The sequence below is a fragment of the Phyllobates terribilis genome, unplaced genomic scaffold (genome assembly GCF_046119375.1).
Source record: "Phyllobates terribilis strain yellow unplaced genomic scaffold, ASM4611937v1 Scaffold_5__5_contigs__length_657084704, whole genome shotgun sequence".
Classification (NCBI taxonomy): Eukaryota; Metazoa; Chordata; class Amphibia; order Anura; family Dendrobatidae; genus Phyllobates; species Phyllobates terribilis.
This window is the reverse complement of record NW_027362765.1, coordinates 576468503-576612681: the sequence shown is the minus strand read 5'-3', so window position 1 is coordinate 576612681 and position 144179 is coordinate 576468503. Positions and strand designations below refer to the sequence as shown.

Below are 144179 nucleotides of genomic sequence, written 5' to 3'. Positions count from 1 at the left end.
TTTGGCAGAAAATGTAGGCTGCTTAATAATGTGAGACAGCCTTCTTAAGTAGTCATGCCTTTCATTGGACACACCTGCCAAACTAATTAGCACAGGTGTCTGCAATTGCTTACAGTGATATAAAGAGCCCTGACACACATCACCATCAATGAGTTTAACTGACAAACAAACAAATTCTTCCCTTATCACTCCTAAACACTAAGGCACAAAGTATTTCCTGGGCTAGATGCAGTTAAAAATTTGTAATTAGATACTCTCGTTGGATGCTGAGAAAGCATTCCATAGAGTCTCCTGGCACCCCATATATGATTCTCTTAAAAAGCTTGGGGTAGGGGTCTAGGGGACCCTTTTATAGCCAAAATCACGGCCCTGTATCACAATACGTCACCTAGGCTGAAGATAAATGGAACTGTAGCACCCTGAGGGCTCGGTTGCTACAGAGGTATTGCACCTCACCCAGAGGTGTGATATCTCACTCTCAGGTAAGGATGGAGTGTGGATCAGGACCCGACACCTGCATGCATTACACCACATTGCCGTGGGGCAGGGCGACCAATATGCCTCTGAGATGGGCACGACAGTCCCTGTCCCTGGCTGGAGTGGGGGGAGGGAACACTGAGGAAGGGGAACCCTGTAGTGCAGGAGCAGGGAGGAAGCAGTTCCTGGGTGCATTGAGAAGGGAGTATAAAAGGTGGGCACCATCTTAGTTCAGTGCAGAGAAGTCTTAGCAGAAGTGGCAGGGAGCAGGGGCTCTGCATGAGCTCTGCTCCGGAGGCGGGCCTAGTAACAGAGGCCCAGGCCTGGAAGAGGGAGAAGGAAGGAAGAGGAGCGGAGAAGGCTCCAGGAACGAGGAATGAAGGGATCCCAGGGGTGCGGACGGGCGAGTCGCCACCGCACGCCCGAATCCACCTGCGTGGAGGGGTCAGGCCAAAGGGGGAGACCGGTCCCCGAAACTAGTGGAGGCAGGAAACGACCCTCAGCTAGAAACTGGAGGCTGTGACATTTTATGTGGCGCAGCCCCTCGCTACACCCGCTAGGAAGGCACCACATAGGGTCAGGGAAACTGGCGCCAAGTTTACCAAGAGGAGGCCCGAGGCAGCCGGACAGAAGGGTTGGTAAGAAAGGCCAGACAAAGGACACACAAAGGGGGTCCTGTGAAGCGCTTCAAAGTTATCTGGGAGTTGTCTGAGCCCCTCACCTGGTGAGCACAGTACGACGTGGGCAGCCGTTACCTGCAGACGTGGTCTGGATAATAAGAACTGTGAGTAAACGCCCTGGACTGCATCACTGACTCCGTGTCGTTACTGCTGCTGCCCTGCACCATCACCCCCCTCCTCCACATACACTGCCCTGAGGCTATACTCCTCCCATGGGGAGTTATGCTACGCTCTGCTGCACCCACAACACCAGCCTCAGCGGTCTGCCCTGCAGCGGCGGTTCACTCTGACCGCAATCCACAGGTGGCGTAGTCGGACATTTAAACATCAAAACCACATAAATAGTTCCGCCACTGGTTTGACCACCCTGAGCCACGGAACCGGGTCGCCGCCACGAAGACTACAACCACCAGCATCCACCAAAAAGGGTCCGGCTCCGGGTGTCCCAAGGCCCAGGGGGTGCATCAGAACATTTTCATCACCTTTCACAATCACCAATGGGACAAGGCAGGGATGTCCTCTGTCCCCTCTCTTATACATCCTAGTGACGGAGCACCTGCTCTCATCAATTCGCCATAGCCCCAATATTAGGTGGATTGAGGTGGGAGGCACCGAGTACAAGTGCTCTCTATTTGCTGATGATGTCCTAGTATATATCACTCAATCACATATATCCATCCATGCTGTTATGGCTGAAATAGATCACTTTGTTACATGGTCAAATTTTAAAATCAATGCAGCGAAGTCTGAGGCCCTCGATGTCTCCCTCCCCAAATCCATATAGGATTCCATCCAGTCCAACTTTCCCTTTGCCTGGCCCTCACAGGGTATCAAATACTTAGGAATTCCTATTCATAGAGACCTCTCCCATCTATGTTATCTTAATTTTGGGCCCTTTATTGAACAACTCCATACAGACCACGGTTGGCAAGTTAGAACTGTAAGATTCACTACGTGAACCACTGGTGTTTTGTGGAAAAGCACATGTACACTGTGTTCCAAATTATTATGTAAAAAGTGTTTAGGAGTGATAAGGGAAGAAATTGTTTGTTTGTCAGTTAAACTCATTGATGGTGATGTGTGTCAGGGCTCTTTATATCACTGTAAGCAATTGCAGACACCTGTGCTAATTAGTTTGGCAGGTGTGTCCAATGAAAGGCAAGACTACTTAAGAAGGCTGTCTCACATTATTAAGCAGCCTATATTTTCTGCCAAAATGGGAAAGAAAAAGGATGTGTCGGCTGCTGAGAAGCAACAAATTGTGGAGTGTTTAGGTCAAGGCATGACTACAATCAACATTGTGCGATGATCAGGATGAAGTGTCTTGGCAATCAAGAAGTATGTAGCTGATTCACAGTACACACATGTGCGTGCTGATAAGGGCAAATTGAGGACTCTTTCCTACAGGCAATTACGTCAGGTTAAAAGAGCAGCGGCAAAAAAGCCTTGTCATAGCAGCAGACAAGTTTTTGAAGCTGCTGGTGCCTCCAACGTCCCCCGAACAACAAGATGCAGGGTCCTTCAGAGGTTTGCAGCTGTGCATACGCCATCCTGTCGACCTCCTCTATCCACTTCACACAAGCAGAAACGGCTCCAGTGGGCTAAACATTACATGAAGACTGATTTCAAAACTGTTTTGTTCACGGATGAGTGCCGTGCAGCGCTCGATGGTCCAGATGGATGGAGTGGAGGATGGCTGGTTGATGGACACCCCACGCAAACACGGCTACAGCGCCAACAAGGAGGAGGTGGAGTAATGTTTTGGGCTGGAATCATGGGGAGAGAGATTGTCGGCCCCTTTAGGATCCCTGAAGGCGCTAAAGATGAACTCCATAATGTATGTGGATTTTCTCAAACAGCACTTCCTGCCATGGTTCAAGAAGAAGAACCGTGTATTTCACAGCAAGATCATTTTTTTGCATGATAATGCACCATCTCATGCTGCACATAAAACATCTGCATCTCTGGCTGATATGGGCATAAAAGGGGACAAACTTATGGTGTGACCCCCATGCTCCCCTGACCTCTACCCCATTCAGAACCTCTGGAGCATCATCAAAAGGAGTGTCTATGATGGCGGGAGGCAGTTCACATCTAAGCAACAGCTCTGGGAGGGTATTCTGTCCTCATGCAAAGCAATTGAAGCAGAAACCATCCAAAACCTGAAAAATTCAATGGACGAGAGAGTTCAGAAGCTCCTTTCGAACAAGGGGTCCTATGTGAAAATGTAACATCACCTAGAATAAAGTTTTGAGTTGAAAACTGTTTGATTTCAGTTTCTAATAACCTGCTAATGCTTATAATTTCAAAAATGACAATTTTTTTGGTCTTTATTAAAATGAAAAGATTGATCGAAAAGTTTGGGGGATCTAAGAGTGTCGCAACCCAGTAGTCATGATTACTTCGAATTCTGACAATATGAGGGTCATGTTGCAGGTAGTGCAGCAAGAAGGCACTTATGTGTCTTGCGCATCTCGGAGCCCCAAAATTATTTTCCGGGCTAGATGCAGCTAAAAATTATTATTAATTTTAAATCGGGTGGAGCTTAGTATAGATGGCCTAATAGGATCAGTGCTGCACGCTGCTACAAAGCCCAAATTATTTTCCAGCCAAGATACAGATAAACATGATTAGTAATTTTAAATCTGGTGGAGCTTATTATAGATGGCCTAATAGAATCAGTGCTGCACACTGCTACAAAGCCCAAATTATTTTCCAGCCAAGATACAGATAAACATGATTAGTAATTTGAAAGCTTAAAACGGTTGGTAGGGTGATTTTAACCAATCATCAAGCTTTTACTCTCCCCAGGATGACACAGGGGTAGAAAAGTCGTTTCGGATCCATGATTTGTTCATCTTTATGAACGTGAGTCTGTCTACATTATCAGGGGAGAGCCGCGTGCGCTTATCTGTCAGCACACCACCAGCAGCGCTGAACACACGTTCAGACAGAATGCTGGCTGCGGGGCATGACAAGATCTCCAAGGCGTAAGTGGCTAGCTCCAGCCATTTATCCAGATTGGAAGCCCAAAAAGAGCAAGGGTCCAGTGACACAGTCATGGCTTCAATGTTTACTTGGAGATACTCCTGTACCATCGTCTCTAGGCGTTGACTATGTGTCAGACTTCTTGTCTCCTGTGGCCTTGCAAAGGATGGGCTAAAAAAGTGGTGAAATGATTCCGCAAAATTGATGTTACCAGCAGATACTGTGATTCTGTTACGGTTTGAGTGCTGAACACTTGACGGTCCCACGGTTGGCAAGTTGGAACTGTGAGATTCACTACGTGCACCACTGGTGTTTTGTGGAAAAGCACATGTAAGATTCTGCAACAGTCTCTGCTGATACTCCTGCATGCGTGCATCCCTTTCTATGGCAGGAATAATTTCGGCAAATTTACTTTTGTATCGGGGATCTAACAGTGTGGCAACCCAGTAGTCAGGATTATTTCTAATTCTCACAATTCGAGGGTCATGTTGCAGGTAGTGCAGCAAGAAGGCACTCATGTGTGTTGCGCATCCAGGAGCACCAAGTCCCTGTTGTGTTGGTGGCGAGGTAACAATCATGCTTCCTTCCTCTGTCCTCTCCCCCCAACCTCGCACAACAGAAATGTGATCAAGGTCTCCCTCATCTGATGAGTCTTCCATCAGTTCGTCCTCCACTTCTTCCTGGGCTCCTGCACCTTCCTCACTAGTTTGGCTGCTACCATGCACCCTGGTAAAACCATCTCCCCCACCTTCACATGCCTGCTGCCTTGGTGCTGCCGACCGTCTGGACCTTGCAGATGTTAGCCCTTCCGCATACAACTCCTCCTCCTCTACTTCCTCCACCTCCTCTTGTGCCACCACCTGACTCCGAATTCTGTTTAACATGTGCTCCAGCATGTAAATCACCGGAATATTCATGCTGATAATGGCATCGTCAGCACTAAACATCTTCGTCGCCATTTCAAAACTGTGCAGAAGGGTGCATAGGTCCCTGATCTGAGACCACTCCTCCAGCGTGATTTGCCCCACCTCTGGATCTCATTGGCCCAGGCTATACGTCAGAACGTATTGCACCAGGGCTTGTCGGTGCTGCCACAGTCGCTGCAACATGTGCAAAGTTGAATTCCACCGGGTAGGCACATCGCATTTTAGCCGGTGAAGTGGCAGGCCCAACGACTTCTGTAGAGATGTAAGTCACTGAGCTGCGGGATGCGAACGGCGGAAGTGAGCACACAGCGACCGTGCCCTCTGCAGAAGGCCATCTAGTCTGGGATAGTGGGCTAAAAATTGCTGGACAACCAGGTTCAACACATGAGCCATACAAGGCACGTGTGTGACATTGCCCCGGCGAAGGGCCGCACCCAGGTTTGCAGCATTGTCGCACACGGCCTTCCCTGGTTTCAGGTCCAGTGGAGACAACCATTCATGAAATTGGTTCTCCAGAGCTGACCACAACTCCTCAGCTGTGTGACTCACATTTCCCAGACATTTCAAAGTAAAAACCGCCTGATGACGTTGAGCCCTACTGCCAGCATAGTAAGGAGGTGTGCAGGATCCCTTCTGCGCAGTTAGAAAGCAGGTGGCATGACCAGACAGGCTTTGGGTGCAGTTGGAAGACCGAGAGGAGGTTGAGGAGGCAGAAGCAGTGGAGGAACTTTGACATAAAGAGGATTGACGCACAACTCGTGGGGACGTCAAGACTTGGACAGCAGCCCCTTGTCCTGCTGTCACCATAGTTACCCAGTGCCCAGTCAGCGACATGTAACGCCCCTGTCCATGCCTACTCGTCCAAGTGTCTGTGGTGAAATGCACCCTGTCACACACAGAGTTTCTCAAAGAAGCGGTGATGTTGTGTGCGACATGCTGGTGGAGCGCAGGCACACCTTTCTTTGAGAAGTAGTGCCGACTGGGCATCTGGTACTGGGGCACTGCGACGGACATAAGGTCTCGAAAATCCTCTGTGTCCACCAGGCGGAAAGGCAGCATTTCTGTAGCCAAGAGCTTGCAGATGGTGAAATTCAACCTCTTAGCTTTCTCATGACTAGGAGGAAATGGTCTTTTACTTGTCCACATCTGAGGGACCGAGGGCTGGCTATTGTGCTTAGACGGGGTTGATAAGGGTGTCCCCGGCAAACTGCCGGTCTGTGAGGAAGATGCAGGCGGACATGTTAGGTTGCCTTGATCCAAAGGTGGTGCTATCGATGTCGGACAGCGCTCAACACCAGCTGGTGTTACCACCTCCAAAGAAAATGATGACCTGCCAATCACGCTGGCTGTTGCGGGTAAAGAGGTGGCAGGTCTGCGCCCCAAAACAGGTGTGACTGCTGTCCCCCCAGTCACAGAGGATGAAGAGGCCGCGGATGCACAAGATATGGCAGACGGTGGTTGGCCCGGCCGGCTAGGCCGCATTGTAGCACACTGAGCTTCCCACTGCAACTTATGCTTCATGTCCATGTGCCGGTTCATGCATGAAGTACTCAAACTATGTATTTTTTGGCCTCTACTTACCTTCTGCTGACAAATGTTACAGATAACACGAGTTGGGTCATCTTTATCGATCTGAAAAAATGCCCAGGCTATGCAAGGCTTAGCACCCATGCGACCTGAAGAGCCACCACGACTTGTGGTGAGACGCAGAGTTGTGTTTGAGGATGCAGTTGTTGACGTGCTTCCAGTACTACGTCTCTGTCCAGGAAGGCGCAACCTGACCTCGTCGTCACTAGCATCTTCCTCCACCTCCTCTGCTGACCTCATCTCTTGGCTGACTGTGGGTTGACAGTAAGTGGGATCTCCAACCTCATCATCATCACCCTGTGCGTTATCACACCCGTCGTCCTCAGAGCCAACCTGTTCCTGCCCTGACAAAAAACTAAAGTTGTCGCTCCAATCAGGTATTTGAGTCTCATCATCGTCTTCCTCATTGTCTCCACCAACAGGAGTTACAGTTTGGGAATGAGGGTCTACATTATCGTCAGAACCTTCTGCGTCTGGTCCTGGATCCGACTCATAAAGATTCTGGGCATCAGTGCAGATCATTTCCTCGTCTGGATTCACAGAAGCGCTGGAGTAGACCTCTGATTCCCAGGCTATAGTATGGGTAAACAGCTCTGCAGACTCAACCATCTGTTCTACCTCATACTCAGACGGGCAGCTGGAGATTTGGTAGCTGTGCGGAAGCAAGTGCGATTGGGGTGACACCTTTGAGGACTGGAGTATTTGTGATGTTGAAGTTGATGTGGAGGAGAGCCCACTTAAAGGAGCACTTGATATCCGTTGAAGCACCTGCTGTTTTTGTGCCTCATTTGGAATTTGTAGCGATTGGCGTGGCCGTAAGAAAGGGATCTTATCACATTGTCCGCTAAAAGAAGTAGACATTTTAGTTTGGCTGGAAGATGGTCTTTCTTCTGCAGATGTTACTGTTGCTTTAACACCTACCCCACGGACACAACCTTTTTTCCCCTTCCCAACACGCCTATTCCCCTTTCCACCAGCAGCAGGCCTTTTTCCACTCATTTTGGTGGTTAACTAATTCACAACTCTGGAGTTGTTTGCACAAAAAAACAATGGATGGGAACCGAGCAGAGCTGAGTGGCCAAACTGTGGTATTAGGCCAAAACTATTGGCTGGGTTAGATGCAGAAAAAAATTATATTCGATTTGCAACCTGATGGAGGTCAGTATAGATGGACTAATAGAACAAGTCCCACACACAGCTAGAAGCCCAAATATTTTTTCAGAGGTAGATGCAGAAAAAAAATATATTCAGTTTGCAACCTGATGGAGGTCAGTATAGATGGACTAATAGAGAAAGTCCCACACACTGCTAGAAGGCCAAATATTTTTTCAGAGCTAGATGCAGACAAAAAATTATTTTGAATTTGCAACCTGATGGAGGTCAGTATAGGTGGACTAATAGAACAAGTCCCACACACTGCTAGAAGGCCAAATATTTTTTCAGAGCTAGATGCAGAAAAAAATTATATTCAGTTTGCAACCTGATGGAGGTCAGTATAGATGGACTAATAGAACAAGTCCCACACACAGCTAGAAGCCCAAATATTTTTTCAGAGGTAGATGCAGAAAAAAAATTATTTTTAATTTGCAACCTGATGGAGGTCAGTATAGATGGACTAATAGAGAAAGTCCCACACACTGCTAGAAGGCCAAATATTTTTTCAGAGCTAGATGCAGAAAAAAATTATATTCAGTTTGCAACCTGATGGAGGTCAGTATAGATGGACTAATAGAACAAGTCCCACACACAGCTAGAAGCCCAAATATTTTTTCAGAGGTAGATGCAGATAAAAATTATTTTTAATTTGCAACCTGATGGAGGTCAGTATAGATGGACTAATAGAGAAAGTCCCACACACTGCTAGAAGGCCAAATATATTTTCAGAGCTAGATGCAGATAAAAATTATTTTTAATTTGCAACCTGATGGAGGTCAGTATAGATGGACTAATAGAGAAAGTCCCACACACTGCCAGAAGGCCAAATATTTTTTCAGAGCTAGATGCAGAAAAAAATTATATTCAGTTTGCAACCTGATGGAGGTCAGTATAAATGGACTAATAGAACAAGTCCCACACACTGCTAGAAGCCCAAATATTTTTTCAGAGCTAGATGCAGAAAAAAATATATTCAATTTGCAACCTGATGGAGGTCAGTATAGATGGACTAATAGAATGATGCTATGCCCAAAAGATTTTGCTTCACTAGGTGCAGTAAAAAAATTGGTATTCTATACACAGGTGGTATATCTTGCAACTCAGATAGGCTTCTCCACTGACTAACACACTCTGCAATAGGCCAAAAAGGATTAGCTTTGCTAGATTCAGCCAAATGCTGTGAAAAAAACTTGCACAGCACTGGCACAGACCTGCCTGGCAAAAACTGATAGGAACTGATGTAACCTAGTCCTGAAAAGGACTGCAATTACAATTAGTCTTTACTCCCACAATCTATCTATTTAAAAGCACAGACCTGCCTGATAAAAGTCGTAGGAAATGCTGTAACCTAGTCCTTAAAAGGACTGTAATCACAACTATTCCCTACTCCCAAGCTATCTGTAGATTTGTGCGAAAATTGGCTTGAAATTAACAAGGTATAGCGCACACAGCAACAGCGGTGCCGTCTAACACGCAGCTGCAGCAGTGAGAAAATGGTGGCGACGGGGAAAATGGCTTGGTCTTATAGGGCAAGGACATGTGACATACACTGCCAATGACACATGCCCTTGCTTGTGTGAAAAACAGCAGTTCGCTCTGTGTGTGCGCTGCTGATAGGCTGACAGACTGCACCTCCCCACTGCAAATGCGGGAAAGAGAAAAAAAAATGGAGATCTTCATTATTCCTGCAGAGATCCATCCCCTGCCCCTCCCCCCACCCCGCTGTACACTCAAACTGCGTATTAACATTAATTTTCATCATTACTGAGAAAAAATCCAGTTATGATTTTGGTGCACGAACAGTTATCGAACATAACCTCGAACAGCCGAATTTTTCTCAAATCGTTCGTGTTCGCCGAACGGCTCGAACACCGCCCAAAACAGCTCGAATTTGAGATTGGAGAACAGTTCGAGTAGAACAACGCTCATCTCTAGTGGTAAACCTCCCCGATTGACAGGACAAAGAGAGGATAGAAACGAGTCGTGCCAGAGAGATCACGTCAGCAAAAGCCGACGAGTGTAATCACTGAACAGGGCTGTCACTTCAACCGCTCCCTCACGGTACCGGGAACAATCGGGTTTAGGGTATCAGGTTGGGAGGGGGACAGGTGAGGTGGAACAAGCCAAACAGGATCTGATTGACTTTGTCAGAAAAAGACTTAAAGGCCTAGCGGGAATAACCGGAGACCCCCGCTAGGGCCATTTGCAGAACCGATGGACTTCAGAGATTAATCCCATATTTGGGCTAGATATAATATTTTAGAGAATGGTTTTATTGCTGTTTCATAAGTATTTGTTATTGTTCTCATTACTAACCCCTGTTGCAATCCCTGTCAGCTTTGTTTAATATATATACATACTATATATAAATTGTTATTTATAGCTATTTGACTGCCCTCATCTTGTGACTCTGTGCGTTGCATTCTGACACCTGCTTTACATGTGTGTTTGTGTCTGTCGTGCTTACGGCATATACAGTGTGTGTGGTGCGTACGGCGTATACTGTGTGTGTGTGTGTGGTGCGTATGGCGTATACAGTGTGTGTGTGGTGCGTACGGCATATACTGTGTGTGTGTGTGGTGCGTACGGCGTATACTGTGTGTGTTTGTGTGTGTGCAGTGCGTACGGCGTATACTGTGTGTGTGTGGTGCGAATGGCGTATACAGTGTGTTTGTGTGTGTGTGTGTGTGTGTGTGTGGTGCGTACGGCGTATACAGTGTGTGTGTGTGTGGTGTGATGGTGTTCCGCTGGTGGTACCGTGCAAGAGGCTGGTATCACCAGCGGTTTCCATATTCAGACACCCATCACTTGGGTGTCCCAATATGGCGGTCGGCGAACTTCCGCCGCTTGGAATTCTGGGATCCGGACACATCTGGACGGAACAGGATGTGAAGTCATTACAAGGTAAGTATATATTAGATAGGGTTAATTTTGAGGTAGCAGATAACATTTCCAGCAGTAAAACTGTTAAAGCAGCATTTTGAAAGCTTGTATATATTCATTTTCCATTATAACAAATTGTTGCTTGGATCTTACATTTCATTTTCCAATGAATTTTATTGAAGATTCCCATGTGATACGACTAAACATTTCTGTGACAGGGTAACAGATGGCTGCAGACATTGAATTTTCATTGTTTAACCATCTAAGATTCAGACAATACCCTATAGACCTTCAGCCTGTCTTCCTCTATGGCAGGACTTGATTCCATAGCTGGTACTTGCATGGGATCCTTTACCCTTTTTCAATCACATTTAGAAACAGATGAATATAAGAACATAAGATTTCCAGGATACCATCTATGGTGGTGGGAAAAAAATACATCTAATTAAATACAGGCATATAAACACAGAATGCAAGTCGATAAGGCAAGTCTATAAGGCACTGTGCAGCAAGCAATTGGTAATAAATAGAAAAAAATGCAATGAAAGTGCTATAGTCCTATGAGGATTATTGTAGCAAGTCACTGCTCGTGCTCCTAATAGAAATGACAATCATATAGTCTAACCCTATGCCACCATATGGAAGGCAGACTCAGATAATTATAATCAATAAGTGTTTAGTGCTAAAGTGTACCAATCTGTCAGTAGTATCTTATACATACATGTCCCAATATAGAGCAGCTGCGACCCAAGCATGTTACCCACCGTGGAAGTTTTCATCCAGTACCCCTTTACGCACATTTCGCATCAAGCTTTATCACAAGGGGTTCTGCACATAAGAACTATAGAGTGGGCATGGATGTCTGACATATGTGTGGTTCTCCAAGACTTTGAGGACCCCACAAAATGGTGAGCGTCTATGACGCCATAGTCAGCGCAACAATATCACTTCTGTGCCTACTTAAACAGTCGCTGCTCACAATTAAACATGAAGCTATGTATGTTGACCAGGTGTAGATGGATGAAGACATGAGACAGGGAGATACTAACCAGCCCAGCCTCATCCCATTTGCTCAGGGCAGATTGGGTAACAATGAGGAGGTGGAGGCTAAGGAGGAGAAGGAACAGGAGCTGGTTGCTAGCGCAATATAGGCAAGTACCCACACAACCTTCATCCTGTCACTCCTATATAGATGGGCTGATGAGGAGAATGAGGGGGAAAAGAGGGAGGAGAAAGAGGAGATGAAGAGTCATCATCATGGTGGAGACAGAGAAGTGTTGGCTGTAGGGAGCTTGACACATATGGCCGACTTTATGTACCGCTGCCTTCCCGTGACCCTTGTGTTATATTTATCTTTGCCAAAAAAGAGTACTAGTTGTTCTCCTTGCTAGACCCACGCTACAAGGAGATCTTTACATCTCTCCTTCATAAGGCTAAACTGGTGCTATACAAGAAAGCCATTGTGGAAAATATGTTGAAAAAATTCCCATCAGACAATGCTAGCGGCAGGACGCGAGCTTCCTTGCCCAACCAAGGAGAAGAGTCAAGGGAGACACACAGCAGAGGCAGGGATACACTGTCAAAGGCCTGGGCTAATTTCATGACAGCATCACAGGGTCCAGGCCCTGATGACTAGGTACTTTTGACAAGAAGTGAAAAGTTTTTAAAGACAGTCAAGCAATACCTGGCCGACCAAACCAGCGTACTCCCCAATTCCGCTGTGAACTTCAACTATTGGGTCTCAAAGCTGGATACATGGCATGAGCTGTCCCTTTATGCCTTGGAGGTGTTGTGCCGCCCTGCTGCTAGCATCTTGTCTAAGTGGGTTTTTAGTGCCATAACAGACAGAGAATGCTGACAGGCTCACTCTGATAAAAATGAACAAAGCCTGGATTAGCTCCCTCTTTTCCACAGCATCTGATGATAGCAGCACATAAAGTATATTTAATATTCAATAGTTAAATGAGACCCTCCAGTTGTTGCCTTCAAGGGTGTATGTGACTCGCCCCCTGGGCCGTTGGGCACTCGGAGCCGGGCAATCGGGAAACGATTGGGGTAGTAGTGGCAACCCGGTTCCGTGGCTCAGGGTGGTCAGACCATTGGTAGTCTGCCATGCGCTGTTGGTAATGTCCGACTACGCCACCCGTGGATTGCAGTCTGTGCGAACCGCCGCTGCAAGGCAGACCACTGGGGCTGATGGTGAATGCAGCTGGGGTAGTGTGACTCCCCATGGAAAGAGTGCGGCCCCAGGGCAGTCTAGTAGAAGATGGGGGTGATGGTGTAGGGCGTCCAAGCGCCGTTAGTGCTGGAGGAGCAAGGAGCACACAGACAACAGGTTGCAGTCCAGGGTCTTTACTAGAACAGGTGAACTGACCCACAAACAGGCCCGGCTTGGAGGGGGGGCCTGGACGTCTGAGAGCAAACGGTAAATTGGCCCTGGTCAGGGTGAGGGTGTAGGCCTACCGTGCTCTCTGCGCTCCTTCTGGCTATTTCCTCCTTATAGGGTAACAGCCCACGTTCCCGAGCTCACCGTGTCTTCTCGCCCGTATGGCCTGCAACTTGGGTCCCTTTCTATTCCCGGCCTGGTACGGCTTTGCTGGTCCCTTCTGGTTTGGCGGAACCTTCCGGGCTTCTTAGGCCAAGGAACATACAGTCCCCTGTGGACTGGTTATCTGCTGTAGGACGTGGAATCCTCACAGCCTCAGAAGCCAAAGTCTGGTAAATTGGGTTCTTTGTCGGCCAGGACAGGCGCACTTCACCTCTTGTCCCTGGCTTGTGGCTCTCCTACCGCCACACGTCCTCTTAGGGTGCAATACAACTGTCTCTCCCTGCTCTGGGACACCTCTCAATCCAGAGACAGGTCGTCCAGTTCTCCCTAACCCTGCCCCCAGTTCCAGCTTTTATAGGGGCAGCCTGCTCCCCCTACTGGCCTGAGACAGGAGGTATTGCATGCTAATGTTCCCCTGACCAGAGAACCTCCCCCTTGCTCTCAGACACAGCTTTATTATATTTGTGGCATCCAGGCCAGGGTGACACATATGGATGACCCTCCTTATAATTTTGTCCTGTCTTTGCACTTTGTGCAAAGCATTTAAGAGTGTAGGAGTACATCAACTACACTTTGATAATTTTTTCATGTGGCATTCAACTTGGTGCCTTCAAGGGTGTATGGATGACCCTCCTGATATTTTTTGTCTGGCTTTGTACTATGTACAGAGCCTTTAAGAGTGTAGGAGTGTCACAACTACACTTTCTTAATATTTAAATGAGGCACTACAGTTGGTGCATTCAAGGGTGTATGAATGACCCTGCTTGTAATTTTTGGCAGGTTTTGCATAGCCTTTATGGGTCTAGGAGTACCAAATACATGACAATTTGAGCATAATGTGTATGAAGCCCTCCTTTATATATAATACAGGGTGTATATGAGTACCTCTTCCATCTAATTTTTGGCAGTTCTTGCTTCCTTCATAAATTACACTGACATTTCCTATTTTTTTTATAAAGATTATTAAAAATTTAATAAAAATTGATAAAAATTAATTGATTTACTTAAATTATTTTTTTAAATCCTTTTTAAATTTTGACTTATATACAAGTCATTTTACAGTAAAGAATGTTTCTTAACATTTTTTTCCTGTAAAGTAAAAGTGTGACACCATTGTTCTCAACAGTGATCTGGGAGTCAGAGATGCTTCCAGGGGTCTTCCCCATGCTGTTCTCCTTCCATTTAGCACTTTTTCCATTCATTTCAACATTTTCACCGCCCCCCAGTCCTCCTTGTAGGGTCTGCTAGTGCTCAGATTTCCGACTGACTCCCATCATACTCATTACTCGAAACAATCATTCGAGCATTAGGAATTTCTCGGTTAGAATAACAAGCATCTGAACATTTTAGTGCTCACTAATCCCTACAAACTATCCCTAGCTCAGTGAAATGATATGCAATGTGTTTTTAAAGTTTTGCCACAGTTTCTCGATGGGATTTAGGTCTGGACTTTGATTTGGCCATTCACACACATTAATAAGCTTTTTCCTAAACCATTTCATTGGAACTCTGGCAGTATGTTTAGGGTCATTATCCTGCTGGAAAGTGAACCTATGCCCAGTCTCAAGTATTTTGCATCACCTATGAGGTTTCCCTTTAAGATAGCCCTGTATTTAGCTTCATCCATCTTCCTGTCAACTCTGACCAGCTTCCCTCTCCCTGTTGAAGAAAAGCATTCCCACAGTATGATGCTGCTACCACCATATTTGACTGTGGGGATTGTGTTTTCAGAGTGATGTGCAGTGTTATTTTTCTGCCACACATACCATTTTGCTACTTTGGTCTCATCCGACCAGAGCACCTTCTTTCACATGCTGTTTCCCCTACATGGCTTTTTATAAACTGCAAAAGGGACTTCTTATGACTTGCATTCAAAAATGGCTTTATACTTGCCACCCTTTAACAAAGGCCAGATTTGTGGAGTATAAGACTAATATATGCCCTGTGGACAGATTCTCCCTCCTGAGTTGGGGATCTCAGCAGTTCCTCCAGAGTGACTATGGGCCTCTTGGCTACTTCTCTAATTAGTGCTCTTCTTGCTTGGGATGTTAGTTTAGGTGGACAGCTATGTCTTGGAAGGTTTGCAGTTGTGCCATACTCCTTCCAATAATTGGATCACGGATTGGACAGTGCTCCATGAGATTTTCAGAGCTTGGGCTATTTATTTTAGAACCTAACCCTGCTTTACTCTTCTCCAAAACTTTATTCTTGACCTGTCTGGTGTGTTCCTTAGTTTTCATGCTGCTATTTGATCCCAAATGTTCTCAAACAAACTTCTGAGACCTTCCCAGAACAGCTGTAGTTATACTGAGAATAAATTACACACAGGTGGACTAAATTTACTAATTATTTGACTTCTGATGTCAATTAGTCGCTCAGGATTTTATTTAGGGGTATCGGATTACAGGGGGCTGAATATAAATTTTTAGGTTGACATTTTTAAAATAATTAGAAAACCATGTATCATTTCTAGTGATGAGTGAACGTGCTCGCCACTGCTCAATGCTCACCCGAGTATCTCTCAGTGCTCGGCGAGTATTTTCAGGTTGCTTGGGCGGGAATTCGGGTCCCCTCCCTGCATGTTTGGAGGGAGAGCACCCTCTGTTTCTTTAGAGAGCCAATGAACATTGCCTACCACGCACTGTAACCATGTTGGTTGTGGGCATTACAGTGATTGGCTGGCCGTACAGCATCATCAGGTCTATATAAGACCTGGGGCCGCTATGCTTGTCACAGGGTACCCCGGAATCAGGCAGAGTAGGGAGAGGTGCTGTGGCGTCCGGGAGAGATTTGCTTCTTTATAGTTGTTATGATCAACAACATAAACTAAGGAAAGAATGGGAAAAGCTGTTCCTACAGTAACACTAAGCTGAATCCCTACGATGTAGCGGGCAGCCTGTTCCTTGTGAACAGACCCGCCTTCGTCCTCGGCAAGGCTGAACGGAGACCTGTAGAATAAAGGGAGGGGTCCCTAAAAGAACTAAGGACTGGGACAAAAATGGGACACCTCCTAACAGAAGTTGTTGCAGAGCAAAAAGACAAACTGACAAAAAGTACTAGAGGTCCCAGAGGACCAAGCAAGCTAGACAGAGATAGGCACCAAAGCACCTGGCTAGAGAGACAGGCAAAAAACACTGAAGTCCAGCAAAGCCAGAAGGGCGGAGCTGGAATATATAGGCAGCTGGTCACGTGACCGCAAAACACAAGATAGCAAAAACTAACAGGAGGGCTCTAACAGTACCCCCTCTTCTATGAGGATCCTCCGGATCCTCCAGGCCCAGGCCTATCCGGAAACCTCCTGTGGAAAGCTTTAACAAGCCAAGGAGCAGAGACATCATCCGTCCTTACCCAAGAGTTGTCTTCGGGACCGAAACCCTTCCAGGAGACAAGATACTGTAATATCCCTCTATGCCATCTTGAATTCAAACTACAAGAAATTTCATATTCACCGTCCTCCACGACAGGAGGAACTGTGACAGTGGCGTCCCTATTAGAAACGTCAGCCTTTTTCAACAAGGAAACATGAAACACAGAATTAATCTTCCAGGAAGTAGGGACATCCAACCTGCCACAAAAAGCACGCCAAAAGCGAGCCACAAACTGAGGTCCTCTATCAGAAACAATATCCGTGGGAACGCCATGGAGCTTGACAATCTCCTTAACAAACGCCTTAGCGAGTGTCTTGGCGCAGGGCAACTTAATGAATGGAACCAAATGACACATCTTACTAAAACGGTCTACGACCACCCAGATGACAGTAAAACCCTCAGACACAGGAAGATCAGTAATAAAATCCATAGAGAGATGCGTCCAAGGCGCACTAGGAACCTCCATTGGTTCTCCACTGTCAGAGCATATTTTCTGGAAACTAGGACCTGAAGTTACAGGAGTTTTTACATCATTGACCCTGGACCTTATTCTCCTGTCCACACGAACAGCTAACTGCATAGCTTCTTGCAGAGTCTCAGGTGCAGGGAATGCAATTAGCAAATCCTTAACCCTTTCACTCAGACCAGCAATAAATAAACTTTTCAGCGCCGAATCATTCCACTTAACTTCTGAAGCCCATCTCCTGAAATGTGTGCAATAAATTTCAACATCATCTGATCCCTGATTCAAGCGTCTAAGTTCTGATTCAGCAAATGAGATTCGATCAGGATCGTCATATAATAGCCCCATAGCAGAAAAAAATTCCTCAACAGCACTTAAACACGGATCATTAGGTTGAAGAGAAAAGGCCCACCCCTGTGGTACTTTGCGCAAAAGTGACATAATAAAACCAATGCGCTGTGATTCATTCCCAGAGGACCACGGTCTCAAACGAAAGTATAACAAAAAAGCATTTTTAAAGGAAAAAAAATCTTGCTGTTTACCATAAAAAATATCAGGCAGTCCTACCTTCGGTTCCACAAAATGTGCTCCAGGACAGCTACTCACGTGTTGCTGAAGCTCGGCCACCTCCAGAGACAATCCCTGCAGGCGTTGAGCCAACTCCTGGACGGAAACCATATTGATCCCCGAATTTCTTTCCTTTAGTTTTCTTTTTTGGGCTGGACTTACTGTTATTATCTGCAACATAAACTAAGGAAAGAATGGGTGGAGCTGGAATATATAGGCAGCTGGTCACGTGACCGCAAAACACAAGATAGCAAAAACTAACAGGAGGGTTCTAACAGTAGTTCAGGGCTGGCGTCAGCACCCGGCACACCCGGGCAAGTGCCAGGGCCCTGAACAGGTGGCTGGGCCCACTCACCGTCGGGCATTCCACCGCGCTATGGGACCCGTGAGCGGTGTCAGTGCCCGCTCCCCCCCGCTTGCTCAGGGTCCCAGCAGCCAGCACAATACTTAACTCTCCCTGTGCCTCTGCAGCAGCTCTGTCCTCTTCCGCATCTGCTGCAATGTGATGTCTCAGGTCAGAGGGTGGGGTGACGTCTTTCCACCGCGCTCTCTCCTGAGCAGTCAGAGTGCAGAGCGGGAAGATGCCGGCCCGGGTGAGGAGTCCGGAGCAGCGGCAGCAGGTGAGAAGTGAGGTAAGTATTTGATTTTTTTTTTTAATGTATGGGGGCATGGAGCATTATATGGGGGGCGCCATCCTGCATGGGGCATTATATGAAGGGGTGTGACATCCTGCATGGGGCATTATATGGGAGGGGGGTGACATCCTGCATGGGGCATTATAAGGGGGAGTGACATCCTGCATGGGCCATTAAAAGGGGGGGAAGTGACATCCTGCATGGGGCATTATAAGGAAGGGGGGGAGGTGACATCCTGCATGGGGCATTATAAGGGGTCATGACATCCTGCAAGGGGCATTATAAGGGAGGGGGGTTGTGTGACATACTGCATGGGGCATTAAAAGGGGGGGAAGTGACATCCTGCATGGGGCAATATAAGGGAGGGGGGGTGACATAATTCATGGGGCATTAAAAGGGCGGGTGACATCCGGCATGGGGCATTAAAAGGGGGGAAGTGACATCCTGCATGGGGCATTATATGGGGGGGAGAGGTGACATCCTGCATAGGGCATTAAAAGGGGGGGGGTGACAGCTTGCATGGGGCATTATATGGGGCCAGTATTCTGTATGGACCGTTATATGAGGGCCAGTATTCTGTATGGAGCATTATATGGGGGCCAGTATCTTGTATGGAGCATTTTATGGGGGCCAGTATTCTGTATGGAGCGTTATATGGGGACCAGTATCCTGTATGCAGAGTTATAAGGGGTCAGTATTCTGTATGGAGCATTATATGGGGGCCAGTATCCTCTATGGAGCATTTTATGGGGGCCAGTATTCTGTATGGAGCGACTCGCCGGTTTCTGAGCTATTGTGGAATTTACAATAGATATCGCTCATTTAATGTAAGAAGTGAAATTTTTGGCATTGTACTATATATATATTTCTCTGCCCACTGAGACTCTTTCGCCCAGGGCCCACAAAAACCTGGAGTCGGCCCTGTTATAGTTAGTATAGGTATTCCACAACATATATACAGTATATATCCATCTGAACTAACAGTCCTTCTGTGGACTTATCCTGCTACATTTATTCAGTGGTGATAGCAGGAGTTAGGCAGGCAGGCAGTGTATGTGGCAGACTGCAGTGTATGATACAGCACAAGAGGGTCCATTGAACGTCCTGTCTGATGCTGCTGTAATAATTACAGATATTTGTAGACATAGGCCCAGACATCAGGGGCTAGGGTAAACTTTTTTTATCTTAATCCTGGTTATTGGCTTAAAAAGCAATCCAGAATACACCATTTTTCTGCTCCATTTGCTTGTTCTCACTGCAGCATAAAGCCAGATCTGTTCCATATTTCAGCGATAAAAATCCAGAAATTTAAACGGAACGTGGAAAATATTGGCCTCATTTTCCATTCTGTTGCAGTGTGTTGGTCAAGATATTCACACTAGGAGTCTGTGAAGAATTGTTTTAGCAAACTACAGGCCTGCTATTTAAAATCGTGGTTCTCTGTCAGATATAGCACCTATAAGAGTGTTCCAAAATCAGCCATTTTGTCCATTTTCATTTAGTTGCAGTGTGTTGCTCAAGCTATTCACACTAGGTCTCTGTGTAGAATAGTATTAGTAAATTACAGGCCTGCTATTTAAAACCGTTGTTCTCTGTCAGACATAACACCTATAAGAGTGTTCCAAAATCAGACATTTCTTCCATTTTCATTTCGTTGCAGTGTGCCATCAAGCTATTCATACTAGGTCTCTGTGTAGAATAGTATTAGTAAATTACAGGCCTTCTATTTAAAACTGTGGTTCCCTGTCAGACATAACACCTATAAGAGTGTTCCAAAATCAGACATTTCTTCCATTTTCATTCCGTTGCAGTGTGTCGGTCAAGCTATTCACACTAGGTCTCTGTCTAGAATAATATTAGTAAATTACAGGCCTTCTATTTAAAACAGTGTTTCTCTGTCAGACATATCATCTGTAAGAGTGTTCCAAAATCAGCCATTTCTTCCATTTTTATTTTGTTGCAGTGTGTCAGTCAAGGTATTCACACGTGGTCTCTGTGTAGAATAATATTAGTAAATTACAGGCCTGCTATTCTCTCTCTGCTGGTTCTCTGTCAGACGTATCACATATAACTGCGTTCCAAAATCAGCCATTCCTTGTGAACAAGGAAAATGTTGTCCTACATTTAAAACAGGCAAGGTGCTTGGCAAGAGAAGGGGAAGTGGACGTTATGGTGGTGGTGCATGCAGAAGCCAAGGCCGAGGACGTGGCCGTGGGCAAGCTGAAATTGTGCCACAGCAAACACCCACATCTTGTCGCTCGACCTTCCTGTCCAAATTACTAGGGGACCACAGAACACCACTATTGAACACAGAGCAGTGTCAAAAGGTTGTTGGTTGGATAGCACACCAGTTTCTCGTAATGCCAACACGATGGAAGTTGCCAGTACAAGTGTTAAGTCTTCCCGAGTGTGGATATTTTTTAAAGATAACCCCAAAAAGGCCATTTGCACAACCTGCCAGGCCAGCATCAGCAGGGGTAGCAAAACTAGCAGCCTGACCACCACCAGCATGATCAGGCATATGGCAGCAAAGCACCTGACTAAGTGGGCCGAACCCCAGGGTCCAGTAACAGTGTCTGCGAGTGCCACCACTGCTTCTTCTGCTGTTGTGCATGCACGCCAATGCCCTGTCCATGGTGCATGACAAGATGCCTCCCGCCCTGCACATGTCGTTGAACACTCTCAACTAGCACCATCAGCAAGCACGTCCATGTCCTTGTCGCAGAGCAGCGTTCAGTTGTCCCTACCTCAGAAAAGTTTCCGAAGATGATGAGGGAGAACCTTGCTGACCTTACCAACATCCTCTGTGATTCCTCTGTGCCTTATAATTATTGGGCATCCAAGCTGGACACGTGGCATGAACTGGCTCTCTATGCCTTGGAGGTCCTGGTCTGCCCTGCCGCTAGCGTTTTATCAAAATGGGTATTTAGTGCTGCCGGTGGAATTATAACCAATAGACGCATCTGCCTGTCAACTGAAAATGCTAACAGGCTGACTCTTATAAAAATGAACAAGGGCTGGATTGGGCCAGACTTCTCAACACCACCAAATGATAGCAGCGTAACGTAAACTCAAATACAGTGTTTTTTTTTGGGAGATCTACTCTATTCCCATGCACCTCTGTCTATAAACCCAGACATGGGTATACGCTTCCTGATTTTGTCTATTTGCTCTTGTCCTCCTCCTTCTCCGCATCCTCCACCACCATATCACCACCATATGTACCATATCAACATATCTACGTCTCTTGCAAGGGACTTTGGCGTTGCTCCAAATTTTTGGCAGCCGTTGCTTCATTGCATAGTCAAACAGTATGGGAGACCCACTTACTAATAATGAGAACATTGTTTTCAGGAGGCCCTCCGGCCTCTACATCTCTCGCAAGGGGCATTGGAGTTCCTCCAAATTTTTGGCAGCCATTGCTTCACTGCATAGGCAAACAGTATGAGAGACCCATTTCCTAATAATGGGAACATTGTTTTCAGGAGGCCCTCCGATCTCTACGTATCTTGCAAGGGGCATTGGAGATCCTTCACATTTTTGGCAGCCATTGCTTCACTGCATATGCAAACAGTATGGGAGACCCACTTCCTAATAATGGGAACATTGTTTTCAGGAGGCCCTCCAGCCTCTACGTCTTTTGCAAGGGGCATTGAAGTTCCTCTAAATTTTTGGCAGCCGTTGCTTCACTGTATATGCAAACAGTATGGGAGACCCACTTCCTAATAATGGGAACATTGTTTTCAGGAGGCCCACCGGCCTCTACGTCTTTTGCAAGGGGCATTGGAGTTCCTCCAAATTTTTGGCATCCGTTGCTTCACTGCATACGCAAACAGTATGGGAGACCCACTTCCTAATAATGGGAACATTATTTTCAGGAGGCCCTACGACCTCTACGTCTCTTGCAAGGGGCATTGGAGTGCCTCCAAATTTTTGGTAGCCATTGCTTCACTTCAAAAGCAAACAGTATGGCAGACCCACTTCCTAATAATGGGAAAATTGTTTTCAGAAGGCCCTTCGACCTCTACATCTCTTGCAAGGGGCATTGGAGTTCCTTCAAATTTTTGGCAGCCATTGCTTCACTGCATAGGCAAACAGTATGAGAGACCCATTTCCTAATAATGGGAACATTGTTTTCAGGAGGCCCTCCGATCTCTACGTATCTTGCAAGGGGCATTGGAGATCCTTCACATTTTTGGCAGCCATTGCTTCACTGCATATGCAAACAGTATGGGAGACCCACTTCCTAATAATGGGAACATTGTTTTCAGGAGGCCCTCCAGCCTCTACGTCTTTTGCAAGGGGCATTGAAGTTCCTCTAAATTTTTGGCAGCAGTTGCTTCACTGTATATGCAAACAGTATGGGAGACCCACTTCCTAATAATGGGAACATTGTTTTCAGGAGGCCCTCCGGCCTCTACGTCTTTTGCAAGGGGCATTGGAGTTCCTCCAAATTTTTGGCATCCGTTGCTTCACTGCATACGCAAACAGTATGGGAGACCCACTTCCTAATAATGGGAACATTATTTTCAGGAGGCCCTACGACCTCTACGTCTCTTGCAAGGGGCATTGGAGTGCCTCCAAATTTTTGGTAGCCATTGCTTCACTTCAAAAGCAAACAGTATGGCAGACCCACTTCCTAATAATGGGAAAATTGTTTTCAGAAGGCCCTTCGACCTCTACATCTCTTGCAAGGGGCATTGGAGTTCCTTCAAATTTTTGGCAGCCATTGCTTCACAGCATAGGCAAACAGTATGGGAGACCCACTTCCTAATAATGGAAACATTATTTTCAGGAAGCCCTCTGATCTCTATGTCTCTTGCAAGGGGCATTGGAGTTCCTTCACATTTTTGGCAGCCATTGCTTCACAGCATAGGCAAACAGTATGGCAGACCCACTTACTAATAATGGGAACATTGTTTTCAGGAGGCCCTTCGACCTCTATGTCTCTTGCAAGGGGCATTGGAGTGCCTCCAAATTTTTGACAGCCATTGCATTCACTGCATATGCAAACAGTATGGGAGACCCTCCACCTTTCTAATGGGAATATGTAGTTCCTGAGGCCCAGGTCTATGTGTCTTTAAATTGTTAGTAGGGTTTTTCCTAAATTTTGACAGTCGTTGCACTCACTGCATACCCTATAACTGAATAGCAGACCCTCTCCTTTCTAATGAGAACATGTCATACTCATTACTGTGGCCCACCTCTACGCGTCTTTAAATTTGTTAGTGGGGATTTTCCCAAATTTTGGCAACCCTTGCAGTCACAGCATGGGCATTACCACTATAGGAGTCCGGCTCCTTTATAGTGGGAACATTTTTTTTACTGAGACCCTCCTCCCTTGCAGTCACTGCATATGCATAGAAGTATAGGAGACCCACTCGTTATTAATGGGAACAACAAAGCATAGCCGGTGGATGGCTCTCTTAACAATTGCAAGGGCCGACTGCTGGCACTTTAAAAATAGTAAGCGCCGCCTGATGGCCCTAAAAAATTAGGCTTTGTGACTTTCAGAGTCATCATAAATTAAACAGGATATGTCTGATGATGTGTCACACATCACATGGCCAGACAAGGTTGTAAAATGTTAAAATGACATTTCCCAGTGAATGCATTTGGCTTGGTTGAAAGCAATGCAAAAATGTAAAAACGCATCAAAAACGCTACGTGTGAACATAGCCCAAGGTATGGAGGAACATTTTTGTATATTTATTTTGCCTTATATACCAGCCATTACCCTGGAAAGGATGTTCCTTAACATATTTTTCTGGAAAATCCATCTTTTGGTTTTGCTTTTGTATGTTTTATTGTGATTCCGTAAAAGTGGCGTAATACCTCTGACAACATTGTTGACAGCATTGACCTGGGAGTCAGAAATTATTCCAGGGTTCTTCCCCATGCAGTTCCAATGTCATCTGAACACTGTTCACATCGATTTGGGCAATTTTAAGGCCCTCTGCAGACCGCCGGGTGGGGCCGCCAGAAAAATGCTCGAGTTTCCCATAGACTTACATTGGGCTCGTTACTCTTAGCACTTGAGCATTCCAATTTGCTTGACTCGAAGAATGAGTACCCGAGCATTTTAGTGCTTGCTCATCACTAATCCTAACATGTTTTATACAACTATACAAATCTACTTAAATCAGCAATGAACAATGTAAAAAAATGGTGGAATTGTGTTTTGTTTTTTATTTTTGCTTCTCCCCCGAAAATTTAATTACTATAAATTAAACCCAGCATTTACAACAACATGACTTACAAAAAATACATATTTCTACATAGATGTAAAAGTTAGAAAAGTCAGTACCGTACCTCCTGAAGGGTGAGTTGAAAAATCCCAAAATTTTGTGTGGTCCTGAAGACCAATGGTCTGGAAGTGGTTAAGAGTAAAAAGTATGGCAATCACTTCTGTATACAGGATATATTATAAAAAACTAGACAATTCGTGCAATAAAATATATTGTTCTATACTAGAGAGTTGGCACTCATGTTATGATAAAAAATACTTTATTATGTTTCTTAATGTAGACGGAAATCATATGTAGGAACAATATAAAAAAGATCTGCTATATGGTGTGTTTCTGTTTTATTCAGCACATTGACTCGAGAATGGTTTCTAATGAGGGTACTTACAAGGCGGTCTGTCTGCAGGCAGATGTATCCACACAGTTGTGTCTTGTCCATTCAGCAGATAACACAGTGGGGGCACAACATGCAGAAGTCATGGAGACTGCTGACCCTGCTCCTATCAGCCCAATTATCCAGCAGGGGAATGTGGTGCCTGGCTGGGGACTTCTGTAGCTGGAAGGGAAGGTATGTACAGTTCTGCCTATACAAATACTTGACATTTTACTAATCCATACGAGAAGTCTGACAAGACAGAAAGTACTGTATGTATGAAATGCTTCTCTGTCCACTTAGTATATTAAAAGTGTATAGTATCTCTTTATGAGCATGTAATCTATTTCATTAGTATTTCTACATTTTATATTGCATGGTTTACAATTAAGCCTACAAGTAAATGTGTTACTTTGCAATAATATTTTATTGTGTGCAGTTTGGCAATGTATAACTTTGGTTTTTGAAATGAACACTTCTTAAATGGGTGCATAGACTATAGCTCTTGAACTGCTCCAGGGATGTCAAATCTAACAACTACTGATTACGTGATGTTTCCTGTCATTACATTGTGCAAATTTGTCCTGTATACTGGTGATAAGAGATTACTTAGGCAAGGATAAGGTTTCTGCTGACCAGCAGAATGTTATCACTCTCAGGAAAGTTGACCCCGGTGTCATAGTGGATATAACTGAGTTATTTGCTCCTGGGCGTAGAATTGGTAGTGTACTAACTAGAATTGTAGAATTGCGTAGCCAATTTGGGGACTAGCAACTGCTAAAATAAGCATGCCTAAAGGTCCTACCATGCAGGCCAATAAATGAACAGAAACAAGTGATGGAGGTGATTGGCGCTCTTTTGCTTTCGGGTACATGTAACAATGATTGTGTTTGTGGTTTGCACAAAGGAATATTCCCCCTAATGTCATACACTTTACATGATTGTTGGCAGCAGGTTCCCGATTTACAGGAGGGAATGTGCTGTTGATCAGTCACCATTTTTAAGTCCACATAAAGGAGGAGATAATGTGATCAACAAGCATTTTGTCAGTTGCTTTGTTGCTGCGTCTTTTACTTTGGGCAATTATCAGGAACAAGCAGTCGTACATACCTTTATTTGGGTGCTCATTGCCCCATGTATAAGGCCCTTTGGGATGGCCATAATTCAGGGAATTTTTCATCATACCATACAAAAATCCAACTATATTGATCAATAAGTGTACACCTCACATACTACAAATGACCATGTATGTATTTAGAGAATCTGTGGAAATAACTCACAATGTGCTGGAAAATCACTTCAATTGATGGTGCTTTGGGATAGAAAATATCATTACAAGTGACTGCTGTTGAGTGTGAATATGGGAAGGAAATCAATTAAATTGAATGGAATCAAGCAACTACTCACCTTTATATTATAATTAATTGATGTATTTTCAATCATTTAATATACTTAATTTTGTAGTGGTCTTAGTTGGGAATCTCGCTCTCGAGCTGTGGAACAAGTTCATCTCCGCTGTACAGAGGGTTCATTGGAATGGATGTACCCAGTTCGGGCCTTACGCATTATTCTGGAACCCAACATTATCAACAGCAAGCATACCACTGTCTGCATAAAGCCGCGTTCACAATTCCAAGGCGCTAACCTTTATGTCGAGAGGAGAAGAGAACTACACCTGCTAGTTAGTGAGATAGGTGGAGCATGGAAGGTGCATTGCTTTGGCATGGACAGTTCTCAGAGAGTAGCTCTGTTCTTACAGGCCAGTCTACACCAGGATCTGAACAGGAGGACAGCAGGGTTTCAGTATGAGCTTCTTAACAGCCAATCTTCAGGACCTATATTTCAAAAGTTTGCATTAGTGGAAGGTAAGATTGTAGCTTTATGTTACTTATCACATAGAACTTAGACTAAGAAAAAATAATTGCAAATGGGTGTAGGTGATTAGATGGGGCATGAGTTTGGTCATTTATTTTTTGTTATTATTGTTCGTTTCTATTAAGTTGACATATTATTAAACTGACCTTTATTATAGGTGTAAAAAATGGGAAAAAAGTGCTACCTTGTAATCTGATTTTGCTGATCCAATAAAAGTGTTGAACAATACCCTGGACTGATTCTCTACTTTAGCAGTGCTTGTTCTGTCCCATTTTTTACATTCCTATGAGTTACTGGTGCCCTGTCTAATCCTTGTGTATGAGAACAGCAGCAGCTGGGATTGGAAAGACAGAGCCTTAAAACAGAGTTAGTAGTGGCACATCTCTTCTAGTTGAGCATACTACCGTACGAGCTGCACTATGAAGAGTTCTGAGTTTTTTTCCTTTCTAGCTGAGGTTTAGGATATTGATCTATGACCCCAGATTCATTGTACTGGGATATTTGGTTACACATTGTTTCATTTCATTTTCTGTCTAGATGCTTGTCGACCTTGTGATGATGAAGACCTTCTTATGGCTGTTTGCACAAGTGACTTTGGTAAGCGTCCAAGCCTTCTAAACACCGTAATTCTCAAATTCTACTACATGGCATTTCCCACAATGTATATACAAATGTGGTGCTGATCTCTTGCATATAGGGAAATTAGAGATGTTCTTCAAAACTGAAATCACAATCATAATACAGTCTCATGATTGTAATTTTTTCTTTCAGTTAATAAAGTCACATTGTGATTGTAATTTAGCCATGCGGAGTTAGCCAGGCGGCCAAACGTGAGGTCGTTATTTAGGTAATTAATTGAATGTAGTTTATGATGATTTTCAATTCACCTGTGAAAAATCTTCCAGGACCCTAATGTATCAGAAAAAAAATGAACTGCTCAGATCAGCCATGTTTCCTTGAACGGGTCGAGCTGTAGCACCAGGCATTGCCATACATCATTGTTTGGTACTGTGTCCGGCCAAACAAGGGGCTGAAGTGCTTAGGATTCTTCATTTTGCTGTAAGGTAGAAATCTGAACCCCACTGGTCATACAATGAAGGCATAATACAAGAAAAGACCATCAGTTGATAACCACATGAATGAACTTCCTAAAATGCTGAACAAATGTACAGCTTGGAAGGAATAATATACATTTTTACTCACAGCTAATTGCGGAAGGAACAATGCAGACATTGTACATCTTTCAGAAAAATTCCGACAACAGTATTACCATCTTTATGAGAAATTCTGAAAAACAAAAATGCTGGTCTTCCTGGTCTTGATTTAATACACTTAGTACATCATTTATCCAAATCACATAAATGTCCAGAAACTAAATTAGCCTCCAGCAGCCCCGCAGTGTTTAAAATAACCTCTTTGTTAAGAAATGAAGATGAAGTCAACGGAAGAAATTAGTTTTAGTTTCACTTAATCCAACCAATTTCATAACATATCAGAAAATTGAAAAAAAATCTGCTGCTTCTAAAACAAGAACTAGGCTTTTTTTGTGTCATATTATACAAACAGATACCTTGAAAACTTGAATTTGGTTTTATTATCAAAAAAAAAATTGTAGAAGGTTAGATACCAAATCACATGAAGAAGATACCAAATCATATTAAGATAGAAAATATTCTCTGGTATTGTTGTATGAAAGAAACATAAGCCTGGGAGAAGAATGTGCCATTAAAAAACTATTCCATCAGAGAATTTTAGGGTTAGGCGATGTGCACACATTCATGTTTTGCAGCAGAAAATTCAGCTGTAAATCCTGATGTGTTGATAGCAAAAACACTGTGTAAAATATGCACTTTTTGCTACTTTTTTGACATGCGTTTATACTGCGTATTTTTCCCAACTCATTAGTATGGGTGAAAAATGTGCAAGAATTGACATGCTGCAAAATTAAATCTGCTGCAAATCTTCAAGAAAAAAATAAGCATTGAGTGCATGAGATTTCAGAAATATCATTCATTTTGCTGACACTGTAAAATTCTGAGTATTTTCCATACCAAATTCGTATGGACAAAACAACGCAACAAAAAAAAGCAACGTGTGTACAGAGCCTTAAGAATGCTACAATCCTTTCTCCACTTTGTCCATATATGATTCTAAGGCAGCAGACTGCGGGGACCCCCAACCAAACCCCGGTGCATGCCTAGTCCCTCTACCGACCCCCCTTGCCTTGGCAATAATGTACTCGGTACAACTGGATGGGTGAGGATCGGAAACAGCTTTATTAACTTTTTCCCTTCATTTAGTGAGAAAGGCATTTAACTTTTCAAATCAGCTTGTTGCCAAATGCTCTGTGTCTCCACACAGGCAAGTCAGCCAACAAGTAGAACTCTCCAACATGTCTTTTCTTTATTTCCAGGCCGCTGTGGCTTGTAAAGTCTCTAATTCCAGGACCACTGGGGAAAAGGAAGGAGGGTGGGACATCACCTTGTTTATATATCCATAGGACAGCTTGTGACAGCCGTCCGTTTCATTTCATTGGTCCCTTCAGGGACTTCCTATTTTTTCTGGCCAGTAAGGGGCAGCGGAGGGGAACCACCAATTGCCACGGCTCGGGGAGGGGCTACCCCAGTCAGAGGCTTTTTCCTTATTTAGTGCAGTGCCTGCCATTGCTCAGGGTGTTTGTTGTGCATGGCATGTGCCCTGTGTGTCGCAAAGGTAGTCTGACTTGGTCAGGATATGTAAATTAAGAGATAAGGAATTTATTCCCTAACGTGAAGGAAAGACTAGCTGTAACTAGTGTAGGGTAGAGCTGTGCCCCTGGGTATGCAGAAGTTAAAACTACTAATTCTGTAATAAAATATAGAAAAATAAGTCTCGAATAGCATCTGAATTAGTATTAAATCTTTTACAACTTTATGGTATTATTATGTTTTTTCTTTAATCCCTTAGTGGTAAGAGGCTCAATAATATGTGTTACCCATGACTCGGAAACCCAGATTTCGCAAGTGGACATCGCTGCTATAAAAGTTCACAGACAAAGAAACAGTGTTTTCCAGCCGAATGATCGCTCTGGTACATGGACTGGATCCGTTAGAACTTTGCTGCAATGCAGAGTCAAAAAAGGAGATGGTGATTTTCTTTTCACTGGCAGTGAACATTTCGGGAATGCCTGGCTGGGATGTGCCCCTCGATATAAGGATTTTGTAGAAATTTACCAGAAAGCCAAAAAGCTGAGATGTAACCCTTGTGATTTCCAGATATGAACCTGACATTTTGCCACTTGAATTGACTATTGGTGTGATGTGTTGGCATTTAATGTTTATGATTCATTGCTTATATTGATCATATAGTTATACTTGAAAGCCAGAACTGTTTACAATACTATCAGTACGTTTTCATGAGCCGGGCAAAGCCACGCGATAAGGACTACACCCTGGCACACACAGTCCCCGTGATTCCATACTACCAAGCCTTTCGGTGCCCAGACAGATTTTGGAAATAGTCATACTTTTGCATTCACTGGAGCTTGCCACAATTTTAATAAAGAGGAAGAGGCATAGAAAAGTACAAAAGATGCTTTATATACTTGTATATATACAGTTAGGTCCATATTTATTTGGACAGAGACAACATTTTTCTAATTTTGGTTCTAGACATTACCACAATGAATTTTAAACAAAACAATTCAGATGCAGTTGAAGTTCAGACTTTCAGCTTTCATTTGAGGGTATCCACATTAAAATTGGATGAAGGGTTTAGGAGTGTCAACTCCTTAACATGTGCCACCCTGTTTTTAAAGGGACCAAAAGTAATTGGACAGATTAAATAATTGTAAATAAAATGTTCATTTCTAGTACTTGGTTGAAAACCCTTTGTCGACAATGACTGCCTGAAGTCTTGAACTCATGGACATCACCAGACGCTGTGTTTCCTCCTTTTTGATGCTCTGCCAGGCCTTCACTGCGGTGGTTTTCAGTTGCAGTTTGTTTGTGGGCGTTTCTGTCTGAAGTTTAGTCTTTAACAAGTGAAATGCATGCTCAATTGGGTTGAGATCGGGTGACTGACTGGGCCATTCAAGAATATTCCACTTCTTTGCTTTGATAAACTCCAGGGTTGCTTTGGCTTTATGTCTTGGGTCATTGTTCATCTGTAGTATGAAATGACGACCAATCAGTCTTGCTGCATTTGGCTGGATCACAGCACACAGTATGGCTCTGAATACATCAGAATTAATTCGGCTGCTTCTGTCCTGTGTCACATCATCAATAAACACTAGTGACCCAGTGCCACTGGCAGCCATGCATGCCCAAGCCATCACACTGCCTCCGCCGTGTTTTACAGATGATGTGGTATGCTTTGGATCATGAGCTGTACCACGCCTTCACCATACTTTTCTCTTTCCATCATTCTGGTAGAGGTTGATCTTGGTTTCATCTGTCCAAAGAATGTTCTTCCAGAACTGTGCTGACTTTTTTAGATGTTTTTTTAGCAAAGTCCAGTCTAGCCTTTTTATACTTGATGCTTATGAGTGGCTTGCACCGTGCAGGGAACCCTCTGTATTTACTTTCATGCAGTCTTCTCTTTATGGTAGATTTGGATATTGATACGTCTACCTCCTGGAGAGTGTTTTTCACTTGGTTGGCTGTTGTGAAGGGGTTTCTCTTCACCATGGAGATTATTCTGCAATCATCCACCACTGTTGTCTTCCGTGGGCGCCCAGGTCTTTTTGCATTGATGAGTTCACCAGTGCTTTCTTTCTTTCTCAGGATGTACCAAACAGTAGATTTTGCCACTCCTAATATTGTAGCAATTTCTCGGATGGTTTTTTTCTGTTTTTGCAGCTTAAGGATGGCTTGTTTCACCTGCATGGAGAGCTCCTTTGACCGCATGTTTACTTCACAACAAAACCTTCCAAATGCAAGCACCACACCTCAAATCAACTCCAGACCATTTATCTGCTTAATTGAGAATGACATAACGAAGGGATTGCCCACACCTGTCCATGAAATAGCCTTGGAGTCAATTGTCCAATTACTTTTGGTCCCTTTAAAAACAGGGTGGCACATGTTAAGGAGCTGAAACTCCTAAACCCTTCATCCAATTTTAATGTGGATACCCTCAAATGAAAGCTGAAAGTCTGAACTTCAACTGCATCTGAATTGTTTTGTTTAAAATTCATTGTGGTAATGTCTAGAACCAAAATTAGAAAAATGTTGTCTCTGTCCAAATATATATGGACCTAACTGTATACTTGGGGGCACATTGCATTATGCCTGCTTACATATGAGAATTTTACAGAGCCCATGCGACCCTGTGGTTAATTCTTCACATTCTCCAAAGTTCTATTTTTTTTTACAGATCTATTCCTTTGATGAGCATGAAAAGGTGCTGAGTGTATAGTACCCAGTATGATGAATCTTACAGAAATCCACATTTTCATTTAATAAATGTTGTACTGGGATGCTGATATAACACTATTTAATTCCAGAAAATTTTCTTTCTTTCCCGTTATATTTGTGATGACAAATATATAAATAATTGCAGTAACAACGGAGGACAAACAGTAAAATGCAATGAATTAAAATATCACATCAAGCAAATTCAATCATTTCTATTTTGTAGCTTGGACACATTTTAGAAGTGACTATAAGCTTTATAGGAATAATATATAGAATTAAGCAAAAAGATTTGGACTGTCTTGGTCCGGCATTCAGTCCAGTTCTCCAGGGATGCCGAACTAGGGCAGCCTTCACTTCTGTATCTGTCGTCCTCAGTCTGGCATCCTGTGCATCTCTGGTGTTTACTAGGCCTTGTGACATCATGACATTGAGGGGCCTACTCATGATGCTGGGCCGACAATGCCAGCCACAGAAGTGAAGACTGGCACAAAGGACTGGACTGGTCACCGAAGCAGGGCAGCGTGAATCCTTTTCCTGTCCTCTAATAATATGCAAACTAAAAATCTTTTGGAATTAAAATAATACCAACTGTATGTCGGAATAGAAATTTAAGGGTAAATTCACACGTTGCAGATTTGGTGTGGATTCTTCAAAGCATGCCTGCCTATTTCCATTGGAAAGGGTGAGATCCATGCTAAATTCCACACAAGGAATTGACACGCTGCAGATTTTAAAATCAGCACATAATATCAATTTGGACAAAAAAAATTTCCACAACACGATGATGAGGTCTGTTGAAATTTCATCTCCTGTACTTAGCTGATACTTTGCAGATATTCTTCAGATCCATACAGGTATTGTTGCATATTTGCTGCAGATTACCCACAGGAATGTACGTGTGGAAAATCTACAGTGTAATTATTACCAACTCTGTGAATTAGAAGTCAACAAATGTGATTGGAGATTGACATGCAGTGTGGTTAAAATCTGCAGCAAGTCAATTCCGTGCAAAGCAAAGGGTGACAAATCTGCCAAAAAATGTGCAGTACAATCTGAATGTATCGTATGCGGATTCTGCTGCAGAGAACCTGTGGAAAAATCCACAGCAAATCTTCTTACTTACAAATATACTCTTAAAATGACATGTGACTGCCATAGCAGGCGTCTCATGTCTAAGAAATCCAATGATGCCAACAGGATCTCCTGGCATGTATTCTGCGTTACTTTTAAATCACTAATGGGAGACATCATCAACAGCACAACTGGCAGCATTTATAAGCCTAGGGCTACACATCAACTTTGGCCGTAACACCTGTTGTGCGAATATTATAAGCAAGTCGCAAAAAGTCCAACCACGTGAGATTTTTTTCAACTTGCTTGTTGCAATTGCAGTCCCCTCAGGTTCCTAGTGTTACCTCATTCACTTGTACTGTAGAGAACTTCGGCCAAAGTCACCAAGTAACCCTAGCCTAAAGCCAATACTGCCCTTTTACTGAGATTTGTAACATGCCTTTATAAATTCTGAGAAATGCTTCTTTGGTTCTGCTCATAGTAACGGCAAATCTTCTGTACCCGGTGCATCCATCAATCAAATTCTCATAATTTTGACAAGAATGGATTTTTTTTTTTAGCAATATTTAGAAAAACACAGAGAGTATATACTAAAGACAAAAAAATTATAAAGTAAAAATGTAACCTCTACTTGGATTTACTCTTCATTATTATTGCTGTCCAGCCAAAGAGAACAGCAAAGGAGCAGCAGACACTATAGTCTGTCCTAAAACAGAATTACAATATCTTATATGATCCAGGGAAATAACCAAAGACAAACTTTAGACTCTTGTAGTAAAACAAGACTCTGAATCTGGGCAATAAGTAAATTATTTTCAATGTGCCCTTACATTTTAAATCTTTCAAAAAGTAGAAATTTCATGTTTTCAGCTTTTCATGCAATCTACATGCGAAAAGTAAAAGCAAATACAATAGTAAAATAATCTTACACTGCAATATTATTTTATCATAATCTGTGAAACTAGATAGATAGATAGATAGAAATATAGATAGATAGATAGATAGATAAAAATATAGATAGATAGATAGATAGATAGATGATAGATAGATATGGGGTAGATAGATAGATAGATAGAAATATAGATAGATAGATAGATAGATAGATAGATAGATAGATAGATAGATAGACAGATAGATGATAGATAACCATTGTAGGTTGATAGATATCGATAGATGTAGGAATTCAGGATCACAAGTCTGTTAAGTCTGGAAGGTCTTAAAATAATGCAGTGTCTTGGCCTGTTAAAGCTAAGGATATTGATGGTGGACAGCAGTGTGGCAGGACCATTAGCATGCAATAAAAGAGTAAAAATTACCATATCTACATGGCTTTGTGATGTGCTAACTTGTGCAATTCACCCAAAGGATAATTGATATTCATGGCTAATTAGGCATGCATTGGCTGCTATTGTAGCATAAGGAGGAAGACAAATGGATCATGGGGTGTTGGAGTTTCTAGTGCCAGTTACTTTCTCGGTCTCTTTCTCTTTTCATTTTGGATACATGGCACTAGCAATAGAGTGAAACTGATATCCTGAAAGTAATTGTGTCCTCCTACCTCTGAATGGTATCTGTCACCTTAACACTCCCTCCATCTGTTGCCACCATATCTCGATAATAGTCTTTATTTCAGCCACTAAAGATTTCATTAGCAGAGAGGTTTCAACTTCATTCATCTCACAAGATATACGTTTTAAAATACTCACTCATTTGAAATTCATAGACCAAAAGATCTCCCCCTGCTGACTGAGGCTGCTGAAAATTATGATTTTTAAAACAATGTTCCAGAAAACTATGATTTCATCCAGGAAGAAACCTGAAATGTAGAGCACATGTTTTTCAAATTTCTAACCCTCCTATCCAGTTGAATGTTTCTGCAAATTGAGAATGGGATTCTGTAGACTCCTCTTCATTGAAGCTGGCCATAGATTGAGGATATCAGTCTGCCCTTGATGAGCAACTTGTCATTTGTGGTTACATTTGAGAGGGTTATTTTCTTAGTGGAAAATGTCATGAGTAGAGATGAGCGGTGTTCGACTTGAACTGTTCGCCAATCTCAAATTCGAGCTGTTTTGGGCGGTGTTCGAGTTGTTCGACGAACCCGAACGATTTGCAAAAAATTCGGCTGTTCGAGGTTATGTTCGATAACTGTTCGTGCACCAAAAGCGTGTCCTGCATGTCTGGCGCTATTTAGAGCACCAATCATGCAGGGATTGTCTGCCACTCACTGTAATGCCACAGCCATGGTGGTTGTGGCATTACAGTGATTGCCCAAATCGATGGGAACAGTGCCAACAGTGAAACATGAAAAGCCGGCAATTCAGCAGCGGTACACCGGTACCCGACAATTTAGAACCGAAAGAATAGAGCTTCACACATAGATTAGATAGATATAAACATGTCAGCCACATATATACGAAGTACAGTGAAAGTGCTGCTTACTGTACTTGTCATTTAGCGACAATTTAGCGTAAAGGATTTATCAAAAAAAAAAATAGTGTTTTCATGCACCGTCTCTTTAAAAAAGCCGGCCGGCAATTCAGCAGCGGTACCCGACAATTTAGAATAGAAGGAATAGAGAATCACACATAGATTAGATAGATAGAAACATGTCAGTCACATATATAAGAAGTGCAGTGACAGTGTTGATTACTGTACTTGTCATTTAGTGTAAAGGATTTATTTAAAAAAATAATAGTGTTTTCATGCACTGTCTCTTTAAAAAAGCCGGCCGGCAATTCAGCAGCGGTACCCGACAATTTATAACAGACAGAATAGAGCATCATACATAGATTAGATAGATAGAAACATGTCAGCCACATATATACGAAGTACAGTGACAGTGTTGCTTACTGTACTTGTCATTTAGCGTAAAGGATTTATCAAAAAAAATAATAGTGTTTTCATGCACCGTCTCTTTAAAAAAGCCGGCCGGCAATTCAGCAGCGGTACCCGACAATTTATAACAGACAGAATAGAGCTTCACACATAGATTAGATAGATAGAAACATGTCAGTCACATATATATGAAGTACAGTGATAGTGTTGGTTACTGTACTTGTCATTTAGTATTAAAATAAAGGATTTATTATTAAAAAAATTGGCGTGGGGTTCCCCTTAATTTTAGGCTCTAGCGGAGGTTAAGCAGACGGCTGGGGCAGATGTTTGAAGCCTGGGAAGGGGGTAATACCCACGGAGCTTCCCAGGCTACTAATATCAGCCCCCAGCTGAATACATAGCCTTTACTAGCTATTAAAATGGGGGACCCCCCAAAAAAAATGACGTGGGGTCCCCCCTAATTTAATAGCTAGCAAAGGCTAGGCAGACAGCTGGGGGCTGATATTAATAGCCCAGGAAGGGAGCCATGAATATTGGCCCCCTCCCAGGCTAGAAACACCAGCCGTCAGCCGCCCCAGAAATGGCGCATTCATAGGATGCGCCAATTCTGGCACTTAGCCTCGCTCTTCCACGCTGCCCTGGTGCGGTGGCAGGGGGTAATAGGGTTGGGGTTGATGTCAGCTTATAATGCCAGCTGACATCAAGCCCAGGTTAGTAATGGAGAGGCGTCTATAAGACACCCCCATTACTAACCCCATAGTCAAAGTTAAAAAAAACACAAACACCCAGAATAAAGTCCTTTAATTGAAATAAAGACACAATCCTTTATTGTTCTAAATTAAACCATACTTACCGTCACGCCCATTCCAGCTGAAGCCAACGATCTCCTGCAATAAAAGAAAAATAATAAAGCAACCTCATCCTTACCTTTCCATGGTTCCCACGACAGCTTCAGCTCTGCTACATCGAGATGACAGGCTGGACCGCAGCAGAACGCTGCCATCCAGCCTCTCATCCCGCAGACACTGAGAAGAGCAGGCTTGCTTGCGCTGCTCAGCGTCTCTCTGTGACGACATCCAGATGAGCCGAGTTCATGTCCAATGAACTCGGCTCACCTCATGCACGTCACTGACAGCGTGGGAAAATTCTCAAGCTGAAGCGGTGAGTGCAGGAGAATTCTCCCACGCTGTCAGTGACGTGCATAAGGTGAGCTCATGTCCAATGAACTCAGCTCACCTCCTGCACGTCACTGACAGCGTGGGAGAATTCTCCTGCACTCAGCGCTTCAGTGTGAGAATTCTCCCACGCTGAAGCGCTGAGTGCAGGAGAATTTTCCCACGCTGTCAGTGACGTGCATGAGGTGAGCCGAGTTCATTGGACATTAACTCGGCTCATCTGGATGCCCTCACAGAGAGACACTGTGTAGCGCAAGCAAGCCTGCGCTTCTCAGTGTCTGCGGGATGACAGGCTGGATGGCAGCGTTCTGCTGCGGTCCAGCCTGTCATCTCGATGTAGCAGAGCTGAAGCTGTCATGGGAACCATGGAAAGGTAAGGATGATGTTGCTTTATTATTTTTCTTTTATTTCAGGAGATCGTTGGCTTCAGCTGGAATGGGCGTGATGGTAAGTATGGTTTAATTTAGAACAATAAAGAATTGTGTGTTTATTTCAATTAAAGGACTTTTTTCTGGGTGTTGTGTTTTTTTTAAATACTTTACTAGAAATTCATGGTGGTCATGTCTAATATTGGCGTGACCCCATGAATTTCGGGCTTAGGGCCAGCTGATAATGCTAAACTGGCCCTAACCCCTTTATTACCCAGTGAGCCACCGCATCAGGGCCCTGGATGAGTTGGGTACAGCGCCAGAAGATGGCGCTTCTATGAACGCGCCATTTTCCGGGGTGGCTGCGGACTGCAATTTGCAGCGGGGGTGGCCCAGAAAGCTTGGGCCTCCCTGCGCTGCGGATTCCAGCCCCCAGCTGCCTAGTTGTACCTGGCTGGACACAAAAACAGGGCGAAGCCCCACGTCAATTTTCTTTAAATTATTTCATGAAATAATTAAGAAAAAAAGGGCTTCCCTATATTGTTGTGTCCGGCCAGGTACAAATAGGCAGCTGGTGGTTGGGGGCAGCCCGTTCCTGCCTGCTGTACCTGGCTGGACACAAATATATGCGAAGCCCCACGTCAATTTTTTTTAAATTATTTCATGAATTTCCTGAAATAATTTAAAAAAATTGAAGTGGGGCTTCACACTATATTTGTGTCCAGCCAGGTACAGCAGGCAGGAACGGGCTGCCCCCATCCACCAGCTGCCTATTTGTACCTGGCCGGACACAACAATATAGGGAAGGCCTTTTTTTCTTAATTATTTCATGAATTTCATGAAATAATTAAAAAAAAAGTACGTGGGGCTTCGCCCTATTTTTGTGTCCAGCCAGGTACAACTAGGCAGCTGGGGGCTGGAATCTGCAGCGCAGGGAGGCCCAAGCTTTCTGCCCCCCCCCCCCCCGCTACAAATTGCAGTCCGCAGCCACCCCGGAAAATGGCGCGTTCATAGAAGCGCCATCTTCTGGCGCTGTACCCAACTCATCCAGGGCCCTGGTGCGGTGGCTCACTGGGTAATAAAGGGGTTAGGGCCAGCTTGGTATTATCAGCTGGCCCCAAGCCCAAAATTCATGGGGTCACGCCAGTATTAGACATGACCGCCATGAATTTCTAGTAAAGTATTTAAAAAAAACACAACACCCAGAATAAAGTCCTTTAATTGAAATAAAGACACAATTCTTTATTGTTCTAAATTAAACCATACTTACCATCACACCCATTCCAGCTGAAGCCAACGATCTCCTGCAATAAAAGAAAAATAATAAACCAACCTCATCCTTACCTTTCCATGGTTCCCACGACAGCTTCAGTTCTGCTACATCGAGATGACTGGCTGGACTGCAGCAGAACGCTGCCATCCAGTCTGTCATCCCGCAGACACTGAGCAGCGCAGGCATGCTTGCGCTCCTCACTGTCTCGCTGTGACGGCATCCAGATGAGCCGAGGTCATGTCCAATGAACTCGGCTCACCTCATGCACGTCACTGACAGCGTGGGAAAATTCTCACGCTGAAGTGCTGAGTGCAGGAGAATTCTCCCACGCTGTCAGTGATGTGCATGAGGTGAGCTCATGTCCAATGAACTCAGCTCACCTCCTGCACGTCACTGACAGCGTGGGAAAATTCTCCTGCAATCAGCGCTTCAGCGTGAGAATTTTCCCACGCTGTCAGTGACGTGCATGAGGTGAGCCGAGTTCATTGGACATGAACTCGGCTCCTCTGGATGTCGTCACAGGGAGACGCTGAGCAGCGCAAGCAAGCCTGCGCTTCTCAGTGTCTGCGGGATGACAGGCTGGATGGCAGCGTTCTGCTGCGGTCCAGCCTGTCATCTCGATGTAGCAGAGCTGAAGCTGTCGTGGGAACCATGGAAAGGTAAGGATGAGGTTGCTTTATTATTTTTCTTTTATTGCAGGAGATCGTTGGCTTCAGCTGGAATGGGCGTGATGGTAAGTATGGTTTAATTTAGAACAATAAAGGATTGTGTCTTTATTTCAATTAAAGGACTTTATTCTGGGTGTTTGTGTTTTTTTTAACTTTGACTATGGGGTTAGTAATGGGGGTGTCTTATAGACGCCTCTCCATTACTAACCTGGGCTTGATGTCAGCTGGCATTATAAGCTGACATCAACCCCAACCCTATTACCCCCTGCCACCGCACCAGGGCAGCGTGGAAGAGCGAGGCTAAGTGCCAGAATTGGCGCATCCTATGAATGCGCCATTTCTGGGGCGGCTGACGGCTGGTGTTTCTAGCCTGGGAGGGGGCCAATATTCATGGCTCCCTTCCTGGGCTATTAATATCAGCCCCCAGCTGTCTGCCTAGCCTTTGCTAGCTATTAAATTAGGGGGGACCCCACGTCATTTTTTTTGGGGGGTCCCCCATTTTAATAGCTAGTAAAGGCTATGTATTCAGCTGGGGGCTGATATTAGTAGCCTGGGAAGCTCCGTGGGTATTACCCCCTTCCCAGGCTTCAAACATCTGCCCCAGCCGTCTGCTTAACCTCCGCTAGAGCCTAAAATTAAGGGGAACCCCACGCCAATTTTTTTAATAATAAATCCTTTATTTTAATACTAAATGACAAGTACAGTAACCAACACTATCACTGTACTTCATATATATGTGACTGACATGTTTCTATCTATCTAATCTATGTGTGATGCTCTATCTTTCTGTTCTAAATTGTCGGGTACCGCTGCTGAATTGCCGGCCGGCTTTTTTAAAGAGACAGTGCATGAAAACACTATTATTTTTTTAAATAAATCCTTTACACTAAATGACAAGTACAGTAAGCAACACTATCACTGTACTTATTATATATGTGACTGACATGTTTCTATCTATCTAATCTATGTGTGAAGCTCTATTCTTTCTGTTCTAAATTGTCGGGTACAGATGCTGAATTGCCGGCCGGCTTTTTTAAAGAGACGGTGCATGAAAACACTAATATTTTTTTTAATAAATCCTTTACACTAAATGACAAGTGCAGTAACCAACACTGTCACTGTGCTTCTTATATGTGTGACTGACATGTTTCTATCTATCTAATCTATGTGTGATGCTCTATTCCTTCTTGTCTAAATTGTCGGGTATCGGTGTATGCCGCTGCTGAATTTGCCGGCCGGCTTTTTTAAAGAGAGTGTCTTCTGAGCAGTTTGTCAGCTTTTGGACACCTTTGCAGGTGTTTTCTATGTGTTTCTATGTGTTTTTGTTTGCCTGCCATTGGTTTTAACGGTGTTCGACGGTGTTCTAAGGTGTTCGACGAACAGTTCGACGAACAGTTCCTCGAACATCCCGGTGTTCGACGAACCGAACCGAACCCGAACACTACGGGGGTGGCTCAACACTAGTCATGAGTTAAAAAAGCAAATTACCAATTATTCTGTATCATGATCTGTGGCCTAGTCTTGGCAGCCATTGATGGGATGCAGATCTGATATTCGACATGAATGACTTTTCAACGACTGCTCTCAATAATGAGGAATAATATTCTACAGGTCAAATTTTTGGTGGATTTCGGTCATCACTTTGGAATAGTTCAAAATCATTAGCATATTACCTGCTTAAATAATTTTAACTTTACCTTTGAATGATTTTCATTTTAGTGCAGAATCTATACTGAAAATTGCAAATAAGGTGACCATTAGAGATGAGCTAATCTGACAAAATTCAATTTCGCCAAATTGTGTGGATTTTATCTGGAAACTCGATTCCCAGCAAATTTATTCTCCACAAATTTAATGTTCCTTATTACAGCATGCGGTCTGGTGACATCACGACTTGCAACCGCGACCTAATGATACACACTGTAGGCCTGGGCTTTTGGCTGCAACTAGGCCCAGGATGTTGGATGCCCCTGAGCACATGCATTGTAAGACTGCAGCAACATCGTGAAGTCATGACATTAGCCACAACCTTATGACACTTTAGGCACGGGCAGTCACGCCCCAGACCTAGTCTTGGCTAGAAGTTCCGCCTAGCATGAAGATATTTTGGGTTTCAGCATGTGGCGCTGGTAAGAAGTGGCACCAAGAACCATATAGGGCAGAGCAAGCGGCAGAGATGCCCAGAGAGGTGAATGGTGAGGAATTTTTTTTTTTTTTTTTTACTTTTGTGCCAGCCCTGTACAGTCATTTTGCTGAATTCGCATAGAACGAAATACAAAACAAATTGCATTCTGGAGAATACATAGTCAAATTTGAGTAGAATAAATTCGCTCATCTCTAGTGACTATGGTCTTAGTCTTTTAATTTAAATTCACATTGTGTTATGGCATGGCTTAAAGATGTAGAATCCTAGCAAACTACTGACATGGCTATATAGATGAGGGATAAAACTTTTTATGCATACCTAAGTTGATGGTTATACTGTTTGCATGACTGATAAAATCAAGGATTTATTCCCCTTTGTATTGAATTCACAAGTGTACCGTTGATGGTCTCTTGATGAGAAGTGCCCTCACTGAAAGTTTATCAAACCTTTCAATCTGCTTTGAGTGATAACTGTATTGTCGAACCTGGAGACTTGTTTTCCTCAGTTATGCAAGTACTATGACCATCAACCGAGTATATGTAAACTGCTTCAGCCTTTACTTGTCTCCATTTAATGTCAATGGGGTAAAACATACCCAATCCATAATGCACAGGCTGTCATATCATGTCATACAGGGGTGGATTAAGAGTAGCAAGGGCCCCGGGCAGTTTAGAAGGGGTGGGCCCCCCACACACACACACACCTGATGTATCATGTGACATGTCACATGATCCCCTGTAATAGATCATGTGATAGTTCACGTGAAATAAATTTTGCACAATATTAATATATTATAATCATTTTTTTACATTAATTGTATGACTTAATATTGAGCACAATTAAGTATCCTGACATCCCCTATATACAGTATGAGACCCTACACACAATATGAGCTGCCACATAATCCTCATATATACAGCGGGAGGCCGCACGTAGCCATCTATACACAGTGGGAGACCGCACGTAGCCATCTATACACAGCGGGAGGCCGCATGTAGCCATCTATACACAGCGGGAGACCGCACGCAGCCATCTATACACAGCGGGAGGCTGCACGTAGCCATCTATACACAGTGGGAGGCCGCATGTAGCCATCTATACACAGCGGGAGGCCGCATGTAGCCATCTATACACAGTGGGAGGCCGCACATAGCCATCTATACACAGAGGGAGGCCGCACGTAGCCATCTATACACAGCATGAGTCCGAAAGGCGCCATCTATACACAGCTGGAGGAGACCGCACGGCGCCCCCCAGATACAGCGGGAGGAGGCCGCATGGCGCCCCCCAGATACAGCGGGAGCAGGCTGCATGGCGCCCCCCAGATACAGCGGGAGGAGGCCTCACGGCGCCCCCCAGATACAGCAGGAGGAGGCCGCACGGCGCCCCCCAGATACAGCGGGAGGAGGCAGCACGGCGCCCTCCAGATACAGCGGGAGGAGGCCGCACGCAGTCACGCACACACACACAAACATATACAGACATATACATACACGCATAAACACATTTGAAACACAAAAATACATATAAACAGACATCACACAATGATATCTGCCTGCACACACACACACTGTGACACGCACGCATGCACACACACACATCACTCACCATCCCTCGGCTCCAGACATCGTCCAGCTCCTCTCCGATGCAGCAGTGCAGGGCGCACATTGTGTGACGTCACACTAGCAGACACGGCCGCGCACAGGGCCATGTCTCCTAGCTGTGACGCGGCCGGGCCAGCACAAGCACACATGGAAGTTAACAGTTGCAGTGCTGGCCAGGCCGAAGACGAAGCAACCAATTTTACATTACAATATTACCTTTATGAGACTCATCACACACTAAGTAATATACTTTTTACCAATCTTAACTTACTGATTTCACTTTGTTCCCAAACTGATAATCTACCTGGTCAGCTTAATTTTTTGTAAGATCAAAGAAAATGTGCAAAAAATGTAACTTTAAATGAGGTTAGCCAATTTATCATACATCAATTTATGCGACAATTCATATCTGTGTCACAGATAGCAAATTTTCTAGCTTAATGAAGGATACCATAATAATAACTATACAGTCTCTAATATAATTACTAGTGAGGAGCGAGCACTAAAATGCTCGGGTACTCGTTGTCAGAGGTATTACGCCACTTTTACGAACTCACAATAAAACATACCCAAAAAAAGAGAAAAAAAAGAATTTTCCTGGGAAAATGTTAAGGAACATCCTTTCCAGGGTAATGACTTGTATATAAGGCAAAACAAATAACCAAAAACAAAAATGCTACTCCACACCTTGGACTATGTTCACACATAGCATTTTTGATGCATTTTTGCATTGCTTTTCAACCAAGACAAATGCATTTACTGGTAAATGTCATTTTACTACCTTATCTTGCCCTGTGGTATGTGAGACATGATCAGACACACCCTGTTTCATTTATGAAGGAGGGATTGTGAAAGTCACAAACACTATTTTTGCAGCCTTACTATTCTTAAAGGGCCAGCAGTCGGCTATGCTTTGTTATTCCCATTATTAAAGACTGTGTCTCCTATACTGTTGGATTGGATATTTAGTGACTGCTAGGGTTTCCAAGAAATTGGACGCACCCCAATACCCCTTTGAAGAGACATAGAGGAGGGCCTCAGTTAAAAAAAATGTTCTCATTATAAAGGAGAGGGTCTCCTATAGTGGTAATGCCCATTCAGTGACTGCAAGGGCTGCCAAAATTTGGGAAAAACCCTAATAACAATTTAAAGACACATAGAGGTGGGCCTCAGTAACAACATATTCCCACTAGAAAGGAGCGGGTCTGCTATACAGTTATAGGGTATGCAGTGAGCCCAACGGCTGCCAAAATTTGGTAAAAACCTAAATACCAATTTAAAGACACATAGAGCTGGGCCTCAGTATCAACATGTTACCATTAGAAAGGAGTGTGTCTCCCATATTGTTCTTGCATATGCAGTGACTGCAACAGCTGCCAAAAATTTTGATTAACTCCAATGCCCCTTGCAAGAGATGTAGAGGTCGGAGGGCCTCCTGAAAACAATGTTCCCATTATTAGGAAGTGGGTCTCTCATACTGTTTGCCTATGCAGTGAATGCAAAGGCTGCCAAAAATTTGGAGGAACTCCAATGCCCCTTACAAGAGATGGAGATATGGTGATATGGTAGATATGGTGGTGATATGGTGGTAGAGGATGAGGGGAAGGAGGAGGACAAGAGAAAATAGACAAAGTCAGGAAGCGTATACCCGTGTCTCAGTGTGAAGACAGAGGTGCATGGGAATAGAGTTAGACCTCCCTAAAAAAAAGACACTGTATTTGAGATCATGTTACGCTGCTATCACTTGTTGGTGTTGAGAAGTCTGGTCTAATCCAGCCCTTGTTCATTTTCATAAGAGTCAGCCTGTCAGCATTTTTAGTTGACAGGTGGATGCACCTATCGGTTATAATTCCACCAGTGGCACTAAAAACCCGCTCTGACAACACGCTAGCGGCAGGGCAGGCCAGGATCTCCAAGGCGTAGAGTGCCAGTTCATGCCACGTGTCCAGCTTGGATACGCAATAATTAATAAGGCACAGAGGAATCATGGAGGACGTTGGTATGGTCAGCAAGGTACTCCATCAGCATCTTCCGAAACTTTTTTCTCCTTGTAAGAGTACCCCGCGCCTCAGGGCTGTGGGATGGGAGAGTCTGAGAAAACTGTCCCAGAACTTTGACAGTGTTACCCTGCCTCTGCTGGATTGCATTTGTGTCTCTCTCGCCTGTACTCCTTGGTTGTCTAACGAACTGTGACCTCTGCCGCCAGTGTTTTCAGATGGGAATTTTTTGTAATAATTCTGCAACAAGGGCATTCTGGTACTGCCCCATTTTATTAGGCCTGTCCAGCGTGGGAATAAGAGACAAAAAGTTCTCCTTGTAGCGTAGGTCTAGAAGTGTCACCAACCAGTAATGACTGTCACCCAAAATTTGGACAACGCGAGGGTCACGGGAAAAGCAGCGTAATATAAACTCAGCCATGTGTGCCAGACTGCTAACAGGCAAAACTTCTGTGTCCTCACCAAGAGGATGAATGTCCATGCTCTCTTCCTCATCCTCCTCCTCCCTGTCCTAAGGCCATCCGCGCTGAACTGACGGTATGACAGTTGTGCAGGTAGTACCGTCTATAGAGCAGGAAACTAGCTCATGTTCTTCCTCCTCCTCTTCTTCCTCGTTGTCACCCAATCGACACTGGGATGAGATGAGGCTGGGCTGTCTGGAATCACCCTGTATAGTTCCTTGCTCCATCTCATCGTGCTCCACCTGAAATGCAACCTCTTTAATTGTGCGCAGAGAGCATTTCAGAAGACAGAGAAGCAGGATAGTGATGCTAATTATGGCGTCATCGTCGCTCACCATCTTGGTGAGCTCGTGTAATGCGGTGACAGCACACCAGGAGAAATAGTGGCGGCTGGGGACCAAGTACCGAGGGACGGCCGCCGCCATCAGGTTTCTGAAAGCTTTGGTCTCCACGAGCCTAAAAGGCAACATTTTGAGCTCAAGCATTCACAAAATGTGTGAATTTAGTAGTGTGGCCTCTGGGGCGTTGGTTGCATATTTGCGCTTGAGTTCCAAGGTCTGGGGTATGGACAACATAATGTTGCACTGGGAAAAGGAAGTGGACGTGCTTGCTGATGGTGCTAGTTGAGAGTGTGCAATGACAGGCGCAGGAAGGGAGGCATCTTTGCATGCACCATGGGCAGGGGGTTGGCGTGCACGAACAACAGTGGACAAAGCAGTGGTGTCACCCGCAGACACTGTTTCAGGACCGTGGGGTCTGGCCCACTTAGTCGGGTGCTTTGCTGCCATGTGCCTGATCATGCTGTTTTAGGTCAGGCTGCTAGTTTTGCTATCCCTGATGATGCTGGCCTGGCAGGTGTTGCAAATGGCCTTTTTGGGGCTATCTGCAGAGTCTTTAAAAAACAACCAGACTTGCGAAGACCTAACAGCTGTACTGGCAAATTCCGTCGTGCTGGCGTTACGGGAAATGCTTTCCCGCCTTGTTTCTGCAGCCACCACACTGTTTCTTCCTGTCTGTTGTGGTGCTATGCCTCCCTCCCCCTGTGTGCTGCTGTCCTTACTCTGCATGTCCCCCTGCCAGGTTGGGTCAGTTACTATATCATCCACCACCGCGTCTTCCATTCTTACACCCTGGTCCTCCTTCTGAGTTTCTGGCAATTGTGTCTCATCATCATCATCCATCTCTTGCAACAGTAATTGCACTTTCCCACCATTGCCTTCGTGTGACCGTGGCTGCTAAAATATTTGTTCATCACTACACGCGTTCTCCTCTTGACTCACTTGAAGTTGGCCGGGTGAGAGGCCCGAATCTACAAATGGAAAAGTGAACAGCTCCTCTGAGTGTCCAAGTGTGGGATCAGTTGTCTCTGGGCACTTGGAATGGTGGGTTGAAGGAGGATCAGGGTGAGGAATATGCGCTCCAGACTCACCGGTCCAGACTCACGGCTACTGAGACTTTACCGTGTGGAAGACAGGGTGGTGGTGGTGGTGGCAAAGTGACTGGAAGCATTTTCTGCTATCCAACTAACAACCTTTTGACACTTCTCTGTGTTCAATAGTGGTGTTGTGTAGTGTTGAGCGAGTATGTTCTGTCCGAGTATGCTCGGGCAGAGTTCCGAGTATTTATAGCTGCTCGGTGACATGGTTGAATCGCTCCCATGTGCATGATTTGCAACTGTTTGACAGTTTTATTACATGTGAGGAATGTGTAAGCAACCATATCACCGAGCAGCTGTAAATACTCGGAGCTCTGCCCAAGCATACTCGGCGAAAGGGTTAATAGAACATACTCGCTCAACACTAGTGTTGTGCCGTCCCCTAGTATTGGGACAGGAAGGTCGAGCGACAAGATGTGGGTGTTTGTTGTGGCACAATTTCAGCTTGCCCACAGCCAAGGCCTCAGCCTCTGCATGCACCATCACCATCATGTCCACTTGCCCATACCTTGCCACGCACTTTGCCCATTTTAAATGGAGAACAATATTTTCCACGTTCAATAGAAATGACTGATTTTGGAATGCAGTTATATGTGATACGTCTGACAGAGAACCATGGTTTTAAATAGCAGACCTGTAGTTTACTAATACTATTCTTCATAGAGATCTAGTGTGAATAGCTAGACCGACACACTGCAACAAAATGAAAATGGAAGCCAGAAATGGCTGATTTTAGAATGCAGTTATATGTGATACGTCTGACAGAGAACCACGGTTTTAAATAGCAGGCCTGTAGTTTACTAGTACTATTCTTCATAGAGACCTAGTGTGAATAGCTTGACCGACACACTGCAACAAAATGAAAATGGAAGCCAGAAATGGCTGATTTTGGAATACAGTTATATGTGATACATCTGACAGAGAACCACGGTTTTAAATAGCAGGCCTGTAGTTTACTAATACTATTCTTCACAGAGACCTAGTGTGAATAGCTTGACCGACACACTGCAACGAAATGAAAATGGAAGCCAGAAATGGCTGATTTTGGAATACAGTTATATGTGATACATCTGACAGAGATCCACGGTTTTAAATAGCAGGCCTGTAGTTTACTAATACTATTCTTCACAGAGACCTCGTGTGAATAGCTTCACTGACACATTGCAACAAAATCAAAATGGAGGCCAATATTTTCCACGTTCAGTTCAAATTTCTGGATTTTTATCGCTGTAATATGGAAAAGATCTGGCTGTTTTCTAACAAGCAAATGGAGAAGAAAAAATGGTGTACTCTGAATTGCTTTTCAAGCAAATAACCAGGATTAAGATAAAAAAAAAATAGCCCTGGCCCCTGATACCTGGGGCTATGTCTACAAATATTTGTCACAGCAGGATCAGTCAGAAGTTGAACATGCAATGGACCCTCTTGTGCTGTATCATGCACTGCAGTCTGTCACATACCCTGCCTTGATTTTTAAGGAAATAACCAGGATTAAGATAAAAAAAAAAATTGCCCTGGCCCCTGATACCTGGGGCTATTTCAGTCTGTCACAGTCTGTCACATACCCTGCCTGCCTAACTCCTGCTAAATATGCAGCTGGATTAGTCCTCAGAAGGACTGTTAGTTCAGATGGATATATATATATATATATATATATATATATATATATATATATATATGTTGTGGAATACCTATACTAACTATAAACAAGCAAATCTCTCCCTGACTCTGCAGCACCTCTCCCTACTTTGCCTGTTTCCGGGGTAGACTGCGACGAGCATAGCGGCGCCAGGTCTTATATAGACCTGATGATGCTGTGCGGCCAACCAATCACTGTAATACCCCAACCAACATGGCTACCGCTTTACAGTGCTTGGCAAGCAATCCCTGCATGTTTATTGGCTCTCTAAAGAGCGCCAAACATGCAGGGTGGGGACCTGAGCTCCCGCTCAAGCAACCCGGAAATAGTCGGCGAGCGCCGAGCTTGTCGAGCACCGTGATGCTCGGATGAGTACCGAGTAGTGGCGAGTAGGTTTGCTCATTACTAATTACTAATAATTATACTGGCATCCGTCAACTACCATTGGTATCCATCATATGATGAATCTGTCCCTTGCTCGAATTCTGTTTCACTGTTATATGTGTGAAAGCAAAAGTACGTCATTAGTTTCACTGTTTTCTACCTAAAAATACGTTTTCAATTTAGGTTTTTAGTTTTTCAATGGACACAGACTAAATAGCACATTCAGTTTAAGATTGGATCCACGTATACAACTTTTAATACAGTTTTTGATGGCTTTTTTTAGTTTTTTCTTTATTTGTTATTTTTTTCCAGCTGAAAATACTGTATAATTGTTTCCTTTATACTACCCATAAATCCATCCCCTGCCCTTGGTTCAATCCACTACTGGAGAACTGCATGTGCAAATTTTACCCCAAAACAAGTATTTAATTTAGGTTTTTATTCTGCAGTTTTTCTATTTAGCTAATTTCCAGTATTTGGAAGTTTATATACCTATCATTTATGTTGTGCATTATTTATGACATATCATATATCAAAGTAAGCAAATAATGAACACATTTACCAGGGAACTATATACACAACATAGTATTGATATCAAAATTTATTGATATTTGTAAAACACCAAAAAATATTAGATTGTGCACACAACACAAAAAAAAGATAAACACAAAAGAAATGAAGCAGTCCATTTTCCCTAAAAGCATGACCGTATTTTAACAGTATTAGTCATGGTGAGCATGTTATACAGTACTTTTTCAGATTATTAAGAAAATGTTATGACCATGCTCCATTATGGGAAACCAGGTTACTTATTTCATACCCAGTCACTGCAGCAATGTGTAGCATGTAAATAAACTGGCGTAGCTCAAAAGTCTGCAGACCTGTATATCACACATTGCTGACTCTGTTACTGATACTCAAAAATTCCAGGTACTATAAACCTTAATAATAAGAAGTCACTTTTAGATCAGAAATAGTAATACTCTTAGAGGGCAGCACATAATACAAGGGATCATTTGTTTATATTTCCCATTACTTTCTGAAGAGTTTTCTAATTTACTTTGTTGATCCCTGTACCTAAAATTTTCTTTGCATTCTTTAGCTGCTAATACCAAATGCAATGCAATCTCGTGCTTTGTCTCTTCGTTCAAGCTACTTTCATTAGTTCATTGATGCAGAGTCATGACCCACATACAGTATTTGATATAAATTAATTTCTACATACTTCCGGCACATGGTGGATATACTCTTCTGTATGTGAACACGTTTCATACATGTATGTGACAGTTGATGCTAGTCCGTATCAGCAAAAAAACTCATTGGGCTGGCCTTCTGGCTTTGGTATTGCTTCAGAATCCACACTGGACCGTGCAGACAGCAACCTATTTGATTCATCTAGATTATGTCGAGTCAAATATTCTCCTTCAGTGGTCTTTGCTTTGGAATTGGGTGCAAGGCTTTCAAATGTCACATAGGAGTCTTGTATGTCTTTAGATTTCCTACCTAGCCCCTTTTTGCATCTTCTTTTTAAAGCTCCACAGCAGACCGTCAAGGTTAAAGGGACAGCAATGACACAGGCTACACTGATCACCACAACATTAATCAGTTTCTGCGTTCCACCAGCACTGACAGCTTCATCAGTGGAAAAGATGATACATTGCTCTTTTTTAGGTACAAGCCCTTTCACACAAACACATGCAATATATTTTGTTTTGGGCATTAGACCATCTATGGTAATTTTGGTTTTTCCAGGCTCTATATTGATCCTTCGCATTTCTCGCTCTCCAAAGATTGCATAGAGAACACTGAATTCTGTAACATTTTTGGCAAGAGGAGCTTTCCAAGCAAGAGATGCACTGTGGTCGGTGTCACCTATAACTTTAACCCCTCTGACCATCCTCTCTGTCACTGGCTGTTTTGTTGATGAACTGAGCATGATGTTGCCTGGATCTTTGATGTCTGGTTTCATAACAGAATTAGGATTAATATTCTGTAGCTCGCTTTCCTGCAGTCTATTACCACCGACTTTAAATTTTTGCATTCCAATGTTTTCCTCTGTAGACTGATATTTTCCTAAAAAAAAGCAGATAATCAAGTGAAATATCAATACAAACAACAAAACAGAAGTCCTTAAACATGTTCACCACCAAAATATAGTTTTTTTTTCAAAAAATATGATTATCATCGAAGAATTGTTTAAGTCCTCCCTAGACTTCCTTGCCTTCTCCAATTTGATGTCAATCTTTGAGCTGGCTGCTAAAGAGATCCTCTGGTCCAGGAGAAACCTTATGTGATGGGCTCTGTCATGACTTGTGACAACACATGTCCCCTCTGTGTTGTCACAATATGGCCGCAGCACTTTCTAGATTACACGATGAACACTGTGGTCATAAAGTCTGAAGCACCCTCTGATCTCAGCTTGCCAAGCAGCTGCTCACTTGAGATCCACTGCTGAGGTACACAAAATGTCACCTGGTAAAATGACTCCCTACATTATATTTTGTCCCTACAGCATAAAGCTACAATGCTTTTTAACTTAGGAAATAAAACAGAAACTTATTGTTTAATGGCTTATTTCAAGTATCATTAATGAGTTCAACTCCATACTATAGCCAAAAGGAAATTAACTTTAAAGGTTTCGAATAAGGGTGGATCAGCAGTAACTCATTGAGGCCATTATACAGTTAACGGAGCGGTGTAGTTTCACTCTGCAGCTGAACACATCCGGCGACTGCCTCACCGAGAACAGGTGACGGGGAGGGTGTCGTGTGTAGCACCCCCACCTATCTTATATTGATGATATTGATGACTTATCCTAAGGGTAGGCGGTCAATATAAAGTACCAGACAACCCCTTCAAGTATCCAGATTGGCCTAGACTTTCATTATCTTGCCACATGCACAGCTGAAGAGTTATTCAAAAGTAAGAAACTTGTGACATGAGGAAGCAGAACACCACCACAACATCACAGCCATGTGATCGCAGCCAAAGATTTCCAGTTTTGACTCTATAGAACATTATCCATATAACCAACGTTATTATAACAGCTTGGTAATCCATTCAGGTATGACATATAGATTACTTTTGGAAAGCATTGGTTTCCAACTTGCTACTTTTCCAATAATCCAATTTTTGCTAGACTTTTTTTAGTCATAGAAAAATGTGCACTGACTTTAAAGGTGTTGGCCCACCATTAAATATTACATTATATTCAATATATAGATGATACAAAATGAACAATATTTGCAACACACGTCTTTAGAAAAATCATTCAATGATCAGTTAAGCACTGTAGGTAACAAAAATAGCAAGGCAGTCAGAAAGCTCTTTCTGTTGGTGCATTGCAGTGAAAAAGGGATCACTGTGCAGAGAACTGGCAGTGAGAATGGTGTCTGAGCATATTGGAGCATAGTGTTTCATTGGCTGCAAGCCATAATCATCACCATTAATAGAAATAAACACTTGAAATAGATCGCTCTGTTTGTACTGACTCTATATAATATATGAGTTTTACTTTTTGAATAGAAGAACTGAAATCAATAAACTTTTTGATGATATTCTAATTTTGTGAGATGCACCTGTAACTCTGTGTGGACCCAGCCACAAATTCTACTCCAGGAAGTGAAACAAACAAGATAAAGGGTGTTACCGTCAAGATAAAAAGGTAAAGGGAGCCGATAAGTGCAGATAAAACCAAAGTATTATGTAAAAAGCACTTTTTATTAAAAAATACTACATGTTTTGGCTTCCTCAGGTGTATATAAACATGCATGTAAAAAAAAGCATGTAAAAAACCTCGATAAAAATGCATGTAAAAAAAAATGCACTCAAAAAAACGTAATGAAAAAATGCAAGTAACCTTAATAGGTGCAGAAAATTTCCAACATCAAAAACTCATTGTGGGAAAGTAACCTAATACGTAGTATAAAGTTAGATTAGACAGTGTAAATAAATTAGTCACATTTTAAGACTGTCTAGTCTAGGTTTGCACTGTCCAAATACAGTTGAAACCAGAAGTTTACATACACTACAGGTGCATCTCACTAAATTAGAATATCATCAAAAAGTTAATTTATTTCAATTCTTCAACACAAAAAGTGAAACTCATATATTATATAGAGTCATTACAAACAAAGTGATCTATTTCAAGTGTTTATTTCTGTTAATGCTGATGATTATGGCTTACAGTCAATGAAAACACAAAAGTCGTTATCTCAGTAAATTAGAATACTTTATAACAACAGCTTGAAAAATTATTTTAAAATCCGAAATGTTGGCCTACTGAAATGTATGTTCAGTAAATGCACTCAATACTTGGTCGGGGCTCCTTTGCATCAATTACTGCATCAATGTGGCGTGGCATGGAGGCAATCAGCCTGTGGCACTGCTGAGGTGTTATGGAAACCCAGGTTGCTTTTATAGCAGCCTTCAGCTCATCTGCATTGTTGGGTTTGGTGTCTCTCATCTTCCTCTTGGTCAGGCGAGTTTGCTGGCCAATCAAGCACAGTGACACCGTTGTTTTTAAACCAGGTATTGGTACTTTTGGCAGTGTGGACAGGTGCCAAGTCCTGCTGGAGAAAGAAATTTCCATCTCCAAAAAGCTTGTCGGCAGAGGGATGCATGAAGTGCTCTAAAATTTCCTGGTACATGGATGCGCTGACTTTGGTCTTGATAAAACTCAGTGGACCTACACCAGCAGATGACATGGCTCCCCAAACCATCACTGATTGTAGAAACTTCACACTAGACCTCAAGCAGTTGGATTGTGTGCCTCTCCACTCTGGGACCTTGATTTCCAAATGAAAATTGAAACTCTGGGACCCTGTGGAATGTGTCAATGACTGCCTTCTGGACATCTGTCAAGTCAGCAGTCTTCCCTGTGATTGTGGAGCCTACTGAAACAGACTAAGGGACCTTTTTAAATGCTTATGAAGCCTTTGCAGATGTTTTTTGCTAATTATTTTAATTTACTGAGATAATGACTTTTGTGTTTTCATTGGCTCTAAGTCATAATCATCAACATTAACAGAAATAAACACTTGAAGTAGATCACTCTGTAATAACTCTATATAATATATGAGTTTCACTTTTTGTATTGAAGAACTGAAATAAATCAACTTTTTGATGATATTCTAATTTAGTGAGATGCACCTGAATATAAAAAGGCACATATGTATGTTTTTCTCAATATCTGACATGAAATCAGAATAAACCTTTCTCGATTCAGGTCAATTAGGATTACCATAATTTTTAATATTTGCCAAATGCCAGAATAAAAAGAGAGAAAGAATGTTTTAAGGCATTTATATTACTTACTGCAAAGTCAAAAGTTTACATACATTTCATTAGTATTTGGTACCATTGCCCTTAAACTGAATGACTTGGGTCAAACATTTGCGATATCCTTCCACAAGCTTCTCACAATAGTTGGTCGGAATTTGGGCCCATTCCTTCAGACTAAACTGGTGTTTACTGATCCTGGTTTGTAGGTTGCCTTGCTCGTACCTGCCTTTTCAGCTTTGCCCATAAATTTTCAATAGGATTGAGATCGGGGCTTTGTGATGGCCACTCCAAAACATTGACTTTGTTATCCTTAAGCCACTTTATTATCATTTTGGCAGTATGCTTCAGGTCATTGTCCATTTGGAAGACCCATTTCCGCCCAAGCTTTAACTTCCTGCCTGATGTCTTGAGTTGTTGCTTCAGTATTGCCACATAGCATCATGAGAAAAGAAGATTATCTATTTTGTGAAGTGTACCAGTCCATCCTGCAGCAAAACAACCCCACAACCTGATGCTTCCACCACCCCTGTTTCACAGTTGTGGTAGTGTTCCTAGGCTTCCAAGCTTCTCTCTTTTTCCTCCAAACGTAACAATGGTCATTATGCCCAAAAAGTTCAATTTTAGTTTCATCAGACCACATGACATGTCTCCAAAAATTAAGGTCTTTGCTCTTGTATGCATTTGCAAACATTAATCTGGCTTTTTCATGCTTCTTTTGGAATAATGGCTTCTTCCTGGCAGAGTGGCCTTTCAGCCCATGTTGATACAGTACATGTTTCACTGTGGTTATTGATACAATCTTACCAGCTTCCGCCATCATCTTCACAAGGTCTTTTGCTTTTGTCCTTTGGTTGATATGCACATGTCGGACCAAAGCACGTTCATCTCTGGGACACAGAACCTGTCTCCTCCCTGAGCGGTATAATGGCTGGACATTCCCATCTTGTTTGTATTTGTATATAATTGTTTGTACAGATTAACGAGCCATCTTCAGGTATCTTGAAATTGTTCCCAAGGATGAGCCAGACTTGTGTAAGTTCACAATTCTCTTCCTGATATCTTGGCTGATTTCTTTAGACTTTCCCATGATGCTACATGAAGAAGCAGTGTGTTTCATGTGTGCATTAAAATACATCCACAGGTGTGTCTCTAATTAACTCTTATGCTGCCACAAAAACAGAAATCAGAAGCTTCCAGACTCATGACATCATCATCTGGGCAGTCCAGAATTGTTTAAAGACGTAGTAATCTTAGTGTATGTAAACTTTTGACTTTGCAGTAATACAAATTAAACCGTTCTCTTTCTCATTATTCTGGCATTTGGCAAATATTAAAAATTATGGTAATCCTATTTGACCTAAAACGGGAAAGGTTTATTCTGATTTCATGTCAGATATTGAGAAAAACATGCATAAGTGTCCTTTTATATAGTGTATATCCCAATAACTGTAATTTAATGAAGTTTCAGATATTAAATTATAACCCTCTTCAAACTGTTATTCTCAGAATTTTCCCAGAATTTTTTTTGAATATAACAACGTTTTTGTAGAAACTTTTTGATCACTACTTTCAATGTTTAAAGTAATCTAACTAGTTGTGTGTGGGAGTATTTGTGCAATTGTGCTGTTTGTGTATCTTTGTCCATTTATTGTGACAAATATTCATTAAAGGGGCTCTCTACTTTATTCTTGTTAAAAAAAACAATTGTATGGCTCAAATGAGCTATAAAAAATAAATAGGTCCTTGCCAACCCCGAAGAGAGAAGAGCAAAGGAGCACCAGGCAAGCAATACAGAGAAGCGGGGAAGAGAGGATTTATTATAAGAAACAGGTACAAAATCTATTTAACTACTTCCCGACATATGACGTACTAGTATGTCATATAAAAGCAAGAATAAAAATGATTTATAAATACTCTGCAGTATGAAATATGGAATAGTAATATATATAAAAAACATAAGGTACTTTGCTAAAACTATTTTCATTAAAAAATGTAAAAGCCATCCCTCTCCCTCCCCATCAGGATGGTACCTAACTCTAGAGACTCACCTTGTTATATGCCAGCACCTTTACATTGCTCTTATTTTAACAGGAATGCTGGCCCATGGTTTCAATTCAAGTTTAGTATCTTGTAGTTGGTACATTTGGGGGTGGGACCCCCGATGGGGCCCCTCCTTTTGGCTGTGCATCTTGTTTATTTAGTTTTCTACATGCATGTGCAAAACACAATCAGATCCAGGTCCTTACCACCTCTGTGTATTTTGAGGCCTTCTGGCACATAGTGAGGTGAGTCACTAGATTTAGGGAACTCCTAATTGGGTACACCTTGTCACGTTGGGGTGGTGTTTACACTCATGATCAAAACAGTGTTAACAAAGTATTCTATGCTTTTTACATGTATTACTATTACTTATTTACTTACTTCATGGTATCTATTCATCGTTTTTATTCTAGGTTTTTATCTGTTAATGGTCGCAGTGTGAATGTTCACATACACATTGCACTCATACCAAGAGGAATGCTGGCCCATGGTTTTGGTTTAGCTTTAGTTTCTTTTACTTGGTACATTTGGGGTTGCAGCCACTGCCCCTGGGGCGTGTAGCTTCTCTATTTAGCTTTCCACAGTCAGGTGCAAAACACAGTGAGGTCTGGGTCCTGCTCTACCTTCATCTACTTTAGGACCTACTGCCACATATCGAGGTGAGTCACTACAGTTGGACTCTATCTTGACTGGGTACACCTTGTCATGATGGGAAGGCTTTTACGTGCTTTAAAAAAATAGTGTTAACTAAGTACCCCATGTTTTTTACATGTAAAACTGCTACTTATTTACTTACTGCAGGGTATCTGCTCATTTTTTTAATTCTAGGGTTTGCCTGTTAATAATGACCGACGTGTAAATGTGAATGTTCACATTACACTTATACTAACAGGAATGCTGGCCCATGGTTTCGGTTTGGCACATCATATGTCTGGTCCCCATATTTATGCAATTTTCATAATTGCATAATTCATGGGTGACATAGGCTGTGTTAAACAAATAGAAATTTCCCTTTAACAGCAGTGAGTGGGACTGAACTCCACTTGCTGCATTAACACTTTAAATGCCGTTGTCAATCTCTGAAGCCAAATGTGGCTTATCCGCACTGCTGGTATCACGGTTTGTGTCCTGAGGAAGAAGTTTGGAATCACTTTGAAATGCGTTGACTAAAGAACCTGCAATAAAAAATCCTTTATTATACAGTACATTCATTTGGATCTTCATTGCCTATCAGCAGCGCGAATAAAGTGTGCAGGCCTGGAGGACACCATTCCATGCGCCTATTGACCCTTTTCAATGTGATCACTGATGGGTTCAATGCTAATGGGTTTTTATGGCAGCCAGAGGTTTGCGAAAGTCCCCCTTGCTTGCCAGGATGGTACTCCAGTGAAGATCCCCCTGTGGCTGGCATTTATAGGAGACAATGAATTTTACTATATACTGCAATATTGTGGTATTTGAGTATGTAATATAAGCCATCAGGCTATCACAGGTTTAAATCCCCTAATCAGACTAAAAAAAATAAAAGTAGATAAAAATGTTTATAAAAACATGAAAATAAAAAAAATGTATAAAAATTCCCATCACCTAACTTTTCTCGATTTAAAAGTGAAGAAAGAAAAAAATACACATGTGGTATGGCTGCCTCAGTAAAAGGTCAATCTATAAAAATATAAAATTAAATAACCCGATCAGTAAACGCTGTAAAGAGAAAAAAATCAGCACCACCGCAAAAAAATGCAGTAAGAAGAGATGAAAACATCATATCTACCCCAATATCAATAAAAACATCACCTCACTCCAAAAAAAAACCTCTCCTACAGTTCCATTGAAGGACAAGTTAAAATGCTCTGGGTTTCGGAAAATGGTGACAGAAGTCAATTTTTTTTTAGGAATTTCCAATTTTTTTTTCACCATTTAAATAAAAAAAACCTATAAAAGCTTGTCATCCCTGTAATCATACTGATGTGAACAATCATAACCCCAGGTAATTTTTACAGGAAAATGAAGGCTGTAAAAACCAAACCCAAAAACAATTGCGGAATTGTATTTTTTGCTCAATTTCACTGTACTTTTTCTCCATTTTCCAGTATGTTGAATGGTATAATGAAAGAAATCCTTGAAAATTATAACTTGTGTTGCAAAAAATAAGCTCTCATACAGCTATGTTGGCGGAAAAATTAAAAAGTTATGGCTTTTGGAAAGAGGGGAGGAAAAAACAAACGAGCAAAAAAAATGAAAATCACCTGGTCGGTTAGGGATTAAATTGGGAAATTTAGAATGAGATAGAAAATGTTCTTGCAAAACATTTCTTACATTGGCTACTTACCACTGTCATTTGGCTCATCAGTTGTGTTGGAGTCAGTGACTAGAACTGAAATGAAGGCTTCTGCCATTCCCATGTTATTTCTAGCTTTACAGATATATTCACCAGAATCTTTGTAGGTAACAGTAGGTAAGTTTAGCATGGACCAACTCATACCATCACTTGAAATTTCTTGATGCACTGAAAAACAAAAGAAAACAAGCTTTGTATATCAATTTCAAAATATTATTATGGATCTTGAGAGGGAAATAAGAATGTGTTGCTTGTTATGTAGATATGTTTTCAGAACAAGCACTTCCAATGTGCATGTACAAAAATCAACAGCAAACTTATTGAATTGTTATATATTTTAAATAAACACATAATTAGTAAATTAAGAAGTTAAAATATTTTTCATTTTATGACAGTCAATTGAATATTTAAGTAGAGATTCCAAATCCCAAATCTTAAGCAAGATGAGCATCTGCATCAGTCTTCATAGAGGTGAATGGGCCTGTTGGCAATAGTCAAGTGTATGACATTGACTGTTTTCTTCATTCTAATTTACCGTACTGAATGAGCACATTCTGTGCTTTCCAATCTTCCATTAAATAGAATGTTAATATTGCTTGAGATATGATATGTCTTTGCTCCCTTTCCCTAAATCATCAATGGCTGTCCTCTAGAGATGAACAGATCAAACCGCGGAGGATCGACTTTCAGTCGAATTTCCTGAAATGTTCAGGTTCCCCCACATTTGAACACTTTGCAATTTGATTCCAGATGATGGGCTAACAAATACAAATGCCCGCCGCCATTTCACACGTTGCTGAAGACTCAAAGAACAGGCTAATGACGTCAGGCTTGGCCAAGAGAGCGTCCCCATAATGCCCTGGGCTTGTCTTTCAAATGATTACTTTGGACATAATCTGTGTATTTAGCACTTTATTATACCGTGGTGTGAAAAAGTGTTTGCCCCTTCTTGATTTCTTATTCTTTTGCATGTTTGTCACACTTAAAGGTTTCAGATCACAAAACAAATTTAAATATTAGAAAAGGTAACAAATAAACACAAAATGCAGTTTTTAAATTAAGGTCTTTATTATTAAGGGAAAAAGAAATCCAAACCTACAGGGCCCTGTGCGAAAAAGTGATTGTCCCCTAAACCTAATAACTGGTTGGTCCACCTTTAGTAGCAACACCTGCAATCAAGCGTTTGCGATAACTGGCAATGAGTCTTTTACAATGCTCTGGAGGAATTTTGGCCCACTCATCTTTACAAAATTGCTGTAATTCTGCCACATTGGAGGGTTTCCGAACACGAACTGCCTTTTTAAGGTCATGTCACAGCATCTCAATCGGATTAAGGTCAGGACTTTGACTAGGCCATTTCAAAGACTAATTTTGTTTTTCTTAAGCCATTCAGAGGTCGACTTGCTGGTGTTTTTTGGATAATTGTCCTGCTGCATAACCCAAGTGTTCTTCAGCTTGACGTCATGAATAGATGGCTGGACATTCTCCTTCAGGATTTTTTGGTAGACAGCAGAATTCATGGTTCCATTTACCACAGCAAGTCTTCCAGGTCCTAAAGAAGCAAAACAGCCTCAGACCATCACATTACCACCACCAAATTTTACTGCTGGTATGATGTTCCTTTTCTGAAAAGCTGTGTTACTTCTACGCTAGATGTAATGGGACATACGCAACAAATAGTCAAACAATAGAATCGATATATAGATCTAAGAGGAGAGATGAGCATATTTATACCAGTGGAATTGAATTTTACTCGAATTTTACAAAGATCTTAACTCTGGATTACATGGATTTTTTGCAATTCGCTCCCTGCAAATTCAGCAAAATAGTGACTGGCCAAAGGCTGGCAAAAAAAAATACTTATTTCACAGCTCACCTCTCTGGCCATTCCCGCTGCTCCTTGCTGTCCAGTTTTACGTTTCTCCATTGCACCGCATCTCCAAGCCAAGATTTTGTGATGACGCAACACAAGATCTCTTTATACCTAACAGACTGGACATTCAACGTCTTCCACTCACACACCGCCTCCTCATCTGACCCCCTATCTGTCGGTGTCCCCCAAGGTTCAGTTCTTGGACCCCTGCTCTTCTCCATCTACACCTTCGGCCTAGGACAGCTCATAGAGTCCCATGGCTTTCAGTATCATCTCTATGCTGACAACACACAGATCTACCTCTCTGGACCTGATTTCACCTCCTTACTAACCAGAATCCCACAATGTCTGTCCACTATTTCATCGTTCTTCTCTGATAGATTTCTAAAACATGGATAAAACTGAATTTATTATCTTTCCCCCATCTCAGTCAACCTCCCCAACTGACCTATCCATCATAGTCAATGGCTGCCCACTCTCCCCAGTCCGCAAGCTCGCTGCCTCGGGGTAACCCTGGACTCTCATCTCTCCTTCAAACCACATACCCAAGCCCTTTCCACTTGCTGCCGACTCCAACTCAAAAATATCTCCCGTTTCCGTGCATTCCTCAAACACGAATCTGCGAAAACATTAGTTCACGCCCTCATCATCTCCCGCCTCCACTACTGCAACCTCCTGCTCTGTGGCCTCCTTTCTAACACTCTAACACCTCACCAATCTATCCTAAACTCTACTGCCAGACTAATCCACCTGACCTCCCACTATTCCCTGGCCTCTCTTCTCTGTCAATCCCTTCACTGGCTCCCCATTGCCCAGAGACTCCAGTTCAAAACCCTAACCTTGGCATACAAAGCCATCCACAACCGGTCTCCTCCATACATCTGTGACCTAGTCTTCCGGTACTTACCTGCACGCAACCTCCAATCTTCACAAGATCTCCTTCTCTACTCCCCTCCTATCTCCTCTTCCCACAATCGCATACAAGATTTTTCCTGTGAATCCCCCCTACTCTGGAACTCTCTACCCCAACACATTAGACTCTTGCCTTCCATGGAAACCTTCAAGAGGAACCTGAAGACCTACCTCTTCCGACAAGCATACGACCTGCAGTAACCCTCACTCCACCATACCGCTGCATGACTAGCTCTACCCTCACTTACTGTATCCTCACCCATCCCTTGTAAATTGTTAGCCCTCGCAGGCAGGGTCCTCTCTCCTCCTGTGCCAGTTACTGACTTGTATTGTTCATGATTACTGTAATTGTTTTTGCTATGTATACCCCTTTCAAATGTAAAGCGCCATGGAATAAATGGCACTATAATAATAAATAATAATATTAATATCTCCCAGCAAACACGTGTGACTGCTACAAGAGGACCCGCATGTCCTGGCTGAAGGAGGCAGTGAGCCAAGAGGCAGAGTCAGACAGCATGGAGGACCTGCTTAAGCACCTTGTGAAGGCCCAACAGCAGCAACAGATGGACAACAACAGCAACAACTGGCACATCAGGAGATGAGAAAGCTAATGATTCAACAGATCCACAACAACAGCAGCAGCAACAGCTACAAGACCAGTACCGACAACAGCAGCAGCATCAACAAGACCAATACTGACAGCAGCAGCAGATTCAGTTGCTCGCAGAGGCGGTTCGTGGGAGGCTGGCAGCCCCCCCCCCCCCCAAGTCCAGGTGATGACTCATATGTCCGGAAAGTGATAAGACAAGCCATGTAAAAGATGACCCCATAGGATGATGTGGAGGCATTATTGACTGTTTTTGAACAGGTGGCAGAGCGAGAGAGGCTGCCACTGGAGAAGTGTGCAGAGGTGCTGGCCCCTATCTGACTGGTGAGCCGCAAAAGGCTTATTGTGACTTGGCATTACAGGATGCACAGGAGTATGCCAAATTAAAAACTGAAATTTTGGCATGCGCTGGAGTAACTGTGTCAGTCAGAGCCCAAAGGGTCCACCACTGGGCGTATTGTGGTGACAAATCCCCTCGCTCCCAGATGTTCGACTTAATACATCTTGTACAAAAGTGGTTGCAGCCAGAGTCCTCAACTCCAGCCCAGATGGTCGAGCAAGTTGTTATAGACAGATTTATCCACTCCCTTCCTTGGCCGGTGCAGACCTGGGTTGCTCAGGGGGACCCCTGAAATACAGACGACCTAGTTGGATTAGTAGAAAGGTACCAGAGAGGTCCCTAAGGAAGCCTGGTGTGGTTGCATCCCCGTACTGGAGTACCCAGAAGGAGCCCGAATCTCAAAAGAGGGGTAGTAGAGCCACAACTGGGGGGAGTTTGAGATCCCAAGGGGTCACTGAGGGTTTGCTAAAAGTCACGGTCCTGAACACATAGCAGTTCGTTATCCTATGTCAGGAGGCGCTGTTCGTGTTATGCCCAGCCAGCTTGTAGTGTGGACTGACAGCCTGGTAAGGGGCCGCAGGCATGTCTCGTAACTATCAATGGGATACTGGTGATGGGACTCTCTAGTCCCATGAGGTGGGAGTAGTTAAGGACCTGCTACACCCAGTAATAATAGGGTGGGACTTTAGCCTGTTCTGGGAATTATGGCAGAAAGCAGACATACCACATGACTCAGGAAGCAGCCGATCCCACCATGCTGAATCCCCAACGCAGACTGAGATGGATGACTTCCCCCTGTGTGTCCTTGCCAGTGACGAGGATGAGACGGTGACCCAAGAGGCCAAGATTCCTGAGTTGGGGGTTTCTGGGGGGAATTTTCGCACTGCTCAGATGCAGGATCCCACATTGAAAAATGCATTTGATAATGTGTCTGTGGTAAATGGGGTTGCTCAAGAGTCGGGGGCTGACACCAGGTTCCCATATTTCACACTAAATGAGTAACTACTTTATTGGGTCACTAAACTAAGAGGGGAAGGGGTAGAGCAGTTGGTGGTGTCGGGTCCCTATAGGCGTAGGGTGTTAGACCGGGCTCATGCTCATATATTGGGTGGACATATGGGAGTAGAGAAAACCCAAGAGCGAGTCTTGCAGAGGTTCTACTGGCCTGGATGTCACAGGGAGATTGTTAATTACTGCCGGTCCTGCCCCACCTGTCAGCTAACTGCTCCCATGTCCCACTTCCGAAGCCCTCTAGTGTCATTGCCTACTATAGAGGTCACATTTGATTGGATTGCCATGGACCTTGTCGGGCCCCTGGTCAAGTCTGCCAGGGGGCACCAATGCACCCTGGTAGTGCTGGACTATGCAACTCAGTATCCAGAGGCGGTACCATTGAGAAACTCCTCCGCCAAGAGTATTGCCAGAGAGCTTGTGCATATTTTCTCCTGAACAGGCCTGCCATGCATTAAAATACATTCCCAGGTGTGTCTCTAATTAACTCAGATGTTGTTATCAGAAGCTTCCAAACACATCATATCGGCAGTCGAGAATTGTTTAAAGGGATAGTAATCTTAATGTATGCAAACCTTTAACTTTGCAGTAAGTAATAAAAATGCCTTAAATCATTCTCTCTCTCATTATTCTGGCATTTGGAAAATATTAAAAATTATGGTAATTCTAAATGACCTAAAATGGGAAAGGTTTATTCTAATTTCATGTGAGATATTGAGAAAAACATGCATATGTGTCTTTTTATATAGTGTATGTAAACTTCTGGTTTCAACTGTATACAGTGAATTGTGAAAGTATTTGGCCCCCTTAAACTTTTCTACCTTTTGCCACATTTCTGGCTTCAAACATAAAGATATAAAATTCTAATTTTTTGGGAAGAATCAACAACAAGTGGGACACAATCGTGAAGTGGAACGAAATTTATTGGATATTTTAAACATTTAACAAATTAAAAACTGAAAAGTGGGGCGTGCAATATTATTCGGCCTCTTTACTTTCAGTGCAGCAAACTCACTCCAGAAGTTCAGTGAGGATCTCTGAATGATCCAATGCTGTCCTAAATGACTGGTAATGATAAATAGAATCCACCTGTGTGTAATCAAGTCTCCATATAAATGCACCTGCTCTGTGATTGTCTCAGGGTTCTGCTTCAAGTGTAGAGAGCATCATGAAGACCAAGGAACACATCAGGCAGGTCCGAGATACTGTTGTGGCGAAGTTTAAAGCTGGATTTGGATACAAAAAGATTTCCCAAGTTTTAAACATCTGAAGGAGCACTGTACAAGCGATCATATTGAAATGGAAGGAGTATCGGACCACTGCAAATCTACCAAGACCCGGCCGTCCCTCTAAACTTTCATCTCGAACAAGTAGAAGACTGATCAGAGATGCAGCCAAAAGGCCCATGATCACTCTGGATGAACTGCAGAGATCTACAGCTGAGGTGGGAGAGTCTGTCCATAGGACAACAATCAGTCGTACACTGCACAAATCTGGCCTTTATGGAAGAGTGGCAAGAAGAAAGCCATTTCTCAAAGATATCCATAAAATGTCTCGTTTGAAGTTTGCCACAAGCCACCTGGGAGACACACCAAACATGTGGAATAAGGTGCTCTGGTCAGATGAAACCAAAATCAAACTTTTTGGCCACAATGCAAAACGATATGTTTGGCGTAAAAGCAACACAGCTCATCACCCTTAAAAAACACCATCCCCACTGTCAAACATGGTGGTGGCAGCATCAAGATTTGGGCCTGCTTTTCTTCAGCAGAGACAGGGAAGATGGTTAAAATTGATGGGAAGATGGACGGAGCCAAATACAGGACCATTCTGGAAGAAAACCTGTTGGAGTCAGCAAAAGACCTGAGACTGGGATGGAGATTTATCTTCCAACAAGACAATGATCCCAAACATAAAGCAAAATCTACAATGGAATGGTTCAAAAATAAACATATCCAGGCGTTAGAATGGCCAAGTCAAAGTCCAGACCTGAATCCAATCGAGAATCTGTGGAAAGAGCAGAAAACTGCTGTTCACAAATGCCCTCCATCCAACCTCAATGAGCTTGAGCTGTTTTGCAAGGAAGAATGGACAAGAATTTCAGCCTCTCGATGTGCAAAACTGATAGAGACATACCCCAAGCGACTGGCAGCTGTAATAGCAGCAAAAGGTGGCGCTACAAAGTATTAACTCAAGGGGGCCGAATAAATTGCACGCCCGACTTTTCAGTTTTTAATTTGTTAAAAAAGTTTAAAATATCCAATAAATTTTGTTCCACTTCACAATTGTGTCCCACTTGTTGTTGATTCTTCCCCCAAAAAATAGAATTTTATATCTTTTTGTTTGAAGCCAGAAATGTGGCAAAAGGTAGAAAAGTTCAAGGGGGCCAAATACTTTCACAATGCACTGTATATATATATCCTGTTTCTACATAGAACAGAGAAAAAAGAAGAATTGACTGGGTAGAAGGGCAAAATGGGCAATTGTAATTACACAGTGCTATAAAATATGATGATTGCAATATATTAAGAGGATAAAATCTTTGATCAGAGTGCTTCTTTGATAATATTTTTTGCTTATCAGATATTTTTAAATACCTCTTATACATGAGACGCACATCGGGTGTTGGCGGCTACCTGGACTCACACTCTTCTTGGGTAATGTATATCTCTGTGACTATTCTACCTTAGTCTACATACATTTTGAGACTTGTAGTACTGTGCATTGACTCTTTCATGCATTTACTGCAAAGTTTACTTTACTTAATAGCCTTATTTATGAGTCCATATAGCCACCTATTTTCTTGATTTGACTATACTGTGGCCTTTACCCCTATACATCATTAGCTATATTTATCTTTCTTAAATATACTAGGAAAGTTTGATATTTTTATAAATATTTTTGTCCTGCAGTATTTTTTTTTAATTGAAGTCCTTTTTGGGGTGTAGCAACATTTGTTATTTGATAAATTAAGAAGCTATGACATTTTAACAACCTTTCCCAAAATGATTCCTCTTTGAAGAAGCAATAGATTTTCTGTTTAGGAATAAAAAAAAGCAATAGTTTATAATATGCCATCCAAAAATTATCCATATTTGGATATCAGCATCAGGTTTGCTATTTGAAAAATAAAGAAGCATTGGCTTTTTAAAAAACCTTCCAAAAATTATCCCTTTTGTGGGAACAAGTTTGCTGTTTTGAACAAGAAGTGGAGTATTTTTAAAAAGCCTTTAAAAAAAAAATATCTCTTTTTAACCCCTTCACCACCATGTCATTTTCCGTTTTTGCTTTTTTGTTTTTTGCTCCCCTTCTTCCCAGAGCCATAACTTTTTTATTTTTCAGTCAATATGGCCATGTGATTGCTTATTTTTTGTGGGACAAGTTGTACTTTTGAACGACACCATTGGTTTTACCATATCATGTACATGTCAGAGATTGACAGCGGCATTTAACTTGTTAACAGCCGCGGGTGGATGACAATTCCATCAGCAGCTGTTAGGGGCACATGACAGCTGATCCGATCAGCTGTCATGTCCCCGGAAAGGTGCGGGCTCATCATGTACGGCACATGTTGGAAAGGGGTTAATGAACAGTTTTTGCTTAATTTAACCTATACAAATTAAGCTTCACAGCAGCAGTAGCGTATAGCTGTTGAATACATTGGATAGGGAGGAGATGTGAGGCTGTCTTTCGTCAGTGGCGATGGCAGCATTAGAGCAGTATAAATATAACATGATTGATAGGCAATAGCTCCCTGGGTAGGAAGAGGGAACCTGCACTCGTGTCAGTAAAACAATGTAGAATACAATAAATAGGCAGGCTGATTCAACAGACGATCCAATCATTCGCATCAGCCAATGCAAATCGGCACTGATCCATGCCAGATTAATTTGATAAATGTAAGGCTTTCCATACTTGCAGAATACAATCTGGTCCACATGGGCATTATAAAGCCATCTGCCATGCTAAATAGTATAGCCATGGCAAACTAGGCCAGTTCTTGACACTGGTGAAATCTGCAGATCCAGAAGTCCATAGAGTTGGGACTCAGGGTATCTGCTTGACAAAGTATAGAGTCAGGTATGACAGGACCTAGTTGTCCAGGTAGTGCATCTTTTTTTGCTCCAGGGCATCAGGTTGACATAACGGCAAGTAAAACATCTGGTCCATCATGTCATACATGCTGTAACCATTGTTGCTACTGTCTTAGCCACTTGTTGTAGCCTTAGTGCTGGCACAGACAAGGGAGCATAGGCTCAGATGGGAGTTGAGAAGAGTGCTTGAGATAAATCATTGTGCACCTCCACATCCACCTGCTGCTGCTCCTTCTCTTGCCCATCCTCCACATCCTGCTGCATGTAAATGAGGGTGTCCAGCAGGACAGCAATGATCATGTACAAGTTCATGTTCTTCCTCGATCCTTGTTGCATTGTGTTTTTCCAATATAAATATGAGGAAGATGACATTTTTGATATCACAGTTCTGACTAACAATAAATTTAGTTGCCTCTCCAAACAGCTTCAATAGGCAACACGCGACCCTCGTCAACTGCCAATGGCAGATTTCAATGTAACCAAATCTCAAGTTTGCCTGCTGCATGAAATAATCAGTCACAGCTTTATGCTGTTCATACAAATGCTCATATACAGCGCCAAATTCCAGTGCATTGTATGTATCAAGAGATGGTCAGGCAGACTGTTCTGTTTTTTACAAAGCGTAGAGGGTGTGCTTTGCCACATAAGAACAGTTTAAATTCTTAGACACTTCCCTGACCATGTCCACTACCTTCTTCAAATGGTTATATTTCTTTTATACATTTTGCATAATTAAATTCAGTTGTGCGCCAGACAGAGAAATTGAGTTACTTTTCACAATTGCAAAGCAGCTATAAATTTGTTGTTATTAGCGACACTGCCGAATTACAGTTCATAGGGAACCAGTGTGAGATTTGCTGCTTTATGCAGATGAATAGTTTGTCTGCTATATAGCTTTTGAAACCCATGTTCAGTTGTAAAACAGCTTGGCAGAGCTTTACCTTATGCAAACAAAAAGACTAAGGTTGGGGAGTGGATGCAACACTGCCCTGTTGCTAATAGACATGGGGTCATGCTCATTAAGGAGGATGCAGAGAAGTTGTAGGTGAAAGTGGGTAATCACCACCTGTTGGATGAAGCAGACCTAATGTCAATCTGTGAAGGTGTGGCGCCCCTGAAGGTTCAGTCGCCACAGAGGTACTGCACCTCAGACCGAGGTGTGGTATCTCCTCTCCGAGGTAAGGATGGAGCACCTCTCAGGACTCACCCATCCATTCAACACTACACCACTCCTGTCCAGAGGGGGGCTTTAAGGCACCATAGTGCTGCCCCAGCCGGGATAGAGGAGATGGGGGGAACAAAAGATAGGGGGAACCATGTAGTGGGTGAGGTTGGAGGACGCACCTTTAGGTCACACTTACTAATTCATATTTAACTAACGGCCATCTTAGGTTCAAGGTCTTTGATTGTGGTCTTCATCGCTGAATGTGGCTTTCTGCTAAGAACCTGCAGCCTGTTGAGGATACACGGTCCTCGTTCTCTGGCCTTGAGACGAGGAGCGGGTTAGAGTTAAAAGTTGTCTCTACCCGGTCAAGGTCCCTACCTAAGAAGGCCTGGAGGGGAGCGGAGGAGAAAAGCTCCACAGCCAAAAGGATCCCAGGGGACGCGGACGGAGAGGAGTACGCCACCTGCTACCCTCATTCTGGCCAGGCCAGAGGGACTCCCGCTGCAAGAGGGGTACCGGCCCCCGATATCTGGCTTTGCTACTTCACGTCTCAGTCAGAAAAGCCCAGAGTCTTAGAGGATCCCACCGGGTAACGGACGGAGCGGAGTCGCCACCCGTACCCTTGTTCTGTGTATAGCCAGAGGGAGACCCAGCCTTGTAATACGCACCACATATGGACAGGAGAGGACCTAGTGGGAAATTCTAGGAACACTCTGGTGCGGGGGTCCTGATTGATGCACCCGAACTACCCGGAGTGTGCTGAACCCCCTTCCTGGTGGCTGCAGCGCGCCGTGAGGAGCAAGGAGAAGCCTTGCAGCTGACACCTAACAAAGTGAGTAAAGTTTGGAAGACTGCATCCATTGCCTCCGGTTCCTTATTTCAGCGTGGCACCAAATCACACCACCCACTACTACTCCCCTGATCCGTCTTCTCTGCCCTGAGGACCTGCTCCGCCTGTGGGGAGTAATACCATCTTCTGCTGCCACGACATCCCGCCTCAGAGGACTGCCGCAGCGCTGGTGGAGGATCACCAGAAAACCACAGGTGGCGTAGTCATTACATCCACTCGATTACCACCGTCCCTCCTAGCCCCTTATTTTTACTGTGACGAACCTGGGCACGGGCCGGGCCTAGGCCGCGACTGCATCCACCCTCCACCAGAAGGCCCGGTTCCGAGTAACCCCATCTCTCAGGGTAGGGCTAGCGAGCGGGAGAGCGAGGCGTCACAGAAAGGCTTCAACACCTCAGATTGCCATGAAAGACATATACTTCCCCTGTAACAATAAGAAGTGGAAGTATATAGGCACTAGTGTATTGCCTATATCACTGACTACAGCAACTTAGCAGGATATTGTCCGGTGGTGCATATGCTGACATCCAAATATGTAATGTAGACACAAGTAGAAAAGCTGCACTCACCAAATCCTTGTAGCTAAAAGTTCTGTATGCCAGAAAACATGGACATCAATATGGCAGTGTGCAAGTGAGCTGGGGAGATATGAAGGGGAGAGCAAGATCGAAGAAGGCCGTTTCACGTCTGTCCGATGCTTCTATGGGTAGTCCACCTTGCTCTCTTGGAGGATTTTGCTTTTTGCCTACTCCGTCCATTGTCATTGTCACTTTTTTATTTTACTATATATTTTGTACAACACTATCATTAACTTTTAACAATCTTTTCAACCAAAATTATTCAAGATTTTTCTTTTGCATTTAAAAAAACAATTATTCCCCCTTCACAAAAAAAGATAATTGCACAAGAAATGTAAACACTCAGTTCAGTCGCTTATGACAAGAAAGCAGACTGTCTGTGACTGACTCTGATTTCAGATTTTTTTTCTGTAAAAAATATTGTGCTTGCTTGCTGCTGCTTTCTAGTGCATTAAGACTGAAGAAAAAAATGTGTAATTCAAATGCAACAGAACAGATGCCAGTTGCATGATACCACTGATCAATCACACCGAGTGATGGTAATGCTGCTGATACATCTCCTATGTCTCTATACCCAAACAATTGAATATCTATATTATTTTCAGACTACTACACTCACCTTCTTCAGTGTTGCTGTTTAACAACATATTGCTGTCTGGAGCATTTGTCCAATGTTTTAAAGGGAACTTGTCAGTAGTGTTGAGCCACCCCCGTAGTGTTCGGGTTCGGTTCGGTTCGTCGAACACCGGGATGTTCGAGGAACTGTTCGTCGAACTGTTCGTCGAACACCTTAGAACACCGTCGAACACCGTTAAAACCAATGGCAGGCAAACAAAAACACATAGGAACACATAGAAAACACCTTCAAAGGTGTCCAAAAGCTGACAAACTGCTCAGAAGACGCTTTCTTTAAAAAAGCCGGCCGGCAATTCAGCAGCGGCATACACCGGTACCCGACAATTTAGACATGAAGGAATAGAGCATCACACATAGATTAGATAGATAGAAGCATGTCAGTCACATATATATGAAGTACAGTGACAGTGTTGCTTACTGTACTTGTCATTTAGTGTAAAGGATTTATTAAAAAATATAATAGTGTTTTCGTGCACCGTCTCTTTAAAAAAGCCGGCCGGCAATTCAGCAGCGGTACCCGACAATTTATAACAGACAGAATAGAGCTTCACACATAGATTAGATAGATAGAAACATGTCAGTCACATATATATGAAGTACTGTGACAGTGTTGCTTACTGTACTTGTCATTTACTGCAAAGGATTTATTAAAAAAAATAATAGTGTTTTCATGCACCGTCTCTTTAAAAAAGCCGGCCGGCAATTCAGCATCTGTACCCGACAATTTATAACAGACAGAATAGAGCTTCACACATAGATTAGATAGATAGAAACATGTCAGTCACATATATAATAAGTACAGTGACAGTGTTGGTTACTGTACTTGTCATTTAGTATTAAAATAAAGGATTTATTATTAAAAAAAATTGGCGTGGGGTTCCCCGTAATTTTAGTCTCTAGCGGAGGTTAAGCAGACAGCTGGGGCAGATGTTTGAAGCCTGGGAAGGGGGTAATACCCACGGAGCTTCCCAGGCTACTAATATCAGCCCCCAGCTGAATACCTAGCCTTTACTAGCTATTAAAATGGAGGACCCCCCCAAAAAAATGACGTGGGGTCCCCCCTAATTTAATAGCTAGCAAAGGCTAGGCAGACAGCTGGGGGCTGATATTAATAGCCCAGGAAGGGAGCCATGAATATTGGCCCCCTCCCAGGCTAGAAACACCAGCCGTCAGCCGCCCCAGAAATGGCGCATCCATAGGATGCGCCAATTCTGGCACTTAGCCTCGCTCTTCCACGCTGCCCTGGTGCGGTGGCAGGGGGTAATAGGGTTGGGGTTGATGTCAGCTTATAATGCCAGCTAACATCAAGCCCAGGTTAGTAATGGAGAGGCGTCTATAAGACACCCCCATTACTAACCCCATAGTCAAAGTTAAAAAAAAAACACAAACACCCAGAATAAAGTCCTTTAATTGAAATAAAGACACAATTCTTTATTGTTCTAAATTAAACCATACTTACCATCACGCCCATTCCAGCTGAAGCCAACGATCTCCTGCAATAAAAGAAAAATAATAAAGCAACCTCATCCTTACCTTTCCATGGTTCCCAGGACAGCTTCAGCTCTGCTACATCGAGATGACAGGCTGGACCGCTGCAGAACGCTGCCATCCAGCCTGTCATCCCGCAGACACTGAGAAGCGCAGGCATGCTTGCGCTCCTCAGTGTCTGACTGTGACGGCATCCAGATGAGCCGACAATGAACTCGGCTCACCTCATGTACGTCACTGACAGCGTGGGAAAATTCTCCTGCACTCAGCGCTTCAGCGTGAGAATTTTCCCACGCTGTCAGTGACGTGCATGAGGTGAGCCGAGTTCATTGGACATGACCTCGGCTCATCTGGATGCCGTCACAGCCAGACACTGAGTAGCGCAAGCAAGCCTGCGCTTCTCAGTGTCTGCGGGATGACAGGCTGGATGGCAGCGTTCTGCTGCGGTCCAGCCTGTCATCTCGATGTAGCAGAGCTGAAGCTGTCGTGGGAGCCATGGAAAGGTAAGGATGATGTTGCTTTATTATTTTACTTTTATTGCAGGAGATCATTGGCTTCAGCTGGAATGGGCGTGGCGGTAAGTATGGTTTAATTTAGAACAATAAAGAATTGTGTGTTTATTTCAATTAAAGGACTTTTTTCTGGGTGTTTGTGTTTTTTTTAAATACTTTACTAGAAATTCATGGTGGTCATGTCTAATATTGGCGTGACCCCATGAATTTCGGGCTTAGGGCCAGCTGATAATGCCAAGCTGGCCTTAACTCCTTTATTACCCAGTGAGCCACCGCACCAGGGCCCTGGATGAGTTGGGTACAGCGCCAGAAGATGGCGCTTCTATGAACGCGCCATTTTCCGGGGCGGTTGCGGACTGCAATTTGCAGCGGGTGGGGCCCAGACAGCTTGGGCCTCCCTGCGCTGCAGATTCCAGCCCCCAGCTGCCTAGTTGTACCTGGCTGGACACAAAAATAGGGCGAAGCTCCACGTATTTTTTTTTTAAATTCATGAAATTCATGGAATAATTAAGAAAAAAAGGGCTTCCCTATATTGTTGTGTCCGGCTAGGTACAAATAGGCAGCTGGTGGTTGGGAGCAGCCCGTTCCTGCCTGCTGTACCTGACTGGACACAAATATAGGGCGAAGCCCCACATCAATTTTTTTTTCATTATTTCATGAATTTCCTGAAATAATTTAAAAAAAATTGACGTGGGGCTTCGCCCTATATTTGTGTCCAGTCAGGTACAGCAGGCAGGAACGGGCTGCCCCCAACCACCAGCTGCCTATTTGTACCTGGCAAGACACAACAATATAGGGAAGCCCTTTTTTAAAAAAATTATTTCATGAAATAATTAAAAAAAAATTGACGTGGGGCTTCGCACTATATTTGTGTCCAGCCAGGTACAGCAGGCAGGGACGGGCTGCCCCCAACCACCAGCTGCCTATTTGTACCTGGTTGGACACAACAATATAGGGAAGCCCTTTTTTTCTTAATTATTCCATGAATTTCATGAAATAATTAAAAAAAAAAATGCGTGGGGCTTCGCCCTATTTTTGTGCCCAGCCAGGTACAACTAGGCAGCTGGGAGCTGGAATCCGCAGCGCAGTGAGGCCCAAGCTTTCTGGGCACCACCCGCTGCAAATTGCAGTCCGCAGCCGCCCCAGAAAATGGCGCGTTCATAGAAGCGCCATCTTCTGGCGTTGTACCCAACTCATCCAGGGCCCTGGTGCGGTGGCTCACTGGGTAATAAAGGGGTTAAGGCCAGCTTGGCATTATCAGCTGGCCCTAAGCCCGAAATTCATGGGGTCACGCCAATATTAGACATGACCACCATGAATTTCTAGTAAAGTATTTAAAAAAACACAACACCCAGAATAAAGTCCTTTAATTGAAATAAACACACAATTCTTTATTGTTCTAAATTAAACCATACTTACCGTCACGCCCATTCCAGCTGAAGCCAATGTCTTCTGCAATAAAAGTAAAATAATTAAGCAACCTCATCCTTACCTTTCCATGGTTCCCACGACAGCTTCAGCTCTGCTACATCGAGATGACAGGCTGGATCGCAGCAGAAAGCTGCCATCCAGCCTGTCATCCCGCGGACACTCAGAAGCGCAGGCATGCTTGCGCTCCTCAGTGTCTCGCTGTGACGGCATAAAGATGAGACAAGCTCATGTCCAATGAACTCGGCGCACCTCATGCACGTCACTGACAGCGTGGGAGAATTATCCTGCACTCAGCACTTCAGCGTGAAAATTCTCCCACGCTGTCAGTGACGTACATGAGGTCAGCTGAGTTCATTGGACATGAATGAGCTCACCTCATGCACGTCACTGACAGCGTGGGAAAATTCTCACACTGAAGCGCTGAGTGCAGGAGAATTTTCCCACGCTGTCAGTGACGTGCATGAGGTGAGCTCATTCATGTCCAATGATCTCAGCTCACCTCATGCACGTCACTGACAGCGTGGGAAAATTCTCCTGCACTCAGCGCTACAGCGTGAGAATTCTCCCACGCTGTCAGTGACGTGCATGAGGTGAGCTCATTCATGTCCAATGAACTCAGCTGACCTCATGCACGTCACTGACAGCGTGGGAGAATTCTCACGCTGAAGTGCTGAGTGCAGGAGAATTCTCCCACGCTGTCAGTGACGTGCATGAGGTGCGCCGAGTTCATTGGACATGAACTCGTCTCATCTTTATGCCGTCACAGCCAGACACTGCAGAGCGCAAGCATGCCTGCGCTTCTCAGTGTCTGCGGGATGACAGGCTGGATGGCAGCGTTCTGCTGCGGTCCAGCCTGTTATCTTGATGTAGCAGAGCTGAAGCTGTCGTGGGAACCATGGAAAGGTAAGGATGAGGTTGCTTTATTATTTTTCTTTTATTGCAGGAGATCGTTGGCTTCAGCTGGAATGGGCGTGACGGTAAGTATGGTTTAATTTAGAACAATAAAGGAATGTGTCTTTATTTCAATTAAAGGACTTTATTCTGGGTGTTTGTGCTTTCTTTTAACTTTGACTATGGGGTTAGTAATGGGGGTGTCTTATAGACGCCTCTCCATTACTAACCTGGGCTTGATGTCAGCTGGCATTATAAGCTGACATCAACCCCAACCCTATTACCCCCTGCCACCGCACCAGGGCAGCGTGGAAGAGCGAGGCTAAGTGCCAGAATTGGCGCATCCTTTCTGGGGCGGCTGACGGCTGGTGTTTCTAGCCTGGGAGGGGGCCAATATTCATGGCTCCCTTCCTGGGCTATTAATATCAGCCCCCAGCTGTCTGCCTAGCCTTTGCTAGCTATTAAATTAGGGGGGACCCCACGTCATTTTTTTGGGGGGGGTCCTCCATTTTAATATCTAGTAAAGGCTAGGTATTCAGCTGGGGGCTGATATTAGTAGCCTGGGAAGCTCCGTGGGTATTACCCCCTTCCCAGGCTTCAAACATCTTCCCCAGCCGTCTGCTTAACCTCCGCTAGAGACTAAAATTACGGGGAACCCCACGCCAATTTTTTTTAATAATAAATCCTTTATTTTAATACTAAATGACAAGTACAGTAACCAACACTGTCACTGTACTTCATATATATGTGACTGACATGTTTCTATCTATCTAATCTATGTGTGAAGCTCTATTCTGTCTTTTATAAATTGTCGGGTACAGATGCTGAATTGCCGGCCGGCTTTTTTAAAGAGACGGTGCATGAAAACACTATTATTTTTTTTAATAAATCCTTTGCAGTAAATGACAAGTACAGTAAGCAACACTGTCACAGTACTTCATATATATGTGACTGACATGTTTCTATCTATCTAATCTATGTGTGAAGCTCTATTCTGTCTGTTATAAATTGTCAGGTACCGCTGCTGAATTGCCGGCCGGCTTTTTTAAAGAGACAGTGCACGAAAACACTATTATATTTTTTAATAAATCCTTTACACTAAATGACAAGTACAGTAAGCAACACTGTCACTGTACTTCGTATATATGTGGCTGACATGTTTCTATCTATCTAATCTATGTGTGATTCTCTATTCTTTCTGTTATAAATTGTCGGGTACAGATGCTGAATTGCCAGCCGGCTTTTTTAAAGAGACGGTGCATGAAAACACTATTATTTTTTTTGATAAATCCTTTACACTAAATGACAAGTACAGTAAGCAACACTGTCACTGTGCTTCTTATATGTGTGACTGACATGTTTCTATCTATCTAATCTATGTGTGAAGCTCTATTCTTTCGGTTCTAAATTGTCGGGTACCGGTGTATGCCGCTGCTGAATTGCCGGCTTTTCATGTTTCACTGTGAGCACTGTTCCATTCGATTTGGGCAATCACTGTAATGCCACAACCACCATGGCTGTGGCATTACAGTGAGTGGCAGACAATCCCTGCATGATTGGTGCTCTAAATAGCGCCAGACATGCAGGACACGCTTTTGGTGCACGAACAGTTATCGAACATAACCTCGAACAGCCGAATTTTTTGCAAATCGTTCGGGTTCGTCAAACAACTCGAACACCACCCAAAACAGCTCGAATTTGAGATTGGCGAACAGTTCTAGTCGAACATCGCTCATCTCTACTTGTCAGGTCCCCCATCCCCTCCAAATCAGCAATATCTAGCCATGTGTGATAAAACATCCTCCCTAACCAACCCTGTGTAAAATAATTCAGTTAAATAAATGCTTTAAAAAAGCATTCACAACCTCCACTTTCCCTATGCTAATAAGGGCTTTGACTAGTCAATAGGGCATTAGTTCCCCAGACTAGTCAGCCCTCTTACATGTTATCACGCCCCTGTGGGTGTGATAACACAATTTGCACGAGAAGCGTAATCGCCTTATAATGCAAATGTGCACAGGCGTGCCGCTCATTCCGGCAGCGTCGATACGCTTTCCGGCTTCAGAGATGCGCACTGTGCATGTCCGGAAGTTCAGAAGATGGCTTCCAGTCATGCGCAGTGCGCACCTCTGAAGTCGGTAAGCATACACATGGCTTCGGATACGCAGTGACACTGCCGGAATGAGTGGCAAGCCTGTGCACATTTGCATTAACTGGCGATTACGCTACTCATGAAAATTGTGTTATTACGCCCACAGGGGCATTATAACATGGAAGAGAGCTGACTAGTCTGGGGAACTAATGCCTCATCGACTAGTCAAAGGCCTCATTAGCATAGGGAAAGCCGAATTTTATCGAATTATGTTACACAGGGTTGGTTAGGGAGGGGGTTTTATCACACATGGCTGAATACTGCTGGATTGGAGGGCATGGGAGACCTGCCAGGTTCCCTTTAAGGTTTTCTCTCCTTATCTTTATTGATGATGTTATGACTGCCAAAGCACATTCACACGGGTAACGTACAAACCAGTGAGACAAACACCTGAATCTGACAGGTCCCTGTTCAGGCTAAGGAGCTGACCGCGGTGGTTGACACCCTAAGATAACAAAATGGCGCTCCCAATCGACGTCAGCTTATCCTGAATGTCCTTAGCAGTTCCTAGGATTGCTAAAGAAGCAGTTCCCTAAGGAGTAAAGGAATCACACACAAGAAAACTGCAACAAACATAAACTACATCAAAGTGAATGAATCCAACAAAGTCTATCACCAGCAGTAAACACCAGAAGGGAAAGGTATTTAAAGCCGCACCTGACAGGTGATAGGACAGGCAAACAGAGTAAATGAAAAACACCTGTTAACAAAAACTGACAGAAGCAAAGATAACATAACTAAAACATCCAAAGAAAAGGTGTATCTGTTATGGCTCAGCCGGAGGAGATGCCAATCACAGAACACAGAATCTAGGGTTCGAATCCAGAAGCATGACAGATGAGCTGACATTCTTTCTCTATTCCGAATCACACTAAAATGGCTGCTGCATTGCATGCTTGTATCTTTTATACAAGATATGATATTCCTTCCTGATTGGCTGCATAATGCCATGTAGTGTTGTATATGCAGAACATTATGGGGAATCCCGCGTAACTGTGCCAGTAGTAATGTGTACCTTCTGTGGCTGATGCAATTGTGGCGCCCCTGCGGGTTCAGTCGCCACAGAGGTACTGCATCTCACCCAGAGGTGTGGTATTTCACTCTCAGGTAAGAGTACTGCCCGGGACCCTAACACCTGCATCCAACACACCACTCCAGGCCAGCAGGAGAGGGCAAGATACCTCTGGTTCTTGCTGAGCCCCTTCCCTGGCTGGAGTGGGGGGGAACCTAGTGAGGGGGAACCATGTAGTGGGTGTGGGTGGAGGACGTAGTTAGGGGAGCACATGAAAGGAAGCTGTATAAAAAGGGGAGCCATCTTAGAAAGACAAGCCAGCCAGTCAGAGTGTTCAGTCAGAGGAGGAAAATGAGGGGAGCAGAGGCTCTGTAGTAGCTCTGCTCCAGAGCGGGCCTAGGGAGAGGTCCAGGACTGAGAGAGAAAGAGAGAGAGAAAAGAGGAGAGGGAGCAGGAGAAGGGCTCCAGGAACAGAAGGGATCCCAGGGGTATGGGCAGTGCTGGAGGCCACCGGTACGTCCGAATCTGCCAGGCGGTGGAGGGATCAAGCCGCAGAGGGGACCGGCCCTTTAACTAGTGGAGAACTACAAGGCTCAGCTAGGAACCGGAGGCTGCTGTACTTGCAAGGTGCAGTGGCCACATAAGCAACTATATCGCTGAGAAGGTGGCCACAGAGGGTCCAGGGTACTGCAGGTCGCCCAACCAGACCCGAGGCTACCGGATTGGGACACTGGTTGCGAGGCGCAGGGCAGGAGGGTGAGAGCCAGCGCAGGAAGACGACTGAGAAAGGCACACAGAAAGGGGTCCCGTTAAGTGCTCCTGAACTATCTGGGGATTGCTGAACCCCTGCTTGGTGACCGCAGCACGACATGGGAGGCAGTAAGCTGGACAGTGCAACCTGAGGAACTTAACAACTGTGAGTAAACTCGGAAGACTGCACCCCACTGTCTCTGTGATTATTGTCTGCACCATCACCCCCTGCAATACAATGCCCAGCACAACCCATAACATCTACACTGCCCTGGAGCTAAGCTCTAACTGTGGAAAGCCACACCATCCCTGCTGCAGTAACATCCGCTCCAGAGGACCTGCTCCGCAGCGGCGGCTCCCTTAGCCGCATACCACAGGTGGCGTCACGAACTTTGTATATAAATCCCCTGTAAATAATTCCCTATTGAATGACCGCCCAGGGTCACGGACCGGGTCACCGCCATTGTGACATCCCCGAGCATTTACCGGCCCGGCACCGGGTACCCCATGGCCCAGGGGGCGCGTCACAATATTTTGCAATGTGTAAAATGGTGGCTGGACTGTGATCTTGCCAATTTTTTTTTACACATATCAAATTTCAAATTGATCAATTTTCCTAGGATTTGTCATTTTTTTTCAAAGTTTTCATGAATTCAATTCACATCGAATTGATGTGCTCATCTTTAAATGGTTTCATTATCTTTTATTCTCTAGGTAATGGATTTTCTGGGCCTTTATAAGGAGATTTATTATTTTACTAATAGTGTATTCACTTTTTAAATGATCATTTAGATCAAAGCAGATGTCGAAGCATTTTAAAATAATCTTTATGGGTCTATTGGAAGTCACAAGCATCATAAAGAGAAGAAATGGCAGTTGGTAAACGTTCTTACCTGTTCCATTAATTTGGTTCCCATCAGCTCTTCTCCAGCTCAGTTCTGGGATTGGGATACCTATGGTGCCACATCGTAATAGGACTGTACTGCCAATCATTGTCTTGAGCTTTGCCACAGAAGTGTGAATTACTGGGCTCTGACATTTCCTCAACTCCACTTGATTGAATGGTACTCCAGCAAGGCTGCGTGGTGAATAGCACTTTAGGCGGGGCTCTATAAAAGCTACTGATGGAGATGGGAAGTTGAGAAAATGAACCATTTCATATAGGCTGCAATCACATAACCAAGGGTTGTCCTGCAGACCTGAAAATAAAAGGACATTTTATTTGGAGCATTGGTTTTACATCTTTTTTATTACTGAATCACAAACTTTTCTTATTAGTTAACGTCTTATGTAGTTTTATGAACTTGAGAATCTGTATACTCAAATACATACACTGTATACTAATATCAGGGTGAAATTATAATTTTATTAGATACATTATCATATAAATTGCATAAAACAAACATAAATGAGCATGTAAAGGGTGGTTGGGGTTCAGGTTGTAAAGAGTACAAAATGTTAAAAAACTACATCAGTTACTTGTAAAGAATTGCACATTGGCTATAGAACCAATGAATTACCCAATGGCAAAGAGTCAAGTGACCATACCAATAAATATGTAGTTCCAAACTGGCAAACCCTCTGCACACTGACATTTGGGGAAATTTCTGTGCCAATGTGCAATTCATTAAATAAGCAATTTTTGCTCTAACATTTCTGTGCCTTACAGTATATGCAGTGTTCCATAAAACTTGAGCTGGCCTCTTCCTTCTGTAAGTTTTTCCACCCTAATACATATTTATTTTTATTCAATTTTTATGATGGTATATCTAATAAAACAACTATTTTATCCTGATATAGTGTGCTGTATCTGTTTATATACTTACAATACGAGATCATTTGGATTTGATACCCCCTACTACGAGTGACTCTGTTTTCTTGTTTGTAGGTTTTCTAATACCTGAGAATCTGCACAGAGTGTTTTTCTAAACAGATTTCCAAGTTGGACAAAGACAATTGCAGCTCTATCAAGAACAAAAAGAAAATGCAAGACTTTGGAGAAGATTAGGGCTGATCTTGGTATTGTTAGTGACTAGGTAAATTTTGCAAATGATGTCTAGGTTTAAGACAAAAAGCTTTCTGCTCATGAGTACTGTCAGGTCTCTTTGATGGGAAATTTTTGGAAAGAATGTGGTGTTGATAATTTCTCTCCCATGTTCCTATATTGACATTTGTCAATGCATCAAAAATATCAGTGATATCACAATGTTGTCATAATGGGCTGACAGTAAATTTCCAGCTTAGAATGAACATTCTGGCAACTAACTTTATTGTCATTATTTTGTTCTAATGTGAAAGGAAATCTGATTCTTCAACAATGGCAGATTGGGTAAAGAATGATTGGTCATGTCTGCATTAAAAAGGGCTTCAAGGGAGGTCTTAAAGCAGTTAATTGCCGTTTTCTACCCTTTATATTGCCCTTTTCCTGAGGTAAAGTCAGGAAAAAGCGTCGGACCAAAGGAGCATTTGTTTCTAGATATCCAAGTGATTCTGAGATTGTTTTTTGTGACACTTTGTTTTACATTTGGATCAATATGTTTTTGTCTATTTCTTAAGATATATCAAGTTTAATGACAATTTAGAAAAATTAGTAAAAGGAGTTTTCTTAAATGCATTGGTGTTTTGCCTCTTCTAGGCCACCGTACCATTGAGTCAGTGATATCACACACCAGATCCAGGAACGCCACCCGCCGAGGTCTCCTGGTTCTATGCCGCAGTGTGCACTCGTGATAGACTTTGTTTTTGGGGACTGACCTATTTGATACATAGCTAGGAATGCTTCATTTGCGCCACACCAGTGCTTCTTCCATCATCTCTGATCATTGGACACCTGTGTAATACCCCTCACATGGAAGGAGTTGGGATTCACCTCTTATTATAGGTACAGTGACTTGCAAAAGTATTCATCCCTCCTTGGATTTTTATCTATTTTGTTGCATTATAACCTGCGCTCACATATTTTTGTAATCCAATTTGTGTGTGATGCATCAGCACTTAATAGTCTAAGATGATGAATTCAAGTGAGAAAAATATAGGCATAAATTACATTTATAGGATTAAATAACTAAAAATTGGCTTGTGCATTCGCCCCTTTTGCTATGAAGTCTCTAAAAGTTTCTGGTGCAAGCAATTACCTTCATAAGTCACATGCTTAGTGAAAGGAAGTCCACCTGTGTGCAATCTAAGGCTAAGTGCCCACGATGCAGAAATGCTGCATATTTTTTCCCCATCTAACTGGTATGAAAAACGCATGCAGATTTTACATGCGTTTTTCCTGCCAGGTAGAAGCTTTTGTCAAGCGTTTTTGCATGCATTTCTGCATGCGGGTTATCAAGCGCTTTTCCAAGCGATTATTGCATCACTTGACATCGCTTGACAACTTGGTCACACTATATAAATCCATGCAACCGGCATGGATTTATATAGTGTGACCAAGTTAATAGTTAAAAAAAGAATAAAAATGGTAAAAAATAAAGATTATACTTCCCTTCCGATTGTTAGAACCCTCCTGTTTGCTTTTTCCATCTTGTGTTTTGCGGTCACATGACCATCTGCCTTTATATTCCAGCTTCGCACTTTTGGCTGTGCTGGACTTCAGTGTTGTTTGACTGTTTTGCTAGCCAGGTGCTTCTGTGCCTATCTCTTTCAGTTCGCTTGGTCCTTCTGGGACCTTTAGTACCTTTTTGTTAATTTATCTTTTTGTATTCTGCAACAACCTTCTCTGTTCAGGAGGTGTCCCATTTTTGTTCCAGACCTTAGTTCTTTTAGGGACCCCTTCCCTTTATGCATTAGGTCTTCGTTCAGACTAGCCGAGGACTAAAGCGGGTCTGTTCGCAAGGAACAGACAGCCCGCTACATCGTAAGGATTCGTAAGGATTCAGCTTAGTCTTACTGTAGGGATAGCATTCCCCTTTCTTTCCTTAGTACTTGTTGTAGATCATAACAGTAAGTCCAGTCAAAACAAAAAACTAAAAGGAAAGAAATTTGGGGATCAGTTTGGCTTCCATCCAGGATTTGGCTCAGTGCTTGCAGGGATTGTCTCTGGAGGTGGCCGAGCTCCAGCAACACGTGAGTAGCTGTTCTGGAGTGCATTTTGTGTAACCCAAGGTAGGACTGCCTGATGTTTTTTATAGTAAACAGCAAGATTTTTTTTCCTTTAAAAATGCTTGTTTGTTATATTTTCATTTGAGACCAAGGTCTTCTGGGAATGAATCACAGCGAATTGATTTTATTATGTCACTTTTGCGCAATGAACCACAAGTGTGGGACTTTTCTCTCTAACTTAATGATCCATGCTTAAGGTCGGTAGAAGAATTTTTTTTATGCTATGGGTCTATTATATGGCGATCCTGATCGAATCTCATCTGCTGAGGCAGAACTCAGGCATTTGAATCAGGGGTCAGATGATGCTGAGATTTATTGCACACACTTTAGAAGGTGGGCTTCAGAAGTCAAATGGAATGATCCTGCACTGAAATGTCTATTTCTTGCTGGTCTGAGTGAAAGGGTTAAGGATTTGCTAATTGCACCTGAGACTCTGCAGGATGCCATGCAATTAGCTGTTCATGTGGATGGGAGGCTGAGATCTAGGTAGAAAATCTGCTCAGACGGCGGAGAACCGATGGAGGCTGGGGCGATGTTGCTCCGCTCTCAGGAAAGAGACCGGAGGTTCGCCGAGGGACTGCGTCTTTATTGTGGTAAAGCTGACCATTTGATTAAGTATTGTGAGCTTCATTTTAGTAAAGAAAAAAAAAAGGGAAGGTATGCCCGTATAGCTTGTTTGCGCTCTGCAGGAGTATTTCTTTCAGGGAGTACTACTTTGCAGGAAAATTTGATTGAATTTCAGGTATTTGTGGATTGTGGTTCAACACTTAATGTGATTGATAAAGGGTTTTTGGAAAAACTTAAATTGAAATCCAAACCTTTGTCATCACCTATTTCTGTGATTGCAATTGATAACATTCCCTTGAAATGTATGACTCCCAAGGTTGCTGCATTTCCCCTCACTATCAATGGAGTTCACCAAGAAATAATTTACCCTCTCCGGTTGTTCAAGGATTTCCTTGGTTAAAACTGCACAATCCTTTGCTGGACTGGTCTACTAATATGATAAAGTCTTGGAATCCGAAGTGCTATGATAAATGTTGTAATGGTCACATTGCGGCTGTGGAAAAAGGGGAATTACCTGTACCTATTCAAGATTTTTGGAGGGTTTTTTCAGAGGAGGAGTCGCAAGTTTTACCTCCTCATAGGGATTATGATTGCGCCATTGAGTTTGTTCCGGGAGCTACTCTTCCCAAGAGTCGCTTGTTTAATCTGACTATCCCTGAAAGAAAGGCCTTGGAGGAGTACATACAGACTAGCCTGGCAGCTGGTCACATTAGACCTTCTAAGTCACCTGTGGCAGTTGGATTTTTCTTTGTTAAAAAAAAGGACGGGGGTTTACATGTGCTGTGCACATGCTGCTGAAATTTCAGCTGCGGATTATCATTGCGGAAAAATACGCAGCATGTCCATTAATTTTGCGGACACGCAGCGTAATTGCCACCATTGACTTGCATTGAATTGCATAATATCCGCATGGGCACATGTGCCCATGCCGATGTCATGCGGTTCAATGTGCAGATGGTACCCGCGTCTGACGAAGAGGAGGCTTTCCTCCAGACTTGGGTACCATAGAACCTGTTAAAAAAAGAATTTAAAATCAAAAATAAAGATTATACTTACCTTCCGATGGCCCCTGGCTACGTCCAGTCTGTTGTACGGCTCGCGATGGTCTAAAAGGACCTGCGGTGACGTCATTTAGTCATGCATACAATTTGTTACGAGTGAAGGAGGGTGATGAATGGAAAACTGCTTTTAACACTCCGGTAGCTCATTTTGAAAATCTGGTGATGCCTTTTGGTCTTACCAATGCACTGCATTTTTCTCAGAACCTTTGATTGGTAAGAATGTGGTTGTGTATTTAGATGACATTTTGATTTATTCGCCAGATCTAGAGTCCCATTGGCAGAGTGTACGTGAAGTTTTGCAGTTATTGAGTGATAATTCACTCTTTGCTAAGCTGGAGAAATGTGAGTTCGCTGTGCAGAAAATTAGTTTTTTGGGCTACATTGTCTCCAGCGAGGGCTTTCAGATGGACCCGGTGAAGGTTCAGGCTGTGCAGGAATGGCCTAGGCCTATTGGTTTGAAATCTATACAGAGATTTTTGGGTTTTGACAATTATTACAGGAAATTCATTAAGAATTTTTCAGTAATTGTTAAGCCTCAAACCGATCTCACCAGGAAAGGTGCGAATACGGTCCAGTGGACTACTGAGGCCATTGAAGCATTTAAGTATCTCAAAGAGAGGTTCAGTTCTGCCCCTATCCTTATGCAGTCTGATGAGACCAAGCCTTTTTTGGTCGAGGTCAATGCTTCATCGGTGGGGATCGAAGCAGTTTTGTCTAAGGAGAACAGGGATGGAGTACATCCTTGTGCCTTCTTTTCGAAAAAAAAAATTCGGAAATCGAACTGAATTATGATGTTGGAAATCGGGAGTTGCTGGCTATTAAACTCGCGTTTGAACATTGGCATCATTTTTTGGAAGGCGCTAGATTTCCTATTCAGGTTTTCACAGATCATAAGAATTTGATCTATCTGGATGCTGCCAAGCGCTTGAATGCCCGTCAAGCTAGGTGGGCACTTTTTTTTTCTCGGTTTCATTTTTCTGTGACCTATATCCCTGATACTAAGAATATTAAAGCCAATGCTTTATCTCGCAGCTTCTCTCCTACGGTTGGTGCCGAGGAGGAGGAGAGCATTTTACAGAAAGGAGTTGTGGTGACGGCATTGGACTCCATTTTGGAGAATGGGATTCTGAAAGCTCAAGATGATGCTCCATCTAACAGTCCCCATGGGAGGTTTTTCGTGCCTAGAACCTTTAGGATAGATTTGTTTGTGGAGTGTCATGAGTCTTGGTTGGCAGGTCATCCAGGAATTTCTGAGACTAAGAGACTTATCAGTCGCAGTTTTTGGTGGCCAGGATGGCAGAAAGAAGTCATCAAGTGGGTGCGTCAATGTACTGTGTGTGCTAGGTCAAAGGCTTCACATACTCCTGCTGTGGGTTTGCTTTGCCCTCTGGAGGTTCCTAGTGCGCCTTGGACGCATCTCACAATGGATTTTATTACTGATCTGCCTGTGTCCAAGGGTTTTGCTGTCATCTGTGTGGTCGTGGACCGTTTTAGTAAGATGTGTAATTTCATTCCATTCATTTAGTTGCCCTGCGCCAAGACACTCGCTAAGGCGTTTGTTAAGGAGATTGTCAAGCTTCATGGCATTCCCACGGATATTGTTTCTGATAGAGGATGTCAGTTTGTGGCTCGCTTTTGGCGTGCTTTTTGTGACAGGTTGGGAGTCCATTTGTCATTTTTGTCTGGGTATCATCCTGAGTCTAATGGACAGACGGAAAGAAAAAAACAGGATGTAGAACAGTTTTTGCGTTGTTTTGTGGCGGACAATCAAGAGGTGTGGTCTCAGTTTCTGCCTCTCGCAGAATTTGCTCATAACAATCATAAATCCTCCTCAGTTGGGTGTTCTCTTTTTTTTTGTTGTACTGGGAAACATGCGTCTTTTAGTTCGTTCTCCAAATTGGAGTTGGCGGTGCTGGAGGAGGAGAATTTTTCCGGTGATTTGGAGAGAGTTTGGACTGATGTACGCTGCAACCTTCAAGAGACTAACAAGAAGTCTAAGAAGTATTTTGACAGGAAACCTAAGGAGGTTTTGTTTACTGTGGGTGAAATGGTTTGGTTGACCTCAAGGAACTTGCGGTGGAGGGTCCATTTAAAGTGCTTCAGGTTGTTAACCCGTCTGCGGTTAGGTTGGATGTCCCTACTTCCTGGAAGATTAATCCTGTGTTTCATGTTTCCTTGTTGAAAAAAGCTGATGTATCAGATAGGGATGCCACTGTCACAGTGCCTCCTGTGGTGGAAGACTGCAAATATGAAATTTCTCGTATCTTGAATTCTAGATGGCATAGAGGGAGATTACAGTATCTCGTCTCCTGGAAAGGTTTCCTTCCCGAAGATAACACCTGGGTAAGGGCAGATGATATCTCTGCTCCTAGGCTTGTTAGAGCTTTCCACAAGAGGCTTCCGGACAGGCCTGGGCCTGGAGGATCCGGAGGATCCTTATAAAAGAGGGGGTACTATTAGAACCCTCCTGTTTGTTTTTTCCATCTTGTGTTTTGCGGTCATGTGACCATCTGCCTTTATATTCCAGCTCCGCCCTTTTGGCTGTGCTGGACTTTAGTGTTGATTGACTGTTTTTCTAGCCAGGTGCTTCTGTGACTATCTCTGACAGTTCGCTTGGTCCTTCCGGGACCTTTAGTACCTTTTTGTCAGTTTATCTTTTTGTATTCTGCAACAACCTTCTCTGTTCAGGAGGTGTCCCATTTTTTTCCAGTCCTTAGTTCTTTTAGGGACCCCTTCCCTTTATGCATTAGGTCTTCGTTCAGACTAGCAGAGGACTAAGGCGGGTCTGTTCGCAAGGAACAGACAGCCCGCTACATTGTAGGGATTCAGCTTAGTCTTACTGTAGGGATAGCTTTCCCCTTTCTTTCCTTAGTACTTGTTGCAGATCATAATACCGATGCCCCCCGGTGTTTTCTCCGCTATGTCCGGTCTGTTGTACGGTTCGCTGTGGTGTGAAATGAGCTTTTATGACGTCATTTAGTCATGTGACAGGTCACGCGACCGCCGACATCAGGGGTCGTGTGACCTGTCACATGACTAAATGACGTCACCGCAGGTCCTTTTAGACCATCGCGAGCCGTACAACAGACTGGACGTAGTAGAGAAACCGCCGAGGGCCATCGGAAGGTAAGTATAATCTTTATTTTTTATTTTAAATTCTTTTTTAACAGGTTCTATGGTACCCAATTCTGGAGGAAAGCCTCCTCTTCTCCAGACGCGGGTACCATCCGCACATTGAACCGCATGACATCCGCATGGGCACATGTGCCCATGCAGATATTATGCAATTCAATGCAAGTCAATGGTGGCAATTAAGCTGCGAGGCCGCAAAATTAATGGACATGCTGCGTATTTTTCCGCAATGATAATCCGTAGCTGAAATTTCAGCAGCATGTGCACAGCACATGCGGATTATCATTGGGGACCATGGGGCACGTATTACCAAGCGTTTTTTAAGCGTTTTCGCTGCGGAAATTCCGTGGCAAAAACGCTTGAAAAATGCATAGTGGGCACGCAGCCTTAGGGTCACATGGTCTGTCACTATATACACACCTTTTGTGAAAGACCTCAGAGGCTGCAATGCGATTAAGCAAGACGCACCACTAACCAAACAACACTATGAACTATGAACACATTGAAGGTTCGGGTTATAAAAAAATAACCCAATCTCAGAAGATCCCCCGAGCACAATCAAATCCATTATCATTAGTGATGAGCGAGTATGTTCGGTTAACCCTTTCGCCGAGTATAGTCGGCCGAGCACCGAGTATTTATAGACTGCTCGGCCTTTAAGTTTTCGTCACTCTGTGAACATGATTTGCAACTGTTTGACAGATTTAATACTTGTGAAGAATGCTGGAAAAACAGTCTTTCCTCACATGTATTAAATCTGTCAAACAGTCGCAAATCATGTTCACGGAGCGACGAAAACTTAAAGCCCGAGCATTCTATAAATACTCGGTGCTCGGCCGAGTATACTCAGCGAAAGGGTTAACCGAACATACTCGCTCATCACTAATTATCATCAAATGGAAATAACATGGTACCACAACAAACCTGCCAATAGATGGCCACCCACCAAAACTCTCAGCCCGGACAAGGAGGGCATTAATCAGAGGGGAAGCACAGAGACCAAAGTTAACCCTGAAAGACCTGCAGAGTTCCCAAGCAAAGACTGAAGTATCTGTCCATACGACCACAATAAGCCATACATTCCATAGAGGTTGCTTTATGGAAGAGTGGACAGAAAAAAAGCCTTTACTCTTTTACTTACACACAAAAATTGTGAGGGTCATTTTGAGTTTGCCAAAAAACATGTGGGAGACTCCCCAAATGTATGTAGGAAGGTTCCAAAATTTAACTTTTTGACCAGCAAGGTAAACGTTATGTCTGGCAACAAACCAAAAAGGTCATCAGCCCAAGAACACCATCCCTACAGTGAAACATGGTGGTGGTAGCATCATGCTATGGGGATGTTTTTCAGCAGCAGGGACAGGAACAATGGGCCGAGTCAAGGGGAAGATGGATGGTGTGAAATACAGGGAAGTTCTTGAGCAAAACATTTTTCAGTCTGCCAGTGATTTCAGACTAGGATGGAGGTTAACCTTTCAACAAGTCAATGGCCTAAAGCATACTGCTAAAGCAACACTCGAGTGGTTTAAGGGGAAATGTGTAAATGTTTTGGAGTGGCCTAGCCAAAGCCCAGACTTTAATCCAATTGCGAATTTGTGCTCAGACTTGAAGATTGCTGTTCACCAGAGGAAACCATCTGACTTGAAGGAGCTGGAGCAGTTTTGCCTTGAGGAATGGGCAAAAACCCCAGTGGCAAGATGTGGAAATCTCATAGAGATTTATCCAAGCGACTTGCAGCTGTAATTGCTGCAAAAGAAGGCTCTACAAAGTACTGACTTTAGGGGGGTGAATAGTTATGCACACTGAAATCTTCAGTTATTGTGTCCTATTTGTAATTTGCTTCACAATAAAAAGAAACCAAATGTTCACAGTTGTAGGCATGTTCTTTACATGAACTGATGCAAACCCTCAAAAAAAGAGTGAAATTCTAGGTTGCAAAGTAGCATAACACAAAAAATGCCAAGGGGGTGAATACTTTCGCAATTTACTGTAAGCATTGGAATAATTTAACCTTGGATACTCTTGTATGTGCATTACTTACCCTATTCATTTATATACAATATACCACTATTTTATAAGTCATTTTAAGGTAAGCGTGGTTTTTCACTCTTTGCTTTAATAAAAAAACATTTGTGTTATAACTACTTTATGTTGGCATCTTTTTTCAAACTTCCTTTTATGTTATTTGGATGTTAGAAGGCTTAATTTTTTAGCAGGACATTTTCATTTTTTTCAAGGAAATTTTCAAAATCTTTTTTAGCAATCAAATTCACTTTTAAAGTGACTTTGGTTGGCCTATACATTCAACATCTCAAAAGTGGTATGATTTTAAAAATTCCATGCCTGTCAGCATTCAAAACTTCTGTCAGGAAGTTTGATAGTCTTCAGGTACTTCACAGGAATTATCATTGTGAAATGAAAAATTATATTTTTCTGCAAAAATATTGCTTTAGCACCAAATTGTTCATTTTCACAAGGGGTAAATGAAGAAAATGGACTATATTATTTGTTACACGATTTCTCTTAAATGTAGTGATAACCCATATATGGTCAGAAACTGCTGTTTGGGCACACGGCAGGGCTCAGAAGGGACAAAACACTGTTTGACTTTTGGAGCACAAATTTGACTATAATAGATTACAGACGGTATGTTGCATTAGCAGCTTGAGGTGCTAAAGCAGCAGAAACCTTTCACAAGTGACCCCAGTTTGTCAACTACACCACTCAAGACATTTTTCTACCTTGTGGTGAGAATTTTGAACCTACAGGTGCATCAAAGAATTTTATAGCATTGGCTATTGAAAACGAAAAATGATGTTTTTTCCACTAAAGTGTTGCTTCAGCCCAAAGTTTTTCATTTTCACAAGAAGGAATAGGAAAAAATAGCAATTTTTACTGAATGTGACAATACACTATGTGTGCTATATTTAACGTTTGGAGCATATATTTTGCTAGAATAGTTTGTGAATACCGTTTGCAAAGATGCAATGTGCCAGAACATCAGAAGCTCGCTAATGTGACCCAATTTTGACCATTACACCCATCTGGGAATTCATGTAAGGGCGTAGTGATCTCACAGTTTTTTTCCAGAAATTAGTGAAAATTACAAATATGCCAGTTTAGAGTGTCCAGATTGTGCATCTGGAGTCACATACCCCATAAATTGCTAAGTGAATTCTTTCTGCTACCACAATACCACACATGTGGATGCCAACAGTAGTTTGGGCACATTGTGGGGCTCAAAGGAGGGGGGGACAATTTGGATTTGAGAGCCTGGATTTGGATGTAAGGATTTCTAAGGGGAGCCAAGTCACTTTTCCACAGCATTTGTGGTACCAGTAACATCAAAACTTCCTAATTTTCTATTGAAAGATAATGGAACTGAGAAGAGGGTTCGTTTTTTGAGGGATGAATTGAAGTTTTCATTGGTACTACTTTGAGCTAATTAAAAAATTTTGCTCACTTTTATGGCTAGGTTCAAATTTATACTGTGATCTACGCTGAGCACTTATGTCAGAGTTTCCATCTAAATCCAGGTGATTCATGTCAAAACAGATGGAGTCACTTTGGATTCTGTTTGGCCTCTATTCCAGTCTTTTTGAGCATTCGTGAAACTCTGGTTGACCATGCTTTACGATACAGCTGGAAAAGAGGCCAGATGGAGTCCAAAGTAATTCTTCCTGCTTCATTTTACTGACTTGTTCTGTCAGGGGCTCAGTATGAATCATGTTTTTCATGGATTTAGTTTTAAAGCCTGATGCAAGTGTTCAGCTTACAGTACAGATAAATGTGAACTGACTCTTATTCTGACTTTTGGGAGGCAGAATGAGCAAATTAACAGCAGTTAAGGAATTTTATTTTAGAAATTTTTTTGCACCATTAACCATGCAGTATATGACAACTTTATTCTTCTGGCCATTACCGATACCAGATTTATAATGTTGTTTTTTATGTTTTGCTACTTTTGAATGCTAAAATCACTTAAAAAAAAAAAAAAAGATTTTGCATTGGCCCATTTTGAGAGAATGTTTTTATTTTCTGCAGACAGAGCTCTATGAGGGCTTGTTGTTTATGGAATGAGTTTTTATTTGTGCCATTTTGGGGTACATTACATATTTTCATTACTTTCAATTACAATTTTTTTTGTAGCTATAATAAACAAACAACAGCAATTAAGGAATTATGTTTATTAGATTTTTTTATGGCATTTACCATGCAGTAAAAGTGATATGCCAATTTAATTCTTCGGATTATAATGATACCAGATTTATTTTGATTTTTTTTTTGTATAGTTCGTTTTGCACACTAAATTTTTTTTACAAAAAATGATGTCTTTGTATCGCCATAATAGTTGCGCATTTCTTGTCAACTCTAACATAAGATGACACCCACTCAGCCTGCCTCCAATATTATTCCTCAGCCCTGTAAAAATGCGCCGCTGAGGAATTAGGACTCTTAATGGCCACAGTAAGAAGGCATATCGGCGGTCAATAAGGTGTTTAATTTGTATGATAAAATGTTACAAATTGTCTTTAGCATAAATCTTATTACTTTTACTTACCAAGAATTAGAGTGGAATGATCATTTGAAAAATATGATGTAGAGTGTAGATTAAGCCAAGAAGCAATAAGTTCTTGAGGAAGCGTCAGGAGTTTATTGCTGGACAAATCCAGGTAGGTTATATTTTTCATGTAGCGAGCCGCATCTTTAGGTATGGAGGATAGCTCATTATTGTGCAAGTCAAGCAGCCTTAGTCTGGGTGTGCTGGCAAGAGATTCCCAAGGAAAGGATATGAGATCATTTCCATCCAATCTAAGTTCTTGAAGTTTACGGAGTCCTCGTAACGTGACCAGACTCAAGCTAAATACTGAATTATAGGGCATCCAAAGAAACTCAAGGTTAGAGAGTTTTTGAAAAGCTTCTCCTTGAACACGCCTGATAGAGGTCTTTTCTATACGAAGTTTAAAAGTGTCTGTAGGGATATTCACTGGTGTCAAGGTCATCTCAGGGTCATTGCAAAGTACTTCCCTGTAAAGTGAAAAAATTTAAAATATGGTCAATACAAAAAAAGAATAAATCTGATGAGATATCAAATCAGCAGACTGTAAGTTAGCTCTTTGAAGCTAAGAAATGTGGTATGGAAGCTGGTTTCTAGTTGACAATTGAATATGAAAAATAGGATTATGATATTATAAAAGGTTCCTACTATCATGGAGTTTTTATCAAGTAAAACAATTCCAATTGTAGTTAGAGTGATTGTCTGGGACTTTTACATTGATGACCTATCCTTGGGATAGATCATCAGTATTTGATTGGTCAGGGTGCAACACCTGGCATCCCCGTCGATCAGTTATTCCAGGTGCCAACCAGAAGTTCCCAGCTGTGGAACTGCACAGCTGTGTCAGCTACATAGTCGCCGCGGCCACTATACAGTCGACGGAGCTGTACTGTGCAACACCGCAGGTGAGAAAATCCGGAGTCCTGTATCTATTGTATAATGGACATTGGTGGTGCATCATTAAATTAAAAAAATAGCCCAGCATGCAATACCTTTTAATCATTTGTTGTCATTTATTATGGAATCTGCAAAGCAAATAAAAAATAAAAACAAAAACAAAAACCACTGCGGACCAAAAGCTCAAGGGAGAATTTGTCAGCTTACCGGCAGCGCTCCCGCGCTATGGACCAGCCACTGGAGGAATAACATGGCAGCATACTGGCTGCACTTCCACATACATATATATAGTACAGATAGTAGACAGTACATTCATTTATCATATATACTGCATGGAATAGGATAATTTTTGTCATCTACATAACTCCCTTGTGTGGCTCTATTTTGTCAATGTTTTGGAATTCTAGGTCTATAAAAGGATTTTTCAATTTATCTAATAAAAGTTAGGTTTTAATAATAGGGTTTTGTCTTCATGAATTTTATACAAATATGAAAAGACTCGAAATAAGAGAATCTCTCATCTTCATAATGAACATGTACTTCACCTTACCTGACCGTACCTGTTAAATTGTTTTTTTTTGTTCTTTTTTTAAATGTAAGAAGATAATAAGAAACTAAAGATTACTTCATTTTTTTATGATAGGGAAAAAAATTATAGGGCATTTTGAAAATGAACATGCCCTTACATTATAACCCCAATATTTGCTGTCGGTTGATAGTCAGGAGGCCCCCATACAAATTAGTCAAAAGTTCAACAGACTTTTATCATTGTGCTGGGCCAGACTGAATCTTGAAATCAGTTCTCCATCTTAAAGAATCTACTATGAATACACGCCTCAAAATTGCCCACATACAAGCCTTGGCTGCTATCAATGAGGTTATTATTGGCGATCTGAGGAATGATGTGCCACATTGAATGCACATGGTCAATTTATTAAGATCCGCTGCTGGTAGCTCTCTTTACAATTGCTGACTAATGACGTCCCAGATGTGCTCTATTGGATACAAGTTCAGAGATGATGTTGGCATTAATAGTACATTTAGGCCACACAGGCTTCTCACAGTAAAACTAGCAATCTGCGGCCTAGAGCTGTGGTGTTGAAAAATGGCTCCTGGGACACTTTGGAGAAATGGCCATTCCACTGGTTCAACGATTGATCTACTCTGTACTACAAGTGAAATGTCACATACCAAGCCTATTGTGTCAAATACTATCTACACAAACCATCAGAAGGCGTTTGCATGACATTGGGCTTCGAGCCAAGCATACAGCTAGAGGTGTGTAATTGATTTCATGCCACTGCTCTCAGTGGCTATCATGGTGCAGAGCAAGGCAGCAATGGAGGCTGAAATGGAGGTCTGATCTCTTCAATGATGCATCCCGCTTTTGTTTTGGATGCAATAATAGCCAGAGAGTGGTGTGGAGACCACGCGGGCAATGCCATGAAGAGGCCTTCTTGAGGGAACATCACACTGGTCCTATTCCTGGGACTATGGTGTGGGGTGGCATAATTTACATAGACGAACCCCTCTAGACTTAATTACAAGTACGCTAACAGCTCAGTGTTACAATGATTTGGATTTATGGAATCGGTGATTTCTCCAGAGTCGAGCCATTTTTCAACATGCTAGTGCTGTTTTAGGCAGCCTGTGCCGCCTAATCGTACTTTAATGGCCTACAGCATCTCATAACTTGTCTCCCATTGTGCATATGGGATGTCATTGGTTGGCAATTGAAAAGAGAGCAGCCAGTAGTGGATCTTGATGATTTGTGTACCCAAGTGTATTCATTGTGGCAGAACATTCTTCAGATGAGCATTAATAACCTTAATCAGAGCAGCAAAAGCACATAAGTATGTGTAATTCTTTGCATGGAACTCATATTCGATATTAAATAAATTGTTCTGATACGAAAATGATGAAAAATTGGAAAAAAAAATTCAAATCATTAACATATTTATTGCTCCTGTGATTTCCATAATTCATTACTTTTCTTTCTTGGTGTTGCAATTTCAATGTTGAGAAGTGTAATATTTTACAAATACCTTTAAATGTATGTAGTTAATAAATAAACCAAGACAACAGACATTAGCAAAAAGATTCACAATCTTACTTTAAAAAATTATTTTAATGGCAAATATTTATTTTTTCTGAATATAGAGTATGTCCCCTTGCAATATCTCCTAACTTGATTATAAAAAGAGCAGATAGAATAATCTCATTATAGTAATAGCTCCTAAAGGTCCCAGACATGTTCAATAGCTGTTAGCCAAATGATTGTTTGTTTGAGTGCTATCTCTTCCAGCTTTCCCATAAACAGACCACTTGACCGAGTGCTCCCGTGTTCTCTATGAGAAAGCCACTGCTAGAGGAGTCTGGCAGTGGCTTATCTCTCAGAGAAAAAAAGATCGGCAGTTGGAACATATGGTGGTTATAACACTATGTTGGGGGCTGTGGTAATCATGATGTTGCATGTGGGGTTGTGGGGTCATTATACTGTGTGTGGGGGGCTTTTGGGGCCATCATATTGTGTATGGGGAAACTATGAGAAACTCAATGTGGGGAAGACATTTTAGAGGTATCATTCTGTGGGAGGCAGTATACTGTGTTGGGGGCCACTGTGAGAACATTATTCGGTGTTGGGGTCAATGTGGTAGCATTGTTCATGTGTGGTGTTGGATTGTTGAGACTGCGGGGTGAAATCAAAAAGAGATGCCCCCCCCTAATCCACTGAACATTTTTGGGGAATTGTGGTGAGGAAGCGGGCAATTAGGACTTTTGCTATGGGTCCCCATGAGATTTATGTAGATCACTATTTAACAATATGTCAAATAACTCAAGGTTAGTAAGCTGGTGATTTTATGGATCAGGAAGTGATCTACACTACACCATGTTAGGGCATTACATTTAGTGCCGTCGAGCGTAGATTTATGTAGCTATGTGCATATACATTAACATACAGTACCTCTGCCATGGAATGTCATAAAAAATATTAAACACATTGTATTGAAAAGCATTGCCTGTTATACATTCTAATCATCTTAATTAAAGGTAAATAGATGTACTGGTCAAGCAGACACTCTTTTGGCAGATGAAAATATCATGGTGTACTTAGTTAACATTATTTTGATCAAAAAAACGTAAAAGCCGTCCCAACGCGTCAATGTGACCATATTCAGGATGGTTCTAACCTCTAGTATTAAAACTTTACCATATGTCAAATGAGTTAAATGTGAATAAGGGACGGGGAGGACCGCAACACTGACCAATGGACACCAATAAAACGTATATAAGTTTTTTTTTTAAATTATGTTAACTAAGTACCCTACGTTATTTTCATGCACTATTGCTGCAGGTATCAGGCTGTTCCTGGATTTGAAATGGGTCCAGGACCTTATGTGGTCTCCCATTCCAGTCCAGCCAGGGCTGATGCTGCTCAGCATCACCATCAGCCCCAACGCCTAGCTGGTCCACGAGCACTGTTTGTCTCCCAGATAGTTGTGTCTAGCGATGTTAAGCCTGGGTTGCAGAGGGAGACAGGGCTTGTGGAATCTAAGTCCAGGATTTGCCGCACTGAGCATGTCCGTGACCTGGCGGATCATGATTGGTGGGTTGGCAACCACCTGACCCGGTGACCTGGCACTGCCTGATTGGTCCACGGGTAACATCACCAATAGCGCGTCAGTGGGCAGGGCTTAGTCTTTAAAAGGCCCGCCCACAAAGATGGCGACGCGCTCAGATCATTTGAGCTGGTTGTTTGTGGTGTGCACGCTGAAACTCTTGGGCTCCTCTCAGAGCCATAGCTTTATTCACGCAGGTAGCTTGAGCCATATAGAGCGGGTCTGCTCAGTCCGGTAGCACGCCGGCTGAGTGCACGAATACCCGGCGGGTATCACACCCACATACTAGCGCCGTCTCCTATAGCGTAGCACCTGTACCAAAGACAGGGCTACTGCTCCTAGTCCGGTCACACGTCTCCCTGCGGTTCTTGGAGATTATGTGAACCGCTTTAGCACCATTCCCCATTGCGTAGCACCTGTATCAAAGACAGGGCTACTGCTTCTCCCACGGTCGCAAGTCTCCCTGCGGTTCTTGGAGATTGTGCGAACCGTCTTACCCTTCTGTGTGCATTAACATGAAGGGCTAAGATATTTGATAGGTGCGTCGCCGGTCGCTCTCCCTCCGTGCAGTTAACGGAGATAGAGCGTATCGCCTTACCCGGTCCGGTGTGCTGTTAACACGGGTGGGTTATCAATTTAGTTGTCGCTTTCCTTTCCACCCGGAAAGTGTTCGGCAGCAGTCCATTAGGCTGCATTGCGGACCCCGGGGTCGGTTGCGTTCCATTAAAATAAAGTTGTCTGCAACCGCCCTCCTAACAATTGCTATTTATTTATTTACTGCAGGGTATATGCTCATTTTGTTTTTATCTTAGGTTTTGTCTGTTTAGTGGCCAGTGTGAACATGTGCCTACACGTTGCATGCATACCAACTTATATTCCAGCTCATTTCTTTAGGTTTTTGCACTCTGTGCAAATAAGGGTGTGTCCTCATTTTTCTTTGAGCTGGTCATTACATTTATATAGCTCCTCATGGTTGGGTGTCCATTAGTCGGGGTCTCTGCCATTATTCCCATTTACATTCACATTAACAAAATGGCTCCAGAAATGTAATTTTAGAATTTTTTATACAAAATATGTATTAGGTGCCAATTGTTCTTATTATTATTTATTCTCTGGTATTAAATCAGCATTATCAGAGTTGGCAACATGCTAAAATATATAAATTTGCATTATCAAATATGTCGTATGATGACTTAAAATGGTAGGCAAGTATCCCATGTTTAAAGCCAAGAGAAAGTTTGACCTCCAAGTTTTGAAACCAATATCCAACTAATATCTTAGTACAAAATATAGGGGGGACTTTATCAACAGTATGACATTTGTTAGTATTAACAGGGCACATGGTTATAATTGTTATACAAAACCACTTTAAAATACTGAACAGTTAACAAAAGGTAAAATACATAAATAGTATTTAAATTTCATTACTTAGTGACACTTTATGATAACTTGGCACATGAAAAATAAGTAACTGCATCATGGAGACCCATAAACTATTAGGACCAAAACATTTTGTCAAATAACCTGGTAAATGATAGTTTAAGTAGAAAAGGTAACACAAGAAAGGCCAAAACTAGTGTGGGGTGAAGTTGTATTGTGAAAAATGGCCAGAAGTCTAGAAGAGTGTGTAAACCACGGGCCAGAGCTAGAGGACAATTGTAGAATGAGTAGGAAGATGGTATAAATAGTGATCTGAGGTCAAGTAATGAAAGCTTTAACAAACTGGGGGAAGTAGGGACGAAGTGATTAAATTAAATAATAGTGATGACAGTAGAATTCATGTAGAAACACACATAAAGTGCCTGTATAGATACAAAGCCGTTATTTATAAGGCTGGGCATCTCCACTGCGGACATTGTCCGCACCTAACCCTTTCACAATCTGCAGTACATCCACGTGATTTTACAATGGATTTGCAGTGGATTTCACCTCTCACAACAGAGGAGATTACATCTGCTACAAAACAGACCGTACTGCAGATTTTAAAATCTAGCATGTATGAGGAATTTCTAAATCCATTTCACATGCATTGTATTGTATTTTTTTTTGCTAATTTTCAGTACTGAATCTGAACAAATATACAGCCCAGGGAAATGGCCTAGATCTGAAGCAAACAAATAAGGTTAGAAAATGGAAATAGAAAGGGCTGGAGTGAGGACAACCAGGATAGGCAACGGGAGGGCATCAACAAGCAACTACACCTTAGCCAGGGTCAATAGAGGGCTAATCCAGTGAAGTGGACCTGGATGAAAAAAGCCTAACTATGGCTCTGAAAATATAAAAAAGTAGGGATAACCAAGGCATGGCTTGATAGTAGCAAAATGACTATGATGGTTATAGACTGTTCTGGAATTACCATAAAAATAGAAACGAAAAAAGAGCCCTTAGCCTTTATTTAAAGTATTGGCTTCATGCGTAATGATTTCTGTAAGGGAAAGTAATATATTAAATCACTTTGGGTAGAAATATATGGAATTAGAAGGAATACTGAAATACTCATACTATATACAGTATACTAAGTCTCAAAGTACAGTAGAATAGAAGAAGCAGAAAATCTAAAATGTGTAAGTGTAAAATTGAAAACTTTTTTGAAAGTTTACCAACAGATCTGACATACAGATCTGGTGTGTACCAGGGCCATGGTGATCACAGAAAAAGAATGAAATTTTTTTTTTAGCTGAGAGGTGTCCTTCATTTCATAAACTAGAATTGTGTGGCATATTTATCAATGTATTTACATCCATTTTGGCGAAAAAACAAAACAATGATTGCACCATTGTGCTTTTCTGCAGCAAAATCATGGAGATACAAAATTGCACTAACAGTGACAAATTTTTGAACATTTTTTAAAGCATTTTCAATTTACTTTCCAACTTGAGAGCCAAACAGCATAATTAAAGGAATAGATGGATTGCATTCCCAAGAATGACTATCAAACTAGGAACAGATACATTGATATGTAGAAAAGCATGAGTTGAGAGTATAGAGATCTCTTCATACCAAGCCCTGCTACCAGAACCTCTTCTTTCTACATCTTATGGAAAGATGAGTTCACCCATCATAGATGGGATTATTCTTCTGTTCTTAAAAAACAGGAGAAAGATATCTGCATCCAAAATAATATATTTGAATGAAAAGCTAATCAGTTAATAAATTGCCAAATTAAATCTTAAATATATACGGTAACTGCCTTATTAGTTCCATATCTAAATATCGCAAGTACAAGTATTATGTTGCATCAAGCCCTTTGACTCCATTTTAAGGGACATTGCAAGACTCTAAATTGATTAGCCCTAGGGATGACTGCTAGCGATTATACAGAAAGAACCCAGTGCCAAAAGATGGCAGCATACTTCTGATCAGAAGGATGGGAATTACCAACAGGTTAGTCTATAATATAGGGTTGGAGGATTGTGGCTGGTATTCAAGAAGGGGCATTGCGACTGAAACTAATGGGAACAAGGTGTCTGCTGCTCATCATAGGGTAAAGTATATATTTACAATTATACAGACATGTCCTTTAAAATCGAAAAAATGTATGTGAAAACTGTAAAGTGATAACAAAGCCTTGCAGTCCTGAGATAAACTTACAGAAGAGTATTCTGACACAGAAAGCCGTAAGAAGTCCTAGTGCAGGTCCATGTGCTTATCGGATGGATCTAATCCAATTTGGTCATCTGCATACGTAACTTAATTGACCACTGGTCTTGTCACTTGGCGCTCATGCTGAGCCGTATCATTGGCATGAGTTGTTTCCCAGATTATTCCTCAAAGCGCTATTTTTATCCTAACTACAGGAAAACACATGCAAATGAACCCATTAGACAACCTAATTCAATAACACAGATAGAACTGGAGAAATAAGTGACCCACAACAGCAACATGTATGGATCATGCTTAAAACACTGGATAGCTTAGGCTAATGTAGACTCCTGTTTGTAATGTGTCAGGCAGGTACACATGCACGTATAAATAAATTAGATCAGCAAGATACATAGCGTATACTCAATATGCATAATAGCTTAATAGAATAAATAAATGTGTTGCCCAGGATCACCATCTTGGGCCTACGTAACCATAGGGCATACAAACTGCTCGCCCTGCATGGCAGCGGGGGTTGGCACCCTAAATAACGAGGTTTTGGCACCCCCGCTCCATGACAGCTGTCCCTCACTTTCCTAGAATATGCAGTATAACTGCAGGAGCTTAGCCTAGACAAAATCCAACAGGCTAAGATAGGGAAAGAGAGGCATGAAGATATGACTTATCGTTCATGATGTCTTTGAATAAAGGTTTCCAAATCTCTGCCTTTGCCTCTGCCCCAACGCGTTTCCCTGTAAAAGGTTCATCAGGAGGTCCATATAATAAAGAAGAGCAGATAGACAGGTCTATAGATGTTAAAGGCCCATGATGGGTCCTGATGAACCTCTTACGGGGAAACGAATTGAGGTTGTATTTATATTAATATGAATGATTGTCTATTTGAGAAATTTGTTTAATAATATGTATGGTCAGACCACTTGATGCCCTTTTTTATGTACCACCTCACGTTCTTTTAAATGTATTTTATGATGTTTCTTTCATTTTGTATAAATAAAATTTGACTATTTTAAGAAAAGGTCTTCATCTCTTGATAGGTTGAACTATCTGTGTATGATATAGTGACATATCAAAGAATAAGGGACAAGATCAGCTTTCGGTCAGTGGATCGGTTAGTGGGCCTTTCCAGTTGGCCCTTATATTTTTACCTGGTTTGTTTATTGGCTATTTATTTTTTGCTGTGCTCACTAGGGATTTATTAGTGTCCTTTTAATACAATACTAAAAAATTCAATGTTTTAAGGGCTGTATGTACGCACTTCTGTTTCCCCTACAAATCATATTGTTTCAAGTAATATAAAATTAAATACAGGTTATATTTTACAGATAGATTTGCAAAGCAATGGTAAAAAAAAATCTGATTTTTTGCAGTCCTACATATTTGTAAGGGAGGGGGTATATAAATATTTGTATAATACGCCAATTTATAATACATTATTAAAGATCTTTTATGAATCTTTGTTCTTCATTGCTATCCTCCATCACTTATGGGATAAATAGTTGGTAATATGCACTGTTATATGATTTAAATAATATAAAATATTATATATAAAAAAATTGTGAGTTCCATCTCCTAGCAGATCTAGAAATTAGGTCATGAAAATTTACATTAATGGAGAAATTCAAATAAAAAAATAAGTATATGAATGAAGGGTAATATATAATTACTGTGTCCAAAAATGAAAACATTTTGTGCACAGAAATAACGGAATTCAGAAATGGTGAAGTGTACATAACTGATACTTTAAATGATTGTCCGTAAATGTTTATATAAAAACACATTCACAGAACAATAGGCAACTTAATAAATATGAAGTCTAGGACTGCACAGATGCTTTGTGTAACATGAAGTTCACTCTGTTGTAATGCAACATCGCATCTAATGGTAGCTGGATTTTTGGTCACAACCTGGTAAGCTGAATGCAACTTTTCTATCATAGTTCAAATTATAAATCCTGTGCAACTGCATCTTGCTTGCAACTTTTCTGTGATTTGGTTGTTTCTTTAGTGATGTAAAAACTAAAAGTTGTTGTTTAGCTCAGTATTTTTAGAAACCAAATAACCTCTGACATCTGAGGTACTTGTATGTCACATGTACTCTAACAGAAGTGATCTGAGTTATTGTAGCAGCCAGAGGTCTGAGCTTCATGGAAGATCACTAATTTCACAATGTACTGCAACATTTAAAGGGGTATTCCTATCTCCGAGATCCTATCCCAATATGAAGTAGATGGAGTAATAATGATAATAATATTAGCAAATACCTCTAATTAGAAATGTAGTATAGTTGTTCTAATTCGCTATGTCGCTTACCCCATGTGCAGAACATTGCAGTAGCTTAATAGAATATAAGGGGTAGTGTTGAGCCACCCCCGTAGTGTTCGAGTTCGGTTCGTCGAACACCAGCATCTTCGCCGAACGGTTCGTCGAAAGGTGTCGAACACAGTCGAACACCGTTAAAACCAATGGCAGGCAAACAAAAACACATAGAAACACATAGTAAACACATAGAAAACACCTTCAAAGGTGTCCAAAAGCTGACAAACTGCTCAGAAGACACAACTAATACATGGAAAAGTGACAAGTACATATAGTCATGCGAAAAGAAAAGAGGTGGAGGAGTAAAGGGAGGAGGAGACACAGATATAGGCATGTCATGCCCTTCTAAAATCAAGAAAGGCTGGAGTAAAAATCTAAAATCAGCCTACCAACACCCAGACGTCGTGACAAGAAAATTAAAAAAAGAAATATCTTTAGGTAGAATGGCGGTTCCATTCAGAACACTTTCCTTACAAGACATAGTGGTATCTCCGTTGGGAGTCGTGCCAAAAACGGAACCCAATACATTCGGACTAATCCACCATTTGTCATATCCAAGGGGCAGGTCAATAAACGACAACATCGACGTGGAACCAAGTACAGTAGTATATACTGTACATCCTTTGACAAGGCAATCAAGCGGGTCAAGAAGTTGGGAAGGGGCACCCTAATGGCCAAAACAGACATTGAGGGGGCGTTCCGGTTACTTACTACCTGTGCCTCTGAATAGTGTCCGCCTATTGGGCTGCTTCTGGGAAGGAGCATACTATATAGATCACTGTTTGCCCATGGGGTGCTCCATATCCTGCTCACTATTTGAGGCGTTTAGTTGCTTCCTCGAATGGGTCGTCATGGACGTTTCTAAGGGGGCACATATTATCCATTACCTCGACGACTTCTTATGCCTGGGCCCAAAAGATTCACCACAGTGTGAATACACATGGTAGTCCACCTGTGAGAAGGAGAGAGCTGGAGGGAGAGCGGACACCACAGAGCCGAGGGGTTAGATGGAGAACGGAAGAAGGAAAGAGGGTGAGGGAGGTAAGGGAGTACGGTGGAAGGCCGACCTGAGCTCCCCCACGTTCCTGCTGGGCGGGGAACAGCCCTGGGAAGAAAAGCCGCTTGCGCATCCTTTTGAGGTTACGGGTGCGAGGGGGCAGAGGGACTACGCTGGTGTGCGAAGCCGACATGGCCAGGCCGTTCCTGCCCGTGCAACCTCCATGTCGCTGGGTTTGTGCCAGAGCCGCGGTGGACCCTGACGGCCAGCCCCCCTCTCCCAATACTGATGCCTGTCCGCTGGTGGGTCGAGACCCCCCGCGGTGGAGGCAGCTCTAAGCTCTGTAATTTAAATTGGATCTGTAATTTGAATGAGTACACTTTAAATCCTTTTACAAGGATCTATTGGAGGGCAAGTCTGGTGCTAGCAGCCACGGTAATTCCAGCTCCAGTAGCGTTCACTAAAGATGCTGCAGGTAAAAAGCTTTTATAAGGATCGAGCTTGGCGGTCCGCCGCAAGGCGTGCTACTGCCATTCCCTGCCCCTTTGCCTTGAGGCGCCTCCCCGATGCTCTTGACTGAGTGTCCCGGGGGCCCGAAGTGTTTCCTTATAAAAAATTAAGTGTCCAAAACACAGGTGGTGTAGCTTGCTTAACAGCTGGGATACTCCGCTGACTAGCAGACACTGCTACTAGGCCCAAAATATTGCCTGGGCTAGATGCAGTTAAAAATTTGTAATTAGATCTACAGGCAGTGTAGCTTGCTTAACAGCTGGGCTACTCCGCTGACTAGCAGACACTGCTACTAGGCTCAAAGTATGGCCTGGGCTAGATGCAGTTAAAAATTGTTATTAGATACAAAGGCGGTGTAGCTTGCTTCAAATGGGCTACTCCGCTGACTACGAGACACTGCTACTAGCCCAAAAGGATTTCCTGGGTTAGATGCAGTAAAAAATTGTCATTAGATATACAGGTGGTGTAGCTTGCTTCAGATGGGCTACTCCGCTGACTACGAGACACTGCTACTAGCCCAAAATGATTGGCTGGTTTAGATGCAGTAAAAAATTGTTATTAGATACACAAGCAGTGTAGCTTGCTTCACAGCTGGGCTACTACGCTGACTAGCAGACACTGAAGCTTTGGAGCAGACCTCTGATTCCCAGGCTATAGTATGAGTAAACAGCTCTGCAGACAACCATCTGTGTTACCCCAAGCCATAGTGTATGTAGTTTCTTACGGTTAAAAGGGGGGGGAGCGACCCAACCCCACCTGGAATTGACGATGCCAACGTCATGTAAAACACAGCAAGGAGACTCCAAAAAGAGTCTCCATTTTTCAAAAAATTGTGGCACAGACACCACTTAAGTGGCATCAATTGCCCCAGAGTTGCTTAAAATGGTTGGTGAGGTGATTTTACAAAATCCTTAAGCTTTTAGTCTCCCCAGGATGACACAGGGGTAGAAAAGTCCTTGCGGATCCATGATTTGTTCTACATTCTCAGTGGACAGCCGCGTGCGCTTATCTGTCAGCACACCACCAGCAGCGCTGAACACACATTCAGAGAGAACGCTGGCTGCGGGGCACGACAAGATCTCCAAGGCGTGAGTGGCGAGCTCAGGCCATTTTTCAAGATTGGAAGCCCAAAATGAGCAAGGGTCCAGTGACACAGTCATGGCTTCGATGTTCACTTGGAGATACTCCTGTACCATCCTCTCTAGGCGTTGACTATGTGTCAGACTTCTTGTCTCCTGTGGTCTTGCAAAGGATGGTCTAAAAAATTGGTGAAACGATTCTACAAAATTGCTGTTACCAGCAGATACGGGGTTACTGTTACGGTTTGAGTGATGAAGGCTCGACAGTCCCACGGTTGGCAAGTTAGAACTGTGAGATTCACTACGTGCACCACTGGTGTTTTGTGGAAAAGCAGATGTAAGATTCTGTAACAGCCTCTGCTGATACTCCTGCATGCGTGAAACCCTTTCTATGGCAGGAATTATTTCGGCAAATTTACTTTTGTACCGGGGATCTAAGAGTGTGGCAACCCAGTAGTCAGGATTACTTAGAATTCTGACAATCCGAGGGTCATGTTGCAGGTAGTGCAGCAAGAAGGCACTCATGTGTCTTGCGCATCCAGGAGGACCAAATCCTTGTGTTGGTGGCGAGGTAAGAATCATGCTTCCTTCCTCAGCCCTCTCCCCCCAACCTCGCACAACAGAAATCGGCTTCACAGGTGGGCTACTCCACTGGCTACCAGACACTGCTACTAGGCCCAAAAGGATTTCCTGGGTTAGATGCAGTAAAAAATTAGAATTAGATACACAGGCGGTGTAGCTTCCTTCACAGGTGGGCTACTCCGCTGACTACCAGACACTGCTACTAGGCCCAAAAAGATTTCCCGGGATAGATGCAGTAAAAAATTAGAATTAGATACACAGGCGGTATACTGTAGCTTCCTTCACAGGTGGGCTACTCCGCTGACTACCAGACACTGCTACTAGGCCTAAATAGATTTCCTGGGTTAGATGCAGTAAAAAATTAGAATTAGATACACAGGCGGTGTAGCTTCCTTCACAGGTGGGCTACTCCGCTGGCTACCAGACACTGCTACTAGGCCCAAAAAGATTTCCTGGGTTAGATGCAGTAAAAAAATTAGAATTAGATACACAGGCGGTGTAGCTTCCTTCACAGGTGGGCTACTCCGCTGACTACGAGACACTGCTACTATGCCCAAAAGGATTTACTGGGTTAGATGCAGTAAAAGAATGTTATTAGATACACAGGTGGTGTAGCTTGCTTCAGATGGGCTACTCCACTGACTACCAGACACTGCTACAGGCCCAAAAGGATTGGCTGGCTTAGATGCAGTAAAAAATTGGTATTAGATACACAGGTGGTGTAGCTTGCAACACAGACAGGCTACTCCAATGACTAACAGACACTGCTACAGGCCCAAAAGGATTGGCTGAGCTACATTTCGCCAAATGCTGTGAAAAACACTTGCACAGCACTGGCACAAACCTGCCTGGCAAAAAGTGCTATGAACTGCTGTAACCTAGCCCTCAAAAGGGCTGCAATTAGAACTAGTCCCTACTCCCTAAACCTATCTCTCTATGTAACGGGAAATTCGCTCGCAATTCACACAGTTATACTGTATAGCGCCCACAGCAGCAGCGGTGCCGTCTAACATTCAGCTGCAGCAGTGACAAAATGGTGGCGACAGGGAAAATGGCTGGGTCTTATAGGGCAAGGACATGTGACATACACAGCCAATGACACATGCCCTTGCTTGTGTGAAAATAAAGCACTTCGCTGCGTGTGTGCTCTGCTGATAGGCTGACAGACTGCACCGCCCCATGTAAATGCGGGAAAGAAAAAAAAAATGGAGATCGGCATTATTTCTGCAGAGATCCATCCCCTGCCCCTCCCCCCGCCCACTCTACACTGAAACTGTCTATTAACATTGATTAACAGTATTACTGTGAAAAAATCCAGTTACGCTTTTGGTGCAGGAACAGTTATCGAACATAACCTCGAATAGCCGAATTCTTTGCAAATCGTTCGAGTTCGTCGAACGACTCGAACATCGCCCAGAACAGCTCGAATTTGAGATTGGCGAACAGTTTGAGTCGAACACCGCTCATCTCTAATAAGGGGTCAGCACAACACAAAATCAGTGCTCGGAAGGAAAATAGAATAAACCACTTGTAAAGAAATAAGAAAAGAATTTTGGTGAGTCCCAAAAATAATTAAAATCCTCAATTTATTTCAAAATAATTGAAAAGATCATACAGGTTGGGAATACATCTCAACGCGTTTCTGGCAAAAAGCCCTTATTCACTGAGAGTGAATAAGGGCTTTTTGCCAGAAACGCGTTGAGATGTATTCCCAACCTGTATGTTCTTTTAAATTATTTTGAAATAAATTGAGGATTTTAATTCTAAGAAAAATTATTTTCTTATGTGAAGCCGTAGGTCTTGGCTACAGGTTGGAGACCCATAACATTGTAAGACGGACTGAGTCATATAAATAGGACATGGTGAGGCAGCTTTTTTATTTATTTACACTTGTAAAGAAAACCTAGAGTGCTGTGACACGCCGTTCCCTCACACACCGATGAGAATTAGGACAGATATCCCCATCCACTGACAATCACCTGGACAGATAACCTTCATAAAGGACAAAACGTTGGCATTTAATCTGTCTCGTATGGGCTGGCTCAATAAATCCTGCCATTTAAAATCTATTTTCATTTTTGTAACGAAGGTTTTCTTTACAAATTGCAGTAGTTTAGGTATCTATGCTTATGGCCACTCATATAGTGACTGTTAGTTAGATAGTTGGTAGTGGCCATAACCATGAATACCTAAGCCACTGCAATGCCCTGCACATGGGGTAAGAGACATAGCGAATCAGAACCACTACACTAGATTTATAATTGGAGGCATTAGCTAATATTATTACACCTACTACATATTGGGATAGGATCCTGGAGAAGGGAATACCCTTTAAAGTTTATTGTAGGCGCTATCAAGCCATCACAGGTACATTTTCCCAAGGGAGAATAAAAAAGTAGTTCACATTTTTAAAAAATGCATAAAATTTAAATCCCTCCCTTTTCCCATTACAAAACAAAAATAAAATAAACTTGGTAAAACTCTGATCTATAAAATTATTTAAAGCACCACTCCAGCATTTCTTTTTTTTCACCACTATGGTGATGTCACTAATTTAAGTTCCCTGTTCCTAGAGTTACACTCACCAGCCACCACCTTCATCTGTTATTGGAGCCGCTCCAATCATTTTTTTTTTGCAGGTTGTGACCTGCCGGATTATCCAAGTGTTTGCTGGGTGATCCGGGAGTCACTAATCAATGTAAGTCTATGAGACCCAGCATAAGGCCAGAACGAGGCCATCATAAATTTACTTTCAGAGCTTGTGACCGTTACCTCTAACTTCCGGTCAGTCAGAAGTTGTGGTCACAAGATGGCACTGTGGGACCAGAGCGGTGCTGGGAACAGCTGAAGACGGCAGCTGGTGAGTATAATACTAGGGTCAAAGAACCACTCCAGTGCTGAACTAAAATAAATGCTGGAGTGTTATTTTAAAAGTGAACCTATCATGTTGTACATGTAGTCACATCTGTGGACAGCATGGTATGGAGAAGAAGAAACTGAGCAGAATGATTTTTAGGTTTGTTGGAAAAGTATAACTTTATTAAATTATAGTTAATAAACTCCCTGGTGAGTCCAGTGGGCAGCCCTACTCACTTACTGACTGCTATCTCTGCATAGCCAAGCAGGATAGACTGTCCATCACTGATTAGGACCACCCACTTAAAATTAGTAGCAATAAAAACTACTCATCCCACAAAATACAAGCTCTTACATAGTTCCATCAATGACAAAATAAAAATGTTATGGATCTCAGAAAATGATGACACAAACTAAATTTTTTTTACATACTTCTTACTTTTTAAGACAGTAAAAAAAAACAAAAATGTATACCGTATATATAAATTTGGTATTACGGTACTCATACTGACCTGCAGAATCAAATTACCCGGTCATTTTTACCTCACAGTAACTGCCATAAAAATGAAACGTGATGAAACATGAAAAACTAACACCTTTTTGTTTGCATCTGCTTCATAAAAAATCAGTATGCTATAAGTGGTCTGAATCCTGCCCTGTGTATGTGACGCGCCCCTGGGCCTGTGTCGCGCTGCGTTGCGCATGCGGGAGCTTACCCGGAGCCGGATCTCTTGAGGGTTGTAGTCTCGTGGCGGTGATCCGGTCCGTGCCCAGGGAGTCAGACTAAGTGGCGCTGTATTAGCGGTAGATGTTGGACGACTACGCCACCCGTTGACTACAGCTAAGGAGCTGCTGCTGCAGGGCAGACCGCTGAGGCCGGTGGTAGGATTGTGCAGCGTGATAGTATAACCCCCAACGGGAGGGGTATGGCCTCAGGGCAGCCGACGTGGATGATGGGGGTAGCAGGAACCACTCAGAGACGGTACGGTGTAGTTCAGGGTCTTTACTGGTGACCACGATAGACCCTCCCGGAGTACTGGCTAGCGATTGGGGCCTGGTCAGTCCTTGAGCAGATGGGATCTCCCCTGGCCAGGCGGAGTTGTAGGCCTCCCAAACTAACTGTACTCTTCTGGCTACCTTGCTAGAGGCGGGTATAAGTAGCCCACGTCCCTGAGTGTACCGTGTGGTGCTCACCCGTATGGCCGGTGACTCGGGGCCTTCTAGTAGCTTTCGCTCCACGACGGCGGTGCTGGTCCCATGCGTGTGACCGTGCCTTCGGGTTTCTTGGCCAGAGGACCTGAAATCCCCTGCCTGACGGATTCTGCTGCTGGGTAGGAGTTAGTCCCACAGCCTCGGACTCCGGGTCCGGTGATAGCTTCTCAGTCAGGGCGAGCTCTGCAGCTGCCAGCCCCTGACTCCTTGTAACACTGCTCCCACAGAGCTCCTGTTGTTTCTTCCCATAGCTGCTTCTCTTCTCTGTCTCTACTTCTGGCATGGCCCAGGAGCTGGGCCCAGCCGGAGCCACAGCTCCCTGTCAGCCCTCCTGGCTGAACTCTCCCTCTGAACTCCACACCCCCTGCCTCAGCCCTAGGTTTATATAGGGGAAGTTCTTCCCCTCCCAGGACTGGGCAGGAGGTGTGGCATGCACAGGATCCCTGACCAAGAGACCTCCCACCTGCTCTCAGACATAACATTGCCGTTACTGTGGAAACCAGACCCCTGGGGTGCCACATTCCCCCCTAGTGAAATTTAGTACTCCGGGACTAAACATATTTTTAGAAAAACATAACAAGGTATAAACAATAATAATACAATAAGAAAAACACATAAAGATGGTTACGGCGTGTCCGCAACCGGGTGCAGTCTTTGAAGAAAAGCAAGGTGTCCATTTCACCAAAACAGGGAGACGTAACCAGGTAGGGGTCTGTCCTGCCCCGAGTCCTTAACAGTCTTTAGTCCATTCCTGGGTTACGCTCCAACCATGTACAAAGGATTCCCGGTAAATCCACCAAAGACTCCCATAAATTACTAGAAACACATAATTATTTACAGGGTGGCCGCTCTCAGTCCTCGGCCAGTGGGGATAAGGAATGGCTGCTCACAGTCCTCAGCCTGGTTTAAGATAGGGGCACATGGGTAACAATTCACTAATCCCAACGGGGACCATATTTTAATTAGCAGCAGTCCTTGTACCCTTACGGGTAACTATTTACAGCTCTTTATTCACGCTACTTCCCTTCAGTAGCTATGTCCTCTTTGTGCTCCCTCCTGAGGGTAGTCCTCAGACCCGTCCGGGTCCTCTTGGCTTTCCTCGTATTGGTAGTACTGCAGCTCCTCCTCGGTTAGCTGGGTTAGTATCTCTGCGACAGTCCTCCTCCCAGGTGGCCAGGACTTTACATCCCTTTGGGCTGCCCCGGTTAATTGGGCCACCAGGATGCTCACTTTTTGCTCCTCTGTGAGGGGGTACACCTGGAAGAGGCTATCCAGCTTTTCACTAAAGTCATTCAGGGTATGTGACTCTCCTGAGTATTGGGGTAGCCAGACTGCCCCCGGGATATAGGGCATGGTGAAAGGCATGACCGCAACAGCGGTGGCGCTGGCGGGGGTTGAAGCGGTGAAGCTCTCCTCCGTATCCGACATCCTTCTCCCCCCTAGTGGACCGTGGCCTACCTTGCGATGATCCTCTTCCGTAGGCCGCGGCTCCACAGTGGATCGTCAGGGTTGAGGACCTTCCGTCGCGCTCCTGTGACGTCGGCGTCTGCTGGGCTCCTTCCAGGACCTTACGCAACGTCCGGACATGAGGCGGGGCTTCAGTTCTCGCGCGCTTTCGGAGTCCACGCCCCTCTTCTTCCCGTGCGGCGTCCTCAAGATGGCGTCCAATGGCGGGAAAACTCCACGGCTGGCGGAAAGAAGGCCGAAGATGGCGCCGAATGGCGGGAAAACTCCACCGATGGCGGGAAGGAAGCGGAAGATGGCGCCGGATGGCGGGAATCTTCACCACAGGTAAGTTTGAACAGTCTTTTTCAGGCACGCAGTACCCGGTGGTTGCGGGCACGAGATCCTGCCGACTACGCCAAAAGTTGACGCGCCCCTGGGCCTGTGTCGCGCTGCGTTGCGCATGCGGGAGCTTACCCGGAGCCGGATCTCTTGAGGGTTGTAGTCTCGTGGCGGTGATCCGGTCCGTGCCCAGGGAGTCAGACTAAGTGGCGCTGTATTAGCGGTAGATGTTGGACGACTACGCCACCCGTTGACTACAGCTAAGGAGCTGCTGCTGCAGGGCAGACCGCTGAGGCCGGTGGTAGGATTGTGCAGCGTGATAGTATAACCCCCAACGGGAGGGGTATGGCCTCAGGGCAGCCGACGTGGATGATGGGGGTAGCAGGAACCACTCAGAGACGGTACGGTGTAGTTCAGGGTCTTTACTGGTGACCACGATAGACCCTCCCGGAGTACTGGCTAGCGATTGGGGCCTGGTCAGTCCTTGAGCAGATGGGATCTCCCCTGGCCAGGCGGAGTTGTAGGCCTCCCAAACTAACTGTACTCTTCTGGCTACCTTGCTAGAGGCGGGTATAAGTAGCCCACGTCCCTGAGTGTACCGTGTGGTGCTCACCCGTATGGCCGGTGACTCGGGGCCTTCTAGTAGCTTCCGCTCCACGACGGCGGTGCTGGTCCCATGCGTGTGACCGTGCCTTCGGGTTTCTTGGCCAGAGGACCTGAAATCCCCTGCCTGACGGATTCTGCTGCTGGGTAGGAGTTAGTCCCCACAGCCTCGGACTCCGGGTCCGGTGATAGCTTCTCAGTCAGGGCGAGCTCTGCAGCTGCCAGCCCCTGACTCCTTGTAACACTGCTCCCACAGAGCTCCTGTTGTTTCTATCCATAGCTGCTTCTCTTCTCTGTCTCTACTTCTGGCATGGCCCAGGAGCTGGGCCCAGCCGGAGCCACAGCTCCCTGTCAGCCCTCCTGGCTGAACTCTCCCTCTGAACTCCACACCCCCTGCCTCAGCCCTAGGTTTATATAGGGGAAGTTCTTCCCCTCCCAGGACTGGGCAGGAGGTGTGGCATGCACAGGATCCCTGACCAAGAGACCTCCCACCTGCTCTCAGACATAACAATGCCGTTACTGTGGAAACCAGACCCCTGGGGTGCCACATATGCAGATAGAGTTATATGGAAGAATAGACACAAGAGGTAAAGCTGATCGCCAAGCTGCAAAATACTTGGCAAAAGACACAAGGTCTTATTTATCAAAGCTTTCTTAAAAAAAAATGGCCTTGGTGTCCACAGCAAACTACTAAAACTTTGGCGAAAGCAAAGTGACTTCTTAGGCCCATTTTCCACTCCTGAATAACACGTAGTGATTGCCAAGTAAAAACTTATTTTCATAAGAATTACTTGAATAGCATGCAAAGGAAATTGTTTTTTTTTTGTAAATGTGATCACTTTTGTCAGCAAAGAATAACATTTTTAATATTAATAATTTCGCTCATTTAGGCTATGTGCCCACGATGCAGAAATGCTGCATATTTTTTCCGCTTCTCCCTGGCAGGAAAAACGCATGCGGTTTTTACATGCATTTTTCCCGCCAGGTAGAAACGTTTTTGCATGCATTTCTGCATGCTGGTTATCAAGCACTTTTCCAAGTGATTTTAGCATCACTTGGAAAAGTGCTTGACAATTTGTTGACACTATATAAATCCATGCACCTGGCATGGATTTATAGTAGTGTGACTAAGTTAGTTAAAAAAAAAAGAATAAGAATGGTAAAAAAAAAAAAAAAAGATTATACTCACCTTCCGATGTCCTCCCGGTGTTTTCTCCGCTGCGTCCGGTGTCTTGGGCAGCTCGCAGTGGTGTGAAGGACCTGTGGTGACGTCATTGAGTCATGTGACAGGTCACATGACTCAATGACGTCATGGCAGGTCCTTCACAGCACCGCGACCCATACAGCAGACCAGACGTGGGGGAGAAAACACCGGGAGGACATCGGAAGGTAAGTATAATCTTTTTTTTTATTTTAAATTCTTTTTTTAACAGGTTCTATGGTACCTAGGTCTGGAGGAGAGTCTCCTCTCCTCCAGACCTGGGTACCATCCGCACATTGAACCGTGTGATATCCGCATGTAGAGATGCAGTGATGTGGATGTCAAGCGGTCCAATGCAAGTCAATGGCGGCGATTACGCTTCGTGTCCGCAAAATTAATGGACATGCTGCGTAATTTTCCGCAATGATAATCCGCAGCAGAAATTTCCGCAGCATGTGCACAGCACATGCGGATTGTCATTGGGGACCATGGGGCACGTAAACGCATAGTGGGCACGCAGCCTTACACAGGATTGGTCTGTGGCAAACATTTTTGCGACTGCCAGTGTCTTCCATACATTTACATACTGTACAAGTATTTTTCACCTATACCTCTGAATGGGTTTTATAAAGACATGTGTACAATCTGCAGATATATGGAGTACCCAAAAATTACTGCAACTAATGAGCCTCGAGTGAGTGAATGTGCAATATGACATAGTTATGGGATTCAGCTTTTGCAAGAAAAATATGGAAGTGACAATGACCAGAAAAATATTAACAGGAAATGTGTCCTCAAGATAGATATCTCATGGTTAGTAAAACATATGCCTATAGACAACTTCACATGTCCTAGTACCCATTTCATATGTCCTAGAGGCTGTTGGCTACATATACGGTCCATGTACTCTACAGCCTCATAGACATACCTGACTCTGGTGAGTAAGGGTCAGGAGACCCACAGCCAATCCAGAAATTTCAATTGGTTACAAGTACCATAAAACTCGGGACTCCCAATGCAGCATTAGTAGAGCCAATGCCTGGACTGGCTATGCAGTGCTGGTGGACACAATGCCTGACCTCACCATTCAGTGATGGTATTCCAGGTGCCTGAACTCCTTATATAGTGCTAGTAAACACAACAACTGGACTCCCTCTACAGTGCTAGTAGACCCCATGCCTGGACTGGTTATGCAGTACTACTGGAAACAATGTCCGGCCTCATCATTTAGTGATGGTATTCCTGATGCCTGAACTCCTTATATAGTGCTAGTAAACCCAACGCCTAGACTCCATATGCAGTGGTGGTAGACTTCATGCCCAGACTGGATATGCAGTACTGGTGGACTCAATGTCTGGCCTCACCATTCAGTGATGGTATTTCTGGTGCCTGAACTCCATATGCAGTACTGGTAAACCCAACAACTGGACTCCCTATGCAGTGCTGGTAGACTACATGCCCAGACTGGATATGCAGTACTGGTGGACACAATGTCTGGCCTCACCATTCAGTGATGGTATTTCTGGTGCCTGAACTCCCTATGCAGTGCTAGTAAATCCAACAACTGGACTCCCTATGCAGTGCTGGTAGATCCCACACCCAGACTGGATATGCAGTACTGGTGAAAACAATGTCTGTCCTCACCATTCAGTGTTGCTATTCCTGATGCCTGAACTCTCTATCTAGTGCTAGTAAACCCAACACCTGGAATCCACGTGCAGTGCTTATAGACCCTATGCCTGGACGGGCTATGCAATGCTGGTAGACCTAATGCCTGGGTAGCCTATGCAGTGATGTTAGCCCCTATACCCAGACTGACTAAGAATTGCTGGTGGACACAATGCTTGGCCTCACCATTCAGTGCTGGTATTCCTGATGCATAAACTCCCTATGAAGTACTAGTAAACCCAACACCTGGGATCCGTAAGAAGCTGTTGTACCCCTTGCGTAATTCTACTAATTTCTAATACAAAATAGAAGGAATGTGTCATCGCAAGGAGACTTGACAACATGACAGAAAATCTACTTGTGTGGTCAAGATCTACTTTTTATCAAATGCAGTCATCTTGTACATAGGGACTATTGGCAAAATATTCTGCTTGGTTCTGCCAACTGTCTCTTTTGCTACCAGCCTTAGAAGGAATAAAATTAACTTATAATACATATAATACATTAATTTATTATCCCTTTTTTTCTCATGTATCCATTATTATTTCAAACACTTTACATAGATGATACCTGATTTCACACATTATTTTTTGTAGTATTATGCAATCAGAAACAAGTACTCTACATGTTGTTGGGATCAAGGCCAAAACAGCCATAAACCATAATGCAGATGGGCTAACAGCAATTAGAGTTATTGGCAGCCTGAGCCGCACTGACCTTCTCGCCTGTCGTCACTACAGTAATTACATGGACTGGTGACTTGTTTTCAATTGCAGTAAAGCACCTTTTGAGTGAATTAATAGTTGTTACGTGTACCCCTGATACAAATGGGTACAACAAACCCAATGACACTAACATAGCATAGAGTCTTATAGAATATTAAGCATTTACCAACCAGGCTAATTTACAGATAAAGAACGGTTTCTTTGAAATCAGCAATGCGCACGTTTTTAATGAAAATAGTTTCTGTAAAAAATCACTGGACCACAAAATAAGCGACGGGACATTCAATTAAAGTGGCATGGAGTCAGTCACAGAACAGTGCCGTTAACCCGTTTCTCCCCATGTCCTTGCTGGCATTACAACACGCTGTATAATTCAGACTTATTTGCATGCTAAATATGCTCTGAATTTTAACATACATTGTATTGTAAGAGGCCATAATAGGAGCCATAGCAGCATATAATAATGCAGTATGTACAATAAATCATTCTCTGCACAGGTTTTCTATGTACCTTTCGGACAGTTATGTGTCCATCCGATAGGATATAAACATGGGAAAAATATCAACACTAAGTAAAAGCTTTTCCGGTATCTTTGCATTAAAAAATATGCCATGGTTATAACCTCTGTCCCTTTTTACTGCCATAAATAAAAAAGAAAATTGTCAGAAAAATTGTGTGGCCTTTGGAATGCAACATACTGCAACCGATTTTTATTCTATTTAACAATAAAAAATAAATCAACAGAGTCCCAATAATTTCTGCCCAAATTGAAATTAATGTATTCCTTTATTAAAAACATTTAGAAAATACAATATACATTCATGCACATGGCAATACTATGGCTTGCACGGAGCCATGGGTCCTCTGCTGTACCACTTCTCACCATTGTGAGTATAGAGTAATACAAATGATTTTTGTTGTTCTTGTACCTCTTTATTCCTATAATTTTGCATTTACATAAAAAATCTGACAAAAAAAAAGTGTCATTTTCCATCGAACTCCATGCTGCAATTGTATTCATTCAGCATGTATGCTTCCAAGGCAAAAACTGTATGGCACTGTATGGAAAGCTCTGAGGTTAGAAACTCCACATACAGGCACGCACCTGCGTACATGAGCTCTATACATCAGCAAGGAATATTTAGGTCAATAAAATAAATAAATGAATGAAAAATGTATGTTATATAGTTATCTAAAATTACAATTCTTTATCACAATTTTTCTTCTAGACAGGTAATACCGTATTTCATTTAGTGTTCATTTTGTAATACTGTTTGCATTTTTCCAGATACCCATTGTATGAATATACAGTCTCTATGTGGTACAGAAGGCGTTCAATGCTTTCTTTGAAATCAGATTACAAACTGCTCAGAAGTTAATCCTTTGGCCACAGGAAGTGGCAAGACAAGCTGAATAAGGAAAATAAAAAATAGCATACAAGCAATATCTGCACAGGTTAGAAGCAAGTGGCTACATACTGGATAGATATGTGAACATAAGACACACGGGTGACCTACCTTGATTTAGACCCATCACTGAGTGAGTGAAATGTGCAGCTGCACTGAGATGGACAGGACAAGCAAAAGAAAGGAAGGCTCCCAAACACCAGGCAACCAAAGATGACCAAAGAGATACACATGGTGAACTAACCATGAGGAGCACCTTGGGGAGATATTTGCAGGTGGCACCTGGTCACATTTTGTTGAGTGTCTTCAGCTTCCAGTCGCAGACTGATGCTTTAGCTGCAGCTCAGTCCATCAGATAAAATAGGATAGGGGATTAGTGAGAGGACTTGGTTCTTTTCCTGTCGCTGCCTATTGCTTCCTGGAATGTCATAGGAAAGCGTCTATCTAAGCTGCTACATGAGAAAGCCACAGTATTATGCACATTACACACGGGATATCTATACAAAAGAATTATGTTTTGAAACTATAGCATTTTAGAGACACTACTAGCATTTCCTATTTTATCTGTTGCTTTATCAAAAGCTATACAAATATTAAAAGGTATATTGTTGTTGTTAATAATCTGTGAAAAAAAACATATTATTATTATTATTATTATTTATTATTATAGCGCCATTTATTCCATGGCGCTTTACATGTGATAGGGATATACATAACAAAAGCATTTACATAATCTTAACAAAACGAGTCAGCGACTGGTACAGGAGGAGCGAGGACCCTGCCCGCGAGGGCTCACAGTCTACGAGGGATGGGTGAGGATACAGTAGGTGAGGGTAGAGCTGGTCGTGCAGTGGTGTTTACTGCAGGTTGTAGGCTTGTCGGAAGAGGTGGGTATACAGTATCTCAGTGGCTGGTGCAAAATTTGGACCTGGACTCCCACCAGCATGTTGGTCAGATGTACGGCTCCTGTAGATTTCTAGATTCTAAGAAGACATATGTGTTCGTACGCCCCTCTCCCCCAATAAAAAAAGACTACTAGTAATGAGCGAGCACTAAAATGCTCAGGTACTCATTGCTCGGGTCGAGTAAATCGTAATACTCGGGTGCTCGAACTGAGCAATGAGCCCAATGTAAGTCTATGGGAAACTCAAGCCTTTATCCGGCAGCCCTCCCCCGGTGGTCTGTAGGGGGCCTAAAAATTGCCCAAATTGATTGTAACAGTGCTCAAATGACATGGGAAAAGCATGGGGCAGACCCCTGGAAACATTTCTGACTCCCAGGTCACTGCTGTGAACAATATTGTAAGAGTATTACGCCTCTTTTACAGACTCACAATAAAACATACAAAAACAAAAACAAATTGGATTTTCCTGGAAAAAATGTTAAGGAACATCCTTTCCAGGGTAATGACATGCATATAAGGCAAAATAAATAACCCCCCCAAAAATGCTCCTCCACACCTTAAGCTATGTTCACAAGTAGCATTTTTGATGCCTTTTTGCACTTTTGAATTGCTTTCAACTGTGAAAAATACATTCACTATGAAATGTCATTTTAACATTTTACTGCCTGATCTGGCCATGTGGTGTGTAAGACATGATCAGACACATCCTGTAAAGTGCTGAAATGACATGGGAACAGCATGGGGAAGACCCCTGGAAGCATTTCTGACTCCCAGGTCACTGCTGTGAACAATGTTGTAAGAGTATTACGCCACGTTTACGGACTCACAATAAAACATCCAAAAATGAAACCAAAAGGAATTTTCCTGGAAAAAATGTTAAGGAACATCCTTTCCAGGTAATGACATGCATATAAGGCAAAATAAATAACCCCCCCAAAAAATGCTCCTCCACACCTTGGGCTATGTTCACACGTAGTGTTTTTGATGCATTTTTGCACTTTGGCATTGCTTTCTACAGTGAAAAATACCTTCACCGGCAAATGTCATTTTAACATTTTACTACGTTATCTGGCCATGTGGTATGTGAGACATGATCAGACTCATCCTGTTTCATTTATGAAGGAGGGACTCTGGAAGTCACAAAGCCTATTTTTATAGGGCCATCAGGCAGCCCTTACTATTGTTAGAGGGCCAGCAGTCGGCCCTCACAATTGTTAGAGGACCATCAGCTGGCTATGCTTTGTTCCCATTTTTAAGGGGCGGGTCTCCTATGCTGTTATAGCATATGCAGTAACTCTAAGGTCTGTCCAAAATTTGGAAAAACCTCAATACGCCTTTGAAGACATATAGAAGGCCTGATTTAAAAAAATAATTTCCCATTATTAAGGAGGAGGTCTCCTATACTGTTATTGCATATGCAGTGACTAAAAGGGCTGCCTAAATTTTGGAAAAACCCCAATAACAACTTGAAAGCACAGAGTAAGACCTCAGTAAAAAAATGTTCCCATTATAAAGGAGCGGTTCTGCCATACAGTTATTGCGTATGTAGTGACTGCAACAGCTGCCTAAAATTTGGACGCACCCCAATACCCCTTTGAAGAGACATAGAGGAGGGCCTCAGTTAAAAAAATGTTCCCATTATAAAGGAGTGGGTCTCCTATACTGGTAATGCCCATGCAGTGACTGCAAAGGCTGGTCAAAAATTGGACGCACTCCAAAACCCCTTTGAAGAGACATAGAGGAGGTCCTCATTAAAAAGATTGTTGCCATTGTTAAGGAATGGGTTTCCTATACTGGTAATGCCCATGCACTAAGTGCATGGGCTGAAAAACATTTACCCCTGGGGGGTATACATGAACAGAACATACTGTATAACATACAGAATATTAGAGGTAGGCCTCTAAAAAAATTTCCTATGGGCATCATTAACCCTTAAAAAAAAAATTATGTGGGTATTGCATCACGGTCACCCTGGTGATATGGTGGTGAAGGATGAGGAGAAGGAAAAGGAAAATGACGACAGAAAAAGACAAAATCAGGAAGCGTATACCCATGTCTGGGTGTGGAGAGGTGCATGGAAATAGACTTCCCAAAAAAAGTCACTGGATTTGACTTTATGTTCCGCTGCTATCATCCGGTGGTGTTGAGAAGTCGGGCCCAATCCAGCTCTTGTTCATTTTTATAAGAGTCAGCCTGTCAGCATTTTCAGTTGACAGGCGGATGTGCCTATCAGTTATAATTCCCCTGGTGGCACTAAAAACCCGCTCTGAAAAAACGCTAGCGGTAGGGCAGGCCAGGACCTTCAAGGCGTACAGAGCCAGTTCTTGCCACGTGTCCAGCTTGGATACCCAATAATTTTAAGACACAGAGGGATCACGGAGCATGTTGGTATGGTTGGCAAGGTAGTCCTTCAGCATCTTTCAAAACTTTTCCCTCCTTGTCAGAATACCCCGCCCATCAGGGCCTGGGCGCTGGGATGGTCTGAGAAAACTGTCCCACACCTTTGACAGTGTTATACTGCATCTGCTGCATCATATTTGTGTCTCCCTTGTCTGTTCCCTTGGTTGTCTAAGGAACTGTGACCTCTGTGAACTAGTACCGCCTATAGCGCAGGAAACCAAATCCTGTTTCTCCTCATCCTCTTCCTCCTCCTCCCCATTAGCATCCAATCCGCATTGAAACTGGGCTGGGCTGTGTGGCATCACCCTGTATGATTCCTTGCTCCATCTCATTGTGCTGAGCCTGCAATGCCTCCTCTTTAATTTTGAGCAGTGAGCATTTCAGAAGACATTGAAGCGGGATGGTGATGCTAATTATGGCATCATCGCCGCTCACTATCTTGGTGGAGTCCTCAAAGTTTTGGAGGACGACACAGATGTCTGACATCCATGCCCACTTCCCAGTTCTTATGTGCGGAGGCTGACCTGAATGCAGACGGGAATGTTGAAGCTGGTACTCAACAACTGCCCTCTGCTGCTTACAAATCTTTCCCAACATCTGCAAGGATGAGCTCCAATGCGTGGTGACATTGCACACAAGTCAGTGAGCTGAAAGCTGCAAATGCTGCTGAAGCATGACAAGGGCGGCGGAAGCTGTAGGTGACTTTCTGGAATGGGCACACACGTGGTGCACTTTCACATACAGCTCAGGCAAATCCGTGGATGTTTTGAGAAACCGCTGAACCACTAGGTTGAGCACATGGGCCAGGCATGGTATGTGTGTGAAGTTGCTTAGCTTCAGAGCCAACACCAGGTTCCAGTCACAAGCACTTGTCCACTTGTCCGTGGTTAGGTGGACCTTTCCAGTATATCTTTTGTTGAGGGCACAGCTAATGTTCTGGGTCCTGTGCTTGTGTAATGTGGGGACGGTACATCGGGAGAAATAGTGTTGGCTGGGGACCGTGTACCGAGAGACAACAGCCGCCATCAGGTTGCGGAAAGTGCAAGCATTTGAGAAATGTGTGAGTTTAGTAGCGTGGCCTGTGGGGCGTTGGGTGCATAATTTCTCTTGCATTCCAAGAACTGGGCTGGGACAACTGAATGCTGCTCTGGGGCTAGGACGTGGACACTGACGGTGATGGTTGCAATTGTGCAACGACATGTGCAGGGCGGGAGGCATCTTTGCCTGCGCCATTGACAGGGAATTGGCATGCACATACAACAGCGAAACAGGCAGTGGTGTCATCTGCACACACTGTTTCTGTACCCTGGCATTCGGCCCACCTAGTCGGGTGCTTTGCTGTCATGTGCCTGACATGCTGGTGGTGGTCAAGCTGGTGGTTTTGCTAAACCTGCTGATGCTGGCCTGGCAGATGTTGCAAATGGCATTTTTGGGTTTGTATGGACAGTCTTTAAAAAAGAACCAGACTTGGGAAGACCTAACAGTTGTACTGCAACTTCCTTTGTGTTGGTTTTCCGGGGAACAGTTGGCCGCCTTGTGTCTGAGGCTACCACACTGCTTGTTTCCGCCTGTTGTGGTGCTACACCTCCCTCCCCCTGTGTGCTGCTGTCCTCACTCTGCATGTCACCTTGCCAGGTTCTCCTCCTGACTTTCCGTCAATTTTGTCTCATCATCATCTACCTGTTGCGACAGTAATTGCACTGTCCCACCCTTCGCCTTCGTGTGACCATGGCTGCTCAAATATTTTGGCATCGCTACATGCGATCACCTCTTGTCCCTCTTGAAGCTGGCCGGGCGAGAGGAACAGTGAACGGCTTTTTGGAGTATCTAATTGTGGGATCACTTGTCTCTGGGCACTCGGCATGGTGGGAGGAAGGAGGATCAAGATGAGGAATATGTGGTTCAGACTCATGGCTACTGAGACTTGGCCGTGTGGAAGACAGGATGGTGGTGGTGGCAAGTGACTGCAAGTATTATCTGCTATCCAACCAACAACCTTTTCACACTGTTCTGGCTTCAATAGTTGTGTTCTGCAGCCCCCTAGTAATTGGGACAGTAAGGTAGTTCAACATGATGTGGGTGTTTGTTGTGCTCCCTCAGCAGGAACAGTTTCATCTTGCCCACGGCCTCTGAAAGCATCATCACCATCACATCCACTTCCCCGTCTCTTGTCACGCGCCTTTACCATTTTAAATGGAGTGGAATATTTGGCACTCTCCACAAAATGTCTGAATTGTTACGGCAGTAGTATGCGTTCACGTGTGACAACCACAGTTTTAGGCGGTGGCCTTGTAGAATAGTATTGGTCAGCGACCAAGTGTGAATAGGTTCAACAAAACACAGATGTCTGACCTTAAATGGAGTGGAATATTTGGCCCGCTCCACAATATGTCTAAATTATTACTGCAGTAATGTGGGATCACGTGTGACGACCACGGTTTTAGGCTGTGGCCTTGTAATAGTAATAATCTTTATTTATATAGCGCCAACTTATTCCGCAGGGCTTTACAATTCAGAGGTTAATATACAACAGTCATAAGTAACCAAGCAATGTGAACTGAGGTCTAAGATGGTAGACATGCAAGAAATAGGAGCATGTTCACACTAGCAAAAAGAAGCAAAACCTACAAAAGACAAAAATATATCTCATACCCTACCATCATTATATATAAATGTAAAGCAAAGTTGCATAATAAATATAGGGTACTTAGTGAACTATTTTTGATCAAAAAAAGTATACAAGCCGTCCCACCAGCGGCAAGGTGACCCTAAATTGGGACGGTACCTATACTGCCTATATTAAAAACCTTACTGTATATCAAAGTTTAAGTAATGCATATAAAAGGGTAGACAAATAGGACCGGGTCCCAACTCCAGACCACCCAGGCCCGTGGTAAGCTACATATATACTAATCAGCTCAACAAAGGGGATGCCACACCCTTAAATTGCACAGAATGCAAACAAGGCAAAAAACCAAGCAATGTGAACTGAGGTCTAAGATGGTAGACATGCAAGAAATAGGAGCATGTTCACACTAGGAAAAAGAAGCAAAACCTACAAAAGACAAAAATATATCTCATACCCTACCATCATTAAATATAAATGTAAAGCAAAGTTGCATAATAAATATAGGGTACTTAGTGAACTATTTTTGATCAAAAAAAGTATACAAGCCGTCTCACCAGCGGCAAGGTGACCCTAAATTGGGACGGTACCTATACTGCCTATATTAAAAACCTTACTGTATATCAAAGTTGAAGTAATGCATATAAAAGGGTAGACAAATAGGACCGGGTCCCAAATCCAGACCACCCAGGCCCGTGGTAAGCTACATATATACTAATCAGCTCAACAAAGGGGATGCCACACCCTTAAATTGCACAGAATGCAAACAAGACAAAAAACCAAGCAATGTGAACTGAGGTCTAAGATGGTAGACATGCAAGAAATAGGAGCATGTTCACACTAGCAAAAAGAAGCAAAACCTACAAAAGACAAAAATATATCTCATACCCTACCATCATTATATATAAATGTAAAGCAAAGTTGCATAATAAATATAGGGTACTTAGTGTTGAGCGATGCCTTCCGATATCGGGAAATATCGGATCGGATTGGATCGAACCGATACCCAAAAGGTATCGGATATCGCCGATTCCGATACCGGAAACCAATGCAAGTCAATGGGACAGAAATATCGGAATAAAAATAAACCCTTTCTTTCCTTGCAGGTTAATTCTACATGAAAGAAAACAACTAAGAATGTATAATGTATTGGGGGAGGTGGGGGAGACAATAAAGGCATAGAGGTTTAGCCCAATGAAATGGAATAGCAGGAATTAATATTTTTTTTTAAGATGTTCGGAGTTACGGAAATATTGACTATGTTAAGCTTTTTTATATTTTGTCAGATATTTATGTTTCACTACTTCCATGCTCTTCACCTTCTTTTTTACTTCTCCCACACTTTCTCCTTCATCATCCTCAGCATCAGCATCTTTTTGATCAACTTCTTCTTCACCTTCTACATCTTCTTCTTCTTCACCTTCTTCCTAATATTCTATTTTTTTACATTCATCATATTCTTCTTAGTCAACTATTATTCTTCATCATATTCTACTTCTTCATCTTCTTCATATTCTTCTTCTTCATCATATTCTTATTTGTGACAGGCATTCCTGTAGTTATCTATAAAAGTTTGAACACTACACCTTTCGTTCTGCCCGTCACAAAAGATTTACAACAGGATTTGTCCGCGTTCAGCTTGGCCTGCAGCAGCAGGTCTTTTCCAGGGGCACCATGATGAGGAACGGACTCACCCCCATACACTGCTTAGTCATCTTCTGCTTATAATTTAGATAATATCTTTTCCTCTGATTTTTAGTCTTATGCTTAATGTTCTTCCGCTTTTTGTTCTGCAGCTTCTTGTACTTCTGCTTCTTGGTTTTCTGTCTCTTGTTCTTCTGTATCTTGGTGGTTGTCTTCTTGTTCTTTGTCCTCTTGGTCAACTTCTTCGGGGTGGTCTTCAGGGTCGTCGTCTTCAGGGTCGTCATCTTCGGGGTCCTCGTCTTCTTCGGGGTGGTCTTCAGGGTCCTCGTCTTCAGGGTTGTCGTCTTCGGGGTCCTCGTCTTCTTCGGGGTGGTCTTCAGGGTCCTCATGTTAAGGGTCGTCGTCTTCGGGGTCCTCGTCTTCTTCGGGGTGGTATTCAGGGTCCTCGTGTTCAGGGTCATCGTCTTCAGGGTCCTCGTCTTCTTCGGGGTGGTCTTCAGGGTCCTCGTCTTCAGGGTCCTCATCTTCGGGGTCCTCGTCTTCTTCAGGTTGGTCTTCAGGGTCCTCGTTTTCAGGGTCCTCGTCAGGGAGATCCAAAGTGATTACCAAGAACCATTTCAAAAAGCTTGAACTTGGAAATGTAGCAGAAGGTACAAGAAGGCTGAGGAACTGCCGAGAACCAGCTGATGGTACTGGAACCCGGATGGGTAGCAGAAGGTACAAGAGCCAATGGAACTACCGAGGACCATCTGACAGTACTGGAACTCAGGAACTAAGCAGGAGGTACCTGTGCCAGAAAGCACTACCAAGGACCAGCAGACGTTGGTGGAACTTGGATACCGCGAAGGAGGCACCTAAGCCAAAGGCACTACCGAGAACCAGCTGACGGTACTGGAACCCGGATGGGTAGCAGAAGGTACCCAAGTAAACAAAAGTTTCAAGGCCGCGAGCTGGCCGCAGTTACCAAAACCCACAGTCCTACAGGGGGTGCTTGTCTTATTGGCACTATGGAACCAGCCTTCAATGCCGGATCCCGCAGCCCACATAGGAGTCACCTAAACTGCAGGCACCATAGAGTCGGCTAACCCGACCCCAACACGACAGGACAACGCATTGGAGGCAAAGTGACGTTGATACTACCCGGAAACAGCTGGCGTGCTGGAACCAGGCTGGGCAGGAGGGAGTACCCATGCCAAAGACACTGCCGAGAACCAGCTGACGGTACTGGAACCCGGATGGGTAGCAGAAGGTACAAGAGCCAATGGAACTACCGAAGACCAGCTGACGGTACTGGAACTCGGTTACTAAGCAGGAGGTGCCTGTGCCAGAAAGCACTACCAAGGACCAGCAGACGTTGGTGGAACTTGGATACCGAGAAGGATGTACCTAAGCCAAAGGCACTGCCGAGCACCAGCTGACGGTACTGGAACCTGGATGGGTAGTAGAAGGTACCAGAGCAAATGGAACTACCGAGGACCAGCTGACGGTACTGGAACCCAGATGGGTAGCAAAAGGTACAAGAGCCAATGGAACTACCGAGGACCAGCTGACGGTACTGGAACTCGGTTACTAAGCAGGAGGTACCTGTGCCAGAAAGCACTACCAAGGACCAGCAGACATTGGTGGAACTTGGATACCGAGAAGGAGGCACCTAAGCCAAAGGCACTTCCGAGAAACTGCTGACGGTACTGGAACCCGGATGGGTAGCAGAAGGTACCCATGTAAAAAAAAGTTGCAAGGCCGCGAGCCGGCCGCAGTTACCAAAACCACAGTCCTACAGGGGTGCTTGTCCTATTGGCACTATGGAACCAGCCTTCATTGCCAGATCCCGCAACCCACATAGGAGTCAACTAAACTGCAGGCACCATAGAGTCGGCAAACCCAACCGCAACATGACAGGACAACGCATTGGAGGCAAAGTGACATTGACACTACCCGGAAACAGCTGACGTGCTGGAACCAGGCTCGGCAGGAGGGAGTACCCATGCCAAAGACACTGCTGGGAACCAGCTGGCGGTGCTGGAACCCAGGGTAAATACTAAAAACAGAGTGGAGCCAGAGGCGTAATTGGAGCAACTTTAAAATTTGTAGTAGTGTGAATGTGGACAGAGCAGGAGAATTTGCCGGACACACAGCTGGGGATCAACTGACGTTACTGAACCCCAATAACACTGGAGGAAGCATTGACTGTGCAGATGGCACTTCTGAGCAGCAACTAGCGGTATTGGAGCCCAGGGTAAATACTAAAAACAGAGGAGCCAGAGGTGTAATTGGAGCAAGTTTTAAATCAGTAGTACAGTGGATGTGGACAAAGCAGGAGAATTTGCCGGACACACAGATGGGGATCAGCTGACGTTACTGAACCCCAATAACATGCCAGCAAGCGTTGACTGTGCAGAAGGCACTTCTGAGCAGCAACTAGCGGTATTGGAGCCCAGGGTAAATACTAAAAACAGAGGAGCCAGAGGTGTAATTGGAGCAAGTTTTAAATCAGTAGTACAGTGGATGTGGACAAAGCAGGAGAATTTGCCGGACACACAGCTGTGGATCAGCTGACGTTACTGAACCCCAAAAACACGGCAGCAAGCGTTGACTGTGCAGACGGCACTTCTGAGCAGCAACTAGCGGTATTGGAGCCCAGGGTAATTACTAAAAACAGAGGAGCCAGAGGTGTAATTGGAGCAAGTTTTAAATCAGTAGTACAGTGGATGTGGACAAAGCAGGAGAATTTGCCGGACACACAGCTGGGGATCAGCTGACGTTACTGAACCCCAATAACACGGCAGCAAGCGTTGACTGTGCAGACGGCACTTCTGAGCAGCAACTAGCGGTATTGGAGCCCAGGGTAAATACTAAAAACAGAGGAGCCAGAGGTGTAATTGGAGCAAGGTTTAAATCAGTAGTAGAGTGGATGTGGACAAAGCAGGAGAAATTGCCGTCCGCACAGCAGGGGAACAGCTGACGTTACTGAACCCCAATAACACGGTAGCAAGTGTTGACTGTGCAGACAGCACTTCTGAGCGCCAACTGGCGGTGTTGGAGGTTAGGGATAATACTGAAAACAGAGGAGCCAGAGGTGTAATTGGAGAAACTTTAAAATCTGTAGTAGTGTGAATGCGGACAGAGCAGGAGAAATTGCCGTCCTCACAGCAGGGGAACAGCTGACGTTACTGAACCCTAATAACACGGCAGCAAGTGTTGACTGTGCAGACAGCACTTCTGAGCGCCAACTGGCGGTGTTGGAGCTCAGGGATAATACTGAAAACAGAGGAGCCAGAGGAGTAATTGGAGCAACTTTAAAATCTGTAGTAGTGTGAATGTGGACAGAGCAGGAGAAATTGCCGTCCGCACAGCAGGGGAACAGCTGACATTACTGAACCCCAATAACACGGCAGAAAGTGTTGACTGTGCAGACAGCACTTCTGAGCGCCAACTGGTGGTGTTGGAGCTCAGGGATAATACTGAAAACAGAGGAGCCAGAGGTGTAATTGGAGCAACTTTAAAATCTGTAGTAGTGTGAATGTGGACAGAGCAGGAGAAATTGCCGTCAGCACAGCAGGGGAACAGCTGACGTTACTGAACCCCAATAACACGGCAGCAAGTGTTGACTGTGCAGACAGAACTTCTGAGCGCCAACTGGCAGTGTTGGTGTGTCACCCCAGGCCTGGATGCCACAAACTTGTAAGGCTGTGTCTGAGAGCAGGAGTGAGGTTCTCTGGTCATGGACCATTTGCATGCTGCACCTCCTGTCCCAGGCCAGTAGGGGGAGCAGGCTGCCCCTATAAAAACTGGTACTGAGGGCAGGGTTAGAGAGACCAGGACCCGCTTCTGAAGCATCCATAAGGGTTCCCAGAAGCAGAGGGACAGGTCAGCCGCAGCTGAGGAGTCCAGGAGGCATAGGAGGAACACCAAGCCAGGGTCTGAGGCGACAAGAGCCGGTCCTGGCAGAGAGGAAACTGCATACCGGACACTGGAGTCCAAGGCTGTCAGGATTGCAAGTTCTGCAGTAGATCATCTACCTGCGAGGGATTTTAAGTCCCTTGGCCAAGAAGCCTGGAGGTTCCGCCACACAGAGGGACCGGTACAACACGGAGAAGCTACAGGTACCTAAGGCCCGAGTCGCAAGCCATACAGGCGTAGTACACGGCAAGCTCAGGGACGTGGGCTATCATACCACTAAAGGGGGAGATAGTCAGCAAGGGCAGAAAGAGAACGGTAGGCCTACCCACTCACCCTGACCAGCAGAGCTCGCCCGAATGCCCTCAGACACCCAGGTCCATTCCTACCCTGTACTCCTGTTGGGTCTATGATAAGATCAGTAAAAGACCCTGGACTGCATTATTGGACTCTGTGTGGTTACTTCTGCGCCTGCACCATCAACCCCAGCATCCTATCACACTGCCCTGAGGCTACACTCCTCCCGTGGGGAGTTGTACTATTCCCTGCTGCATCCCCAACACCAGCCTAAGCGGTCTGCCTTGCAGCGGCGGTCCTCCCTGACCGCAATCCACGAGTGGCGTAGTCGGACATTACCTAAAACACATCATAGACTACCACTGGTCTGACCACCCTGAGCCACGGGACCGGGTCGCCACTACTACTCCCAGCATTGCCCTGAAGTCCGGTCTCGAGGGCCCCATGGCCCAGGGGGCGAGTCAGCTTTGGCGTAGTCGACAGGATTGTGACCAACCCGCCACAAACGGGTATTGCGTGCCTGAAAAAGATTGTACACGTATCTGAAGAAGAGGTTTCCCCCCATCCGGAGCCGTTTCCCGCCATTTTCAGCCGTCTCCCGCCATCGGACGCCATCTTCAGGACGCCGCGAGGGAAGAAGAGGGGCGTGGACGTCCAAAGGGCGCGAGACTTGAAGCTCCGCCCTATGCACCGACGCTGCGCAAGGTCCTGGAAGGGAGAGAGAGCGACGCTGACGTCACCAGGACGCGACGCAAGGTCCTCGTCCGGAGCAGCACCAGCGGAGCCGCGGCCTACAGAAGAGGATCGTCGGAAGGTAGGCCATGCTTAACTAGGGGGGAGGAAGATGACGGACACGGAGGGGCCTTCTACAACCAGCGGGGCTGCAGCAGCGGTGATGCCGTTCTCTATGCCCTACATCCCCGGAGCTGCCTGGCTGCCCCAATACTCAGGGGAATCCCATACCTTAACTGACTTTAGGGAAAGACTGCACAGTTTGTTCAAAGTTTATTCCCTGAAGGAAGAACAGAAAGTGAGCATTATAACGGGGCAGCTCTCCGGTGCAGCCCAGCGGGAAGTGAAATCATGGTCAGATGAAGAAAAAAAGACAGTAAATGACATTCTGACCTGGCTGCGGAGTACCTTTGATACCCATACTTCAGCAGAAATAAAAATGTGGTTCTATGGCTGTAAGCAGCGGGCCCAGGATAGTATCAGAGACTATGCCTTGAACCTGCAAGAAGCCCTGAGAGCTATCAAACAAGCTGACCCTGGTAGCGTGCAGGACTCTGATAAACTGTTGACTGACCAGTTCATAGAAGGTCTGCTGTCCAGCTCCCACAGAACCCAGCTGCGCCTCATGGCCCTACAGAACCCCGATTTGACTTTTACGCAGTTTAAGGATCGGGCCATCCGAGTGCTCAGAGAACCCGCAGCAGGTGGCGCTGTAGCTTCCCGGCACCCTGCCATCACTTACCACCAGGGGGCAGCGCCCTACCCCGCAGACTTGTGGGGGCTGATGCACAGGCCCTAAATCCATCCCAGCCTTCAGACCTGCACCAACAGGTCCAGGAGCTAACTGTCACGCTGTCTCTGTATACTGGAGGTAGGGGGCCTAAGCTGACCCTAAGCTGGGGCCCTGACTAATCCCTCAACCTGGAGGTACTGTTAAAGGTACAGAGGTCCAGGCCGCCAGCGTAACCCCTACCTCCTGAAGATCCCTGCAGCTCAGTAATCTAGTCCTGAGAAGGACCCCGATCACAACCAAAGGGAACAAGAAATAATATGCCCAAACACAGTATTTAGACGAACGAGACAGTACAAGGGAAAAACCAAAACCACCTTGCATACAAACAACTTCTCAACTACAACAGAGGGAAAACCAACGGGAAAGGAGATAAATGATAAAGCGAGGAAAGGGAAAAAACACTTCCAAATACACTTATCTCAGCAACTCCAAACACCACGATCCGCTCTGTCAGTCTGAATGAAATGCTTTCACCGACACCTCCCAAACAGACCAGCAGGTATATGAAGGAGTCTCACTACAGAAGTATTGATTGCAGCTGGGCGAGGCTGGACCTCATCTAGCCCAGAGAGAGAGAGAGAGAATTAACTCCCTCACTGCCGAGAAACACAAAGCACCAACAAGTCAGCTGCGAGAAGTCAGGCTGTGTACTCGTGACGATCTTCGTGGCAACACACCCGTGACAGTACCCCCCCTTCTACGAGGGGCCTCCGGACCCTCAGGGCCAGGTTTATCCGGGTGAGTCGTGTGGAAGGCCCGAACTAATCGGTCTGCCTTAATATCCGACGCAGGAACCCACATCCTCTCCTCAGGACCATACCCCTTCCAATGAACCAGGTACTGAAGGGACCGGCGATTAAAGCGTGAATCAATGACCCTCGATACCTGGAACTCCAAGTTACCATTGACAACCACTGGAGGGGGAGGTAAAAGTGACGGTACCACCGGCGCCACATACCTCTTAAGCAATGATCTGTGAAACACGTTGTGAATTTTAAACGTAGGGGGGAGGTCAAGACGGAATGCCACCGGATTAATAATAGAACTGATTCTGTACGGCCCGATGAACCTGGGACCCAGTTTCCAGGAGGGAACCTTAAGTTTTATATTCCTGGTAGACAACCATACCCGATCGTTTACACTTAGGTCCGGACCAGACACTCTCCTCCTATCAGCCATACGTTTGTATCGGTTCCCCATAGTATTCAGATTCTTCAGCACCCCTCTCCATACTGAAGCGAGTGATGAGGAAAATCGTTCCTCCTCAGGAACCCCCGAAGAGCCCCCCCCACTGAAAGTACAAAACTGGGGGTGAAAACCATATGCCCCAAAAAACGGGGACTTACCAGTGGACTCGCTCCGCCTATTATTAAGAGCAAACTCTGCCAGAGGTAAGAAAGAAGCCCAGTCCTCCTGGTTCTCTGACACAAAACACCGGAGATATGTCTCCAAGCTCTGGTTCATACGTTCCGTCTGACCATTGGTCTGAGGATGAAAAGCCGATGAGAATGACAACTGCATCCCCCGCCGTGCACAAAACGCCTTCCAGAACTTGGACACAAACTGAGACCCCCGATCAGACACCACCTCGGAGGGTACCCCGTGAAGCCTCACAATCTCCCCAATGAACACCTGCGCAAGAGTTTTAGCATTAGGGAGAGCCGGAAGAGCGATAAAATGTGCCATCTTGCTGAACCTGTCCACTACAACGAGAATGACCGTTTTACCCGAAGACGGAGGGAGGTCCGTAATAAAGTCCATAGACAGATGAGTCCAAGGACGCTCCGGAATCTTCAAAGGTAAGAGGGCCCCAGACGGACGGGTATGTGAGGTCTTAGAGCGCGCACAAACCCCACAGGACGCGACAAAAGTTACCACCTCCTTATGTAAATTAGGCCACCAAAACTGACGCGAGAGGAGATCCACAGTAGCTTTACTCCCCGGGTGTCCTGCAAAAACTGAGTTATGGTGTGCCTCGATCACCTTTTGTCGCAACTGATCTGGAACAAACAATCTCCCTGGAGGTCCAACAGGGGCGTCCCCCTGAGCCTCCAATACCTCCTCCTCCAGCTCAGAGCATACTGCCGAAACCACCACCCCCTCCTGAAGGATAGGAATCGGGTCGTCCGTATTCCCGGCCCCCGGGAAACTACGAGATAAGGCATCCGCCTTTACATTTTTTGACCCAGGACGATATGTAACGACAAAATTAAACCTGGTAAAAAACAATGACCACCTAGCTTGTCTGGGATTCAGACGTTTCGCGGACTCCAGATATAGCAGGTTCTTGTGATCGGTGATGACGGTGACCGGATGAACAGCCCCCTCCAGAAAATGGCGCCACTCCTCAAAAGCTAACTTAATGGCCAAGAGTTCCCTATTGCCGACATCGTAATTCCTCTCAGCGGACGACAATTTTTTAGAGAAAAAGGCGCACGGATGCCACTTACCAGGGGACGAACCCTGTGACAATACTGCTCCCACCCCTACCTCGGAAGCGTCTACCTCTACAATGAATGGCTGAGACGCATCAGGTTGAATGAGTATGGGCGCCGAGGCAAAACATTTTTTCAAAGAGGAGAATGCTTGACAAGCCTTGTCAGACCACCTAGAAAAATCCGTCCCCTTTTTAGTCATGTCAGTGAGAGGCTTAACCATGGACGAGAAATTACGAATGAACTTCCGGTAATAATTAGCAAACCCCAGGAAACGTTGTAGTGCCTTAAGATTCTCTGGCCGATCCCACTCAAGAACTGCCCGCACTTTCCCAGGGTCCATACGAAAACCGGACGCTGAAACCAGGAAGCCTAAAAACTGGAGTTCCTGTACGGCGAACACACACTTTTCCCACTTGGCATACAGTTTATTATCCCGCAAGATCTGTAACACCTGCCTAACGTGCTCCTGATGAGACACCAGATCCGGCGAGTAAATTAGGATATCATCCAGATATATGACAACAAACTGTCCCACCAAGCGGCGAAAAATGTCATTAACAAAGTGTTGGAACACCGCCGGGGCATTAGTCAGACCGAATGGCATGACAAGGTTCTCATAATGCCCCTCCGGAGTGTTAAACGCCGTCTTCCACTCATCCCCCTCCTTCATCCTAATCAGATTGTACGCCCCCCTGAGATCCAACTTAGAAAACCATTTGGCGCCCACGATCTGATTAAAGAGATCGGGAATAAGTGGGAGCGGATACGGATCTCGGACCGTAATCCGATTAAGTTCACGGAAATCCAGGCAAGGGCGTAGGCCTCCATCTTTCTTCTTAACAAAGAAGAACCCCGCAGCCACCGGTGAAGATGAAGGTCTAATATGCCCCTTAGCCAGACTTTCTGAGATATAATCCTTCATGGCCTGCCTCTCAGGACCAGAAAGGTTATACAACCTAGCTTTAGGTAACTTGGCCTCAGGGAGCAGTTTTACAGAACAGTCATACACGCGATGAGGAGGTAGTTCCTGACACCCTTTCTCCGAGAATACATCCTCAAAGTCCGCCAGAAATGGAGGTAAGACCCAAGGAGTAACCGCACCAATGACCGTGTTCATGCAGTTTTTATTACAGAATTTACTCCATTGGCTTATCTCCCTGGTTTGCCAATTAATAACCGGGTTATGCTTAGCTAACCAAGGAAGGCCCAACACAATAGGAGTGGGAAGACCCTCCAACACGTAGCAAGACAACAGTTCTTTATGTATTGCCCCCACTTGAAGTTTTACGTCATGCACAACTTGCAAAAAACTTCCCTGCCCGAGAGGCCTGGCATCGATCGAGAATATGGGGATGGGTTTAGCCAACTCACTCAACCGCATACCTTGAACCCGGGCAAACCGAGCATCAACCAGATTAGCCCCGGCCCCACTATCCAGAAGAACAGATATCCTCTCAGTTCTCGTACCCACCACCACCTCCGCCGGTACGAGAAACTGAGACGAACCTAGGGACGAAATACCTACTCCCAGATTGCCGTCCACCACACAACCTGGGATCAACAGTTTTCCGACGACTCTTCACTCTGCAAGGGACGGGATGGACACCCCCCAATAAAATGTCCCTTTCTCCCGCAGAAGAAACACCTTCCTGCCTTATGGCGCACCACCGGTCCCCTCCCCCGAAATGATGTCCCTCCTAATTGCATAGGCTCCTCTGGACTGACCAGGGGAACCACCATATGAGGGGACCTTGTAGGAGGTGGAGTCATCACAGGGGGTAGAGTTATCCCGCACCTCTCCCGAAGCCGTCTGTCCACGCGAATAGCGAGGGCCATAGCGGCCTCCAGAGACACGGGAGAGTCATACTGTGCCAACACATCCTGTAATTTGTCGGATAAACCATGACAAAACTGGCTCCTAAGAGCCGGGTCATTCCACTGGGTGTCCGTGGCCCACCTACGGAACTCCGAACAGAATTCCTCCGCCGGACGATCTCCCTGCTGGATCCTACGTAACTTAGACTCAGCAAGGGAGATCCGATCTGGGTCATCATATACGAGTCCCAGGGCAGCGAAAAACCTATCCACTGACTGGAGAGCCGGGGAACCCGGGGGAAGAGAGAACGCCCAAGATTGTGGGTCCCCTTGTAGGAGCGAGATGACAATTCCCACCCTTTGTTCTTCACTCCCCGATGACCGAGGCCGCAGCCGAAAGTACAATTTACATGCCTCCCGGAAAACAAAAAACTTGTCCCGCCCCCCAGTGAACCTATCAGGGAGAGCTACTTTAGGTTCTGGTCCGGCTTGCTCCTGAGGATGCCAAACCTTGGACCTAACGTCCGCCAGCTCCATGGACAAACTCTGCAATTGCCGAGCTAGACCGGCTACTGGATCCATAGTAGCTGGAGAAAAACTAAGTGGGTCGGTGAAAATGTCACGCTGTCTCTGTATACTGGAGGTAGGGGGCCTAAGCTGACCCTAAGCTGGGGCCCTGACTAATCCCTCAACCTGGAGGTACTGTTAAAGGTACAGAGGTCCAGTCCGCCAGCGTAACCCCTACCTCCTGAAGATCCCTGCACCTCAGTAATCTAGTCCTGAGAAGGACCCCGATCACAACCAAAGGGAACAAGAAATAATATGCCCAAACACAGTATTTAGACGAACGAGACAGTACAAGGGAAAAACCAAAACCACCTTGCATACAAACAACTTCTCAACTACAACAGAGGGAAAACCAACGGGAAAGGAGATAAATGATAAAGCGAGGAAAGGGAAAAAACACTTCCAAATACACTTATCTCAGCAACTCCAAACACCACGATCCGCTCTGTCAGTCTGAATGAAATGCTTTCACCGACACCTCCCAAACAGACCAGCAGGTATATGAAGGAGTCTCACTACAGAAGTATTGATTGCAGCTGGGCGAGGCTGGACCTCATCTAGCCCAGAGAGAGAGAGAGAGAATTAACTCCCTCACTGCCGAGAAACACAAAGCACCAACAAGTCAGCTGCGAGAAGTCAGGCTGTGTACTCGTGACGATCTTCGTGGCAACACACCCGTGACACTAACAAAGAGTGTGGCTGCATTAACCAGGACCGTACAGTCGTTGCAGGTGGAACCGTCAAGACCAATCGAGCTGGCTTCCAGTCCGGAGGATGTCCCGTGGCGTCGACAGAGGAGGATCCCGCCGTACACTGAGGATGGACATCCGATTTGCCGCCGTTGCAGTCAGCCAGGACATATAGCAAGGTACTGTACTTTAAATGGGTCCGACCTGGGGCAGAGGGCCAACCCCCTGGCATAAGGTCATTAGGCCCGTCTAATTGGTGTGATAAGTACGTGGGAGGACGCCCGGTCTTACCCGTAGTGCTGGACGGTATCCCCATGAGTGCACTGCTGGACACCAGGTCTCACGTGACCACCATCCCCTACGTACTTTTCAAGCGGTACTGGAGTGACGCTGACATAACCCGCTACCCAGACGATGACTTAAGCATCATTGCCAGCAATGGCCAACCCGTGCCGCAGGTGGGGTTCAGAGATATGACCATCAAGATTGGTAAGGTGGAACTGCCGGCACAGGTAGTGATCATTGTGGACATTGACCGTCGTGAAAGTCACCCTAAAATAACTGTGGGTACTAATGTGATTGAAAACTGTCTTTCAGAAGTCATTGTGATTTTACAGCAGGTGGCGATGAATGCGAGCTCCAGCCAAAAGAGGGTCCTCCAGAAAGAGATAAGAGCCCTGATGAGATGGCAGCAGGTAGAACTGTCTGGTGGTGAGATCGGTAGCATAAGAATGAGTGACCCATTCCCCATTTCCATGCCTCCCAAAAGTGAAATGATGATCTGGTGTCGGACTGCAATCAGGTTGAGAGGCAGAGACTACCAAGCCATGGTAGAACCCGTGTACTCAGACAGCAGGCCCACCATTTTGACAGCCCGGGGGGTGGTTGATGTCCGTCATGGGAGGGTGCCCGTTCGCATTCTCAACATTGGGGAGAGGGAGGTACACTTACCCAGGTACGCTACACTTGCCAAATTATTTGCCGTCCAGCACAATGCTATCAGGGCCGTTGAACCGTGGCCTCCTTCTCCTCAGGCGGAGGGTAATGGCTCCCAGAAACAAAAGGAGGACTGGTGCCAGAAACTCCATGTGGGTGCTGACTCCACTCCCCTGCACCATAAACAAGGAGTCTACCGGGTGATTCAGGAGTACGAAAGAATCTTTAGTAAGCACCCGCTCGACTTCGGCAGAGTAAAAGGGATAGAACACCATATCCCCACGGGGAGCCACCCACCAATAAAAGAGAAATACAGGCCTGTACCCCCTGCACATTATCAGAACGCAAAGGGCATGCTGAGAGAAATGAAAGAAGCTGGGGTCATTAGAGATAGCTGTAGCCCCTGGGCAGCTCCCTTAGTTTTGGTAAAAAAGAAAGACGGTACCATGTGCGTGGACTATAGACAAATCAATCGTATCACCCATAAAGATGCATATCCGCTACCTAGGATAGAGGAGTCTTTAGCAGCTCTAAAATCAGCTAATTTATTCTCTACTTTGGACCTTACTAGCGGGTACTGGCAGGTTCCTGTGGCAGAGGCTGACAAGGAGAAGATCGCCTTCACCACCCCGATGGGACTGAGTGAGTTCAACTGTAAGCCCTTCGGGCTCTGCAGCGCACCAGGAACCTTCCAGAGGCTGATGGAATGCTGTCTAGGGCACCAAAACTTCGAGACGGTCCTCCTTTACCTGGACGACGTGATCGTCTATTCGAAGACTTACGAGGACCATCTAAAGCACCTGGCCGAGGTGTTTGAAGCCCTGGCAGGCTACGGCCTGAAAGTAAAGCCTTCAAAGTGCCACCTGTTAAAACCGAAGGTCCAGTACCTAGGACACGTGGTGAGTGCAGAGGGAGTAGCCCTCGACCCCGACAAAGTTACGGCCATCAAGAGCTGGCCAAGCCCCTCTAACATCAAAGAAGTGAGGCAATTCCTCGGGTTGGTAGGCTACTACTGAAGGTTCATCCCCGGGTTCACTAAGATGGCAGTCTCTATGCAGGACCTCCTGATAGGGCAATCTAAATCCAGAAGTCACAAGCCACGCTTCAAGTGGGACAAGCCGGAAGAGGAGTCCTTCCGCCAGTTGAAGATGGCCCTCACGGGGGATGAGATCCTGGCCTACCCCGATTATGGTCAGCCTTTTATCCTCCACACAGATGCCAGTAATGTGGGGCTGGGAGCCGTACTGTCACAGAACCAACAGAGCAGAGAAAGGGTGATCGCATATGCCAGCCGGAAGCTGAGGCCCACTGAAATAAACCCGAAGAATTACAGCTCCTTCAAGCTAGAATTCTTGGCAGTGGTGTGGGCCATCACGGAACGGTTTAAGCATTACCTGGCCTCCGCAAAGTTCACCGTGTACACGGACAACAACCAGTTGACACATCTGGACAATGCAAGACTAGGTGCCCTAGAACAGCGGTGGATGGTCCGGCTATCCAATTATGACTTCAGAAACAAATACCGGGCAGGCAGAACCAACGCCAACGCAGACGCCTTTTCAAGAATGCCCCACCTACCTGAAGGAGAAGACGACTCGGAAGAGCTGGAGGAAATAGAGCTCCCTGCGTTCCACCGGTATGGGGCCACTCAGCTTTCTCACCGGGTAAGAGACAAGGACTTAACCACCGTCATGTTCAATCCCTTACCCCACCACAGCTGGGCTGAAACGCAAGATAGCGACCCTGCAATATGCCTGGTGAAAGACATGTTAACCCAGGAAAACGCTAGCCCTGGCCCGGACGCTCCAGAGGAAGCCAAGCAGATATGGAAGGAGAAAATCAGGCTATTCCTCTACGAGGGTAAGCTGTGCAGAAGGCTTGTAAATCACCGGATGCACGAGCTAACCTGACAGATAGTGGTCCCAAGGCGAGATGCAGCAATGGTCCTGGAGGCCTACCATGACAGAGCGGGACACTTCGGGTGGAAGAAACTGGAGTTCCTACTGAGAGAGCGGTTCTACTGGGTCGGCATGAGAAGGGCCATTGAGAAGTGGAGCAGGGACTGTGGCCCATGTCACCTCAGAAGGAAGGACCGTACCAGCCAGCAGACACCCTTGAGGCCCATCGTCACCAGGCAGCCTCTTGAGCTGGTAGCTCTGGACCATGTGAAATTGGCTCCAAGCCGGTCGGGCTACGTCTATGCCCTGACAATTGTGGACCATTACTCCCGGTTCCTGGTAGTGGTTCCTGTTAAAGACCTGACAGCCCAAACAGCGGCCAGAGCCTTCCAGCAACACTTCTGCCGTCCACATGGGTATCCGGAACAGGTCTTGACAGATCAAGGTCCAGCGCTTGAGGCTGAAGTATTCCTGGAGTTCTGCAACCTCTACGGCTGTAGGAAGATTCGGACAACGCCTTACCACCCGCAAACCAACGGGCTATGTGAGAAAATGAACAATATCATCATTGATCTCTTCAAGATGTTACCCCTGGAAGAACGCAGTCTGTGGCCGGAGAAGCTGCCAGACCTGATTGACTTGTACAACCATATCCCGGTGAATGCTACAAATTGCACCCGGCTTACCTGATGCGAGCAAAACCAGGTAAGCTGCCGATAAACCTGGAGATGAGAGTCCTGACACCTGAGGACACCTCCCCAGATGCAGACTGGTGGCTACAGTACAAGAAGGTATAGGAGAGTGTGGAGAGGAGTCTGGCTCAAGCGAGAGAAAAGCAAGAGAGGCTCTTCAACCAACACGCCCCTGCTGGTCCCCTGGAACCTGGTGAGCAGGTCCTGAAGCGGAAGAGAAGGCTTCACAAGCTGGATGACCAGTGGGAGAGAGACCCGTACACAGTACTGCAGTCCGACCACGACAACCCGAAGGTATGTGTGATTACCAAGGATGGAGGAGAAACCACTAGCACCGTCTCCAGAGACCACCTAAAACGGTGCCCCAAGCAACTACAGAGTCCAAGTGAAGATCAAGATGACCTTGAACCCGCAGAGGACAAGGAAGAGATGATCAGCACAGTTCTCGGAGAGTTCCCCCGGACCTGGACTCAGATAAATGGCGCAATAGTGGTACCCGTCCTACACTTCCTTCAGCCTACCCAGCAGGAGCCTACAGGAGGACAGGAAGAACAAGAAGAGCAAGCGGCCTCAGAGGCAGAAGAACCCACGCCAGCAGCCCAGGAGAGTCAACCCTCTGCTGACAGTGAGCCTGCCATGCCTGCGGTGAGCCAAAGGACCAGCAGACAGCTGCCTGCCCTGCCTGTACAACCAGCTAGTAGCAGTAACCTCAATGATGGTGGGGAAAGCCAGGTTGGTCCACCTCCAGACAGTGGGTTAAGGAGGTCCACCAGGAGCACTAGGGGTCAAATGCCAGCTCGCTGGAAGATCTAAATGTATAATGTATATATTTAATGTGTTATGTTTGTACCCTGGTTATTAATACTGTTTTCCAGTTTTTCATAGTGACAAATGGACTAAAAGGTTGTGAACTTTGAGTAACCGGGACTTCCTTGTAAATATGTTCGGAGCCTAACCAAAGGAAAGAATAAAGACTGTCAAGGACTCGGGGCAAGGACAGACCCCCACCTGGTTAAGGCTCCCGTTGTGTTGGTGAAATGGACACCCGGTCACGGATCATACTATGACCCTCTTCTTGTGTTGGTGATATGGACACCCGGTCACAGGCCATACTGTGACCTAAAGAACTCAATATGTGGTGTTGTTTGTTGTTTCTTTCTCTGTTATGTTTATGTTATAATTTCTACCCTGTATCATGTTTCTTGTTTAGTCCCGGAGTACTAAGCTTGCCTAGGGGGGAATGTGTCACCCCAGGCATGGATGCCACAAACTTGTAAGGCTGTGTCTGAGAGCAGGAGGGAGGTTCTCTGGTCATGGACCATTTGCATGCCGCACCTCCTGTCCCAGGCCAGTAGGGGGAGCAGGCTGCCCCTATAAAAACTGGTACTGAGGGCAGGGTTAGAGAGACCAGGACCCACTTCTGAAGCATCCAGAAGGGTTCCCAGAAGCAGAGGGACAGGTCAGCCGCAGCTGAGGAGTCCAGGAGGCATAGGAGTAACACCAAGCCAGGGACTGAGGCGACGAGAGCCAGTCCTGGCAGAGAGGAAACTGCATACCGGACACTGGGGTCCGAGGCTGTCAGGATTGCAAAGTTCTGCAGCAGATCATCTACCTGTGAGGGATTTTAGGTCCCTTGGCCAAGAAGCCTGGAGGTTCCGCCACACAGAGGGACCAGTACAGCACGGAGAAGCTACAGGTACCTAAGGCCCGAGTCGCAAGCCATACAGGCGTAGTACACGGCAAGATCAGGGACGTGGGCTATCATACCACTAAAGGGGGAGATAGTCAGCAAGGGCAGAAAGAGAACGGTAGGCCTACCCACTCACCCTGACCAGCGGAACTCACCCGAATGCCCTCAGACACCCAGGTCCATTCCTACCCTGTACTCCTGTTGGGTCTATGATAAGATCAATAAAAGACCCTGGACTGCATTATTGGACTCTGTGTGGTTACTGCTGCGCCTGCACCATCACCCCCAGCATCCTATCACACTGCCCTGAGGCTACACTCCTCCCGTGGGGTGTTGTACTATTCCCTGCTGCATCCCCAACACCAGCCTCAGCGGTCTGCCTTGCAGCGGCGGTCCTCCCTGACTGCAATCCACGGGTGGCGTAGTCAGACATTACCTAAAACACATCATAGACTACCACTGGTCTGACCACCCTGAGCCAAGGGACCGGGTCGCCACTACTACTCCCAGCATTGCCCTGAAGTCCGGTCTTGAATACCCCACGGCCCAGGGGGCGAGTCATTAGAGCTCAGGGATAATACTGAAAACAGAGGAGCCAGAGGTGTAATTGGAGCAACTCTAAAATCTGTAGCAGTGTGAATGTGGACAGAGCAGGAGAAATTGCCGTCCGCACAGCAGCGGAACAGCTGACGTTACTGAACCCCAATAACACGGCAGCAAGTGTTGACTGTGCAGACAGCACTTCTGAGCGCCAACTGGCGGTGTTGTAGCTCAGGGATAATACTGAAAACAGAGGATCCAGAGGAGTAATTGGAGCAACTTTAAAATCTGTAGTAGTGAGAATGTGGACAAAGCAGGAGAATTTGCCTGACACACAGCAGGGGAACAGCTGACGTTACTGAACCCCAATAACACGGCAGCAAGTGTTGACTGTGCAGACAGCACTTCTGAGCGCCAACTGGCGGTGTTGAAGCTCAGGGATTACAGTTCAGGTGGTAGAAACATGAACACAACAGGAGACCTGGATACTGTTGCCAACCAATTATTTATTCTGGAAGAGGACTGGCAAATTCATGAGAGATCCAGAATAGTGTTGAGCCACCCCCGTAGTGTTCGAGTTCGGTTCGGTTCATCGAACACCCTTGTGTTCGCCGAACTGTTCGTCGAACACAATGGCAGGCAAACAAAAACACATAGAAACACATAGAAAACACCTTCAAAGGTGTCCAAAAGCTGACAAACTGCACAGAAGACATAACTAACACATGGAAAAGTGACAAGTACATATAGTCATGCGAAAAGAAAAGAGGTGGAGGAGTAAAAGTAGGGGGAGACACAGATATAGGCATGTCATGCCCTTCTAAAATCCAAAAAGTGAGAAGCCGACACGGCCAGTCCGTTCCTGCCCGTGCCACCTCCGTGTCGCCGGGTTTGTGCCAGAGCCGCGGTGGACCCTGACGGCCAGCCCCCCTCTCCCAATACTGGTGCCTGTCCGCTGGTGGGTCGAGCGAGCCCCCCTGTGGTGGAGGCAGCTCTAAGCTTTTTAATTTAAATTGTCTCTCTAATTTGAATGAATACACTTTAAATCCTTTTACAAGGATCTATTGAAGGGCAAGTCTCATGCCAGCAGCCGCGTAATTCCAGCTCCAGTAGCGTCCACTAAAGCTGCTGCAGTTAAAAAGATTTTATAAGGATCGAGCTCGGCTGTCCACCGCAAGGCATCCTACCGCCAGTCCCAGCCACTATGCCTTGGGGTGCCTCCTGATGCTCTTCACTGAGTATCCCGTGGTCCCGAAGCATTTCCTTTGAAAAAATTAAGTGTCCAAACTACAGGTGGTGTAGCTTGCTTAACAGCCGGGATAATCCGCTGACTAGCAGACACTGCTACTAGGCACAAAGTATTTCCTGGGCTAAATGCAGTTAAAAATTTGTAATTAGATACTCTCGTTGGATGCTGAGAAAGCATTCCATAGAGTCTCCTGGCACGCCATATATTATTCTCTTAAAAAGCTTGGGGTAGGGGTCTAGGGGACCCTTTTATAGCCAAAATCACGGCCCTGTATCGCAATACGTCACCTAGGCTGAAGATAAATGGAACTGTAGCACCCCGAGGGCTCGGTTGCTACAGAGGTATTGCACCTCACCCAGAGGTGTGATATCTCACTCTCAGGTAAGGATGGAGTGTGGATCAGGACCCGACACCTGCATGCATTACACCACATTGCCGTGGGGCAGGGCGACCAATATGCCCCTGAGATGGGCACGACAGTCCTTTTCCCTGGCTGGAGTGGGGGGAGGGAACACTGAGGAAGGGGAACCCTGTAGTGCAGGAGCAGGGAGGAAGCAGTTCCTGGGTGCATTGAGAAGGGAGTATAAAAGGTGGGCACCATCTTAGTTCAGTGCAGAGAAGTCTGAGCAGAAGTGACAGGGAGCAGGGGCTCTGCATGAGCTCTGCTCCGGAGGCGGGCCTAGTAACAGAGGCCCAGGCC

General features: G+C 44.3%; 2 protein-coding genes across 2 annotated transcripts; one reads left to right on the top strand and one right to left on the bottom strand.

The window, feature by feature from the left end:
* Positions 1–24948: 24948 nt before the first annotated feature.
* LOC141271353 (meteorin-like protein) lies at positions 24949–30400 on the top strand. Its single transcript, XM_073681459.1, has 4 exons — positions 24949–25090; positions 26360–26760; positions 27308–27367; positions 29717–30400. Exons 1-4 carry the CDS (start codon positions 24990–24992, stop codon positions 30028–30030), a joined length of 876 nt encoding a protein of 291 aa, XP_073537560.1. The 5' UTR covers positions 24949–24989; the 3' UTR covers positions 30031–30400.
* A 19411-nt stretch (positions 30401–49811) lies between these two features.
* On the bottom strand, positions 49812–118096 carry LRIT1 (leucine rich repeat, Ig-like and transmembrane domains 1). Its single transcript, XM_073681458.1, has 5 exons — positions 117784–118096; positions 92617–93083; positions 80085–80390; positions 58878–59054; positions 49812–51298 (listed from the first exon to the last, which is right to left on the bottom strand). The coding sequence occupies exons 1-5, from the start codon at positions 117903–117905 to the stop codon at positions 50529–50531; spliced, it is 1842 nt and encodes a 613-aa protein (XP_073537559.1). The 5' UTR covers positions 117906–118096; the 3' UTR covers positions 49812–50528.
* Positions 118097–144179: the final 26083 nt, after the last annotated feature.

Bases quoted from the DNA above. Each gene is read 5' to 3' on its own strand.
- LRIT1 (XM_073681458.1), bottom strand. From the start codon at position 117,905: ATGTGTATCTCTTTGGTCATCTTTGGTTGCCTGGTGTTTGGGAGCCTT. The intron at 59,055-80,084 runs GTAAGAACGTTT...TTTGTTTTTCAG, and splicing joins GAACCAAATTAATGGAACAG to TGCATCAAGAAATTTCAAGT. The intron at 51,299-58,877 runs GTAAGTAGCCAA...GCTTTTTTTTAG, and splicing joins TGATGAGCCAAATGACAGTG to GAAAATATCAGTCTACAGAG.
- LOC141271353 (XM_073681459.1), top strand. From the start codon at position 24,990: ATGCAGAAGTCATGGAGACTGCTGACCCTGCTCCTATCAGCCCAATTA. The intron at 26,761-27,307 runs GTAAGATTGTAG...TTTTCTGTCTAG, and splicing joins AAAGTTTGCATTAGTGGAAG to ATGCTTGTCGACCTTGTGAT. The intron at 27,368-29,716 runs GTAAGCGTCCAA...TTAATCCCTTAG, and splicing joins TGTTTGCACAAGTGACTTTG to TGGTAAGAGGCTCAATAATA.